This window comes from Mobula birostris, chromosome 13, assembly GCF_030028105.1.
Source record: "Mobula birostris isolate sMobBir1 chromosome 13, sMobBir1.hap1, whole genome shotgun sequence".
In the NCBI taxonomy this organism is placed as follows: domain Eukaryota; kingdom Metazoa; phylum Chordata; class Chondrichthyes; order Myliobatiformes; family Myliobatidae; genus Mobula; species Mobula birostris.
The window spans coordinates 62,908,921-63,053,099 of NC_092382.1; the positions used below are offsets into that span (position 1 = coordinate 62,908,921).

General features: G+C 44.8%; 3 protein-coding genes and 1 non-coding gene across 11 annotated transcripts; 2 read left to right on the plus strand and 2 right to left on the minus strand.

The window, feature by feature from the left end:
* The first annotated feature begins 7,976 nt into the window (after nucleotides 1–7,976).
* Nucleotides 7,977–31,893, plus strand: LOC140207648 (NACHT, LRR and PYD domains-containing protein 3-like). Its single transcript, XM_072276201.1, has 10 exons — nucleotides 7,977–8,071; nucleotides 12,211–12,303; nucleotides 13,489–13,655; nucleotides 14,580–14,751; nucleotides 14,851–14,901; nucleotides 24,379–26,116; nucleotides 30,266–30,352; nucleotides 30,508–30,678; nucleotides 31,160–31,327; nucleotides 31,480–31,893. The coding sequence occupies exons 2-10, from the start codon at nucleotides 12,243–12,245 to the stop codon at nucleotides 31,565–31,567; spliced, it is 2,703 nt and encodes a 900-aa protein (XP_072132302.1). The 5' UTR covers nucleotides 7,977–8,071; nucleotides 12,211–12,242; the 3' UTR covers nucleotides 31,568–31,893.
* Nucleotides 31,894–36,045: 4,152 nt separating this feature from the next.
* On the minus strand, nucleotides 36,046–36,139 carry trnaf-aaa (transfer RNA phenylalanine (anticodon AAA)). The gene is made up of 2 exons: nucleotides 36,102–36,139; nucleotides 36,046–36,081 (listed from the first exon to the last, which is right to left on the minus strand). It is a non-coding gene; the product is annotated as a tRNA-Phe (tRNA).
* Nucleotides 36,140–48,411: 12,272 nt separating this feature from the next.
* Nucleotides 48,412–99,321, minus strand: LOC140206901 (uncharacterized). 8 transcript variants are annotated; one of them, XR_011888419.1, is made up of 3 exons: nucleotides 99,171–99,319; nucleotides 89,537–89,607; nucleotides 48,412–52,922 (listed from the first exon to the last, which is right to left on the minus strand). XR_011888419.1 is itself a non-coding variant. In XM_072275170.1 (3 exons), exon 3 carries the CDS (start codon nucleotides 78,776–78,778, stop codon nucleotides 77,975–77,977), a length of 804 nt encoding a protein of 267 aa, XP_072131271.1. In that variant the 5' UTR covers nucleotides 78,779–79,186; nucleotides 89,537–89,607; nucleotides 99,171–99,291; the 3' UTR covers nucleotides 77,534–77,974. The 8 variants fall into 8 exon arrangements, 2 of the variants coding, with proteins under 2 accessions (XP_072131271.1, XP_072131272.1); XR_011888420.1 differs by lacking the exon at nucleotides 48,412–52,922 and adding an exon at nucleotides 55,343–55,617 and having other exon boundaries at nucleotides 99,171–99,320; XR_011888422.1 differs by lacking the exon at nucleotides 48,412–52,922 and adding an exon at nucleotides 56,422–56,496 and having other exon boundaries at nucleotides 99,171–99,321.
* LOC140206900 (uncharacterized) lies at nucleotides 99,055–106,390 on the plus strand. Its single transcript, XM_072275169.1, has 2 exons — nucleotides 99,055–99,767; nucleotides 103,769–106,390. The coding sequence occupies exon 2, from the start codon at nucleotides 104,047–104,049 to the stop codon at nucleotides 105,778–105,780; it is 1,734 nt and encodes a 577-aa protein (XP_072131270.1). The 5' UTR covers nucleotides 99,055–99,767; nucleotides 103,769–104,046; the 3' UTR covers nucleotides 105,781–106,390.
* Nucleotides 106,391–144,179: the final 37,789 nt, after the last annotated feature.

The window sequence follows — 144,179 nt, forward strand, 5'->3', positions numbered from 1 at the left end:
AGCAGGCTCAACGACAAAACTGCTCTAAAAGGTTTCTCTTAGGTATTTAAAAACTCACTCTTTGAGATCCATTACCAACCTGATTTTCCCAAATGACATTGATGTTAAAATGTCCCACGACTATCATAATATTGCTCCTTTGACTCGGCTTTTCTATGTGCTGCTGCATGCTGTGGTCCACCTCCCAGCCACTGCGAGGAGGCCTCTTTATAACGCCATCAGCGTTGTTTTACACTTGCAATCTCTTAACCCAACTCACAAAGATTCAACACCTTCCGATCCCATAGAAACCATAGAAAACCACAGCACAGAAACAGGCTTTTTGGCCCTTCTTGGCTGTGCCGAACCACTTTCTGCCTAGTCCCACTGACCCGCACACAGACCATATGCTATGTCACATCTTTCTACTGATCTGATGATATTCTTTACCAGTAGAGCCACACTACCCACTCGGCCTCCCTTCCTATCCCTCTGATATGGCACGTAACATTGGACATTCAGCTCCCAACTGCAGTCATCCTTCAGCCACGATACAGTGATGGCCACATCATCAAACCTGGCAAGGTATGATGTTGAGAGTGGACAATTGGGAGGTAGAGGGAAAAGGATAGAGGGTAAAAGAAAGGGGGTGTGAGCGTTTTTTTTAACGGAGATTGGGAAGAAAAGGGGGAATTGAGGAGGCGAGGCGTGTTGGGCGACAGAAACGGGTGAGGGAGGATGGGTGTGCAGGGTACCGAGGTGGTGTGGCTGAGCGATAGGGCCGGCGAGGAAGGACAGGTGAGTGAAAATGGCGTCAAGGGGTGGGGGGAGACGAGCTTGCAGCAAAATGAGTGAAGGTGTGCAGTGCGGAGGGTGTGGTAAACTCACTGGTTTCGTAGAAAGGAGGGTTCAGTGTTTTGGGTGGTGAGGAGAGTGGAACGATTCGGAAGGGAAGAGGGAGAGACTGGATGAAGAGCTCATTGTGAAGGGGAGGGGCAGTGAGGAGACATGGATCAGTGAGAGGCGCTGCGTCTGGTCAGAGTGATTAGACTAACAATTTATTTATCCACAGTGGTAAATATGCTAGATATGGTTGAGATTATGGCCCTCGTCTCGGAATCCCACAGCGAAAGTTTTACCACACCTGGCTCCGGCTCTGCAATCCGACGCTGCGGTGGGGGGAGGGGAGTTGTGGGGTGAGGTGGGAGTTGGGGTATTGTGATTTTCACGCACTGCTCCCGGTCTCCGTGTTGAACTGTAAATTTGTCAGATCATGCCCTCCCATCCATGTACTTAACCTAGTTTCTCAAACAGAAATTGTTAAGTCCTCGGACAAAGACAGGAATTAGAAAGGGTTAGGTATGTTGCGACTAACGTGAAGAGCGTATATTTCAATGCAAAAAAAAAGTATTGAAGGAAAGGGAGATGAGCTCAAGTCGTGGATCAACACATGGAATTATCATTTGGTAGACGTTAGTAAGACTTGGCTGCAAGATGGGCAGTATTGGCAGCTGGATATTCCGGGGTTCCCTCCTTCTAGACTATAGAGTTGTGACGTCACTGCATTTTCAGTATAGTCTGGAGAACTCGTCTAGTGCGGCTTTATCTGTGGGATTAAGAGGAACAATTTTTAGAGAGATCGCACCCTGTTGCAAGAAATATAATCTGTTACAGGAGGACGATTTAACTTTCCAGGTATGGACTGGGATACCCGCACTGTAAAATGATTACATGTGCTGGTGTTTGTCAAATGTGTTGAGGAATGCTTTCCAAATCAGTGCCAACGAGAGAGTGTGGGAGCGTGAGACTCTGCACATGACAAACGTTAGTGTAGGGAAAGTCTTAGCACCGAGTGATCACAACGTCGTTCGATTCAAGCGTAATATGCCAAAGGTTATGACTGCCTCCTGGGTTGAGATCCTAATTTGGGAAACTATATTTTTAAGATCTCCGAAGATTCTGATCAGTGTGATTGCGACAGTCTGTTCTCTGTTAAACATGTGTTTGATACCTGGCAGACCTTCAAAGGTGAAATTTTGAGATTTCAAAGCTTGTGTGTGGATGTCAGAATAGACTGTAAGTATAACAATCTTTTGGAGAACCTTGGTATTAAGGCCCTGGTAAATAACATAGTTGGAGACTCGCAGCCTGTGCAGGGAGCAAGGAATTTGTGGAGTACGAGGGGTGAAATATGTTCGTGGCCTAAGGTAGAAGTAGATGAGCTATTAACTTCAAACTTTCTGCATAATCACTCAAAGAGTTGACCTGCATGTGCCTGTAAGGAGGACTGTATAACTCATCTCCTTCTCCCTTAGGCCACGAACTTATCAATCAGCCCTGGGCTGTGGACACTTTCTGGAGGACCAAGATCCACATGTTCCACGACCGCTGGACTAAGTGCGTAAATGTAGGAGGGGACTATGTTGAAAAATAAATGTGCTAGGTATTCTAAAATTGACTCTTTTTACCTTTGGCCACTAACATATTAATCACGCCTCGTATAAGAAATGCGAGTGAATACTTAAGAAAGAGGGCCAAGAGGCCTAAGGAAAGGCATGAGTTTGTCCTGGTAGAAAACGTGAAGCAGAATCCCCAGGGATTATACATGAAGTATGAGAGAAAGAGGATTGAAATGCACAGAATTGATCTTCTGGATTAACGAAGAGAAATCTATTGTGGAACCAGTAAAATGGGGAAAATCTTAAATGGAGTCTATAGATGTAAGGCAAAGCAGAGTGAGATCAAAGACTCTGTCCTGCTTATAGAAGATGGCGTGTATGCAGACATGAAGCAAGTTAGGGTAGGTAAGCCCCCAAAGACTTACAAAGACATCTTAGTAAGAAGGCAAGTTAGTAGGCTTTGTCGGCATAGACTTTGGCAAGGCATTTGACAAGGTCCCGCATGGAAGGCTGCTCAGGAAGGTTCAGTCGCCGGGCTACCAAGATGATGTAGTAAATTAGATTAACCATCGGTTTTGTCAAGTCTAGTCAAGTGAAGTCGTCACTCTTTATTGTCATTTCAACCATAACCGCTGGTACAGAACATAGTAAAAATGAGACAACGTTTTCCAGGACCATGGTGCGACAGAAACAATACAAAAACTACACTGAAATACGTAAGAAAAAAACACAAAAACTACACTAGGCTACAGACCTATCCAGGACTGCATGAAGTGCACAAAACAGTGCAGGCACTACAATAAATAATAATAAATAATAAACAAGACAGTAGGCACAGTAGAGGACAGTAGGCTGGTGTCAAGCCAAGCTCTGGGTATTGAGGAGTCTGATGGCTTGGGGGAAGAAACTGTTACATAGACTGGTCGTGAGTGCCTAAATGCTTCGGTGCCTTTTTCCAGATGGAAGGAGGGAGAAGAGTTTATATCTGGGGTGCGTGGGGTCCTTCATAATGTTGTTTGCTTTGCGGATGCAGCGTGCCGTGTAAATGTCTGTGATGTCGCCAGGTGAACACCAAGAAATTTGGTGCTCTTAACGATCTCTACGGAGGAGACGTCGACGTTCAACGGAGAGTGGTCGTTGCGTGTCCCCCTGAAGCAACAACCGTCTCTTTTGCTTTGTTTACATTCAGAGCCAGTTTGTTGGCTCTGCACCAGTCCGTTAGCCGCTGCACCTCCTTTCTGTAGGCTGACTCATCATTCTTGCTGATCACCCGGTCGTGTCATCGGCGAACTTGATGATGTGATATAGCTGTGTGTTGCAGCACAGTCGTGGGTCAGCAGAGTGAACAGCAGTGGACTGAGCACACAGCCCTGGGGTGCCCCCGTGCTCAGTGTGATGGTGTTGGGGATGCTGCTACCAATTAGGACTGGCTGAAGTCTCGCAGTCAGGAAGTCTATGATACAGTTGCAGAGGGAGGTGTTCAGGCCCAGTAGGCTCAGCTTTCCGATCAGTTTCTGAGGAATGATTGTGTTGAATGCTGAACTGAAGTCTGTGAACAGCATTCGAACGTACGTGTCTTTTTTGTCCGGGTGGGTTACGGCCAGGTGGCGGGAGATCCCACAGAGTGTTAGCAGATGTTTGCCTCTCCGAATGGAGGTCTGTGGCTAGCGTAGTGCCGCCGGGATCGGTGCTGACTCTGTTGTTGCTAGTCATCTGTATCCATGGTATTGTGGAAACCTGGATCACCAAACGTGCGGATGACTCCAAGAGTGGGGATGCATTGGATAGCGAAGGACGCGATCATATCTGGCAGAGGGATTTGGGATTTGGATTAGTTGGAAAAACGGCAAATGTAATTTAATGCAGACAAGTGCAGGTTGTTGGAATTCGGTAGAAGCCAGGCGGCTATGGTTCACAGAGTGAATGTCGGACGCTGATGAGCGTGCTACGACAATGTGATCAGGCAATACAAGGTCATCATACGTTGGAAGTGGCGTCATGTGCTGATAGGGTGGTAAGGAAAGGTTCTGGCACATTGGACGTCATAAATACATGCACTGGGTACAGGAGATGGAATGTGATGTTGAAGTTGGTGAGGCCTAATGTAGAGTACTGTCTGCAGTTTTGGTTACTTAACTACGTGAAATATGTAAATAAGTTTATAAGAATACATAGAAAATTTACAAGGATGTTGCCTCGATTGCAGGAACAAAGTTATAAGAAAGGATTGAATCGGTTAGGACTTCATTCCTTGGAACGTAGAATTCCTGGATATTTGATAGAGAGCATACAAATTATGAGGCTTATAGGTCGGGTTAATGGAGTGGAGGTATGGGAAGAGAGAAGGATAGACTGGGCGGGGGGGGAGGGAATGGAGGAGAGAAGGGATGTGCTGTGGGGAGTATAGTGGTGATGAGAGAGATACTGAACTAAAGGTGCAAAGCTAAAAGCGAGAGTGTGGGCGGAGAGCAAGGGGGTTGAGAGAGTGCAGAGTGAGTGGAAAGAGATGGGTGGAGAGAGGGACAGAATATGCAGAGTATAGAGAGATGGAGGACACAGGGTTGATTATGGTTTTACTCATCTTTTCTCCTCTTCTCCACTTCCCTTTCCCCAATCGCTTCCCCAGACTCTTCCCATCCCCTCTCCCGCCCTCCAGGTCCCCCATAGAAGATGGTCATAATGATGGACGCTAACCAGCTCGCAGCCCCAAACCTTGCCTCCAGTTTGCACAGAAATTCATTGAAGACTCCTACACCGCTCTACATCCTGAAGAGGTCAGTGTATCATTTCATCACGGATGGCCATTTTCAATCCGCGCGTCACTCCTTCTCTGATTGTCAGTCAGGACGTCACACCCTCCCTGTCTGCCATTTTAACGTAGGTGAAAATTTTCAGTCAGCGCATCATTCCTTATCAGACGGCCATTCTGACAACAGTTTTTACTGAAGTTCTTGCCTCACCTCCTCTATTGTTCCCATTTTCAATCAGCCCATCACTCCTTCCCATGGTAGAACATTTCACAGTGTGGAATAGGCGACGTTCCAAAAGCATGCCAAAAGTTTCTTTCGAAACATCAGTCTAAACGAAATGCGATATTAGATGTCAGACCGTTAAAAAAGATGCTGGAGAGAAAGTGAAGGGGAAGGGAAATGACGTGTGAAGTGAATGAATATTTTGCATCTGTCTTCACTGTGGACGACAGGAGCAGTATGGTGGAAGTTCCCGGTGTCATGGGTCGTGAATTGTGTGAAGTTACTATCATTGGAGAGAATATTGTTGGGGAAATGAAAGGTCTGAAGATAAAATAAGAGCAGATCATGTTCATCCCTGGATTCTGAAGGAGGTGTCTGAAGAGAACGTGGAAGCATTAGTAATTATCATTCAAGTAGCACTAGGTTCTGGAAAGGTTCCGGAAGACTGGAATTTTGCAAACGTCACTCCACTGTTCAAGAAGGGAAGGAGGTAGCAGAGAGGAAGCTGTAGGCCAGTTAGACTGACCTCCAAGGTTGAACAGGTGTTGGAGTCTATTATTAAGTAACTCTCAGGGTACATGGAGGCACATGATAAGATAAGCCGTAGTCAGTATGGTTTCCTCAAAGCACAATCTCTCCTGATAAATCTGTTGGAATTATCTGAAGGAATAACAAGCAGGAGAGGCAAAGGAGAATCGCTCGAAGCTGTGTACTTGGATTTTCAGAAGGTCTTTAACAAGGTTCCACACATGTGGCTGATTAACAAGTTACGAACTCATGGTATTACAGGAAAGATTCTGGCGTAGATGAATCAGTGACCGATTGGCAGGCGGCAGAGTGGGAATAAAGGGAGCCTGTTCTGGTTGGCTGGCGATCGCTAGTGGTGTTCCACAGGGGCAAGTGTTGGGACTACTTTTTTTTACATTATAATGCGGAATTTGAATGTGTAATTCTTGGCCTTTTTGAAATATTTGCAGATGGTATGAAGAAAGGTGGAGGGACAGGCAGTTTTGAGGAATTTGAGGGGCTACAGAAGGATTTAAGTAGATTAGGAGAATGAATAAAAAGTAGCAGTTGGAATACAGTGTCTGGAAATGTATTGTCATACACTTTGGTAGAAGAAGTGAAAGGATTGACTATTTTCGAAATGGAAAGAAATTACAAAAAAAAAACGGAGGCGCCAAGGGACTTGGGAGTCCTTGTGTAGTATTCCGTAACGGTTCATTTCCAGGTTCAGTCTGTGATAAGAAAGGCAGGTGCAATATTAGAACCCATTTCAAGAGTAACAGAATATAAAAGCAAAGATGTCATGACGAGACTTGGTAAAACACTGGTGAGGCTACACTTGCTGTATCGTGAGCAGTTTATCTTAGAAAGGATTGCTGAAAGTAAAAGGAGTTCCAGCGACATTCACGAAAATGATTCTAGGATTGAATGGCGTGTTATATGAAGAGCGTTTGATGGCTCTGGGCCTGTATTAATTCAAATTCAAAAGCATACGAGGTGACCTGATCGAGCGGTGAAGAATCATCATGGAGTGGATGTGGAGAGGATGCTTCCCGTGCTGGGAGAGTTTATAACCAGAGGACACAACCTCGGAATAGAGGGGCGTCGTTTTAGAAGGAATTTATTCAGCCAGGAATTGGTGAATCTGTGGAATTGTTTGCTATAGGCTGCTATGGTGTTCAAGTCTTCATGTATATTTAAGGAAGACTATGATCGACTGTTTATTGGTCAGGAGAGGAATAGATACAGGGAGAAGGCAGGAGATTGGGGTCAGAGGAATATAAATCAGCCATGATGTAATGGCAGAGCAGACGTGATGGGCCAAATGGCCTAATTATGCGGCTACATCTTATGGTCTTATATTCTCATGGACTTTCAGGGAGAAAAATCCCACAAATGATTTTGACCAGGTCGGGTCAACAACCTCTGCCTGTGAAATGAAACCCACTGTTAACCGTGGTTGCGGGGATGTATCGCGACAGCAGTTGCCCGGATGGAAAAGCAGTAATCTTTGAAAGTTAGTATTAAATAATGAATGTGAATGAACTCCCCTGAATCTAGAAGCACTGAGAAAATCTTTGGTAATTGTTCTCCTGTTAGGTGGGAGTAAATTATCGAATGTGTTTTGTCTAATTTCAGCAGAAATGCGGCTCCCTGTACAGGGACAGGTGAGGGAGTTTGAGCGGAAACTCGTTCTGTGCCGGGCAGATGCGTCTCGCACTGGGCGGAGGTCAGATCCTCCCCGAACCCGGGCTGGATCAAATTCTCAGCTTTGGATTGGCTGAATGAAACAGAGAATCTCCGCCCACTTGTTGTGACGAAAGAACACGGAGGGGTGAACAGCGAAATCCAGACAGAAACTATCGGCGGCCGTGAGGAAAGGTTAACTCAGCCTGTTTTCTTTCCTGTTTACCGTTGCTTCATTTGTCCCAATCCCGCTTCTTCCTGCTGCCGGTCCTATCCCGGGCTGGTGAGAGTTAGTGTGACCCGGAGTGCGGCGGTCCTACTTTACTCCAGCTCACCCGGCCCTGTTCATCTGTAATCAGCCGACGGTCACTTTATAGCCGAGTGGCCGCCGTAAGCAGCAGCTCAGACTCAGCTCAGACGTACAGAGTGAGCACACCGGTGCAGGACCATTATCGTTCACTCGGAACGTCAGACTGTGATTTCCCGGGACCGCACTGAACGCCGTCCGGTTACAACATCAGAGGGACAGTAAGTGTTGTCTATGATTCTTTACAATTATTCAGCGCTTACAGCGAAGTTAGGCTTTGGTCGGGATCGGGACCACAAATACTCTCCAGGGTGGAAGAATGCATCTTTCATATCGGTAGTGATGCAGAAAGGGTTAAAAACAATATTAAAGTGTCTTCACACTTGAATGACAGTGTTTTGTCGAACCGGTTGGAGAACGTCAGAACGGCTGCTCCCTGTTCCGGGGAGTGTGTGCGGACAGGAAGCTGCTCACACATAGACCCTGAGCTCAGAGTCTGCAGCATCTACGGATGGGAATAAACAGTCAACGTTTCGCACCGAGACCCTTCATCGGGGCTGGAATGGAAAGGGAAGAGGCCAGGTCATTGATGGATTTGAAAGATGCGGGTTATTGTTTAGTGACAGCCCGAGCTCAGATTTAAGCGTACAGCAGCTTCCTGTCCGCGCACCTTCCTCAGAACAGGGACAAAACACTGCCATTCAAGTGTGAAAGAAGTTTAATATTGTATTCAATACAATTCCTCCTGCATTGAGTGTGTTGCCATGGTTACAAGAGATCAGTGTGCGGTAGTGGGCAGGGTTATTTGTAAGGAAAGGCAAACAATTGCCCCACTCAGAATATTCTATTGGAATTGAGGTGAGAGTAATTCAGCTTCTGGTATTTATGTCGGATCATTATTTCTGAACAACCAATTGTCTCTACTGCTTCCAATTTTTACGATTGACATTTTCCACAGGTAAAGTAAGGAATAAGAGCAATGGCTACCTGTTTCAAAGCAAGAGTGCGTGATTTGTACAATAATCACCTGTTACGTTTTCAGAATTTGTTATTTCAGACGAATACTTCTATTGTTCCTGTGTCGATTGTGGGTGTTTTGAGATCTTTTCCTCAATGGCTAGTGGAAGCAAAGTCTTTGATTGTTGATAAACTGTGGGATTGAAGTATTACGGGGATGGACATGGCGGAGTACGTAATGAAATTCTAGATCTGATCAGACAGGATCTCCTTATATACAGCAGCAGATTCGAGGGGCCGCCTGGTCCAGTTATGCGTGTTAGTGTATTGACTAGAAAAGCTCTGACAGTTTTATCAGTGTAAGCTGGTATAATGACTGCATGCGAAGGGAGATATGATTTTATTTTTACGGTTGAACTGAAAACAAACATTAAACCAATAAATTATTTACATGCAGATTTGTGCGTTAATTATGTGCCCCAGCTGCGTTAGGGGATCGAATTTATGACTAACTCTGTGAGACGAACAGCACGGTAGTGGACGGATAGGCAGGCTCCCCGTTCCCTCTTAATCCTGCCGTAGACTCCCTGGGGCTCTCCTGCACCAGGACACCGCCCAACACGCGCCCTCTTGCGGAGTTTGTTACTCTCGCGCTCCCGGGCTCACTCTGAGACGATTTGGGAAACCTTGCGCGCCCGTCCTCTGTAAGACAACTGTCGTCAAGTGACGTGCGAGTTATTTAGCTCCCACTGGTGCCAGAAAATGTCAATATAGACCTCATCTCAGACTGAACTGTCCACGCAGGTTGAATAGAAAAACATTCTATTCAAAAGGTTCAAAGGAACATCTGAACAACCCTTATACAGTTTGGAAACAAGTCCTGAGGACTAATGAAGTTAAAATGGAACTTTTCTGGACGCAATGAGGAAAGGTATGTTTGAAGAAAAAAGAATGCATAATTTCATGAAAAGAACACTTCTCCAAATGTTAAGCACAGGGGTGGATCGATCATGCTTTGGGCTTGTGTTGCAGCCAGTGGCACGGGGAAGATTTCACTGGTAGAGGGAAGAAATAATTCAATTAAATACTAGCAAATTCTGGAAGCAAACATCACACCATCTGTAAAATAGCCGAAGATGAAAGACGATGGCTTCTACAACAGGAAAATGAACGTAAACACACCTCGAAATCCACAATTGACTATCTCAGGAGGAGCAAGCTGAAGGTTTTGCCATGGCCCTCACAGTCCTCTGACCTAAAGATCATCGAAAATCTGTGGATAGACCTCAAAAGAGCAGTGCATGCAAGACGGCCCAAGAATCTCACAGAACTAGAAGCCTTTTGCAAGGAAGAGTGGGCGAAAATCCTCCAAACAAGAATAGAAAGACTCTTAGCTGGCTACAAAAAAACGTTTACAAGGTATGATACTTGCCAAAGGGGGTATCATTAACTACTGCCGTGCTGGGTGCCCAAACTTTTGCTTCAGGTCCTTTCCCTTTTTTGTTATTTTGAAACTGTAAAAGAAAGAAATTTAAAAAAAAAAAGTTTTCTTGCTTAAAATACTAAATAAATGTGTCATATTTAACTTTGTGCCTTTTATAAATCAGTTCTTCTTTTACTTGCTTAGCTATTCACAGTAACAGAAATTTTGACCTGGGGTGCACGAACTTTTGCAGGCCACTGTATGTGGTTGAACTGATAGCAAACAATACATTGTTTAAGGACTTTCACTCAACATTGTGCGTTAATTCTGTTCCCTATCTGGGTTTGTTGATGGAACGTGTAACTCACTTGGTGATCTGAACAGCTGATGCGTGAGAGCGATGGGGAGTCTGTACCCGGAATAACAGTGAGCGGGTAGCGCGTCTCTCGGTCCCTTGATAATTATTAAGATCTAGCCCCATTCTTTCCTCCTTTCCTACATCACCCCCCACCCCACACACACAGTATTCTGTACTTTCATCTCTGCGTTTCACTCCGGACACTGAGGCACCCAGGGCTCGAGAAAAGGATCTCCAGATTTGCGAAACGAATTGGGGCCCTGGTCGGAGATAATGTCCGAAGGAATTGCGGGAGTGCGGAAGAAGTGGTGGACGAGAGGGTCTGCAGTGTCCTGAGCAGAAGAGAGTTTAGGGAGGGCTACAAAGTGCACAGTCTTGGAAAAACGGCCCACCATGGTGAGTGCGGCGGTGTTCCCATGTGAAGGGAGTAATCCCGTGAGAAAATCCAATGCTATGTGAGACCAAGGACGACTAGGGACAAGTAGGGGACGACGTAATCCAACAGGTGGCCGATGGGAGTGTTTTCCACCGGCATTTCCTATGCCCCCAGCGTAGGGTTCCGGTTCGGGTACGTGCGGCTCTCTTGGTGATCGTGCTGCTGACCCTCCAGGCGTTGCCATCCCAGGCTGTGCGGGGTTGTCAGACTGGGTTCTTGGAAGGGACGGAGTAAGAGGATACTCGGTAGACCTGCTCACTGACCTTCTTTACATTCTCAGACAGGGCACGGAGACTCTCTGTGACGTCTCTGAGCCGTTGATAGTGTAGGCACAGTAGGGTAGGCTGGCTGGCGAGGGCCTGTTGATAGTGTAGGCACATTAGGGTAGCCTGGCTGGCGAGAGCCTGTTGCAGGGGTTTTGTGTCCGCTGGGTTCATTCTTGGACAGTTCGTTCTGTTACAAGGAGTGACTGGGGGCGAACCCAAGTGCAGGACGCAGACACAGAGATAGGGTTGAGAGGTGCCCGCACAGCCGCGACCATGGAACAGATAACCAGGGGAGTCTTGACCCGGAGACGAGGTTTTCGTAGAATATCCAGAAACTGGGGCTGAATTTAGAACTAAAGTTCCTAAGTGATCGGGAGACGAGGTTACCAGACGGGAATCGACGAGCGAACTGGCGACCCGTGGTTGTGATGCCAGAGTTGTTATCCTGCAGACTCTGATGGAAACCAGGTGTGCTGTAATTAAGTGAACTAGTAGTAATTGGGAATCTAACGACTGGAATTAAGGCAGAATCAAGGAGATAGGAGCGGGATGGGGTGTTGGGGGGCAGCCAGACGGGACCATGATAGGTCCAGGACACAAGACTGCTTTCTAAAACGGAATCGACTACAATATGGAGAATAGATACCTCGGGAGATCCCGGCCCGCTGTAGCGTTCATGGATAGAACGGATATTGGCATTGCGAGTAGATATCCCGGACAATCACGGCACTGTGTACAATCCATCGATACAGTGGAAATGGACATTGTGTGACAGTGTGTGGATGGCTGCAGGAAGATCACGTGTTCGGTGGATAGGCCGAAGATGTTTGGAAGTGTGCCGTTCTGTTTAAAAATAAAAGGGCATCTTTCTTTACACTTCATTCAAAGTCTGACCATATTGTAAACTTTGTTTGTTACAGAGCACCATAATCTGACTACACCTGTCCTCAGAATGAATAAGGGGGAGGGTACAGAAGGAATTCCAATGACGTCAGCATCAGGAAAGGACACGGGTATGTTGCGAAGTATTTTAATTGATAAATATTAAAACTACTCTGTGTCTGGTTTTAATTCAGTATCACAATGCACAAAATATTTGCGAATAGACTGAGCAGAGATTAGGAGATTAGGAGAGAGAGAGAGAATAGCTCATGGCGGCGGTGGGGAAGGTTGGCGAAGCACAGTCACGCGTGGACTGGGTACATGTACTGTCTGATTCATGCTCCTTCAAGTATATTGTGATGCACATTAAAACAATGGGGCGTTCCTGCACAAAAGACAGTCTCTAGATGCTGAAAGTTATGAGCTCCACAAAGACATACAAAATGTTGACGGAACTCAGCACGTCAGGCAGCATCTGCAGAGAGGAATAAACAATTGACAATAAGGACTAGAAAGGAATGGGTCAGTATCTAGAATTTCTGACCGCTTCATCTCAGTCCCGCTGGGGGACCTTAGCCGGAAACGTTGATTGTTTATTCTCCTCCATAGATGCTGCCTGACCTGCTGAGTTCTTGCAGCATTTTGTGAGATATTCCACAGATTTTTCGAGGAACGGGTTGACCAGCCAGGCAGAGCACCAGAATCTGACCAAAGCAAAACGGTGGTGATGGGCAGTACCAGGAGAGTGATGGTGATGGGTTAATATATTCTCAGGAATAAGCACAGTCCTTTCCAAGTACAGGTCCCAAATAGAGACCGTATAGTTCAGGGGACAGGAAAGATCACAGCCTTCAACAGATGGAGCTCGCCCTCCCCCCATCTCCTCTCTCACCCCTTCCCTCTCCCTTTCTCCTCTCTCCCCCTCTCCTTTTTCTCCCCACCTCGCACTGGCCTCCCACTCTCCTCCGTCTCCTCCCTTATCCCCAGCCCCTCCCTCTTTCTCCCCCCATTCTCCCCTCCGCCTCCCTCTCTGCTCCCTTCCCTCTCCATTCCCCAACCCCCTCTCTCCCATCCACTCCCTTTCCCCCTCACTCTATTCAACTCACTTCCCTCTATTATTCTCCCCACTAACCAGCCCCCTTCCATCTATCCCCCACCGTCTCTATTATCCCACATTCTCTAGCCTCTCCCCTTCTCCCCCGGCCCTATTTATATTTCGGACTGTGTTTGTCCCTCCATCTTTAGGTTCCAGAGAGAAAGTTGCTGCCTAATATGGGGTCAGTAATGCCTTTAATTTTCTGCATTTTCCTTCACAGGTCCGAGCTCAGTGATCACCGGGCTTCTGGCAGGCTGGGACGATTTCCAGCTGCTGCAGCTGACGGATTTCTACCGGGACAGGCTTGAGCAGGCGATGGAAGGAGGGGTGTACGGGCTGAGCCTGGCGTTAACGGCCGAGAATCAGTTCAGTGGAGAGGAACATCGGGTGAGTGAGAGGGAGAATGGGTTTGAAGTTTCGCACATCACAGGACTGATGCGTGTTGAGATTCTGACTCATCAGGTATTAACGCAGATAAAAGAACAACTTGAAAATAAATACTGTAATTGCAATCTCAAATTGTGAATCTGGATCAGTGATAGAAACGGGTGAAAATACTCCAGGCGGCTGTGCAGTGTTCAAAGCAAGGGGAGCGGGAAGAAAAAAATCTGCAAGCGGTTATAGTAAAGGATATGAAATGGAAATATGACAGGAAGTTTCGGTTTGGGAAGACCGTGGAGCGTATAGGATGGATATCAGTGAGAAGAGGGTCATCATCAATGATTGTCACAGGAGCTCGAGTGTGTTCTGTTCTGCGTGGAGATGTTTGTGTTACCATCTGCAACTGCAGACAGTGTCGATTTGGGAATACTGCCATGTTGTAATGTGTAATCACTGAATAAACCTGCGCTGGAAAAGCCATAGGAAAGGCTGTCAGCTGGCAATCCGCTGTCATGTTAGACGCTGGTGGATTGAGGAGATGAATCACGTCATCTTTGCTGCAACTTCTCTGAGACTGCACACGGTGTTCAAAACCACCTCAGTTTTTTTTCTTTTTTTCCTTCATCTGTGATCGATATTTTCTTATTTCTATTTTATACCGTGAAATCCGGTGACGAATTATTTATGTATTTGGAGCCACATCAATGGAGCGGTCACAGACCAGCCAGGATCTCATTGACTGGTGGACCAGGTTCACGGTGAATGTCTCCCCGTGTGCTCTGCACTCAGAATGTGCAGTCCATGAACAGACACGATCAGCACCCGTCCGGGTGACTGCTCAGTGTGATCCCATTACAGAGCACATCATTTAATTCTCATTCTCTGTGTGAATCTGTCAGTCCCCAATATGTTCACTATTACTCTTCACAGAAAATCTCGGATCTCGCTGACAAGGGAGAGCGGGCGGACAGTTCTAAACTCCTCCTGAGCCTGGTGATGGAGAAAGGCTCCCGCGCTCGGAGGGTGATGTGGGAAACCTTTGTGGAAATGCGGAATGGTGTCCCAAAGTTGGACAAAATACTGAAAGAAGTTCAAAAACATGGTGAGACAATATTAGAGATTGATTTAATTTTGGATTCAAACACAAGACACTAAATGATTTTACAGATTTCTACTCCTCATATTGTTTAAATCTGAACAGGTTGTGTTCCGGTCAATCGACCCGTACCAATGATGCCCAGAGACCTGAAAGGTAAGCGAAGAAAAGTTTGTTTCCATCAATGGTTGATATTGTGTCGGGTCATATCGTTGCTGAGTCACAGATATTTACCTAGTTAGGTGTTGGCACCGTGACACAATGCACAGTGAGACGCATGGAAAATGTTTGCTGGACGAAGGGTTTTCATGGGACTGTATGAGGAACAACTCAGAGATTTGGGAAGTTTTCAGAAATGGATCACACCTCTTTGGGGCTTGCAATGACATGTCCCTCCTCCGGGGTCAGAGTGGAGAAGAGGACACTCTGGAGGAGCGAAAACCAGATAAATTTCTTCACTGCAAATGGTGAAATCATTTTCCTACAGCTACCCACCATCCGGAACAGCCCTCATCCTAAATCACTTTTCTAAATTCCCTCAGATGGTACGGGTCATCATTTTAAGAGTTGGGGGTCCATTGAGGTTCTCGTCACAGAATAACAATGAGAGCATTCATTTAATGAGAAAAGCAGATTACACCTCAAGTAGTCTGTTCACCCCCAGAGCAGCATATGAACCCCACTCTGTTCACATCTGCACTACCTTAGTGCAAACACTGCTACAGCTATCCAGTGTAATTTCCAACTCCACAATCCTGGGAAGTCCCTTAGAAGACAAGGCTAGTGAGGATGAAATGGGAGACAAAATCCTCAGCTCAGTCAGCAAAAGCTGAAATTCATGTGTGCCGGTTTTGTCTGGTGGGCACTGTGGAAGGATAAGAGATGGGAATTAAGACAGAGAAACCGGGTATTTTGAGATTGTGGCAAGGAAGGTGGAAAGAACTGAATATATCTATAAATAATATAAAAATTCATTAAATTGTGACCGTGAGAATGAGAAGCTCACTACGTCCGTAAGCACATCGTGTTGTAAGGCTTCACCATCGCTGTCTGTGTTGTATCACACAGCTCCACATTTAACAGAGGAAAGAGAGAAGGAAAGGGATATCACAAAACTTATTGATATTGCATCAGCCCATATTTTATCTGATTATTCGAAGCTCTTGAACAGAAACATAAGGAATCTCGGTCAGAACCCTGGTTCAGCCTCTCTCATTTCCAAGAACAAATTCCAAAGACGTTAATTTTCATTTGGGACCAGAGAGAGATGATTCAGGAAGTTTACAAATTGCTCCCGTCTCTGTCACCTTTGTTAATGCTTTTCCAGTCCGCATTCAGGCAATAAAACCTCTCAGTTTACCGGCACCATGGATTTGGTAAATCTCTACAAATTGCCTGCAAACTTGTTCTTCACTCTTCCGACGAAACAGACCCAGCAGTGAAATTCCCACCGCCGAAACAGATTCTATCCCTGATTATTGAAGAACAACATTTTTCCCACTGTCACATTGTCTAAATTAACTATTCCAACATTCAATGCTTTCCTACGATCCGTATTTCACCGAATACGTTAAGTAGAGAGCCGACACATTCACAGCATGTTGAGACACGCTGTGAGACGCCCACACTCCTGGCAGGTTCCTGACAGACTCTCAGACCCCACACACACACACCTGATAGGGTCCTGACATCTGTGAGACCCCACACACCCCTTGCAGGGTCCTGACACACTGTGAGTCTCCACACACCCCTAAGAGGGTCCTGACACACTGTGAGACCTCACACACACTTGAAAAGGTCCTGACTCACTGTGAGACCCCATACACACACCTAACAGGGTGCTGACACACGGTAAGACTCCACACACTCCTGACAGCGTCCAGACACACAGTTGCCTGGACCCTTCGGTGGTAAAGAAGACACGCATTTGCCTTCTTTACCACAGACTCAGTCTGCACCGCTGATGTTTGAACCTTTTCTTCATTTTGATAATAGTTAGCACTACTGTCCTTTTTTACCAAAAATGCATTGTCATAAAATTTCCAACACTTTATTCCATATACCACTGTTTTGATCATTCTACCAGCTTTATCTTGTTCATTAGCCTCATGTTTGCACTTCATCAAACGCCTTCTCATCCACTGCCTCTCTTGTTCACCCTGCTTGTTCTTTCCTCTAAGAAATGGCTCTCTTTGTTAGCCACGGTTACCAGTTATCATTTGAGAACTTATTCCTCTGTGGCACATATCTATCCTGTGCCTTGTGAATTATTCCCATGTACTCCAGCCATCTCTGCTCTGCAATCATTCGCGGCAGTGTCCTCCTTCAACCCTCCGGTGCAAGGTGCTCTCTCATGAATCTGTAATTCCTTTTATTCCATTACAATACAGATACAAGTGAGGTATGCTTCTCCTTCTCAAACATTTCAGCATTCTCCTTCAGCATTCAACAAAATAGTTCCATCCAGGCTCGACAAGAAGCTTAAACACCTTGTTCTTGACCCTGGCTTTATGCAGCTGGATCCTGGACATCCTCTCAGATCGCCAGCAGGTTGTAAGTGTGCGCTCCCTCATCTCCGACCCTTTGAACTTCAACGCAGGAGCCTCACAGATCTGCGTACGAAGTCCCCTCCTTTACGCCCTGTGTGACCATGACTGTATCGCCACCCACAGTTCCAAGCTGATAATTAAATTTTCTACGATACTACATTGATTGGCCTAATCTCAAACAATAACGAGGTGGTCGACAGCGAAGAAGTCATCTATCTGACACAGTGGTGTCCAGAAAACAACCTCCTCCTCAATGTCGCAAAAAACAAAGGAGCTGGTTATGGATTACAGTGGGAATGGAGACGGGGTAACCGCTATTGACACAATGGATCTGGGTTTGAGAAGGTAAATAGCTTCAGGTTCCTCGGGATCCACATCACCGAGGACATCACGTGGACTGGACACACAACAGCGCCTCTTTCACCTCAGACGGTTGAGGAAGTTTGCTATGGGCCCTCAAATCCTAAGATCCTTCTACAGAGGCAAAATAGAGAGCATTCTGACAGGTTGCATCACTGCACTCAGGTATGAGAACTGTACCTGCCTAATCGCAGAACACTGCAGAGAGTGGTGTGGACAGCCCAGCGCATCTGTAGTTGTGAACTTCCAGTGATTCAGGATACTTACAAGGAAAGATGTGTAAAAACTGCCCGTAGGATCACTGGGGACCCAAGCCATCCCAACCACAGTCTATTCCAGCTGCTACTATCTGGGAACCTGTACCACAACATAAAAGCCAGGACCAATAGGCTCCAGTACAGCTTCTTCCACCAGGCCAACAGACTGATGAACACACGCTGACTTGAGTGTACTCTATATTATATTGACAGTTACATTCATTAAAACTTATTATAAATTACTATGATCGCACATTGCACATTTAGATGGAGACGTAACATCAAGATTTTAACTCCTCATGTATGTGAAGGATGTAAGAAATAAATTCAATTCAATACAATACAATTCAAATTGCAGTATGAATTCAATCATATTATGATCACTGTCCCCTAAGGGTTCTTTTACGTTAAGCTCCCAAATAATATCTGGCCTATTGGAAAAACCCGAAATAAGACAGACTTTCCCCGAGCGGGCTCAAGCACAAGCTGCTCTAAAAAAGATATCTCGTAGGCATTTAACAAATTCCCGCTCTTGCGATCCGACACCAACCTGATTTCACAATCTCCTTGCATATGCAAGTCCCCATTACAATTATGTCATTAACCTTATAACGTGCCTTTTCCAGCTCCCTTTGTAATTTCAGCCCCACATCGTGGTTACTATTTGGAGGCTTAGATATATGATTCCCACAATGGGTTTTTAACCATTGCGATTTCTTAACACCGCCCACAAAAATACAACATTCTCTGACCCTATGTCATCCTTTTCTAAAGATGTAATTCCATCTCTTACTAACAGAGCCACATCACCACATATGCCTTCCTGCCTGTTCGTTCCATACAAAGTATATATTTCGATAATAATCTCCCAACTATGGTCTTCTTTCAGGCATGACGCAGTGATGCCCACCAATTCGTCTAGTGGCGTCACGGGTTCACCCACCCTATTCCGAAAGCTACCCGTATTTAAATACGGCACCTTCAGTCCTGCATTCTTCACCCTTTTGAATTTTGCCTCTGTGGTACAATTTAACTCTCTGTGTTACCCAGACATGGGTAACTTTCTTGCATTCATGTTACACCCATCATCTACTTGTAAACCCGCTGGCTCATTCTCAATTATATCATACTGGTTCCCATCCTCCTGCCATATTAGTTTAAACCATTCCCAACAGCTTGAGTAAACTTGTCCGCAAGAGTATTGGCACCCCTAGGATTTAAGTGCAACCCATCTATTTTGAAATGTCCTCAACTGCCGCAGAAGAGGTCCTTAATATTCGCAAATCCGAATCCTTGCCCCAGCTCCAATTCTTCGGACACGAATGTATCTGCCACCTCATTGTGTCCCTGTCCGGACTATCGCGTGGCACAGGCAGCAAGCTCGAGCTTAGTAGCCTTGCCGTCCTTTCTCTCAGCTTCTCTCCTTCGTTCTTTCTAAACTCCCCTTATTGTTTTTTTCAGGCCCTGAGATGTTGGGAAGCACCACACACTGCTGGCAGGATCTTGCACACCTTTAGATCCCACACACCCATGGCAGGGCCCTGACACTGTGTCAGACTTTACACACCCCTGGCAGAGTCCTGACACTGTGTCAGACTTTACACACCCCTGGCAGAGTCCTGACACACTGTGAGACTCTACAAACTGCTGGCAGGGTCCTAACACACTGTGAGACTCTACAAACTGCTGACAGGGTCCTAACACGCTATGAGACCCCACACGCCCCTGCCAGCTTCTTGACACACTATGAGACTCCACACCCTCTGGCAGTGTCCTGATGTACTGTGAGGCAGCGCACATCCTGGCAGGGTCCGAACACATTGCGAGACTTCATAAACCAGTGGCAGTGTCTGCACACGTTGTGAGATCCCGCACACACCTCACATGCACTTCAAACTCGTGAAATCCTGTACATACCCGCCAGGGTCCTAATAGACCGTAATGTCCCAGATCCTTTTAAAAGTCTGCCATCAGGTGTCGTGTAGCTGCAAGTAACTGTTCCCACATTTCATCCGATCTCGTATTACATTGAAATCTGTCTTCCCCTAATTCAGGACCTCAATACTCGGGGCATCGCCACCTCTTTCCATAACTGAGAGAGCTGGTCTCTATTTCCAGAATACTCTACAAATGACACTCCAAACACTTGTCCAGCTACACTATCTCCTGACAAGAAGGGTTGAAGAAAGGTTAGGCTAATAATCCTCATTGTAAGGCCGGCCGGCAGGGCCGGACAAGTTAACATGATGTAATGGTTGAGTCTGAACTGGTTAGTTCAGTGGAGAGAGTGTTATGGGTCAGGTACTTGGACCTTGAGAGTGAATCAGCACATGGACATGTGATGTTGTTGCCTTTATAAGAACTTGATTGAGAGAGACAGAATTGGCTGCTCGATATTCCAGAGTTGTGATATATCAGATTTGAGAGATGAGGTAATACAGTTGGAGAGGTTTATTTACTGATCTGGGGAATTTCAAAGCTGCACTCAGAGAGGACATACTGGGGAGTTCAAGCACTGACGCAATATGTATTCACCAATGAGAGGGAACTTGATGATGGTGAGGACAATATGAGCGAGGTTGATGCTCCGGAGAATGCTGATATTAAGGGAGAGGAGGTGCTGGAGTTGTTAAAATATATTAGGACGGATAAGTCCCCGGGGCCTGACGGAGTATTCCCCAGGCTGCTCCACGAGGCGAGAGAAGAGATTGCTGAGCCTCTGGCTAGGATCTTTATATCCTCATTGTCCACGGGAATGATACCGGAGGATTGGAGGGAGGCGAATGTCGTCCCCTTGTTCAAAAAAGGTAGTAGGGATAGTCCGGGTAATTATAGACCAGTCAGCCTTACGTCTGTGGTGGGAAGGCTGTTGGAAAAGATTCTCAGAGATAGGATCTATAAGCATTTAGAGAATCATGGTCTGATCAGGGAAAGTCAGCATGGCTTTGTGAAGGGCAGATCGTGTCTAACAGGCCTGATAGAGTTCTTTGAGGCGGTGACCAGGCATATAGATTAGGGTAGTGCAGTGGATGTGATCTATATGGATTTTAGTAAGGCGTTTGACAAGGTTCCACACGGTAGGCTTATTCAGAAAGTTAGAAGGCATGGAATCCAGGGAAGTTTGGCCAGGTGGATTCAGAATTGGTTTGCCTGCAGAAGGCAGAGGGTGGTGGTGGAGGGAGTACATTCCGATTGGAGGATTGTGACTAGTGGTGTCCCACAAGGATCTGCTCTGGGACCTCTACTTTTCGTGATTTTTATTAGCGACGTGGATGTGGAGGTAGAAGGGTGGGTTGGCAAGTTTGATGATGATATATTATATATTTCTAAACCTGAGAAATCCATTCCGGCAGTATTATCTCTGCTTGGTCAGTTTAGTAGTTTTTCTGGTTACAAATTGAATCTTAGTAAGAGTGAACTTTTTCCATTAAAAATTCAGGCTCCCATTTATAGATGTTCACCATTTAGATTGATTACTGACTATTCCACTTATTTGGGGATAAAATTGCTAAGAGGCATAAGGACTTATTCAAGCTCATTTTTTTTTTACCTTTAATTAGTCAGGTTAAACAATTGCTTGCTGAATGGTCCCCATTGTCTCTATCACTGATTGGCCAAGTATATGCCATTAAAATGATTATTTTACCTTCATTTTTATATGTATTTCATGCGGTACCAATTTTTATTTCTAAATCTTTATATTTGATAATATTGATTCTATTTCCTCTTATATAAGGCAGAATAAAAATCCTAGGTATAGTAAAAAATATTTACAGAAGTCCAAGAAGTCCATGATGGTTGTTTAGCACTGCCGAAAATAAGATTCTATTGCTGGGCAAATAATATTCAATATTCAATATTTTGGACATAGGATTGGGATATAATTCCAAGTCCACAATGGGTAAACCTTGAAGGTCACTCTGTACGAGGGTTTTCATTCGTTTCTATTTCAGGAACTTCACTTCCTTTTGTGTTTTCTAAATTGAATGAACAAATGGTTAATCCAATAATTAAACACACATTACGAATATAATTCCAATTTTGTTTTTTTTTTTGGTTTGAACTACTTTATATTATCAAGCCCTATTATGTCTATTTTTTCCAACTCTCTGTTATGGATAAAGGCTTTTTGATATGGAAAATAAGGGGTATAACATGTTTCCGTGATTTATTTTTGAATAACTGTTTCATGTCTTTTGAACAGTTGTCTAATAAATATAACTTGCCCAGATCCTTTTCTTTTTAGATATTTACAAATAACAAACTTTTTATATACCACGCTGCCTACCTTTCCGATTTCATACTGAGCTGAAATCACGGGAAAAATAAGTTTTAAATCCTTATCAGAAGCGATTAATAGGAACTATTTCTGATATTATTATGAAAATACAGCCAGATGTATCTGATAGAATTAAAAATGAATGGGAAAGGGAACTTTAACTTCACTTACCTATAGAGAAAATGTTTCAATTAGTTAGCTCTTCCTCTATATGTGCTAAACATACGCTGATACATTTAAGGTAGTGCATAGGGCCCACAAGTCTAAAGATAAACTAGCTCGTTCTTACTCCCATATAAATCCTAATTGTGACAGATATCACTGGGAGGTGGCTTCTTTGACTCATATGTTCTGGTCTTGCCCTCTCTTGGAAAATTTTTGGAAATACATTTTTGATATCATTTCAAGAGTTTTGCGCTTTGATTTACAACCCCATCCTATTACGGCAATTTTTGGTTTGCCAATGATGGAACATAGCTCTTTATCCTCTTCAGATTGTCGGATAATCGCATTTGTTACATTAATGGTCAGAAGATCCATTTTATTCAATTGGAAAGAGACTCGTCTCCCTACTACATCTCAATGGCTTTCCCAAATTATATCATGTTTAAATTTAGAAAAAAGCAATCAGAAGTGTCATTTTTGATCCTTCGGTTAAATTTGAAGAAACCTGGAAGCCATTTATTCAACATTTTCATATGATGTAGTTTGACCTTTTCCTAATCCTTTTTATTAATTTAGAATATATGAATAGAGGAGCGGAGTTGACGATATGAATGAATGTATTTGATCTAATATATTGGTTCAACCTTGTTTTGCTCCGTTTGTTTTTTTTTTGGGGGGGGGTGTCTAATAATTTAGTGCCTTTTTCTTAGCCTTTTTGTTTGTTTGGGATTTCTCTTTGTGAAACCAGTTTCTTTTTATTTCTTTTTTCTTCATGATTAATTATATAAAGAGCTTGGAAGATTATTTTGGTGAGAAGGCGGGGGAGTAGGACTAAATGGGAGAATGGATCAGCTCATGATAAAATGGCGGAGCAGACTCGATGGGCCGAATGGCCGACTTCTGCTCCTTTGTCTTGTGGTCTTATGGTCTCATTACACTTGTGCTATTTGTAGTTTCTCTTGTATATGTTTATTATATGTTTATTCTCTTGTATATGTTTATTATGTAATTACAATCTCTCTATATCACTATTGTTATTATATTTATGAACTTGACAACTAATACAAAGATTAAAAAAGAACAAAATCAGTTACTTTCCTCAAGCAGTAAGGCTGATCAACGTCTCGAAAGACTAAGCCACCCCTCCACATCTAACAACCCCCACCCCACCACCAGCACGGTTCTAAAATTTTTCCTTCAGAACCACCTGAGTTCAGAGTGACCCCTGTATCGTATGTGTTTATATTTATTGTGTTTATCATTGCGTTCTTTATCTGAGTTCTTGTGCTACATCAGATCGGGAATAATAATTATTTCCTTCCCCTTTATATTTGATATCTTGAATCTGTTAATTATTTGCAACACAGACTCTTTAAGAGACATGAGACTGCATATCTGCCGACTTAAACCATTTTCTGGAGGAACTCAGTGAGCTGAGCGGCATCTGTGATGATGGAAGTGGGGAATTGTCTGCGTTCTGTGTCAAAATTTTGACTGTCTCATTTTCCTGAACAAGACAGTCACATTTTCTACTTCAGCTGCCCACCCACAGTACACGTACTGAACAACAAATATGCTTTGTACTTTGAATCAGTGGCGATGAGAGGGGATGGGTGAACTGTGATTCTTCGACCTGTTTCTTTGACATTAATGCCCACTATCCTTTTCTCTATCTCCACACGCTACATCAACACTGGGCTTTCAAAGTTCTTCCAAAACAGCAATGATAGGGGTGTGGCAGTAGTGGGAGTTTGTCCAGTACGGGACAGTCGGGGTCAGTAAATTACCAGGGAAATACTCAACTTCACAGCATAGTTAGTGTGGAAATATGATGATGTGGTGTTTATCTAGACCACGACTTTCTGTCCCGTCTGGGGTCTGTCAATCTAATTTACCTCAATGTACGAACTTCCATTGATGAATTTATTTAATGCAATAGCTTTGAGCTAACACTTGTGTACGCAGATACTGAGTTCTGAGTTAAGGCATCTAACAGATTGATCACTGTCTGTTCCCATGGAAGATTTTCAACAGAAACACAAGGAGACTCTGCGGGCACAAACTGAAACACTGCGAGTGAACACGATCCTGATGAGGGAGAAGGTGAAGTTTTTCCAGCTGGTTGATCGATATGCTGAGCTCACGGTCATTTCTACTGTTCGAGATCGGAGACCTTCGGAACATGAACTGCTAGCAAGAGGCAGAGACCACGAGGAGTGGAGAGAGAAACAGTTTCGCAGAGAAGAAGAAAAAATCCGGACTGAGCAATTGTTTCAGAGCAGCTTTTCCCGGAGTAAATGCAAATCTGGGAGTTCAACAGCAGTGGCTGGAGTCGCCGGGATTGGGAAAACAACAATGGTGCAAAAGATTGTTTATGACTGGGCCACAGGGAAACTATACCAACAATTCCAGTTTGTCTTCAGTTTCAAATTCCGATATTTAAACTCCATTAACTGCAGAATAAACCTGAGAGAACTGATTCTGGATCAGTATCCTTACTTTGGGAATTTACTGAGTGAAGTCTGGAAGAACCCAAAGGGATTGCTGTTTACTTTCGATGGTTTCGATGAGTTCAAGGACAAAATTGATTTTGCTGATAGTCGGAGAGACACAGAACCGCAGTACACATGCACTGATCCTGAATTTCGGTGCAAGGTGTCTGACATTGTGTACAGTTTAATCCAGCACAAGCTGCTCCCAGGGTGTTCAGTGCTGGTGACCACTCGCCCCACTGCGTTGCATTTATTGGAAAAGGCTAAGATCAGTTTCTGGGCTGAAATACTGGGATTTTCTGGTGAGGAACGGAAGGAATATTTCAATAGGCATTTTGAAGATCAGACAGTAGCAGAAGCTGTTTTTAAACACGTGAAGGAGAACGAGATTTTGTACACCATGAGCTACAACCCCGCCTACTGCTGCATCCTCGTTCTTGTACTGGGCCCCTTCTTCACAAAATGTGACAGGGACCTGCAGCGAGTTCCCAAGACCATCACCCAACTATATTCCTACTATATTTACAACATCCTGAAAAACCATGGCAGTGAGATTGAGAACCCGCGTGATGTGTTACTCAGGGTTGGTCAGATGGCCTTCAGAGGAGTGTCCGAGAAGAAAATTCTGTTTACAAATGGAGATTTGATCAACTGCAATCTGCAGCCTTCTCAGTTCCTGTCCGGGTTCCAGATGCAGCTTTTGGAACGAGGGGATTCTGCCCGGAGCGTGGTGTACACATTCCCACACCTCACCATCCAGGAGTTTGTAGCTGCAGTCGCACAATTCCTGAATCCACATCCCGGGGATATCCTCAAATTCCTCACAAAAGCCCACAGCATGGCAGATGGGCGATTTGAGGTATTTCTCCGCTTTGTTGCTGGTCTCTCCTCCTCAATGACAGCTCGAGGCCTAGAGGAGTTTCTGGGTCCATTTCCTCATCAATCAACCTGCCAGGTGATTGACTGGGTGAAGGAAGAGGTTAAACGCCAGAGTGGAAACACAGAGAGTGAAGCTGGTAAAAGGAGCCTCCTGAAAACATTGCACTACCTGTTTGAGTCACAGAATCGTGGGCTGGCTCAGGACACACTGGAATCTGTGGAAATACTTTCATTCCGTGGAATGACACTGACCCCGATTGACTGCGCGGTCCTGTCTCATGTCATCGGGAACTGTGGTACAATAAAACACCTCGACTTGGTTGGCTGCCATATTCAGTGTGAAGGAATCCAGCGGCTCGGACCGGGGTTGTACAAGTGCCAGGAGTTGAGGTAACTTGATTTATCTCTTACTATTAACCGTGAAACTGTTCAATTATGTTGTTTCAATGTAAAGAAATTTGGGAAAGCTGTAGTAAGTCAGATTGATAAGAATTGTGACAAATTTCCAGGGATATTGCAGTAATTCCCGAAGGACGGAAGGGTTCTGTTGTTTCTCGTGAAGGGATGTTGGAGACTCTATGAGGTCAGTGAAAAACGGCCATTGGTTTAATGGTATTATATCACAGGAACGGCCGTGTTTCTCGCTGCCTGCGACACGTCCATTGACAATGTTCCACCTCACTATTCCTGACGCCCAGACCAACCTGACTGCAGCAGGTGGGTCAGAGCTTCACTGGTGAGGGACAAGAGACAGTCAGCAGACTGTCCCAGTGATAAGGAAAGAAATGCCTCTGTGAGATCGAGGGACGATTATGCAAGCGCGTGGACGTCAGCGAGTTACACCGGCAGGAAGGTTGTAAATGAACACAATTTTTACCGTAGCAGTTAAATCAAGGCACGACTGCCCAAGCACTTGGACGTCAGCGAGTTAGACCGGCGGAAAGGATTTAAAAAGAAGATTTTATAAAGCGGGTATTGGAGTAAAGGGAGACAGAGTTGGAGGGCTTTGGCTCAACGGGGCTTAGGCAACAACGGGTGGTGCCGAGGTAAGCTACTTGTGCAGAATAGAAACAGGAAGTACGTGTGTGAGGCCGGTGTTCTGTACTGGGTGTCAGATGTGGGAAGTGCGGGAGACTCCCGGCTTCCCGGACGGCCACATCTGCGCCAGGTGCGTCGAGCTGCAGCTCCTTAGGGACCGGGTTCAGAAACTGGAGATGCAGCTCGATGACCTTTGTCTGGTCAGGGAGAGTGAGGAGGTGATAGAGAGGAGTTATAGGCAAGTACTCACACTGGGGCCGTGGAAGAGTCAGGAGAGGGAAAGGCACGAGTCAGACACTAAAAAGTACCCCTGTGGCTGTCACCATTAACAGTAAGTAGTCCTGTTTGAGTGCGGTTGGGGGGTGGGGACGTCATACCTGTGATAATCAACAGTGGCCGCGCCTCTGGCACAGAGTCTGGCTCTGTGGCTCAGAAGGGTAGGGAACGGAAGAGATTGGCAGCAGTGTTAGGGGACTCGATAGTTAGGGGGTCAGACAGGCGATTCTCTGGACGCAGCAAAGAAACACAGATGGTAGTTTGCCTCCCAGGTGCCAGGGTCCGGAGTGTTTCTGATCACGTACACGATATCCTGAAGTGGGAAGGTGAAAAGCCAGACGTTGTGGTACATATTGGTACCAATGACACAGGGAGGATAAGAGAAGAGACGGACTTCGGAGAGTAGGAAGGGAGTTGAGAAGCAGGACCTCAAAGGTAGTAATCTCGGGATCACTTTCTGTGCCACGTGTCAGTGAGTATACGAATAGAGTGAGGTGGAGGATAAATGCGTGGCTGAGGGATTGGAGCAGGGGGCAGGGATTCAAATTTCTGGATCATTGGGACCTCTTCTGGGGCAGGTGTGACCTGTACAAAAAAGGACGGGTTGCACTTGAATACCGAGGGGACCAATATCCTGGCAGGCAGTTTTGCTAAGACTATAGGGGAGAGTTTAAACTAGAACTACTGAGGGTGCGAACCAAACTGAAGAGACGGAGGAAGGAGCGGTTGGCTCACAAATAGAGAAAGTTTGTAGGTAGTGTGTGAGGCAGAATAGGCACGCGATAGAGAAGCGAAGCGCTCAGATTGATGGTTTGACATGTGCATACTTTAATGCAAGAATCATTATCAACAAAGCGGCTGCAGAAAAGGAGGAAGTCATTGAGGGGTTGTCCACAGAGTCTCTGTGGGGGGAAGTTAGGAATAAGAAGGGGTCAGTAACCCTACTAGGTGTTTTTATAGACCATCCAATAGTAACAGGCAGGGAGACAAATTCTGGAAAGGTGCAATAATAACAGTGTTGTCATGGTGGGAGATTTTAATTTCCCACATATTGATTGGAATCTCCCCAGAGCGAGGGGTTTAGATGAGGTGGAGTTTGTTAGTTGTGTTCAGCAATGTTTCTTGACACAATATGTAGATAAGCCTGCAAGAGAAGAGGCTGTACTTGATCTGGTATTGGGAGATGAACCTGTTCAGGTGTCAGGTCTCTCAGTGAGAGAGCACTGTGGAGATAGAGATCGTAATTCTATCTCCTTTACCATAGCATTGAAGAGGTATCGGAACAGACAAGTTAGGAAAGCGTTTAATTGAAGTATGGGGAAATCTGATGCTATCAGGTAGGAACTTGGAAGCATAAATTAGGAAAAGATGTTCTCAGGTAAATGTACGGCAGAAATCTGGCAAATGTTCAGGGGATATTTGCGTGGGGTTCTAAGTAGGTACTTTCTAATGACACAGGGCAAGAATCGTAGGGTAGACGAACCGTGGTGTACAAAGGCTGTTGACAATCTAGTCAAGCAGAAAAGTAAAGCTTACGAAAGGTTCAAAAAATTAGGTAATGATAGAGTTCAAGAAGGAACTCCATCTCTAACACTAACTCCCTTTGCTGAAGACGGGACTCCAAGGCTAGCAGAAAGAAACTTAAGAATGAAATTAGGAAAGCCAGAAGGGGCCAAGAGAAGGCCTTGGCGAGCAGAATTAAGGAAACCCCCAAGGCATTCCTCAAGTACGTGAAGAGCAAGAGGATAAGACGTGGGATAATAGGACCAATCAAGTCTGGCAGTGGAAAAGTGTGTATGGAACCGGAGGGGATAACGGAGGTACTAATGAATAATTTGCTTCAGTTTGTTAGGTCAATTATGACGGCAGATTTATAGTATTAATGGTAAGACTCTTGGCAGTGTTGAGTATCAGAGATATTTTGGGGTCCTACTCCATAGGGTACTCAAAGCTGCTGCACAGGTTGACTCTGTCGTCGAGAAAGCATACGGTGCATTGGCCTTCATAAATCATATGATTAAGTTTAAGAGCCGAAAGGTAATCTTACAGCTATATAGGACCCTGGTCAGACCCAACTTGGAGTACTGTGATCAGTTCTGCTCACTTCACTACAGTAAGGATGTGGGAACTATAGAAGCGGTGCAGAGGAGATTTATAAGGATGTTTCTTGGATTGGGGAGCATATCTTCTGAAAATAGGTTGAGTGACTTTGGTCTTCTCCCCTTGGAGCGACGGAGGATGAGCGGTGACCTGATGGAGATGTATAGGATTATGTGAAGCATTGATCGTTCGGATAATCAGAAGCTATTTCCCAGGGCTGAAATAGCTAACACGAGAGGGCGCAGTTTTAAGTTGCTTGGAAGTAGGTTCAGAGGAGATGCCAGGGGTAAGGTTTTTACTCAGAGAGTGGTGAGTGCGTGGAATGGGCTGCTGGCGACGGTGGAAAATGTGGATTCAATAGTGTCTTTCAAGAGGGCTATGGGTATCCAGGGGTAATTTCTAAAGCAAGTACATGTTCTGCACAACAACGTGCGCCTAGGGGCCTGTATTGTGCCCTTTCTTCTGTATTCCTATGCTTTACATTGTCCTCCCCTGTCCTTCACCTGGTATGACTCTCACCGGTGTGACTTTGCTCACTATCAGATACTCAGGCCCCATGTGGACATCTCTTCTCCCGATTGACTCAGTTCAGACCACCCCTCCTGCGCAATCTATTTGTGCCTCCTCGTCTTGCACGGTGATCTTTTCCCATCGGTGTCGTCAGGTGGGTGGGCTTCTCACTCCCACCCACATTCTCCCAGTGGGATTTCTCTTTCTCGGCACCCCCCCTGCTGTAGGTTTGTCCTCCTATCCCTTTTCCTCGGATGAGTCTCTTCCACCATCTCCCACTGACACTTTCCCATCCACAGCCCTTCCTCACTGAGGGACTTCCTTCCATCCTTCAACCCTGCCCCTGACGACCCTCTCACATCTCAGGAACACTTATCTCGCCGTCGGCGAATGGGGCAGAATATGTGGAGTTTGCAGGGTCACACCGACAGACGAAATTACTAACATTCGGTGAATACCCTGGAGCTGGGCAGCGAAGGACATTGACAGTGATGGGAACTGCGATCAGTGATTTATTGAAAGGTTTTATGTTTCCTGAAATATCCGAGTGAGATAAATTCCCTCAGACCCACGGTTTGATTCATCTTGTTCATCAATTCGCCTTTTTCTGTTTAGCCTTGGGGAGAATAAACTGGGAGATTCAGGAGTGAAACTGGTCTTTGCGGCTCTGAGGAACCCGGACTGTAAAATACAGAAACTGGGGTAAGTACCAGACTGTGTGAGATTGTGTTTACAGTCACTGGGTGTCTGACACTGAACATTAATGAGATCAGTAATTGTGCTACTGATAAACACTGGGGATTTGTACCGTCTCCTGTCTCTCTGTGTCCTTCACCCTCACTCTCTCTCATCTCCAGGCTGAATAAAGTCGGTCTCACAGATTCTGGTGCCGAGGATCTCGTCTCAGCTCTCAGTGCAAACCTATCACTGACAGAGCTGAATCTGAGTCATAATGAACTGGGAACTTCAGGAATGAAACTGGTGTCTGCAGCTCTGAGGAACCCAGGGTGTAAAATACAGAAACTGCGGTAAGTACCAGACTGTGGGAGATTGTGTTTACAGTCACTGAGTGTCTGACACTGAACATTAATGTGATCAGTAATTGTGCTACTGATAAACACTGGGGATTTGTACTGTCTCCTGTCTTTCTGTGTCCTTCACCCTCACTCTCTCTTATCTCCAGTCTGTGGGATGTCGGTCTCACAGATTCTGGTGTCCAGGATCTCGTCTCCGCTCTCAGTACAAACCAATCTGTGAGGGAACTGGACCTGAGTATCAATAACCTGGGAGATTCAGGAGTGAAATTGGTGTTTGCGGTTTTGAGGAACCCGGAGTGTAAAATACAGAAACTGTGGTAAGTACCAGATTATGGGAGGTTGTGTTTACAGTCACTGTATGTATGACACTGAATGCTAATGTGATCAATAATTTTGTTACTGATAAACACTGGAAATTTGTACCGTCTCCTGCCTCTCTGTGTCCTTCACCCTCAATCTCTCTTATCTCCAGGCTGAACGATGTCGGTCTCACAGATTCTGGTACCGAAGTTCTCGTCTCCGATCTCAGTATAATCCCATCACTGACGAAGCTGAACCTGGGATCCAACTCGCTGAAGGACCGATCTGTCCCCGCTCTCAGCCGCCTCATAATGACCCTCCCGAGTCTGAAGCAGATCGTGTGAGTGTTTATATTAAATGTAATAAAATACATCGGCGTGTTTTCTTGTGATATTTTTCGGTGAGTATTGTTGAAACATTAACTCCAGTCTCTTGTTATTGACACAGTTGTGCAATCAGTCTGTTTCATCTTTATTTTTCCATCTGTTTCAGGCTGGTGGGGAACCTGTTCAGCTGGACTGGGCAGAAGGAACTGAGGTCTCTGCTGGAACCCAGACCCGGACTGACAGTGAACATCTGAATATGTGAACATCCCCACTCGCGGGATGGGGATATGTAGCGTGATTCTCCACCCTCCCCTTTAACGGCCGCGGTCCAGGTTTAGTTCCCAAAAATAGCAACGGACCCTGACCCCCTCCAACCACCTTGGGACGTCAGAGGCGGTCCCGCAGTGACGTAATTCGTCCTCCTTCCGACCAGCGGCCCTGCTTCTGCCGGATGTTTGGCTTTGTGAGATCCCGGGGAATTACACAGACAGGAAGAGCCCGGAGGCAGGGCTCAGTCTGATACATCATCGTCGCAGGTTGCATTATCCGGGGAGAGAATTTTATTTTGCTCCCTTTGCTGAAGACGGTGAATTCGACAGGTTGGCCGATATAATAATGTTAAATAGACAAATTCCTCAGTCCTGGTCCTGGACCTGCAGCGAAATCGGACGCTGCCCTGAATGATTTAATAATCATCGGTTCCCCAATGCAGAGTGACGGTGAGAAACGGTACTGACTGTTCAACCTGTCACTCGTTGTCGCCGGTCAGTTAATTGTGTTTGACTGTGAGTGAATCGGGAGCAGCTTATTCATTCCCGCACGGCAGCAGCTGACAGATTGTTTAATTTACATTTGTCCTGATGAAATCAATAAACCGCTGTAACTTCCTGCCTTGGTGTCGGACTTGAGTCTCATTAGAGGAGAAACAGTGACCTGGAGCTACTGCTGCCCTCCGCACCCGGTTAACTGCAATAATGGGCCTGAGCTCCTCACACTGGTACAGCAGCGTCTCAGCTCTAGTCTGGGGGATGTCAGTCCGATAATATCTGCTTCCCAGGATCTCCTCACTCCTCATCCCCATCCAGGCTGACCATCCCCTACTCGCACCCCAGATACTCGCACTCTTCTGCCCCCGTCTTCCTGCGCGCTCTCCGTGCTCTGGCAGACAAAAAACGACAAAAGAGATTGGAAGTTCATGGACTGTATAACATCTGACCTGTATCCACAAAGGTCGCGAAGAAGAGAGGGATGGGGAATGGAACAGAAGCGATCAACATGAGGTGATCTCCCTTCACACCGTAACATCACACAATGACATCACGCCGTGCCATCACACAACGCCAGCGTCAATAACAGTGAAGCTCCCTCCGCCCCATATCATCAAACAATCCCGGCTGCAGAAACAGAGTGGAGCTCCCTCTACACTGTCCCAACACACATCCCCTAATCAGACACACAGTGAAGCTCCCGCCACACCGTCCAATCACACGCTTTGGGGATTAGACACAGCGAAACTCCCTCCACACCGTCCCATCACATACAGACCGGCTCAGACACAGAGTGAAGCTGCTTTCACACCGTCCCATCACATACTCCCCGCATCAGAGACGGAGTGAAACTCCCTGCGCACCGTCCCGCCAAACACTACAGGAGATAGAAACAGATTGAAGCTCCCTCCCCACCATCCCATCTTCTGTCTTCACTAAGGAGGACATAAATAATCTTCCAGAAATAGTAGGGGACAGAGGGTCCAGTAAGATGGAGGAACTGAGCGAAATACATGTTAGTAGGGAAGTGGTGTTAGGTAAATTGAAGGGATTGAAGGCAGATAAATCCCCAGGGCCAGATGGTCTGCATCCTAGAGTGCTTAAGGAAGTAGCCCAAGAAATAGTGGATGCATTAGTGATAATTTTTCAAAACTCGTTAGATTCTGGACTAGTTCCTGAGGATTGGAGGGTGGCTAATGTAACCTCACTTTTTAAAAAAGGAGGGAGAGAGAAACCAGGGAATTATAGACCAGTTAGCCTAACATTGGTGGTGTGGAAACTGCTAGAGACAGTTATCAAAGATGTGATAACAGCACATTTGGAAAGCGGTGAAATGATCGGACAAAGTCAGCATGGATTTGTGAAAGGAAAATCATGTCTGACGAATCTCAAAAAAATTCTTGAGGATGTAACCAGTAGAGTGGATAGGGGAGAACCAGTGGATGTGGTATATTTGGATTTTCAAAAGGCTTTTGACAAGGTCCCACACAGGAGATTAGTGTGCAAACTTAAAGCACACGGTATTGGGGGTATGGTATTGATGTGTATAGAGAATTGCTTGGCAGACAGGAAGCAACGAGTGGGAATAAACGGGACCTTTTCAGAATGGCAGGCAGTGACTAGTGGGGTACCGCAAGGCTCAGTGCTGGGACCCCAGTTGTATACAATATATATTAATGACTTCGACGAAGGAATTAAATGCAGCATCTCCAAGTTTGCGGATGACACGAAGCTGGGCGGCAGTGTTAGCTGTGAGGAGGATGCTAAGAGGATGCAGGGTGACTTGGATAGGTTGGGTGAGTGGGCAAATTCATGGCAGATGCAATTTAATGTGGATAAATGTGAGGTTATCCACTTTGGTGGCAAGAACAGGAAAACAGATTATTATCTGAAAGGTGGCCGATCAGGAAAAGGGGAGGTGCAACGAGACCTGGGTGTCATTATACACCAGTCATTGAAAGTGGGCATGCAGGTACAGCAGGCGGTGAAAAGGGTGAATGGTATGCTGGCATTTATAGCAAGAGGATTCGAGTACAGGAGCAGGAAGGTACTGCTGCGGTTGTTCAAGGCCTTGGTGAGACCACACTTGGAGTATTGTGTGCAGTCTTGGTCCCCTAATCTGAGGAAAAACATTCTTGCCATAAAGGGAATACAAAGCAGGATCACCAGATTGATTCCTGGGATGGCAGGACTTTCAAGTGTAAGGGGGTTTCGATTTTTATGTTACTGCGAAGGCTAATTAAAATGGCGTTATTGTTATGTTAATCTGGGGAATGCGGCTTTGTTGTGCTTTAACGCTGAGAAAGTTTGCGCTAGCAGTTTATTGCGGTTTAGAGGGTGATAAGAGGGTGCTATTAACCAATTGGGATAGTTGTTATGGTTTTGGTGTATTTGAAGATACTGTATGCGAGGGGTTTTGGGGCAGAAGGCGGGAGAGCGAGACAGAGGATGGACCAGGTGCTGTGAGTCCGCTAACGGGGTCGGACCCCGAGCGGGACGTTCGGCGAGGAGACGGAGACGGAGACGGACTCGTATGGAGCGTCTGGTTGACCACCGTTGTTGGTCCCAGGCGGCCGGTCGAGGTGGTCCGAGGGGTCGCAGGGTGAAGAAGAAGGTCCTTGAGCTCCAACGGTTTTTGTGCACGAAGAGATTGAACTTTGATAAGTGTGGCGCCTTTTATTTTCCTTTTATATTTTATTCTCTTTTAATTATATAGTTCCAGTAATATCTATAAACTGTAAATCATTTAATCGTATCTGGTGTAGTGTCTGTTATTTGGGCGGGGTGGGGTACCTCACACAGCATCCACACAAACGAATTACCCAGTTTGGCGGGGCCGAGGCTGTTTCCCTAGACGACAGCGAGCCGAGCGACCCTGAGGGTGGCCAGGGGGGCTACACATGTCATGAAAGACTGGATCGACTAGGCTTGTACTCTCTGGAATTTAGAAGATTGAGGGGGGATCTCATTGAAACGTATAGAACTCTAAAGGGATTGGACAGGCTAGATGCAGGAAGATTGTTCCCGATGTTGGGGTAGTCCAGAATGAGGGGTCACAGTTTGAGAATAAAGGGGAAGCCTTTTAGGACCGAGATGAGGAAAAACTTCTTCACACAGAGAGTGGTGAATCTGTAGAATTCTCTGCCACAGAAAACAGTTGAGGCCAGTTCATTGGCTATATTTAAGAGGGAATTAGATACGGTCCTTGTGGCTAAAGGGTTCGGGGGTATGGAGAGAAGGTAGGTGCAGGGTTCTGAGTTGGATGATCAGCCATGATCGTACTGAATGGCGGTGCAGGCTCGAAGGGCCAAATGGCCTACTCCTGCACCTATTTTCTATGTTTCTATGTTTCTACTCCCTGCATCAGACACAACATGAAGGTCCCTCGACGCAGTCCCATCAGACACTCCTCGTTTCAGAGTCAGAGTGAAGCTCCATCGCATCGTCCTATCAAAAATTTGCCGGATTAGACATACAGCTTCTCTCCCATGTTCACCACATTCCACAGAGGATGTATCGAGATCACCCTGAGCAGCTGCATCGCTGATTGGTTCGGGAATTGTACCGTCTCGGATCGCAAGACCCTGCAGGCGATAGTGAGGTCAGCTGAGAATATCATCGGGGTATCTCTTCCTGCTATTACAGATATTTACACCACACGCTGTACCCGCAGAGCTAACAGTATTGTGAAGGACCCCACGTAGCCCTCATACAAAGTCTTCTCCCTCCTGCCATCCGGCAAAAGGTACTGAAGCATTCGGGCTCTCACAACCAGAATGTGCAACAGTTACTTCCCCCAAGCCATCAGACTCCTCAATACTCAGAGTCCAGACTGACATTCGAAGTTAAATACAAATAATAAGCAGGGCCTCTCACAAGCACAAAATCAAATGTAACATTTCAGCTGAATGCTCAGCTTGAGAAACCCCCACTCACCTGGACGTTTTAAGCATTAAAATCACAAGTGCTCTAGGTGAGGCTGGAACTCACTGCCTCGGCATTTCTCCGCCGTGTACTGCCATTTTAGTACCGCGCGCTAACCGATTGCGCCACTAGAGCCCAGCGCTGCAAACACGTGGTTTTTCATATTGGAAAGAAAAAAATGGAAGAAATGTAAAGATATCATAGAGCATAAAGTTATACAGCACGAGAAAAGGCCGTTCGGCCCACAATGTTTGGCAATTTCAGCTAAAAAGCAAATGAAAGACACTCAAACACTAATCCCTCCGTCCTACCATGTCCATATCACTCGATCATCCCTAGATCTACGTGCACATCGAGTCATCAAATGTGCGCATCAAATATCACCCATAAATTTGCTGATGATGCAAACATCGTTGGTCTAATCTCAGATGGATACGAGAGGGCTTACAGGGGCGAGATATGCCAACTAGTTGAGTGGTGTCACAGCAACAACCCTGCACTGAACGTCGGTAAGACGAAAGAGCTTATTGTGGACTTCAGGAAGGAGAGAGATACCAATCCTCATAGAGGGATCAGAAGTGGAGAGAGGAAGCAGTTTCAAGTTCCTGGGTGTCAAGATCTCAGAGGACTTGACATCGTCCCAACATATCGAAGCAGTTAAAAAGAAGGCGAGACAGCGGCTATACTTCATTGCCGGGGGCGGGGGGGGGGGGGTGTTAGTTGTGTTACGTACCCCGTAACGGATTTAAAGAACCAGCAGAAATGGAGCACACCTCGAGTCAGGTATTGCTGTTAAAAACACTATTTTATTAGTATGTACTTTTACTATAGTAACTTAAGCAAGATAAACTAAAGTTAACAGTGTTATGTGTATGTATATATGTGTGTGTGAGTGTGTGTGTGTGTGTGTGTGTGTGTGTGTGTGTGTGTGTGTGTGTGTGTCTGTGTGTGTCTGTGTGTGCCTGTGTGTGTCTGTGTGTGTCTGTGTGTGTGTAGTATATAACTCCCAAACTATTGAGCTTGGGGGAAACAAGGCTTAGAGTCTTGAGATGATAAAGTACGAAAGTTCATTTCATCCACGGAATAGGTGATGAGACAGAGATGTTTGTAATCCAAAAGGCGAATGTTATGAGAAGACAATTACGTCGATATTCCACAGATTCCACGACAGCAATACAGATAACAATAGTAGTAGGTTTTATATCTGACGTTGTTCCACTCCGCACAGGAAGTACCACCGACAGTGATCTCAACAAATATCATTTCAACAAAAGTGGTACCACACCCGAATTCAGCTACGGGACATCTCAAAGTGGTGGCCACAGGACACTCTAACAGAATCAACGTATGGATTATCACCAGTAGTAGTTTATCACTAAGGGGACCCTCTTCAAGGGAACCAACCCCAAACACACAACGTGATAGCCACTCATCCATTTCAACTTCATACAAATAACTCCGACACTGATTGGCCACAGGGGTGCCTTTCTTCAGTGAACTACCACACACAAACAAGGGTAACACACAAGTGGTATTCACAAGGGTACTCCCCTCACCAGAGAACCCACTCTTGTGGATTAACTAAGTCATAACCACACCTTCGCATTCGAATGGAACTCAAACTCACCCTTACGGGCTACTTAGAGAGAGAGTCCAAACAGTGACCTCTTTGTCACTAGGTTTCTTCTGTTTCAAACCTTCCACTCCCCGCTTCTCTTCCTTTAAAGTCACCCAATGTGACCACAAAAAAAGAGACCGTCTTCTGTGCTAAAGCTATCAACCCAGGCAAGAGTTGTCACACTGATAACTTCCCACCGGTCACTCCTTTTCCACACTGAGAGAGTTGCTGATCGATCCTCCAAAACCCACCCTTCTGTGGGCACACAAGCTCACCCAGTGTCCAAAACCACGTGTGTTTGGCTAACAACCAGCGAACTTATCCAAACATTCTGAACACCAGCTGTCCATCAAACAATGCCGCCCTCGGTCACCATGACAACTCACCAGCTGCTCGTTGCTCTCGCTCTCTCTATAGGAGCTCACAAGCAGGCAGCGTCCTTGTATAAGCCTAAACACGCTTTAGGGTTCGTATAAACACCACAACATCGATTGTCCATCCAATACCTCCACCCCCTCTCTCTCTTTCTCTCCCTCTCCCTTTCCCTCTCTCTCCCTCCCTCCCTCTCTCTCTCTCTCTCTCTCTCCTCTCTCTCTCTCTCTCTGGAGCAGCTCGCTGTCCAGAAGTTAGATTATGAAGACAGGCAGTCCTCTTTTATTGTCATTTAGTAGTGCATGCATTAAGAAATGATACCATATTTCCTCCGGTGTGATATCACAAAACACAGGACAGACCAAGACTGAAAAATCTAACAAAACCACATAAATATAACATATAGTTACAAAAGTGCAACAATACCATAACTTGATGAAGAAGTCCATAAGCACAGTAAAAAGTTCAAAGTCTTTCAAATGTCCCACATCTCACGCAGACGGCAGAGGGAAGAAAAACTCTCCCTGCTGTGCCCGACCACAGTCCGACTCTGAGTCATCCGAAAACTTCAAGCCTCCGATCAGCTCTCCGACACCGAGTACTGAGCGTCATCTCTATCCGAACGATTCGACCTCAATCTCGGTCGCCAACAGTAGGCAATGCCGGGGATTTGATGCCTTCCCTCCGGAAAATTCCCTATCGCGCAGAAACAACAGCAGAGAACTGGCGTTGCAGAAATTTCTCCAGATGTTCCTATGTATTTTCACGTCTGTCTCCATCAAATCAGAATTGTCACGGCCCCTATTTAACGGATACAATATCATTTTTCACTGGAGGGCTGCGCACGCGCGGCGCGCTGCGCTAGCTCCTCCCTCCTCATTACTCATTACTCATTACTCAGTACTCATTACTCCCGACGTTTTAAAGTGAGAGCCCACAGAAAATGTGCACCCTAGGGGTACATAATAGTTGCTACTGTACCGGATGTGGGGATGGAAAGATGGGGAGATATGGGAATGAGGAGCCTTATGATGATGCGAATGTGAGCACAGAGCTATGGATGTTGGAGAAAAAGTCAGCACTGAGTAGTGAGTAGGCGAACTTTAAGTACAGACTTTCCATGAATGAAGGTGGTAGGCAATAATTGGAGTCTGAATCTTAAAGGAACAGCGGCATCTAGCCATTCTCCGGCGAAATATAGTGCCGAGACTTCGATAGCAGCCTTTGTTATGTTGGGAAGATGACGCTGGAGCTCTTCCTTTGTTGGGAACTGCAAGGTATTTGATGTTAATCTTCATCCTCTCTTGCATCTTTCTTTGTACGTTGTTACTTGCATGTCCAGACGCCACATTCGGGCAAAGAGCTCTTCATTTTCTCAGCCAGATCATTTGAACCTTCACCTAGCTTTTGCACTCTAGGTCCGTCCAATAATACAGCATCAATGCCCTTAAATTTGGGCCACCGAGCGAGAGATTGCTAGCTACCGACCCGCTGGCTAATGGATCATGACATTCAGCGTGCCTTTGTACATCGGTCCAGTAAGACTGACAAAATAATCATTTCCCAAATTCCACAAGTGCTTCTCATTGATAATCTCCATGAGAATTCCGCTCGATCAAATTCGCAATATCTGACACAGCAGCAGATGAACGACATATAGTTAGAGGGACAAACAGACAAAAACATACAGCAGCGGACAGGCAGCCAGACAGATGAATAGATAGATAGATACAGTAGCATGCAGAAGTTTGGACACCCCTGGTCAAGATTACTGTTACTGTGAATATTTAAATGAGTAGAAGATGAACTGATCTCCAAAAGTCATAAAGTACAGATGAAACTTTCTGTTCAACATTTTAAGCAAGATTAGTGTATTTTTGTTTTGTACAATTTTAGAGTGAAAGAAGGGAGGTGCACCATGTAAAAGTTTCAGCAGTTCAAGAGATTTGAGCTGTCAGATAACTTTTACCAAGGTCTGAGACCTTAATTAGCTTGTCAGGGCTAGGACTTATTCACAGTCCTCGTTAGAAAAAGCCCATGTGACGCAAATTTCAAAGCTTTATAAATACCCTGACTCCGCAAACCTTGTCCCAACAATCAGCAGCAATGGGCTCCTCTAAGCAGCTGCCTATCGCTCTGAAAATTAAAATAAATGATGCCCCCAAAGCAAGAAAACGCTGTAAGAGGATAGCAAAGCATATTCAGGTAGCCGTTTCCTCAGTTCGTAAAGTAATTAAGAACTGTCAGTTAACAGGAACGGTGGAAGTCATGTTGAAGTCTGGAAGACCAAGAAAAATTTCCGAGAGAACTGCTAGAAAGGCAAACCAAAACCCCCGTTTGACTGCAAAAGACCTTCAGGAAGATTTAGGAGACTCTGGAGTAGTGGTGCACTGTTCTGCTATGCAGCGACACCTGCTCAAATATGTCCGTCATGAAAGAGTCATCACAAAAAAACACCTTTCCTGCGTCCTCACCACAAAATTCAACGTCAGCAGTTTCCAAAGGAACATCTAAACAAGCCTGATGCATTTTGGAAACAAGTCCTGTGGACTGATGAATTTAAAATAGAACGTTTTGGCCATAATGAGGGGGAGAAAAAGTGCAGAATTTCATGAAAAGAACACCTCTCCAACTGTTAAGCTCGAGGGTGGATCGATCATGCTTTGGGCTTGCGTTGCAGCCAGCGGCACGGAGAAGATTTCACTGGTAAAGGGAAGAATAAATTCAATTAAATAACAGCAAATTCTGGAAGCAAACATCACACCGTCTGTAAAAAAAAAAAAATAGCTGAAGATGGAAAGAGGATGGCTTCTACAACAGGATAATCATCCTAAACACACCTCAGAATCCACAAAGGACTACCTCAAGAGGAGCAAGCTGAAGGTTTTACCATGGCCATCACAGTCTCCTGACCGAAACATCATCGAAAATCTGTGGATAGACCTCGAAAGAGCAGTGTATGCAAGACGACCTAGGCATATCACAGAACTAGAAGCCTTTTGCAAGGAAGAATGGGCGAAAATCCCCCAAACAAGAATTGAAAGACTCTTAGCTGGCTGTAGAAAGCGTTTACAAGCTGTGATACTACCGAAGGGGGTGTTAGTAGGTGCTGACCATGCAGGGTGCCAAACTTTTGTTTCGGGCAATTTTCCTTTTTTGTTACTTTGAAACTGTAAAAGATGAAATGAAAAAGTAATCTTGCTTGAAATATTAAAGAAATGTGTTATCTTTAACCCTTACATACTGTTCAGATTTTATTCCTTCCCAGTATGGTCAGGGTCAATTTTGACCCTGGCCCAAGAATCCCCCTATAACAAGTGTCTATACTAAATTTTGAGCCACCGATCTATTTACAATGTCAAAATAGCCTATCTGACATGAATAAAAGTGTGATTAAACCTTAATTAATGTATCAGAGATGAGGGACATTGTATTTTTTGTAGTTTTTACAGCAATCGTCGTTGGATAAAAAACATACACTATCACACAATATAATGTTCTATTTTACAACGGACATGAAAGCATATCAGCCATAAGGAACTAAATATATTTTTATTGAAACTGAAAATGGCATGAACATCCTGGAATTGTGGGGTTTATTATATAACCTTAATTATTTTACCGTTTGTAACCATTACAACCAGCAAGCATTGTGTTCACTGCCATATCATAAAAAGGTCCTACTAACTACTATCTAATTGTAACTATTAACTATTAATTCAACATTAAATAACATTTAACCAACAAACTAAACAACAATGTAGATGCTATTTGCAAACTAGTCTTTGCATTGAAAGCAGTAGTGGGAAACCTTGAGCGTGTGGCCCTTGCATATGAGTCTACCACATTTGCTGCAAGTAGTTGATGTTTTGAAGTCCTTTTTTTTTGCAGGGCAGAAGTTGAAACTCCTTCTCTTTTGTCCCTCTTTTTCTTGGCCTCTTGTAGGCCTTGTTGAGCAGGGCCAAGTTCAGGTTGCTGCACTGTCCTTACCACTTCTGCTGAGAATGCTGTGCGGGTAGGTGTACTCGCCTTTGCATAGAAGGAGTCACAAGGGCCTTTCCAAGCTCCTCCAAAAAGAACCTCCTCCAGTTCCTCTTGCTTGCCCTCCAGGTAGGGCTCAGGTCACTCCAGATGACAAAAGCATTGTATGTGGAAATATCAATGATGTTATGAAATATCGCGAGAAGCCAGCAGGCTGTTCTCCTCCTGCAGCTGTATGTGTTTGTGACTTTGTCAAGGTTATCAACCCCGCCTTTGTTGGCATTGTAGTCCAGGATGATGGCTGGTTTTCTCTCCCCCTGATCGCTTCCCTCTGCAGCCTTATGTAAAGTGCTCATGAGGATCACATTCTTGTTCTTCATTGCCATTTCCGACACAACTGTGGTGTCATGGGTGGACGCAAACTTAGAAGACAAGACGTCTCTCCCCCTAATTTCAGTCAGAGCAGGTGGTAGCTGCGGCTTGTTCCCCCTCACAGTACCCACCATTGTGATTTTCTTCTTCAGGAGCAGCTGACCAAGCTCATGAGACTTGAGGAAGTTGTCGCAGGTCACGTTGTGTCCTTCCAGCCCTTCTGTCATGTTCAACACGGCGTGCTTGCCTTGCTTTCTCTCCGGGCCTCCCACAGCTGGCTTCCCAGGAGAGCAGGAAAGTAGATTAAATGTCAAATGCATGTGCTGCAGCCAGCCTTGTGGGTCCTGGAGTCATTTGGATGACAGTTTCCACTGCCATCCTGGCTGCAGCCTCATATGGAAGTGAGGACCAACAGATCTTGTTGTCCTTGGACATAAATGACTCCCTTGCTTCCTCCTCCTCTCTCTCGGAGTCATCTTCGTCTGAGGGGCTGCAATCAGAGTCTTCCTCCGGGTAGTCCTCCTGCCCTGAAACTTCTCTGTCTGCGTGTTCATCTTTGAACAGCTGATCAATTACCTCCTGAACACAAAGTCCACGTCTTGCTTCCATATCTGCCGTCACTAATATGGATGCTCAGCTCACCACGTGCGTGCAGATGTAGATCTCGTGGCAGGGTCAAGGCACCTGTGACCTTTTCAGGGTTCCGCGTAATATTAGACCACCAATAGCCATTGCATTGGGCACGGGTAAAATGTGACCCGGAACAGCTTCAGTGTTGCAAAAATTGTAGCACCTGTACAAAAGTTTATTTTTTTTTTAATCTTTTCATTTTTGCGCATTTTGGGTCACTTTAGGAAAAGTCATAACATTTCGGCTGGAAAAAAAACGGCGTTTAGGGAGTTTTCACCGCGGTCAAAGGTCACAAAAAGTCAAAGTTGACGCGAATAGTATGTAAGGTTTAATATCCGTGTCCATTTTAGCCACTCACCAACAGCATCTTGCTATTTCTAACCACAACTGGGGAGGTGTTTGCAGATCACTGAATACACATATACGGTATTGGACAGATCGCGCGGCAGGTGGTGAGACTGCCCAATAATATGCAGTCCTCCTGTAACCTCAGTTCATATTGTTGATGTGTGAATGATGTAAATTCGGGGGACAGACCTGTAAATAGCAAACATGGAGGGCGCTCTTTTTCTGCGACAGGTGAGGATACCGGGTGGTCCACTGCCTAATGAGGCGATTTTAGATGTGCGATATCTCTAGCCGTTGTAACACGTGGACAACTTCGAATTCTGATGTGACAGATGCGGTGTCTTCCGCTACCAATAATCTGCTCAAGGTTTCTGCCACCACGTTTTATATTCTGAGGTAAACCATGGTGTCAGAATAGGCGGGTAAAGACAATCCGATCATTGTATTCGAGGTGATGACATCAATTGCGAATCTTGTTTTTAACCCATTAATCCGAGGGAACAAACAACTTTGTTATCAAAGTACATGTATCATCATATACAATCCTTAGATACATTTTCTTGTGCGCATGCTGAAGAAACCATAATAGAATCATAACCGCAATAGAATCAATGAAAGACGGCACCAAACAGTGTGCAAAAAAAACTACAAACGGTGCATATACAAAAAATAATAACAATAATGAATAATCAATAAATTTAGAGCATATGAGTTGCAGAGTCCTTGAAAAAGAGTCCATAGTTTGTGGGAATATTTCAAAGAAAAGGCAAGCAAAGATGAGTGAAGTTATCTCCGTTGGTTCAAGATCCTGATCGCTGATGAGTAATTGCTGTTCCTGAACCTGTGCTGTGCATCGTAAGGCTGCTGTACCTTCTTCCTGAGGGCAGCAGCGAGAGGAGATCATGACCTGAGAAGGGGGAGGTCCCAGATGATATGCTGCTTTCCTGTGACAACGCTACGTGTAGATGTCCTCAGTGTTGTGGAAGACTTTACACGTGATGGTTTGGGCCTTACCTATGTTACAACAATCACCCCTTAAAAGTACTGATCATTGAGGCACAGAGGATCTGTAGTTACCGGCAAGTAACTTTTATTGTTTCTACTAAAAGCTCGTAGGTTCACAAATGTCTCTGTTTGCACCATACTAGAATTCCCTGACACTCCATGAACAGTCAATGAAGAGAAAAGGTATTACCCAGGAAAGGAGTCTACGCTGGCCGGGCGTTCCTCGTATCCCGATCTCCACGTGTCAGTGGGGTCCTCCTTATCAGCCATGCTTTGCCTCTGGCTGCTGGAGAGTTATCGCCCCTGTCTATTTGGAGCTCCTGAGTCTTATACTGCAGGGGTCTCCAACCTTTTTCGCACTGCGGACCGGTTTCATATTGACAATATTCTTGCGGACCGGCCGACCGTGGTGGTGGGGGGGGGGGGGGGGGTGCGACGCGGCGGGTAGGATTGCCAACGGATAGGAGTAGCAGGCAAATACCCTAGAAAGACTACAATGGCCATGAAGCCTTGCGCGGGCACCAGTGCGCATGTTTTTTTTTCCTACAAATTGTTTTTGGCGATACTGTTCGGGGCGGGGTGCGTTAATCACGGGCGCAATATAGGCGATAAGTGGCTAATACACTCAATTTCGTTTCTAAAAGGGTTTATCTAACGAATTTAATATTAAACACACAGCGCATATTTTCCTCGCATGAATATAGCGATAAGTCAATTATCAGGGGAGCTTGAAGTAAGTGTTGAACGAATTTCCAGTAGAAGTGGTAGAACCAGGTTCGGTATTATCATTTAAAGAAAAATTGGATAGGTATATGGACAGGAAAGGAATGGAGGGTTATGGGCTGAGTGCAGGTCGGTGGGATTAGGTGAAAGTAGCGTTCGGCACGGACTAGCAGGGCAGAGGTCGCCTCTTTCCGTGCTGTAATTGTTATATGGTTATATAAGTCAACAGCATCATAACATTTTGAGTAACGTTTGGATATTAAACACACAGCACATATTTTCCCCGTATGAACAAATAAAATCATTGCAACACACCAATATCGCTGAATCAGTGGGAGCCCTGGGCTTGTTTTCCTGCAACAAGACGGTCCTATCGAGGGGTGACGGGAGACATCGATCCTCGAAGGAGGATCCTTATGTCCAGTCTATTCCGCAATTTAGTTTTCGTGCATTCATTGCAGAGATATGTTGGAAATGGAAGCAACGTTTTCAGTGCTTTCGTGGCTATCTCAGGATATTTAGCCTTGACTTTGATCCAGAATGCCGGCAGAGATGTTATGTCAAACATACTTTTCAGCCCTCCATCATTTGCAAGCTCGAGGAGTTGATCTCCTTCCCGCGCTGACATGGATGACCTCGCATGCGTTCAAGTTCAACACTGGGCGTGACAGGGAATGAGGAAAGGTGCAGCTGACTGCTATCGCCAAACCATATCGATTCCTTGCGGCCTGGTAGCGCATGCTTTGCGGCCCGGTACCGGTCCGCGGCCCGGTGGTTGGGTCCGCTGTTATACTGTTCCTTATCAATTGAACCACTGGATCTCCATCCCATTGGCTCAAGGTCACCTGACCTACCTAGGTCATTGTAAAGGGCTACAGCCAATATTGTTTCATGGTTCTGCCCACTCCAGCCTTGTGTATTTGTGTCTTTACCTTCTGACTGGTCCAAACCAGTTAAGTGAGGCAACCCAGACAGAGTCTAACGAGATTACCTATTGCAGGTTTGGCATTCTACAAAACAAGTAGCTACTCCTCAGAGAATGGCCTCAGATGTATTGCTCTGATTAGATTGTCCAAGGATCAGTTCCGAGTCCATTCCTTTTACATAACAAGTGGGTATTTGTTTGAGAATGGTCTCTGCTTTAGCAGATCATTACCTGGAGCCCCTGTATCCACATCCAGTTGCTCTGATTAGATTATCCAAGAGCAAGAAACTATTTAGAGTCCACAAAATGGGGGAAACAAAGTAACCTGTCTGCTTCTCCTGTCCTGGGTCAGACTACAGTTTCTTTTGGCCAACATCTCCCTCCTCTTGATGCAAAGATATTTATCTTAGGATCATTGTCCTCCTCTCATTGGAGGACTGCCATGGAACGCAGCAGGTGTGCAAAACTTATATTCTATAAAAATATTAACATTTACTAACTAAATTCACAATCGTCTCTGTTGTTTCATGAAAGCATTGTCCTCGACTTTTCCCATTAGTTCGGCCTTCCATCTTCTCAGTTGATATACATTGAGCAATACAATTATCAGGGTACATAAAATTAGTATTACAGCAGCATTTGATACTACTTATTCTTACCCATGGATGTATTTGAATATTTGTCCCCCAATTTCAAAATTTACTCCAAAATCCTGGGTCACTCAGTAGTCCATTTGCCTTACTAGCGTGTGTTTTAAATAGTTTAGTGTGTTTAGTCCATTGATGGATTATCTCCCTTGCCTCCTCCACAACACGTGTCCAGTCTGCAGTCAAGTGTATAACTGGTGGCAATTCACTAAAAACAGAGTCCCACAGATAGTTATCTGCATCAGTACGTTGGATGTTGAAGTATTCCTTCATTACTGTGTCTCAGCTGGCTGAGGCAAGGTTCGTCCTCCAATGGTCAGGTCTAAAGTCACATCCCTATGGCGACATTGTGGCTTTCCAAAGGGCATTGTTTCCATCCCTTGGTATAACTTGTAGTTCCTGTTGCTATATAATATGTCTGTCCCATCAATGCATATTGTAAGGAAGACTGATTATTCACAGGGAAAATAGACAAAGAACAGTTTCTGATTTGTCATTTCTTCTGGACAAGACCTGTGGTCTCCCCCTTGACGGCATCGTGATAAATCTACCCCTTCCCCAGTACTATTCATAACAATATCACGTGTTGGTGGGTTACTTAAGGATATCCATGTATCCTCATGATATTTGCCAACATTGTGAACCCTTTTCAAAGGGTAGGTTGAATTATTTCCATGTTGGCGAATGTGGAATACTGCTCCAGCATAAAACCTTCCTTTTCCATCATCACAGGTACCCAGTAGTCTGTCGGTTATTGTGAGGCTTCTAATATGTCACAATGGCGCCCTTTCCCTGACCCGTTCATTTAGCTGCTCATCTGAGACCCAATTTGGCATCTGATGTGCATCAAGTTTAATAAATTAGTGCCAATCATGGTAAGCAACCAACTAGCATATGTAGCACAGATCGCAGCTTCGTGTATTTCCTTAGACATAAGGTTCATGCGGTCAATGATCAGATTTGTTGTATTTTGAAGGGGCTTCAGAAATTTAACTGCATTCAGAGTTACCTGGAATGCATCTCCACCAATCTGATAAATTTGTGCCTGATTCTGGTAATTTTCTCCAGTAATATCCCGTATTTTTTGCTGGAGACACTGTATCTGGGTTTCTAATTCTGTTATGTCTAGGGTGTTAATCGCTGCAACCACTGATGCATAACCTGCTCCCACTAATTCCAATAGTCCTCTTTTCCTTCTATTGTTTTTACTGGCTTAAACTCTCTCCTGCTTAATTGTCTTCCTAGAAGGTGAGTAATTTTTTTTTGTTGTTGCAGGTGAGCACCATTCGGCCGCCGTTATTTCAGTTAGATTAAAGATTACCTGCACATGCTGGTACCCTGGTACCAAAGTGACAAATTCCCCTGTATCCTCTAACACTAATCCTACCCCGTCTGCATTACGCTACATTTAGGCTCTGGTGAAGTTTCCTTCACTTGTGGGTGAGGAGTAGTGATAGTTCTGAAATTAACAATTTTGGTGGATTTATGCCAGAAGAGACAGGTAAGTTCCTGAGAAATGTTTCCATTTTACACAACATTCGCGGTGATGACATTCGAGACTGAAATAGCGAGTCCGTGGCGTGAATCGATCAGATTCTAAATTTAAGCCGTTCCCTCATTTTACAAGTTCACGTGTTGCTCTGCTATAATCATTATGGTCACATGGGGCGATTTCCAAGTAAGATTGATGAACAGAAGAACTTTATTCAAGCAACAGAAACCTCATGTCTAGGACAAACCTTGCAACCTGGACATTGAACAAGTTTCACAAAGAAGTGTCCATACTCATTGAGCAATAAGATACATTTCACAATGTCATAACGAGCAAAAACAAAGTTAATTGTGTTTGTTCAGTGGGTTGTGACTGATTAGAGTGACGAGTCGCTCCCCGGATTGTCCCAGTGGATCTCCCTTCTACCATATAAAAGCTGCATAAGCATTTTGCCAGTATGCGGGGCATTTGAAACAACTTTGAACAACTGCTCGCAGCGCGTTACTGAAGATGGCATATGTAACTATTTACCACGTAGCCCGCATCTGTTATCCGATCCTTGCAGCGGCCGGAATTCCGGGTAGGACACACATCGGTTGTTATTTGAGTGGCTTCGTCTTCCTATTGCTTGTGGCAATTACAGCAAGCTGAGCTGGCTGCTGTCCAGTCACCAATTTCACCATTTTAGTTGGTGGTAATGCTGTTACTTTTTTTCCCGACTGCTAACACTGCTTGAAAATCAGAGATTTTTTGGAATGCATTCCTTCTGCCCGAGTCCGTATATTTACTTCGAAACAATTGTTTTAACGGGACAAATCCTTCATTTGGAGACGCAGCAGCTCTTCCAAACTGATTTACCATGAACTGCGAAGGTCTGGATATATCATCCACAACACAACGAATTTCATCGCCATCACAAAACTACGTAAGAGCGAACTAAATTTCTGTTAGGTTGGCACTTTTCTTCCAAACTACCCCATTGTGGTTTCAGAAGAATCATGGTCCATGTTTCCATCCATCTGACACATTCCGAGCTCTCCGCCTTTTCCTGACGAAACAACTGAGATGTGGACTGCTCTGGACACAAAACAGGATGTTCCTCTTCCCTGAAAAGCCGCAGTAAAAGATTGATTGCACCTGCACGAAGTGTCAGTCTTCCACAAGCCTGAAGGTGGCCAAAGCGACCAATCTGACTTGGTTCTCATTTTGGGTGATCAGAGTGATGAGAGTCACTCCGTTGCTTTATAAATGACAGTCAGAACAGTGCGAATGCAAACACAATGAAGAGCGAGAGCAATTGAGGAAACAAATGATTTAGGAAAGAGAAAGCAGAGTTCACAACTTCTGTGATAAGAAAAGCAGACATGGTGTTTGAGATCGTAAACTCGTCATGGGCACTGGTCAAACGAGAAACTTGTTTCCCGGAGATGAAGATATATCAAACTGTATATCCGCATTATAAAGACACCGGGGCGACTGTACGAGATACTGTGTTCACCGAGTCTTCGAGAGAGCGGGTAACTTTGAATTAATTACATAACATCAAGCACATTGTACAGTTCGGGAGCGAGAGCACTGTTAGATGAATGTAAAGATTGTGAGATGCAGAGCTGCATCATATGCCCCTGTCAGACCGGAGGGGATGACTGGGTCAGGGTCACAGGTAGATGACTGGTCAGTGCGATCAGATGGAGAATGAGACAACTCGCTGCAGAGTAGTAACCAAAGAAAATTGGATGAGCGTTTCGAGAAGAAACTGGATAGTAATAAACTTTTCGGTATTATGTTCAGTCTCATTCCATTTTTGAAAATCTCCGTCTGTGGTGCCTTGGTCCTTCTGAGCGAAGCTCAGCGCAAACCTGAACCACACCAACTCCTCCACACGAGACACAATGCAGACTTCAGTCATGAATATCCAGTCTCCAATTTCCGGTATTTCGCACTTCCGACTATACCTCACCACATCGTCCTACGACAGTGAAACCGTTTTTCTTTTCTTTATCTATCCGCACAAAATCGGCAACAGGTGATTTGTCAGCTCTACGCCGTGAAGCTCTGCCAGTCTGCATTTTCAAAATTGTGTATTCACACCATTTTAACACATCAGGATCAAAGCAACATGTTTTAGGATTAACTTGACAGTCCATTGAATGCACCAGGCAAAGCTGCTTATCGCTACTGCACCGTAGGAGTCACGGTGTCGAACACGGTCTATTTCCTCTCTTTCTCTCACCCCATTCCCGCTGAAACACAACAACACGTTTTCCTTCACTTCTAGTTTTACTGAAGGATTTATCGACTTGCATCATCAACCGTTTATTTCCACAGCTTTCGCGTGACCAGTTAAGCATTTTGCTTCTTTTTTCAATATTTCTTTTGGAACATCTGCAACATTTTCGTGTCCGATGCACCCCGGCATATTCCTCCGCGTGCATCACATCTCCACCTTACGAAGCATTAGTCAAGTCTGATATTTGCATCCTGACTTCTTGAGCACAAGTTCGCCGATAAAGCAGATGACGATACGGGTACTGGCGTGTACTCAGTGCAATCAGCATCTTTCTTATTTGTTAATCAGCGGGAAATGGTTCGTCTGAACTTCTCTAAGGTTAACCTTTGCTTTCTCTTTCTATTGCAGTGAATTTAATTGCGGTTGTGATCCTGTCCCGCGGAAAATGTGGACTCTCTAAATGTATCACTCGCTACCTGGTGGGAATGGCTGCGGCAGATCTCACTGTCGTTGTCATTGTAGTTATTGGGCAGGATATCACTAATCTCTACATGTACGCCAGATCCTTGCTCGTCACTCCGGTTTGCGCTCTGACGCTTGTGCTTACAGTTGCAAGCTTGGATTTCTCCGTTTGACTCACAATGGCTTTCACATTCGATCGCTTCGTTGCGATCTGCTGTCAAAACCTTCGGAAACGATACTGTACAGAGAGAGTAGCGACCATCGTCACAGTAATAGTGGGGGTTGTGGACCTTGCGCGGTGCATCCCGTTTTACTTTGTAGTGGAGCCTCATGTAATAATTAACAATGTACGGTGGCGTTGTGTCCTCATACCTGAATACTCCACTTCTCCAGTGTGGAAGGCCTACGAATTGCTTGACAGCATCACCACACCGATACTACCAATTTGTTGAATCCTTCTATGTAACGTTTTAACAGCGAGACACATTATAGCGGCAAATAGAGTCCGCAAGGGACTCCGGGGTAACAGTGAAAATCAAAAAGATCTAGAAGTGGAGAACCGGAGAAAGTCTATTATCCTGTTGTTTGCTCTGTCAGGTAATTTCATTTTACTGTGGATGCCCTACATAATACAGTCTATGAATTGGCAAGCGGTGAATTATTCCTTCACAGACAAACATCTGAATACTCCGATGTTCATCTTTCAAACATGTGCTATTATGCTGACGTCTCTCAGTACCTGCACCAACACTTGCATCTATGGGCTGACGCAGAGGAAGTTCAGAGAGGAGCTGAAAAATGGGATGAAGTATGTGGTGACTTTAAATGGGTTGCTATGTAAATAACAGAAATAATATCCGACTAGAACATGATGGAAATTGCAAATAAATATCCCAAAGACTTCATTAATTTCGTCAGCATTCCATAAATCTAGTAACGTATATTGAGAGGATTCGCAGTATTGAAGGAAAAACACACTCTAAGCAAATGGAATAAATTGTTTCATTGTTGTAACTTTGCCACTCCAACAACATTAGTCACGGGGTTGGTTATGAATAAGAGTTTTTCATGCTGGTAACATTAACGCCAGTGTCGCAGTTGCAACACGATATATCTTATTCTCTAATTCTACGATTCATTGACCGTCGTCATTAAAATGTGCTTTTTTAAGAATTAATTTTGTAATAATGAGGATAGAGATTGCTATCAAATTCCTAATAATCATTATTCTCTGTGAATTCGCCCCCACTGGAGTGGCCGGTTGCTTTGCTGCATTGTTTTATGTTCAATGTGCTACGTTCAGGACTGAGCACAGTACTCTAAGTGTGCTCTCTCACAATTGTTGTGTAGACCTGCAGCGTTACGTCACGGGAAATGGATTAGCTCTGGAGATAGTGCCGAGGAATTGATTGTGGAGATGACGGGGTTAACCCTATGAATCTCCTGGGAGTAAACTGACTGCAATCCAGAAGAAAGAGAGGGGATCGGTCGGAAATGTAACAAATGAACCTGTTGACTCCTCTGAAGTTGAGGCTACTTCAGTAAATACGCAGTCAGTGGCCGGGTGGTCAGGTACAGGAGTGGAAGCCCGTGTGGCCTTTTGCCGCTGCAGCCCAGCCACTACAAGGTTGGACGTGCTGTGCGTTCAGAGATGCTCTTCCGCACGCCGCTGTGGCAACGTGCGTTTATTTGATTCACTGATGTGAGTGAAAATCCCAGAAGATTAGTCGCTTGAGAAATTCTCAAGTCATTCCGTCTGGCAGCAATAACTATCCCATGCTCAACGTCAGTTCAATCACATTTCTTCCCTTGTCTGACGTTTGGTCCCAACAGGAACATCTTGATCATGTCTGCATAACTGTAATGTGTTAAGGTGCTGCCGGATGATTGACTGATTCGATATTTGCATTAACGAACAGGTATACAGGTGTACCAAAGGCTGTGTGTATTTTAGACACGGGCAGATTTCTGCATAGCGGGGAATTGAAGACTTCAGGGTGAAAGGCAGGTAGAGTTACTGTGGTCGCTGGCAGGACATTGGAGAAATGACAGACTTTGTCACGGCGAGCGGGGACAACGACTCAACACAGGAGCGGGGTAATGGCAGATTCCTCTGTAGAGACAGAAACCAGAGGTCAGACAAGGGAATACAAGCAGACAGCGGAGGCAGGACTAAGAGGCAGCGCGAGGAAAAAAATTCTCCCAAATACAAGGATCCCGCTGCAGCGCAATTAATCAATGCAGAGACCCCTTTAAATAATCGAGGTACGTCGGAAACCGGTTCACATGTTCAAAAAAGGTTCAAAGGTTCGTTGGGAACTGGGTGGGTGGAAGCAGAGCCAGACGGAAGTGTTGGGGAGTGTGTGGTGAGTCCTCACTCTCTCCAGACGAGGGGAACCAGACAATCGTTCCCCATGTAGTTTCCTTTCAATGCGATCAACAGCGGGTCTCCACAAAGCGGAACAAACATTTCAAGTTGGAAGTACTTGTGTCAGTGTGTGATATCGACCTCTGGAGCAGAGAGGGAAGGAGAGTCGGTGAGAGATGGACATTCCTTCGTCGGTCCTCACCATTTCTACCACCCCTACTCGACTTCCCATATCCTCTACCCGCCTCCACAAACCTCCCCATCTCGGTCACCCTCATCCTCCCCTACGCCACACCGTCTCCGAGAACTCCCTCCTTCCCCTAAACAGTTCCCACTCTCCGTCATCTCCTCCCCTCCTGGCACGCCTTCGTGCGTTCATCACTCTCTCGCTCCCCTGAACCCCTCTCCAGTTTCCTCGTTTCTGCGCTGAACTAAGACAACAGTGATGACTGCCTTGTGGCTGTGGACGCTCGTACACTGTAACTGTTTGCACGATATTTTTCTCTCTGCAAATTTGGTGTATGATTGTCTTTTTTTTCTTTGCTTTGCAGAGAGTTTGATATTGTGCCCGAATGCCTGAACTATGGCCAGTTAGAAGATGGGGTGTTGTTCCTCTAAGTTATTTGAAGCTGTGACAAAGTTTGTATCAGACATCACCATGGAGTCCAAAATTATCTCAGCTGAAGTGTTGTCCTTGACCAACTGGCCATGCTTTGCAAACTTTTAACAGGCTGGAAAGGTGAAGGATTTGTGTATGGGAATCACAAACACAACAGCCCGTTCGTTCCGCTGTATCTGTCAGTTCACCAGCGCTTGAATGCCGCCGATCCTTGAATGTGGAGGCGGAGATGCTGGAGAAGACAGCGCCCCACTCGCTACAAGGAGAGCCCGATCACGTGTCCATGTCCGTGATCTGATTGGATACGTTGTCATGACGTTGATAGCAGTGTGACGTCATTCACTGGCTCTCATTTTGGAAGGGATTCAGTCGGCCATTGCAGAGCCATCCTCCCGCCACCCAACTAGGAATAGGGTTCCCCTTGTCCTTACCTACCACCCCACCAGCCTCCGGGTCCAAAATATAATTCTCCTTAAGTTCCGCCACCTCCAACGGGATCCCACCACTAAGCACATCTTTCCCTCCCCCCTCTCTCTGCTTTCCGCAGGGATCGCTCCCTACGCGACTTCCTTGTCCATTCGTCCCCCCGCCCCCCACATCCCTCCCCACCGATCTCCCTCCTGGCACTTATCCTTGTAAGCGGAACAAGTGCTATACATGCCCTTACACTTCCTCCCTCACTACCATTCAGGGCCCCAGACAGTCCTTCCAGGTGAGGCAACACTTCACCTGTGAGTCGGCTGGGGTGATATACTGCGTCCGGTCCTCCCGATATAGCCTTCTATATATTGGCGAGACCCGAAGCAGACTGGAAGACGGTTTCAATGAACAACTACCCACTGTCCCCCAGAGAAAGCAGATCTCCCAGTGGCCACACATTTTAATTCCATGCCCCATTCCCATTCTGATATGTCTATCCACGGTCTCCTCTACTGTCAAGAAGAAGCCACACTCAGGTTGGAGGAACAACACCTTACATTCCGTCTGGGTAGCCTCCAACCTGATGGCATGAACATCGACTTCTCTAACTTCCGCTAGGCCCCACCTCCCCCTCGTACCCCATCTGTTACTTATTTTTATGCACACGTTCTTTCTCTCACTCTCCTTTTTCTCCCACTGTCCCTCTGAATCCAGATCCATGATCCTCTCATATCCCTTTTGCTAATCACCTCTCCAGCTCTTGGCTCCATCCCTCCCCCTCCTGTCTTTTCCTATCATTTCTGATCTCCCCTCCACCTCCCCCCCCCCCACTTCCAAATCTCTTATTAGCGCTTCTTTCAGTTAGTCATGATGAAGGGTCTCGGCCCGAAACGTCGACTGTACCTCTTCCCAGAGATGTTACCTGGCCTGCTGCGTTCACCAGCAACTTTTACGTGTGTTGCTTGAAATTCCAGCATCTGCAGATTTCTTCGTGTTTGCAGATACACCAATAGCTTCACACTGGGAAGCGGCTGTTCACCTGCTCGGTGTGAGCGAAGAGACTCATTCAGTTAACCCACCTTGTGATGCTTCACTGAGTTCACTATAAATAGAGGCCACATTTCTGTCCGGAGTGAGCAAATAGTTTTACTCAATCATCCCAGCTGCTGTAACACCAGCAACTTCACATCAGGGAGGAAGTTCAAATCAGCTCTGCGTTAAATGTTTAACCATCACGGTGACTGAAGGCAGCTGCAGGTTCATGAGGGACTGTTACTGTCAGATTCTGCAGTTCTTGCGGCTGCTCATCGCACCCAGGACTGAACCCTGGTCACTGAGCACTGGAGGAGTCCATTCTGCTGATGTTAGCCTTAAACTGGACTGATGTTTAATATTGTGGATCTATGAAAGATAAATCAGTTCTGTATCAAATCCCGCGTCTCAGGTACTTACTGTCTCTGCCACACTCACAATGTAAACTAGGGAGGCCACTCAAACTATTTGATCCCTGCCCATATTTCCGTTCCATATCAGTATATCAAAATCTATCCCTGCCTTTCCCCTCTCACTCTCCCTGTGATGACAGGTTGCAACCAGTCACCACTCCGTGGGAGAAGAGATCTCCCTTGAATTTCAGAGAATCATAGAAATCTATAGCACATTACAGACCCTTTGGCCCACAGTGTTGTGTCGACCATGTAACTTACTCTGGAAACTGCCTAGAATTACCCTACCGCATAGCCCTCCATTTTCCCGAGCCCCATGTATCTAGTCTCTTAAAAAAAAACTATTGTATCCGCCTCTACCACCGTCACTGGCAGTGCATTCCACACACACACCACTCCTTGTTTAGAAAAAACTTAGCTCTGACCTCTCCTCTGTGCCTACTTTCAAGCAGCTTAAACCTGTGCCCCCTCGTGTTAGCCGTTTCAGCCCTGGGAAAAAGCCTGTGGCTATCCACACAACCAATGCCTCTCATCATCCTATACACCTGCATGAATCTCCTGCATGATTGTCTCCAGGCTGAATAAGACGACGTGCTCACTGTGGTTTTGACGTTCTTCAAGGCTCTGGACGAAGTTGGTTAAACTCCTTCCCCGCTCTTTCCGACGTTTTGTGTCATTTCCACTAATTTCAATGGACTGTGCTTCAGGCAGCTGGATTGTTGCAATGCGCCTCTCAAGCCTGACAGCAGACTAGCGAATGAATTTTCGACAGAGCGGAGTCAGAAAGAGTTGGCATTATGATTCAGGGCTTTGGGGCTCCAGAGAATGATGGGGTCTAGAGTTTACGAGGAGGAGGAGAAATCAGACCAGCAGGATATGGCGACAAATTAAAGATCAGAAACATTCGGAAACTGGTTGAATGAAAAAAAAGGTGGTTAATTTCTGCAAATTACTGGTGGAAATCAACAGATCAGGCAGCAAATGTGGAGAGGAATAAATACACAACGTTTAGGCCGAGCTCCTTCAATATGCTTAGCCTGTGAACTCCGCTGCTTATTTGCTGCCTGAACTGCAGAGTTCCTCCAGCATTGTGTGTGTGTGGGTCTCTGTATTTCCAGCAACTGCAGAATCTCTTACATTTGTAAGAGGATTGTACTTTGGCATTAGATACACGGAATACCTGTTGATATTGAGCAAATCGTTTATGGGATCCGCTTTCTGTGTTAAAACAGCTACTGAGTACTCTACACAAAAAAAACTGAGGTCTGGACATGGAACCGAAGCTTGCCGGAACATTTAATGGCACCGTGATTACCCAGAAAGCTCGGCATAACAATTTTCGCCGTCGCGGAAGCACCGATCAAATGCGCAGGCGTCAGGGTTGATGTTTGTTCCCGAATATCGCGCATGCGCGCAGTACACTAAAGGCCTCGGAAAATCGGCTCCAGGTAAGAGACAGTTTGCTGGTGGGGTTTTCAACACCGAATTCGGGATAATTACTGTGAGCTCCGGATACCGTGACCCGTAATCCCGGGACAGTCCTGTTCTCTTCCCTCTCTCTCAGCCCCACGACCCGTACACGGGCCCCGGGGAGCTTCCGGCTGATGAGGGAATGGGAACCGATGGATCTCTCAGACTGAGCTGAGCTCCAGCTGTCTAAATGCAAGGATTAGGAACTCGGAGAAAGGGAACAAATCTTTTAAATCACCTTTGTTCTACCTCCTATCACAAACGAGAGAAAATCTGCAGATGTTGAAAATCCAAGCAACACACACGAATTGCCGGAGGAATTCAGCATTAGTACTCTTCCTTAGATGCTGCCTGGCCTGCTGAGTTCCTCCAGCATTTTGTGTGCGTGTTGTTTCTTCTACCTGCTCTTGTTCTGGACTTTTCTACTCGTGAGAACACGTTTTGACCCACTCTCTCTGGGTACATAATTATATCAAACACTTTTGTCCTGGGCCACAAGTAGCTTTCACATCACACATGTGCCGGACAGACTACTGCCCTTCCCTTCATATTCATTGGCATTGCCATCAATAAGCTCAGCACCGTCAGTCACCTGGGGGGAGGGTTCAGGGGAAATATTTATGTACGATACAGAAACTGTGTGTATTGTGGTGATGCAAAAGTTGCTGGAAAATTTGCAAGTGGGAGGAAGTGGAGTGATATTTGGAAATCTGACTTTTAAAAGTGTCATTTAGCAAGCAAATCAGATATGGATGGTGTGCAAAAGCTGGAGTGAGAAAATTCTTCCTAACCCTCTACAGGCCTGCTACGTAGGTTGTGTGAGAATGCAGATGAACTTGATCAAACCCAGAGGATAACAAAGTTCTTATTGACAGTGATTTACTAGCTGTTAAAATGAGTACCTCTATTTAAAGTTCAGTGTGCACATATTGTTGTCACTGGGTAAAAATTGCACAGCACAAGATTTTTTGGCACACGGCACATTACAAATTAGATGGGACATTGGTGGGAAGGTGGGGAGACTTCAAGTGTCCTTGACACCCTCACCTGCTAGGTGTGCATCCAGCTGCAGCTTGTAACCCTGCACGTTAGGGAGTTGGAGCTGGAAATGGATGAATTCCAGATCATTTGGGAGTTGGAGGGGGTGATGGATATGACATGAAGAGAACTGAGTTACACCAAAGGTGCAGGACACAGGAAACTGGGTGAGAGTCAGGAAGGGGAATGAGGTTAAATAGCCATCACTGAGTACTCTTGTTGCTATCCCACACAACAACAGGTGGACCACTTTAGAAACTGTTAGAGGGGATTACCTAGAAGAGGAATTTCAAAGGGCTGATAGAGGATTTGTTAGTTAGGGAATTAAAACTAGCAGAGATCTAATATACTAGTGGTGAGGCTTGCTAGCTAGTGCTAGTGTGTGGCAGGGGTTGGTGGTTAAATTAAAGTTGCAGGCGGGATTGGAGCCAGAATGGCAGAACAGATGGGTGGAGAGGGTGAATTGAAATGACTTATGTCCTTAATATACATGAGGAGTAGAAATCTTTACATTAATTCTCCATCTAAATGTGTAATTTCTAGTAACCTATAATAAATAGTACAGTCATTATAACATAGAAATACAATTTCATCAGTATGAATTAATCAGTCTGATGGCCTGGTGGAAGTAGCTGTCCAGGAGCCTGTTGGGCCTGGCTTTTATGCTGCAGTACCATTTCCTGGATGGTAACAGCTGGAACAGTTTGTGGTTGGGGTGACTCGGATCCCTAATGATCCTTCGGGCCTTTATACGCACCTGTCTTTGTAAATGTCCTAAATAGTGGGAAGTTCGCATCTACAGATGCGCTGGGCTGCCTGCACCACACTCTGCAGAGTCCTGCGATTGAGGGAAGTACAGTTCCCATACCAGGCAGTGATGCAGCCGGTCAGGATGCTCTCAATTGTGTCCCTGTAGAAAGTTCTTAGGATTTGGGACCCCATCCCAAACTTCTTCAAGCTTCTGAGGTGGAAGAGGTACACAGCCACATACCACACAGCCGGTGTGCAAAGACCAGATGAGATCCTCGGTGATGTTCATGCCGAGGAACTTAAAGCTGTTTCCTCTCTCAACTCCAGATCCATTGATGTCTCCATTCCTTCTGTAGTCCAAAACCAGTTCCTTTTTTTTTGTGACATTGAGGGAGAGGTTGCTTTCTTGACACCCAGACAGATGTTGTTCAGACAAAGTCAGCAATCAAAAGGTTGAGCATGGTGTGCTGAATGTGCAGAGCTGTGTTTTTCACAATGCAAGAAGCATCGTAGGAAAGCCAGATGAGCTCAGGTCATGGAATCATAATATTGTAGCCCTTACTGGGACTTGGTTGCATCCAACAGTCTGAGGGATTTAGAGGAACAAATTTGTAGAGAGATTGCAGACTATGCCAAGAAACATATGTTGATATAGTAAGTGATTTTAACTTTCCAAATATTGACTGGGTCGACCATACTGGAAAAGGACTATCTGGGGTAGAGTTTGTCAAATGTGTCCTTAATCAACATGTAGAGTTCCCAATGTAGAAGTGTGCAAAAAGCTATTAGGAAATGATCCAGGGCTAGTGACAAAAATTAGTGTATGGGAACACTTTGTATCTGGTGATCATAATGCCATGAGATTCCAAGTCATTATGGAAAAAGAGAGGTCTGGACCATGGGTTGAGATTCTTGGGAGTCCTCGTACAGGATTCCCTTAAAGTTAACCTGCAGGTTGAGTCAGTAGTGAAGAAGGCGAATGCAATGTTGGCATTCATTTCTAGAGGAATAGAGTATAGGAGCAGGGATGTGATGTTGAGGCTCTATAAGGCGCTGGTGAGACCTCACTTGGAGTACTGTGGGCAGTTTTGGTCTCCTTATTTAAGAAAGGATGTGCTGACATTGGAGAGGGTACAGAGAAGATTCACTAGAATGATTCCGGGAATGAGAGGGTTAACATATGAGGAACGTTTGTCCGCTCTTGGACTGTATTCCTTGGAGTTTAGAAGAATGAGGGGAGGCCTCATAGAAATATTTCGAATGTTAAAAGGCATGGACAGAGTGGACGTGGCAAAGTTGTTTCCCATGATGGGCGAGTCTAGTATGAGAGGGCATGACTTAAGGATTGAAGGGTGCCCTTTCAGAACAGAAATGCGAAGAAATTTTTTTAGTCAGAGGGTGGTGAATCTATGGAATTTGTTGCCACGGGCAGCAGGGGAGGCCAAGTCACTGGGTGTATTTAAGGCAGAGATTGATAGGTATCTGAGTAGCCAGGGCATCAAAGGTTATGGTGAGAAGGCAGGGGAGTGGGACTAAATAGGAGAATGGATCAACTCATGATAAAATGGCGGAGCAGACTCGATGGGCCGAATGGCCGACTTCTGCTCCTTTGTCTTATGGTCTAAATTGCACAAAGGTCAATTTTGATGGTATCAGAAAGGATCTGACAAGTGTGTTTTGGGACAGGCTGTTTTCTGTCAAAGGTGTACTTGGTAAGTGGGAGGCCATCAGAAGTCGAATATTGAATGTGTAGAGTTTATATGAGCATGCCAAATTAAAAGTTGAAAGGTAACTGGTGCAGGGATCCTTGGTTTTCAAGAGATATTGAGGCCCCGGAGATCTTGTTCCTCTAAATGCCTCGGACTGTTGGGTGCTACCAAGACTCATTAATGACTGCAAATCATAAATCAATGTCCTGAGCATATCTGATTATTTTTTTTAGTTGTCTTCCGTTGGTTTTAAAAACTTTCCAATAGTTTTTGTTGTATTATTTGCCCTCTCTTTGGCTTTTATATTGGCGTTGGCTTTGGCTTCTCATTTCAGCCACGGTTGTGTCCTCCTGCCTTTCCAATGCTTCCACTTCTTTGGGATGTATCTATCACTCAGCTCCCGAGTTGCTCCCAGAAACTCCAGCCATTGCTGCTCCATCGTTATTCCTACCAGTTTCCCCTTCCAGTCAAGTTTGGCCAGCTTCTCTGTCATAGAAACATGGAGAAATTCTGTGCAGAAACAGGCCGTTTGTCCCCTCTAGACAATGATGAAAACATTTAAGCTGTCTGATGCAACCACCTGCACCGGAACCATCACCCTCCATACCCCTACCATCAAGGTACCTCTCCCAGCTTTTCTTAAATGATGAAATTGATCTGGCATGAACCACTTGTGCTGGCATCTCATTCCACACTGTCACAACCATTTCAGTGAAGAGTTTTCCCATATATTCCCCTTAAATTTTCACCTTCACCACTTACCCATGACCTCTGGTTATAGTCCCACCCAACCTCAGTGGAAAAAGCCTGCTTGCATTTTCCCTCGTAATTCTGTATACTTTGAACAAACCCTCAAAGCAATGTATAATTTCCTTGTTTATGTTCAGAGCCTTTTTTACGTGTATAAGATGATGAGGAGCATTGATCGCGTGGATAGCCAGAGACTTTTTCCCAGGGCTGAAATGGCTAACACGAGGGGGCACAGTTTTAAGGTGCTTGAAAATGTGTATCAAGGGGATGTCAGAGGTAAGTTTTTCACACAGAGAATGGTGGGTAAGTGGAATGCACTGCCAGCAACGGTGGTAGAGACGGATACAATAGGGTCTTTTAAGAGACTCTTCGATAGGTACATGGAGCTCAGAAAAACAGAGGGCTTTGCGTTATGGAAATTCTACGCAGTTTCTAGAATCGGTTACATGGTCGGCACAACTTTGTGGCCTGAAGGCTCTGTAATATGTTGTAGATTTCTATGTTCTATGTTAAACAGCGAAACAACATTGGCTGTCCTCCAATCCTCTGGTTCCTCCCCCTGTCACCAAGGATGATTTAATTATCTCTGCTAGGGCCCCGACAATTTCTGCACTTACCTCCCGTAGAGTCCGAGGGAGCACCTTGTCATTCCCTGGAGATTTATCCACCCTAATCTGCCTCAGGATAGTGAACATCCCCTCTTCTTTAATCTGTACAGGGTCCATGATGTTAATGCTGCTTTCCCACACTTCCATAGACTCTGTGTCCATGTAGAGATGATCTTCCCCATCTGCTTTGGTTCCAAACATGGATTACCATTCTGGTCTATCAGAGGACTAACATTGTCCCTTGCAATACTTTTGCTCTTAATCTATCTCTGGAATCTGTTAGGATTCTCCTGTATGTTTTTTGTGAGGGCAACCTCATGCCTTCTTTTAGACATCCTGATTTATTTCTTATGTGTTCTCTTGCTTTTCTTATATTCCATAAGAACCTACCTGCCTCTCCCTGTTATGCAACTCCATTTTGTGCTTCACCAGGGTCTCAATATCTCTTGAAATCCAAGGTTCCCTACAGTTTCTATCTTTACCTTTTATTCTGACAAGCACATACCCGCTTTGTACTTTAAAAACTTCACTTTGAAGGCCTCCCATTTACCAAGCACACCTTTGTCATAAAGCAGCCTGTCCCAGAAAACAGTTGCCAGATCCTAGTGTCATAATTCCAGGGTTTGTTCCATGCCCTGAACACATCCGCCTTTCCTACGCTGCTCCCTGTATTGAAATATACAGGGCTCAGCATATTCACTGCACCATGCTCAACGTTTTCACTCCTGACTTTGTCTGAGGACTGAACAACATCTGTCTCCACAACCTCTCCACTATCTGTTCTGTTATTCAGGCTCCCATTCACCCTGCAACTTTAGTTTAAACATCCCCCCCTACCCCCACCTCTCAACATGCAGCTCTATCACCCCGATTTCATCTCCCCGATCAATAAAAAGGAGGTGCATACCAGGTACAGGAAGATAGGAACAAATGGGATACTTATGAAGTTTGAGCCTCAGCTGTGGCAGCGTGTTTGTGTCCTTGAGCAAGGCACTTAACCACACATTGCTCTAGTGTCTGTGCGAGGAGTGGCGCCCCACACAGACTTCCAACCTGCGTCTTGTAAGGCATGAAAATGCCTGACGCAGGCCTGTCATGGTCTGAGGCGACGTTCCTTCCTTCCTTCCTATGAAGTACAGGAAATTCAAGTGAACACTTATGAAAGAAATAAAAAAGGCATGAGGTTGCCCCAGCAGACAAGGTTTAGGAGACTCTTCAGGGATTCTGCAGACCTGTTAAGAGCAAAAACGTTGCAAGGGAAAAAAATAATCCTCTGGAAGATCAGAATGGTAATCCATATGAGGAGACAACATAGATGGGGGAGATTTTTTTTGCATCCGTATTTACACCGGAGATGGACACAGTATACAGAAGTGAGGCAAAGCAGCATCAACTTCATGGACCCTGTACAGATTACAGAGGTGGAGTTGTTTCCTGTCTTAAGGCAAATTACCATGGATAAATCCCCAGGGCCTGACAAGTTGTTCCCTGGGACCCTGTGGAAGACAAGTGAAGAAATTGTCGGGGCCCAAGCACAGATATATAAATCATCCTCAGTGACAGGTGAGGGACTGGAGGATTGGAGGACAGCCAATGTTGTTCCACTGTTCAAGGCAGGCTCTGAAAGTAAACTAAGAAATTGTATGTTGGTGCGCTTGACATCAGTACTGGGAAAGTTATTGGAATGTATGTGCAGGAACCAGATATATAAGTATTTGGATAGATGTGGACTGATTAAGGATAGACAGCATGGCGTTGCACACGGTAGGTCATGTCTAACCAATCTTATAGAGTCTCTCAAGGAAGTTATCAGGAAAGTGGATGAAGGCAAGGCAGTGGATGTTGTCCACATGGACTTTAGCAAGGCACTTGACAGAGTCTCATATGGAAGGTTGGTCAAGAAGGTTCAGTCACTCAGCATTCAAGATGGGATAGTAAATTGGATGAGACACTGTCTTTGGGAGAAGCCAGACTGTGGTAGCAGATGGTTGCCTCTCTGACTGGAAGCCTGTGACTAGTGGCGTGCCACAGGGATCAGTGTTGGGTCTGTTGTTGTTTGTCATCTATATCAGTAATCTGGATGACAGTGTGGTTCACTGGATCAGCAAATTTGTGGATGGCACCAAGATTGGTGGTGTAGTGGACAGCGAGGAAGACTATCATGGCTTGTAGTGCAATCTAGACCTGCTGCAAAAATGGGTTGTGAAACCAAAAAATGGAATTTAATGCAGGCAAGTGTGGGGTGTTGCTTTTTGATAGGACATAGGCTGTACTCAGTGACTGGTGGGGCACTGAGGAGTGTTGTAGAAGAAAGGGGATCTGGGAATACAGGTCTATATTTCACTGAACGTAGTATCACAGTTAGATAGGGACAGAAGTTAGAAGATGATTTCTCCAACTTGCGTTGACCCTCACTGTAACAGTGTGATGTCAGATCACACCTTGGTGACTAAAGTGATCTGGTGTGAAATGTTGTCCTTCACCCACTGATGGATTTTGTAAATGTTTTTACAGGTTAAAAACGACAAGGAATCTATCTACAGGAATCTCGAACACAACACGCCAGTTTTTCTGTCTCTGTCCAGATATTTAAGAACTGGAGTAAGAGATTCACTCGATCATCCTTCCTACTCAGACCGTGGGGAGGGATTCACTCGCTCATCTGACCGACTGGCACGCCTGTCACCTCACACAGGAGAGATCCCATTCATCTGCTCAGACACTGGGAATGGATTCAGTCCCTCATCTCAACTGAAGGAATATCAGCAAGTTCACACTGGGACAAGGCCATTCACCTGTTCTGTGTGTGAGAAGGGATTCAGTCGGTCTTCCCACCTGTGGACACACCAGTCAGTTCACACTGGGCAGAGGCTGGTCATCTGCTGAATTTGTGGGGAAGGATTCACTCGGTCATCTGACCTGATGGCTCACCAGTCAGTTCACACCGAGGAGCGGCCGTTCACCTGCTCAGACTGCGGGAAGGGATTCACGTACTCATCTAAACTGAAGGGACATCAGAGAGTTCACACTGGAGAGAGGCCGTTCACCTGCTCAAACTGTGGGAAGGGATTCACTCGATCATCCCAGCTACAGAGTCATCAGCGAGTTCACACTGGGGAGAAGCCGTTCACCTGCTCAGACTGTGGGAAAAGATTCACTCGGTCATCCCACCTACAGAGTCATCAGCGAGTTCACACTGGGGAGAAGCCGTTCACCTGCTCAGACTGTGGGAAGGGATTCACTTGCTCATATGAACTGAAGGTACATCAGAGAGTTCACACTGGAGAGAGGCTGTTCACCTGCTCAGACTGTGGGAAGGGATTCACTCAGTCATCTCAACTGAAGGTACATCAGCGAGTTCACACTGGGGAGAGGCCGTTCACATGCTCAGACTGTGGGGAGGGATTCACTCAGTCATCCCACCTACAGAGACACCAGCGAGTTCACACTGGGGAGAAGCCGTTCACCTGCTCAGAATGTGGGAAGGGATTCACTGAGTCATCCAGCCTACAGAGACACCAGTCAGTTCACACTGGAGAGAGGCCGTTCACCTGCTCGGACTGTGGGAAGGGATTCACTCGGTCATATGAACTGAAGGTACATCAGAGAGTTCACACTGGAGAGAGGCCGTTCACCTGCTCAGACTGTGGGAAGGGATTCACTCGGTCATCCCACGTACAGAGTCATCAGCGAGTTCACACTGGGGAGAAGCCGTTCACCTGCTCAGACTGTGGGAAGGGATTCACTGAGTCATCCAGCCTACAGAGACACCAGTCAGTTCACACTGGGGAGAGGCCATTCACCTGCTCAGACTGTGGGAAGGGATTCACTTCATCATTTCACCTACTGAGACACCAGCGAGTTCACACTGGGGAGAGGCCGTTCACCTGCTCAGTCTGTGGGAAGAGATTCTCTCGGTCATCCAGCCTACAGAGACACCAGCGAGTTCACACCGGGTCGAGGACGTTCACCTGCTCAGATATTGGGAAGAGATTCTCTCAGCCATCTCCACCAAATGTGCATCATTGAGTTCTCACTGGGGAAAGGCCATACACTGCTGTGAATGTTGGAAGGGATTTGCTCAGTAAACTAAACTTGTGACACACTACAGGGTTCACACTGGGGAGGAAGTTTCAATAAGCTGCATACCGGATATTTGTCCATCACTGTTGCTGAATGCAATTTCGAGAGTGACTGTTGGTGCTGAACTCTGCAATTATTGCTGCTGCTCACCACACCCAGTTCTGCACCATCAGCACCCAGGGCATGCCCTTTTCTCACTGTTGCCATCAGGTGGGAGATACAGAAGCCTGAAGGCACACACTCAGTGATTCAGGAACAGCTTCTTCCCTTCTGCCATCCGATTCCTGAATGGACTTTGAAAGCTTTGGACACTTTTTTAATATGCAGCATTTGTGTTTTTACACATTTTAATAATGTATTCATTATGCATAATTGATTTACTTGTTTATTTACTATGTTTTAATTTATGTATTATATTATTATCTATGCCAAAATATGTATTGCATTGAACTGCTGCTGCTAAATCAACAAATTTCACTTAAAATGCCGGTGATAATAAACCTGAAACCTGAAACCCTGGTCAATGGGCATGGGAGGAGTTTCTTCTGCTACACATTCACCTTTAATGGGACTGGAGTTTAATATTCTGGATCTGAGACAAATTTACAATACAACACAGTTCTATTGTAAACTCTGTCTCTGGTACTTAGTGAATTTATAACACACCCTGTGTACAGAAAAGAGTCAACTCAGGCCGGCTGGACCCTGCCAGTGATTCTGTTCCATGACAGTCCTTTTCAATCCTCCCCTGTTGTTCCCCTCTCGCTCTCCCTGTGGTGATGGGTTCCAAAAGTCTCCACTCTGTGGGTGAAGAGGTTCCCCTTGAATTTTCTGCAGACTGAAGAAGTCAAGTTGAGGCAGTTCTATCTGACCTGTTCTTCATTCCTCAAATCTCTGGGCTGAGGAAGAATGACATTGGTAGTTAACCTCCTTATTCATGGCTCATTTCCACATTATGGTTCATTTTCCCTGCTTCTGAAGTGTTTACATAGAATAACGTACAGCACAATACAGGCCCTTCAGCCTACAAAGTTGTGCCGAACATGCCCCTACCTTAGAAATTACTAGGGTTACCCATAACTGTTTCTAAGCTCCATGTACCAATCCAAAAGTCTCTTAAAATACCCTATAGTGTCCGCCTCCCCCACTGTTGCCGGCAGCCCATTTCATGCACTCACCACTCTCTGCGTACAAATCTTACCCCCAACGTCTCCTCTGTACCGACTCCCAAGCTTTGTACCTACTCCCTGTGCCCTCTTGTGGCAGCCATTTCAGGCCTGGGGAAAAGCCCATGACTATCCACACAATCAATGGCTCTCATCATCTTTTACACCTCTATCTGGTCACCTCTCATCTTCCTTCGCTCTGAGGAGAAAAGGCTGAGTTCAGTCAACCTGTTTTCATAAGGCATGCTCCCCAATCCAGGCGACATCCCTGTAAATCTCCTCTGCACCCTTTCTTTTGTTTCCACATCCTTCCTGTAGTGAGGTGACCAGAACTGAGCACAGTACTCCAAGTGGGTTTTGACCAAGGTCCAAGATAGCTGCAACATTACCTCTCGGCTCTGAAATTCAATTCCACGATTGATGAAGGCCAATACACCGTATGCCTTCTTAACCACAGAGCCCACCTGTGCAGCTGCTTTGAGCGTCCTATTGACTTGGACCCCAAGATCCCTCTGATCCTCCACAATGCCAAGAGTCTTACCATTGATACTACATTCTGTCATCATATTTGACCTACCAAAATGAACCATTTCACACTTGTCTGGGTTGAACTCCATCTGCCACCTCTCAGCCCAGTTTTGCATCCTATCAATGTCCCACTGTAACCTCTGACAGGCCTCCACACTCTCCACAACACCCCCAACCTCTGTGTCATCAGCAAACTTACTAACCCATCCCTTCAATTCCTCATCCAGGTTACTTCTAAAAATCACGAAGAGTAAGGGTCCGAACAGATAACTGAGGCACACAGCTGGGCAATGACCTCCTGGTTGTGCCCAGCTGGGAATCAGCATTTTTGGATTTGGTGTTGTGCAATGAACAGAATGAGATCACCTAAGGTAAAAGAACCCTGAGGGGAAAGTGATCATAATATAATTGAATTCATCCTGAAATTTGAGAGGGAGAAGCTAAGGTGAGATGTATCAGTACAACTGTGGAATAAGGACAATTACAAAGGCATGAGAGAGGAATCGGCCAAATTTGATAGGGTAAAAAAAACACTGGCAGGGATGACGACAAAGCATCAATGGCTGTAATTACGGGAAGCAATTCTGAAGACACAGGATATATACGTTCCAAAAAGGAAGAACTATTCTAAAGACAACATCATACAACCACGGCTGATGAGAAGGCAAAGCCAACGTAAAAGCTAAAGAGAGGGCAGATAACAGAGCAAAAATTGGTGGGAAGTTAGATGATTGGGAAGCTTTTCTATACCAACAAGAGGCAACTAAAAAAGTAATTAAGAAAGAAAAGATGGAATATGAAGCTAGCTTATTACATTAAACATGATACCAAATGTTTCTTCAGATACATAAAGTGTAAAAGAGAGGCAAGAGTGGATATCGAACCAGGGGAACCGATGCCTGGGGAGGGTGGGGTGAGTAGTAATAGGGGACAAGGAGATGGCTGGTGCACTGAATAAGTATTTCATATCAGTCTTCATTGTGGAAGCAACCAACGGAAAGGTGGAAGTCCAGATGTCCGTGGTCAGAAGTGTGTGAAGTTGCCATTACTCGAGAGAAGGTTCCTGGGAAACAGAAAAGGTCTGAAGGTAAATAGATACCTGGACCAGATGGTGTACATCCCAGATTTTTGCAAGAGGCAGCCGAAGAGATTGTGGAGCTTTTAGTAATGATGTTTCAAGAATCAATGAAGTCTGATATGGTTGCGGAAGACTCCAAATTTGGAAATATCACTCTGCTATTCAAGAAGGGAGAGAAATAGAAGAACAGAAGTTTTAGGACAGTTAGTCTGACCTCATTGGTTGGGTAGATATTAGTGTCAGTTGTTCGGGATGTGTTCTCAGGGCACTTTGAGGCACATAATAAAATCGGCCTTCAGCATGTTTGCCTCAAGGGAAAATCTTGCCTGAACAGTGTGTTGAAATTCTTTGAATTTATTGAAGTGGTAATAGCAAGATAGACAAAGGAGAATCGGTTGATGATGTCCACCTGCACTTTCAGAGGGTGTTTCACAAGGTGCTACACATGAGGCTGGTTAACAAGTTATGAGCCCATGATATTACAGGTGTTGCATACCTCATGGGTATCTTGTGACTGTCTTATGACCATGATGATACAATGATACAAAGATTGGAGGTGTAGTAGACAGTGAGGAAGGTTTTCAGAGCCTGCAGAGGGACTTGGACCAGATGGAAAAATGGGCTGAAAAATGGCAGATGGAGTTTAATACTGACAACTGTGAGGTATTGCACTTTGGAAGGACAAACCAAGGTAGAACATACAGGGTTAATGGTAAGGCACTGAGGAGTGCAGTAGAACAGAGGGATCTGGGAATACAGATACAAAATTCCCTAAAAGTGGTGTCACAAGTAGATAGGGTCGTAAAGAGAGCTTTTGGTACATTGGCCTTTATTAATCAAAGTATTGAGTATAAGAGCTGGAATGTTATGATGAGGTTGTATAAGGCATTGGTGAGGCTGAATCTGAAGTATTGTGTTCAGTTTTGGTCACCAAATTACAGGAAGGATATAAGTAAGGTTGAAAGAGTGCAGAGAAGGTCTACAAGCATGTTGTCAGGACTTGAGAAACTCAGTTACAGAGAAAGGTTGAATAGGTTAGGACTTTATTCCCTAGAGCGTAGAAGAATGAGGGGAGATTTGATAAAGGTATATAAAATTATGATGGGTATAGATAGAGTGAATGCAAGCAGGCTTTTTCCACTGAGGCAAGGGGAGAGAAAAAAACAGAGGACATGGGTTAAGGGTGAGGGGGGGGAAGTTTAAAGGGAACATTAGGAGGGGATTCTTCACACAGAGAGTGGTGGGAGTATGGAATGAGCTGCCAGATGAGGTGGTAAATGCGGGTTCTTTTTTAACATTTAAGAATAAATTGGACAGATACATGGATGGGAGGTGTATGGAGGGATATGGTCCGTGTGCAGGTCAGTGGGACTAGGCAGAAAATGGTTTGGCACAGCCAAGAAGGGCCAAAAGGCCTGTTTCTGTGCTGCAGTTTCTATGGTTTCTATGATGTAATTAAGTATGTGATGAGCATGATGTAATCGTCTTGTGGAGATCACATGATGTAATTTTCCCACCGATGTGAGGTCACGTGATGACATGTTCTCACCAGGTATATAAAGAGAGACCTCTGGTGCGATGTAGTTAGTTTTTCCAGTTGAGTTTTAAGTTTAGTTTGTTATTTAATTCGTCAGATACTCTGTTATGCTGCATATTCGTTTAGTTTCCCTCTAAAGTGGAGGTTTACTTTCTATTGTAAGTAGTATTGCAGAGTGAAGACCTTACTAAAGTACAGGAACTCACAGAGTCAAGTAAAGCTGATGTCGTTCGGCTATCTTGGAGAGGATCGACCTTTATTGAATCTTTGTTCAAGAAATAGTGACCTGCATCTGAGATATCCTCTGCTAAAGCAGGAAGAATTGTGCAGTAACTATTCTCCAGAGGAAAAGGTCAGTTCCTTTAAACCATTTTATTTCCGTCGCCGTGAATCCTGCGGACAAGGCAGGTTCCGGCTGGGGTCAGCAGTAATGTCACGTCCTCGAGGAATTCATTACTTTAGGAAAGTCTCTCCTAACTGACTGTATAAATCTCTCGGACTTTCGAATTTACCATTCTAAGAACTGGGTTCAAATTTACCACTTTAAGAACTGTTTTCGCATTTACCCTTTTAAGAACTGTTTCAGAGTTGCCGTAGATCAGTTAACTTCTGATTAAGTTAGTCGTTTAAATACATTTTGCTACTTTTGAGCAGAGATTAATAAATGTTTGTTTGTTTTTATAAAACCTGACTCAATTCTATATTCATTGTTACCGGTCACTTGACATGGGAAAGATTATTGCATGGATAAAACAGTGGCTGATTGGCAGATGCAAAGGATAGTAATAACGGGGATGTTTTCTGGTTGGCTGCCGGTGACTAGCAATGTTCCACAGGACTTGGATGACAGAATTAATAGCTGTATTGCAAAGTTTGCCGATCATATCAAGAGAGCTGAAGGGCCAGGTAGTTTTGAGGAATCAGAGAGGCTATAAAAGGACTTTGGCGTTTAGAGGAAAGGGCGTAAATGAAGCAGATGGAATACCATGTCCCGAAGTGTATAGCCATGCACATTGGGGAACGAAATACCGAATACACTATTTTCCAAATAGTCTAAACTTGGCGGCACTTGTGCAGGATTCCTTAAAGGATAATTTGTAGGTTGAGTCGGCGGTGAGGAAGACACCGAGTCCTAGCCCAGACCCTGAGTCCCAGCCTAGTCCAGGGCCTGAGTCCTTGTGTTGTCATGGTCCGGTCCGTGAAGTCCGCATTCCGGTTCACGGTCCGGTCCGTGGACTCAGGACTCTGGGTCTTCCAGCTGTCCCTTGTTTGGTTGAGTTAATCATGGGCACCTGATTCCCATCTTTCAGCTTGGAATATAAGTAGTCTTGGGGTTGAGTATGAGCTGCTGGTTTGTCTCGTTAGTCCCCTTTGGAGCAACCTGCTGATGGAAGGCTAGTGAAACCATCTGTGATCTCTAGGCCTGGTTGGAGGACCAACGCTTCATTGAGCCTTGTTGCCACTCGTCAGAGCAGTCATCGTGGTATGGATTGGCTGTTTCTGTAGCCAGCCAAGGTTGCTGACTGCCACAAGACTCAGAGCCACCCCAGATTGAGCTCTTTTCCTGTCTTTGCCTCTGTTGGGTAAGCCAGGCCGTAATTGCCGTAACCCTGTGGTTGGTTCTGTCCCTTCCTGTACCTTGTCTCCATTGGGTAAGCAGGCCATTTGCCATTACCCTGCGGTTGGGTCGGCCCCTTCCTGTCCTTACCTCCGTGGGGTGAAGTTCCCTGTCCTGCCCAGGAGAAGGTCCAAGAATCCAGGCCTTGAAGATCACAACCCAAGCTCCAAGAACACAAGCCTCGAAGATCTAAGACCCCAGCCTGCAGCCAAGCTCAAGACCCCAACCTGCAGCCAAGCTCAAGGTCCAGGACCCCAGCCTGCAGCCAAGCTCAAGGCCCAGGACCCCAGCCTGTCTCCCGGCTCAGGCCTGTAGACCCCAGCCTCGTCTTGCTCTGAAGCCATGTCATGTCCTTGCCTGGTTCTGGAGTCCGAGCCCGAGGCAAGACCCAGGTTCTGGGTCTTTGTCCAGTCTTGGGCTCGGAATCGAAGCCTTGTCTCCTAGTCCATGGTTTCTAGTCCTGGTCCCACTTTCTTAAACCCAAGTCTGCATTCTTGTCCCTGCTTCTTGCCTGTATCCTGTCACGTCCCTAATCTAATTGAGTCCTGTTCCTTGCACTTCAGTGTCTGTGTCTTCCATTTACGTCCGTTCCGAACGCCCCCGTTGTGACATGTCCAGTACGCTTATTCCCGCTTCCGTTTTGCTCTTCCTGTAACGAGTAATGAAGTCAATTTTGTTAACCCTACTACAAAACGTGTTTGTGACCTGTATTTGGGTCCGCCCCGGTTCCCCCATTATGACAGAAGGCAGGCAAGTCTCCCGGACAGATGGTGTACATTCAAGGGTTTAGAAACAATTAGCTGAAGAGTTTGTGCAGACATTCGGGTCATAGAGCAGTACAGCACAGAGTAATGCCATACGGCCAGTCTAGTCTGTGCCAACCCATCAATCTGCCAAATTCCAGCAACTTCCACCGTGACCATATCCCCCATACCCCTCTCATCCATGAACCCATCCAAACTTCTCTTAAATCACTCCACGGAGGCAAGGACAGGAAGGGACCGACCCAACCGCAGGGTAATGGCAAACGGCCTGCTTACCCGATGGAGACAAGGTACAGGAAGGGACAGAACCAACCGCAGGGTAACGGCAAATGGCCTGCTTACCTGTCAGAGACAAGGTACAGGAAGGGACAGAACCAACCGCAGGGTAACGGCAATTACAGCCTGGCTTACCCAACAGAGGCAAGGACAGGAAAGCAGCTCAATTCGGGGTGTCTCTGAGTCTCATGGCAGTCAGCAACCTTGGCTGGCTACAGAAACGGCCAACTCCATACCACGATGACTGCTCTGACGAGTGGCAACAATGCTCAATGAAGCGTTGGTCCTCCAACCAGGCCTAGAGATCACGGATGGTTTCACTAGCCTTCCATCAGCAGGTTGCTCCAAAGGGGACTAACGAGACAAACCAGCAGACCACACTCAACCCCAAGGCTACTTATTTTCCAAGCCTAAAGATGGGAATCAGGTGCCTATGATTAACTCAACCAAATGAGGGACAGCTCGAAGACCCAGAGTCCTGGGTCCACGGACCGGACCGTGAACCGGAATGCAGACTTCACGGACCGGACCATGACAACACAAGGACTCAGGCCCTGGACTAGGCTGGGACTCAGGGTCTGGGCTAGGACTCGGTGTCTTCCTCACCACCGACTCAAACTACAAATTATCGTTGAAGGAATCCTGCACAAGTGCTCCCAAATTTAGACTATTTGGAAAATAGTGTATTCGGTATTTCGTTCCCCAATGTGCATGGCTATACACTTCGGGACATGGTATTCCATCTGCTTCATTTACGCCCATTCCTCTAAGCGCCAAAGTCCTTTTCTCGCCTTTCTGCTTCCTCAAAACTACCTGGCCCTTCAGCTCTCTTGATATGATCGGCAAACTTTGCAATAAAGCTATTAATTTTGTCATCCAAGTCCTGTGGAACATCACTAGTCACCGGCAGCCAACCAGAAAACATCCCCGTTATTACTATCCTTTGCATCTGCCAATCAGCCACTGTTTTATCCATGCAATAATCTTTCCGATGTCAAGTGACCGATAACAATGACTACAGAATTGAGTCAGGTTTTATAAAAACAAACAAACATTTTATTAAACTCTGCTCAAAAGTAGCGAAATGTATTTAAATGACTAACTTAACCGGAAGTTAACTGCTCTATGGCAACTCTGAAACAGTTCTTAAAATGGTAAATGTGAAAACTGTTCTTAAAGTGGTAAATCCGAACACAGTTCTTCGAATGGTAAATTCGAAAGTCCAAGACATTTATACAGCCAATTAGGAGAGACTTTCCTAAAGTAATGAATTCCTCGAAGACGTGACATTGCTGTTGATCCCAGCCAGACCCTCCCTTGTCCGCAGGATTCACAACGACGGAAATAAAACGGTTTAAAGGAACTGATCTTTTCCTTTGGAAAATAGATACTCCACAATCCTTCCTGCTTTAGCAGAGGATATCTCAGATGCAGGTCACTATTTCTTGAACGAAGATTCAATAAATGTCGATCCTCTCCAATACAGCCGAACGACATCAGCTTTACTTGACTCTGTGAGTTCCTGTGCTTTAGTAAGGTCTTCACTCTCCAATACTACTCACAATAGAAAGTAGACCTCCACTTTAGAGGGAAACTAAAGAAATATGCAGCATAACAGAGTATCTGACGAATTAAATAACAAACTAAACTTAAAACTCAACTGGAAAAACTAACTACATCGCACCAGAGGTCTCCCTTTATATACCTGGTGAGAACATGTCATCACGTGACCTCACATCGGTGGGAAAATTACATCATGTGACCTCCACAAGACGATTACATCATGCTCATAACATTATTAATTACATCATGGTCATAAGACAGTCACAAGATACCCATGAGGGATGTAACCCCTGTAATATCATGGGCTCATAACTTGTTAACCAGCCTCATGTGTAGCACCTTGTGAAACACCCTCTGAAAGTGCAGGTGGACATCATCAACCGATTCTCCTTTGTCTATCTTGCTATTACCACTTCAATAAATTCAAAGAATTTCAACACACTGTTCAGGCAAGATTTTCCCTTGAGGCAAACATGCTGAAGGCCGATTTTATTATGTGCCTCAAAGTGCCCTGAGAACACATCCCGAACAACCGACACTAATATCTACCCAACCAATGAGGTCAGACTAACTGTCCTAAAACTTCCATTCTTCTATCTCTCTCCCTTCTTGAATAGCAGAGTGACATTTCCAAATTTGGAGTCTTCCGCAACCATATCAGACTTCATTGATTCTTGAAACATCATTACTAATACCTCCACAATCTCTTCGGCCACCTCTTCCAGAACTCTGGGATGTACATCATCTGGTCCAGGTATCTATTTACCTTCAGACCTTTCTGTTTCACGGGAAATTTCTCTTGAGTATCGGCAACTTCACACACTTCTGACACTGACATCTAGACTTCCAACATCCCGTTGGTTGCTTCCATAATGAAGACTGAAACAAAATACTAAATCAGTTCACCCGCCATCTCCTTGTTCGCCATTACTACCCCCCCCCCACTCTCACCAGGCATAGTTTCCCTCTGGTCCAATATCACTGTTGCCTCTCTTTTACACTTTATGTATCTGAAGAAACATTTGGTATCATCTTTGATGTAATTAGCTAGCTTCATATTCCATCTTTTCTTTCTTAATTACTTTTTTAGTTGCCTCTTGTTTGTTCAGAAAAGTTTCCCAATCATCTAACTTCCCATCAATTTTTGCTCTGTGATCTACCCTCTCTTTGGCTTTTATGTTGGCTTTGCCTTCTCATTCGCTGAGGTTGTGTGATGTTGTCTTTAGAATAGTTCTTCCTTTTTGGAAAGTATATATCCCGTGTCTTCCGAATTGCTTCCCGTAATTACAGCCACTGATGCTTAGCCATCATCCCTGCCAGTGTTTTTTTTTCCCCTATCAAATTTGGCCAGTTCCTCTCTCATGCCTCTGCAATTTTCCTTATTCCATGGTTATACTGATACATCTCACTTTAGCTTCTCCATCTCAAATTTCAGGGTGAATTCAATTACATTAAGATCGCTTGCCCCTCAGAATTGTTTTACCTTAAGTGCTCTAAATCGGTTCATTGCACAACACCAAATCCAGAATAGCTGATTCCCAGCTGGGCACAACCAGGAGGTTGGTGACCAGTGGTGGGCCACAGGGATCTGTTCTGGGACCCTTACTCTTTGTGACTTTTTTTATAAATTTCCTAGATGAGGAAGTACAGAGATGGGTTAGTAAGTTTGCTGATGACACAAAGGTTGGGGGTGTTGTGGATAGTGTGGACGGCTGTCAGAGGTTACAGCAGGACATTGATAGGATGCAAAACTGGGCTGAGAAGTGGCAGATGGAGTTCAACCCATATAAATGTTAAGTGGTTCCTTTTGGTAGGTCAAATATGATGGCAGAATGTAGTATTAATGTAAGACTCCTGGCAGTGTGGAGGATCAGAGGGATCTTGGGGTCTGAGTCCATAGAACACTCAAAGCAGCTGCGCAGGTTGATTCTGTGGTTAAGAAGGTGTATGGTGTATTGACCATTATCAATTGTGGAATTGAAGTTAGGAGCCGGGAGGGAATGTTGCAGATATATAGGACCCTATTCAGAACCCACTTGGAGTACTGTGCTCAGTTCTGGTCGCCTCACTACAGGAAGGGTGTGGAAACCATAGAAAGAGTGCAGAGGAGATTTACAAGGATGTTGCCTGGATTGGGGAGCATGCCTATGAAAACAGGTTGAGTGAACTTGGCCTTTTCTCCTTGGAGAGACGGAGGATGAGAGGTGACTTGATAGAGGTGTATAAGATGATGAGAGGCATTGATCATGCAGATAGTCAGAGGCTTTTTCCTAGGGCTGAAATGGCTGCCACAACAGGGCACAGGTTTAAGGTGCTGGGGAGAAGGTGCAGCAGAGATGTCAGGGGTAAGTGTTTTCCACAGAGAGTGGTGAGCAGGTGGAATTGGCTGCCGTCAACAGTGGGGGAGGATAATTTAAGAGACTTTTGGATCGGTACATGGAGCTCAGAAAAAATAGAGGGCTATGGATAACCCGAGTAATTTCTGAGGTAGGGACATGTTCAGCACAACTTTGTGGGCTGAGGGGACTCTATTCTGCTGTAGGTTTTCTATGCTTCTATGTTAACTCTTCAGAAGCAGGGAACATGACCCATAATGTGGAAATCAGCCAAGAATGAGGAGGTTAACTACCAATGTCATTCTTCTTCAGCCCAGAGATTTGAGGGGAGAAGAGCATGTCAGACAGAATTGCAGTCAACTTGACTTCTTCAGTCTGCAGAGAATTCAAGGGAAACCTCTTCACCCACAGAGTGGAGACTATTTGGAACTCATCACCACAGGGAGAGCGAGAGGTGAACAACAGGGGAGGATTCAAAAGGACTGTCATGGAACAGAATCACTGGCAGGGTCCAGCCGGCCTGAGTTGACTGTCTACTGTACACTAGGTGTGTTATAAATTCAATAAGTACCGGAGACAGAGTTCAAAATGGAACTGATTTATTTGTCTCAGATCCAGAATATTAAACTCCAGTCCCATTAAAGGTGAATATGTAGCAGAAGAAACTCCTCCCATGCCCAGTGACCAGGGTGCAGAACTGGGTGTGGTGAGCAGCAGCAATAATTGCAGAGTTCAGCACCGACACTCTCGAAATTGCATTCAGCAACGGTGATGGATAAATATCCAGCATGCAGCTTATTGAAACTTTCTCCCCAGTGTGAACCCGGTAGTGTGTCACAAGGTTAGATTACTGAGGGAATCCCCTCCCACATTCACAGCAGGTGAACCGTCTCTCCCAGTGTGAACTCAATGATGCACGTTTGATTGAGAAGGCCGAGAGAAACTCTTCCCAGTGTCTAAGCAGGTGAACGGCCTCGACCCGGTGTAAACTCACTGGTGTCTCTGCAGATGAGATGACCACATGAATCCTTTCCCACATTCACAGCAGGTGAACAGCTGCTCCCGTATGAACTGACTGGTGTGCCAGTAGTTGGGATGACCGAGTGAACCCCTTCCCACATTCTGAGCAGGTGAACGGTTTCTCCCCAGTGTGAACTCGCTGATGACTCAGTAGATGGGATGACTGAGTGAATCTCTTCCCACAGACTGAGCAGTTGAATGGCTTCTCCCCAGTGTGAACTCGCTGGTGTCTCTGAAGAGTGGATGACCGACTGAATCTCTTCCCACAGACTGAGCAGTTGAATGGCTTCTCCCCAGTGTGAACTGACTGGTGTACCAGTAGTTCGGATGACCGAGTGAATCCCTTCCCGCAGTCTGAGCAGGTGAACGGCCTCTCCTCAGTGTGAACTGACTGGTGTACCAGTACGTCGGATGACTGAGTGAATCCCTTCCCGCAGTCTGAGCAGGTGAATGGCCTCTCTCCAGTGTGAAGTCTCTGATGTACCTTCAGTTTAGATGACCTAGTGAATCCCTTCCCACAGTCTGAACAAGTGAACGGCCTCTCTCCAGTGTGAACTCGCTGATGTTCCTTCAGTGTAGATGACTGAGTGAATCCCTTCCCACAGTCTGAGCAGGTGAACGGCCGCTCTCCGGTGTGAACTCGCTGGTGTGCCATTAGGTCAGAAGACCGAGTGAATCCTTTCCCACAGTCTGAACAGATGAACGGCCGCTCCCCGGTGTGAACTCGCTGGTGTGCCATTAGGGTGGATGACCGAGTGAATCCTTTACCACAGTCTGAACAGGTGAAAGGCCGCTCCCCGGTGTGAACTCGCTGGTGAGCCATTAGGTCAGGTGACCGAGTGAATCATTCCCCACAAATTCAGCAGATGACCAGCCTTTGTCCAGTGTGAACTGACTGGTGTGTCCATGGGTGGGATGACCAACTGAATCCCTTCTCACACACAAAACAGAGGAATGGCCTTATCCAGTGTGAACTTGCTGATGTACCTTCAGTTGAGATGACTGAGTGAATCCATTCCTGCTGTCTGAGTAGATGAACAGCCTCTCCCCATGTGTAAAATGACGGGCGTGCCAGTCGGTCAGATGATCGAGTGAATCCCTCCCCACAGTCTGAGCAGGAAGGATGATTGAGTGAATCCCTTGCTCCACTTCTTAAATATCTGGGCTGAGACAGCAAAACTGGCGTGTTGTTCTCAAGGTTCCCGTAGACAAATTCCTTGCCATTTTTAACCTATAAAAAGATTTACAAAATCCATCAATGGGTGAAGGACAGTATTTCAGATGAGATCACTTGAGTTGTCAAGGTGTGATCTGACAACACACTGTTACAGTGAAGTTCAACCCAAGTTGGAGAGAGAAATCATCTTCTAACTGGGCACAGTGCTGGTATCTGGAATGACCATCAAATTCTCTTAGTCTCCCTGTCTCATTAGGAATGGGGCATTTCTGCCATCTCCAATCTGTGACCTGGCTCAGTTTGACTCTCTCCATTGGTATTATTCCCTGTTCCCACTGAGCTGCATGGGTGCCTGGCCCCACAGTAACTGAAACACACACACACAAATAGCCAGCAGTGTATTGCATGTACCCACCACTCTCTGGGTAAAAAACTTACCCCTGACATCCCCTCGGTATCTATTTCCAAACACCTTAAAACTATGCCCCCTCATGTTAGCCATTTCAGCCCTGGGAAAAAAACCTCTTGCTATCCACGCCATCAATGCCCCTCATCATCTTATACACCTAAAAAAGGAAATTACACATTATTTTGAGGATTTGTTAGAAGTCTACAAAATTATGAGGGTATAGACAGGGTGAATGCAAGCAGCTTTTTCCACTGAGTTTGGGTGGGATGACAACCAGAAGTCATGCGTAAGTGGGGAAGGGGAAAATTTAACGGGAACATTTGGGAAAGCTCTTTACTGAAATTGTCGTTAGAGTGTGGAATGAGATGACAGCACAAGTGGTGAATATGAGCTCGGTTTCACCATTTAGAAGAAGTTTGGATGGGATCCTGGATGGTAGGTGAATGGAGGGCAATGGTCCAGGTGCAGGTGGTTGCATTAGACAGCTTAAATGTTTTTCGGCATTGACTAGATGGGCCAAATAGGCTGTTTCCGTACTGAACTACTCCATGTTTCTATGATAGAGAAGCTGGTCAAACTTGTTTGGAAGGGATACGGTCGGAGTGACAAAGGAGCAGCAATGGCTGGAGTTTCTGGGAGCAATTCAGGAGCTGAGTGATTGATACATCCCAAAGAAATGGAAGCATTGGAAAGGCAGGAGGACACAACCGTGGCTGAAATGAGAAGCCAACATCAACATAAGAGCCAAAGAGAGAGGAAACAAAAGAGCAAAAACTATTGGGAATTTTTTAGAAGCTAACAGAAGATGACTAAAAAAAAGTCATATGAGCTCAGGGCGTGGAATTATGATATTGTAGTCATTAATGAGTCTGGGTACCCAAAAGTCTGAGGCATTGGGGAAGAAATGTCCCAGGCCTCATTATCTCTTGAAAACCAAGGTCCCCTGCACCAGTCACCTTTCAACTTTTATTTTGGCAGGCACATACAAACTCTACACCCTCAAAATTTCCCTGGTGAAGGCCTCCCACTTACCAAGTGCTTCGTTGCAGAAAACAGCCTGTCCAAAACAATCTGATACCATCAAAATTGACCTTTCTCCGATTTAGAATCTCACCCCATGGACCAGACTTCTCTTTTTCCTTATTTACTTTGAATTTCATGACATTATTATCACTAATTTCTGTCACCAGCCCTGGATCATTCCCTAATAGCTTATTGCACACTTCTACATTAGGAATTCTACGTATTGATTAAGGGCACACTTGACAAACTCTACCCCATCTAGTCCTTTTACAGAATGGGAGGCTCAGTCAATATATGGAAAGTTAAAATCACTTTCTGAATTAATCTTTGTTTCTTGGCATGGTCTGCGATCTCTCTACAAATTTGTTCCTCTACATCCCTCAGATTGTTGGGTGCAATCAAGTTCCAATAATGGCTACAATATCATAATTCCCTGTCCTGAGCTCATCTGGCTTTCCTATGATGTTTCCTGCATTGTGATATACACAGCTCAGCACATTCATCGCACCATGCTCAACCATTTGATTGCTGACTCTATCTGAGGTCTGTACAACATCTGACTGGTGTCAAGAAAACAATGTCTCCCTCATTGTCACAAAAACAAAGGAGCTGATTGTGGACGGAGGAATGGAGACAGTCTAACCCCTATTGACATCAATGGATCTGGGGTTGAGAGTATGAACAGCTTTAAGTTCCTCGGCATAAACATCAACAAGCATATCACATGGTCTGTACATACCAGCTGAGTTGTGAAAGAAACACAACAGCACCTCTTTCACCTCAGACAGTTGAAGTTTGGGATGGTGCCCCAAATCCTAAGGACTTTCTACAGGAACACAATTGAGAGCATCCTGACTGGCTGCATCACTGCCTTTTATGGGAACTGTACTTCTCTTAATCGCAGGACCTGGCAGAGAGTGGTGCAGACAGCCCAGCGCATTTGTACATTTGAACTTCCCACTATTGAGGGCATTTTTAGAGACAGGTGTGTTAAAAGGGCCCGAAGGTTATTGGGGACCCAATTCATCACAACCACGAACTGTTCCTGCTACTACCATCCAGGAAACGGTACTACAGCAAAAAGACCAACAGGCTCTGGGACATCATCTTCTACCAGGCCATCAGACTGATTAATCCATGCTGATACAATTGCATTTCTATGTTATATTGACTGTCCTATGTACAAACAATTTATTATAAATTACAAACCCCATTTCCAGAAAAGTTGGGATATTTTCCAAAATGCAATAAAAACAAAAATCTGTGATATGTTAATTCATGTGAACCTTTATTTAACTGACAAAAGTACAAAGAAAAGATTTTCAATAGTTTTACTGATCAACTTAATTGTATTTTGTAAATATACACAAATTTAGAATTTGATGGCTGCAACACACTCAACAAAAGTTGGGACAGAGTTAAAATAAGATTGAAAAGTGCACAGAAAAGTCATGCTACTGTGACAATTATAGCCACCTGGGCTCGGGAGTACTTCGGAAAACCATTGTCACTCAACACAGTCCGTCGCTGCATCCAGAAATGCAACTTGAAACTGTATTACGCAAGGAGGAAGCCATACATCAACTCTATGCAGAAACGCCGGCGAATTCTCTGGGCCCGAGCTCATCTCAGATGGAACGAAAGACTGTGGAACAGTCTGCTGTGGTCAGATGAGTCCACATTTCAGCTAGTTTTCAGAAAAAAACGGGCTTCGAGTTCTCCGTGCCAAAGGTGTAAATGACCATTGGGATTGTTATCAACGAAAGGTGCAAAAGCCAGCATCTGTGATGGTATGGGGGTGCATCAGTGCCCACGGCATGGGTGAGTTGCATGTATGTGAAGGTACCATTGATTCTGAGGCGTATATTAGGATTTTAGAGAGACATATGTTGCCATCAAGGCAACGTCTCTTCCTGGGACGTCCATGCTTATTTCAGCAGGACAATGCTAGACCACATTCTGCACGGGCTACAACAGCGTGGCTTTGTAGACACAGAGTGCGTGTGCTTGACTGGCCTGCTGCCAGTCCAGATCTATCTCCTATTGAAAATGTATGGCACATCATGAAGAGGAGAATCAGACAACGGAGACCACGGACTGCTGAGCAGCTGAAGTCTTATATCAAGCAAGAATGGACAAAATTTCCAATTGCAAATCTACTACAATTAGTATCCTCAGTTCCAAAACGATTAAAAAGTGTTATTAAAAGGAAAGGTGATGTAACTCAATGGTACACATGCCTCTGTCCCAACTTTTGTTGAGTGTGTTGCAGCCATCAAATTCTAAATTTGTGTATGTTTACAAAATACAATTAAGTTGGTTAGTAAAACTATTGAAAATCTTTTCTTTATACTTTTGTCAGTTAAATAAAGGCTCACATGAATTAACATATCACAGATTTTTGATTCTATTGTATTTTGGAAAATATTCCAACTTTTCTGAAAATGGGGTTTGTAGTATAAATTACATAATGCACATTTAGACGGAGACGTAACATAAAGATTTCTACTCCTTGTGCATGTGAAGGATGTATGTAATAAAGTCAATTCAATTCACCCTCTCCACTAACTGTTCTGCCATTCCCACTTCAACTTATTTTAACCACATCACCCTTCCCCCCACACTAGCACTAGCAATCCTTACCACTAGGATATTATTCCCCTTTTGTTCTGTTCGCCTAACGAACAAATCCCCTCTCATCCCTTTGACTTTCCTCTGCCAGGTAATCCCCCCAACAGTTTCCTAAGTGGTCCACCTGCTGTTGTGCGGGATAGCAACAAGAGTGCTCTGTGATGGCTATTTAAACTCTTTCCCCTTCCTGACTCTCACCCAGTTTCCTGTGTCCTGCACCTTAGGTGTAACTCACCTCTCTTCATGTCATATCTCTCACCTCCTCCAACTCCTGGATGATCTGGAATTCATCCATTTCATGTTGTAACTCCTTAAAGTGCAGGGTTACAAGCAGCAGCTGGATGCACATCTTGTAGGTGAGGGCATCAGGGGCACTGGAGGTCTCCCCACCTTCCCACCAATGTCCCTTCTAATTTGTAATGACCAGTGTGCATATAAATCTTGTACTGTGCATTTTTACACCCAGCGATAACATGTGCACAGTGAATTTTATATAGAGAGGTATTAATTTTAACAGCTGTCGATAAGAACTTTGATCTTCTCTGGGATCGATCGAGTTCATCTGCACTCTCACACAACCTATGTATCCGGCCTGTAACGGGTAATGAAGGATTTTCTCCCCAGAGCTTTTGCACATTTTCCATATGTACTTTGCTTGCTAAATTGCGCTTCGAAAGTCAGATTTCCAAATATCACTCCACTTCTTCCCACTTGCAAATTCTCCAGCAACTTCTGCATCGCCACAATACACACAGGTAACACCAGTTTCTATATTGGACATAAATATTTCTCCTGAACCCTCCTGAGAAATTGAGGATATATATAAAAAATCATTTTGAACCTATGTAACCTCTGGTTAAAAGAATAATTGGGACTGAATAGGAACGTTTGAACTGAAGTAAACTCTGTCATCAGCAGTTAGCTAAGACAGGCTCATTACCAGTTCTCTGCGGCTTGCAGAGAGACAGACTGAGAGATGATAACATTATACATTGTACCCTCGTTTGAGTACAGAGAGGACTACTCGCTGATAAGGACAGGAATGAACATCTGCCTGTAATTAAGTCAGGGCCTTGCAAAGGGAATAACTGATTTTCATTTTTAAAATCTTTTTTATTAATTATTATTAAAGATCAACAAAATTATTATTAAAGATCGAGGATCAAAAGTTTGACTTCTGATTTTCTCCAAACTAAGACATAGCATCACCTGAGAGAACCATTTTATCAAAGTAGGAGCAGAAGCATCTTTCCATTTCAACAAAATAGCCCTTCTGGCCAATCATGTCACATGTTGGTCCGATAGAGAAATACCCTGAATACATTGAGGGATTTTACCAAACAAAACTGTCAATTTATGAGGTTATAAATTAATTTTTAAAACTTTAGAAATTGTCGAGAAAATAGATTTCCAAAAATGTTTCAATATAGAACACGACCAAAACATGTGTGTCAATATAGCTGTCTCAGTTTTACATCTATCACACTGACTATCAACATTCGGAAACATTTTTGACAGTCTCTCCTTTGTCAAATAGTAATGATGTACAATTTTAAATTGAATTAAAGAGTGACTGGCACAGATCGAAGAAGAGTTAACCAACTTCAAAATCCGCAATCAATCCTCTGTTATCAAGGTCATGTTAAGCTCTGTCTTCCAATCTTGCTTAATCTAAAGTGAAGGGTAATTATGCTGTTGTAACAATAAATTATAAATTTTCCCAATAAAACCTTTCACAAAAGGGCTCATTTTTGAAATAAAATATAACAGGACAGAATCCTGTATATATGGAAAATTACTTAAATATTCTTGTAAAAGAGACAGACCTAAAGATATTGCAGGAAATGTGAATACAAGAGAGAGTATTTAGTTGCTAAACTCTCAAAAGACATCAATCGGCCATCTTGGAACAGATGAATGAAGCAATAAACTCCTTTATTCCTCCAAAGAAGAAAGGTAGGATCTCTTAATGAAGGTTTAAATAAATAATTTCAATAAACTAAAAAGTTTAAATTTTTTGAGATCAAAAAAAATTACGAAACTGGAACCAAATTCATAATGACTGCTTAATCACAGGATATAAATTTAATTCAGCAATTTTGGCCAGTTGTACAGGTATAGAAGGTCCTAATAATGAGGTTAAATGAAACTGTTTCACAGCTTTCAATTCCAAATTAACAGCCCAATAATACATTCTTAAATTAGGCAGAGCAAGACCTCCATCCTCTTTTAATTTTTGTAAATGATATATATCAATTCTTAGTCTTTTATTTTTCCTGTCATGGTCCGGACCGTGAAGTCTGCATTCCGGTTAATGGTCCGGTCCATCAACCCTTGCTCCAGGTTTTCCTGTCTACCCTGTTTCTGTTCCTGTTGAGCACTAATTGAGGCAGCTATTTCTCGTTGGGGCTGGCTACATTAATACCTCCAGAGACCAGGGCATGGCTGCCAGATATTCTTGTCCTTACTCCTTGTACCCTTTCCCCTGCCTTCTGTTTCCACGCCTGAAGCCCTGCCTTGTCTTGCCGGTAACTCTCGCCTCGCCTCGCCTCGCCTGTAGTCTTGGAGCCACCCTGTACCTAGCTCCCTTCCTGTCCCTTGCCTCTGCTGGGTAAGTAAGGCTGTCTTGCCATTACCCTGCGGTTGGCTCTGTCCCTTCCTGTCCCTAGCCTCCGTTGGGTAAGCCAGGCTGTATTGTCATTACCCTATGGTTGGATCTATCCTTTCCTATCCCTTGCCTCCGTCGGGTAAGCCAGGCCATATTGCCATTACCCTACGGTTGGTTCTGTCCCTTCCTATCCCTTGCCTCTGTTGGGTGGTGATCCACGCCCTGCCCAGGAGGAGCTTCAAGACCCCAAGCCTTGAGCCTCACCTCAAGTCTCCAGCCTCCAGCCTCGCCTCAAGTCTCCAGCCTCCAGCCTCACCTCAAGTCTCCAGCCTCCAGCCTCGCCTCAAGTCTCCAGCCTCGCCTCACCTCAAGCCTGAAGACTCCAGCCTCGTCCTGCCTGCCAGCCAAGTCACGTCCTTGCCTACTTGTGGGGTCTGAGCCAGAGGCAAGACCCAGGTTCTGGATCCTTCTCCAGTATCTGGCTCGGAGTCCAAGCCCGGGCTGCTAGCTCTCTTGTCCAGTCCTGTTCTGGGTTCCTGGTTTTTGTGTCAATGTCCTAGCCCTTGCCCTGTATCCTAGTCCTGTCCCTAGTACTTCAGTGTCTGTGTCTTGCACTTGGGTCCGTTCCCAGCCACCACCTTATGACAATTCCAAACAAAAGATGAAATAATAGAGTTAACCTGATCAAAAAGCTTCTTAGTTAAAAAAAGGGATATTTTGAAATACATATAAAAATTTTCGTAAAATCATCATTTTAACTGCATGAATTCGGCTGGCTAACAAAAGTGTAAGTGGATTCCATCTACAAACTTTAAAAGGAATGTCATCATATATAGAAGCAGAATCATTTAGAGGAAATAATTCATTTTATAAAGGTTTAATTTATATCTCGAAAACTTTCCAAATTCGTTTAATAGTTTCAATAAACTAGGAATGTATTCTTCAGGATTTGACATATAAACTAAGAGATTGTCAGCATAAAGGGAGATCTTATGAATAGTCCTATTTATGAAAATCCCATGGATATCTTTAGCTTCACAAAGTGCAATAGCCAAGGGTTCCAGCACCAAATTAAATAACAGGGGACTTAGTGGACATCCTTGCCTCGTACCCTGCGAAAGCCGAGAAAAAGGAGATCTGCAATTATTGGTAATAAGTGTAGCAATAAAGCTTTCAGATATCATTCTAATCCACTTATTAAAATTAATACCAAAGCTGTATTTCTCCAAAACGTTAAATAAGTTTTCCATTCAACTCTGTCAAATGCCTTTTCAGCATCGAGAGAGACAATGCATTTGGGGAGTCTTAGAAAAGAATGAATATATAACATTTAACAGTCTCCGAGTGTCCGAGAAGGAATAACGGCCCTTTACAAAACCTGTTTGGTCCTAAGAGATCATTTTAGCTGGTATATTCTCCAGCCTATTAGCCATTATTTTTGAAAGAACTGTAGCATCCTTATTTAATAATGAAATAGGTCTATATGAAGCACAGTGTGTAGGGTCTTTATCTTTCTTAAGAATTAAAGAAATAGAAGCTTCATAAAATGTGGGAGGTAACTCTCCTATCAAAAAAGAAGCTTTAAGCATTTCCAACAAATATAGAGAAAGCAACTTTTCATTCTTTTATATAATATCCTACAGAATAACCATCCAGTCCAGGAGCTTTACCAGATTGCATTGGAAAAAAAGCTTTCTGAATTTCATTTTCAGTGATAGGAGCATCAAGAGTTTGTTGATCATCAACAGAAATTTGAGAAAAATTGATCTTTTGTAAACAGGCATTCATTTTAGAAGGATCAACTGAAAACTGAGATTTATAAACGTCAATGTAAAAGTCTTGAAAATTTGTATTAATGTCTTCATAATTACATGATAAACTACCATCTCTCTTCTGAATTTTTAAAGTGTGTCTTTTGGCTGTAGCTGCTTTTATCTGAGATGCTAACAGCTGATTATTAGCATCTCATTATGACTATTATTAGCAATGATGCCTACCTTTCCGATTTCACACTCTACTGATATCACCGACAACATTTTTGGTTTAAATCCTTATCAGAAGGGATTAATAGCAACTATTTATGACATAATTATGAAAATACAGCCAGGTAGATCTGATAAATTTAAAAATGAATGGGAAAGGGAACTTCAACTTCACTTACCTATATATCTTCCTCTATATGGGCTAACTATATTATGATACAATTTAAGGCAGTGCATAGGGCCCACATATCTAAAGTTAATCTAGCTCGTTTTTACTCCCATATAAATCCTATTTGTGACAGATGTCACTTTGAGGTGGCTTCTTTGAATCATATGTTATGGTCCTGCCCTCTCTTGGAAAAATTCTGGAAAGCTATTTTTGATATTATTTCAAAAGTTTTGCATTTTTATTTACAACCCCATCCTATTACAGCAATTTTTTGTTGGCCAATGATGGAACATAGACCTTTATCCTCTTCAGCCTGTCAGATGGTTGCCTTTGTTACATTAATGGCCAGAAGGTCCGTTTTATTGAATTGGAAAGAGACCAACCCCCCGACTACATTTCAATGGTTTTCCCAAACTATATCATGTTTCAATTTAGAAAAAATCAGAAGTGTAATTTTTGATCCTTCGGTTAAATTTGAAGAGACTTGTAAGCTATTTATTCAACATTTTCATATGATGTAGTTTGACCTTTTCCGAATCCTTTTTACTAACTTAGAATATGTGAATAGAGGAGCTGAGCTGACGACATTAATGAATGTATTCGATCTAATCTAATATATTGGTTTTGTTCTGTTTGCTTTTCTGGGGGGTTTAGCAATTAGTTCTATTTTTTAGCTCTCTTTTGATTTTTGGGGTTCTTCTTTGCAACATCCCTTTCTTTTTATTTATTTTTTTCTTCATGATTAACTATATCGAGAGTTTGGAAGTCTATTACACATGTACTATTTGTAGTACTTTGTATATGTTTATTAACAATAAGGTAATTCCAACCTCTTCATATCACTGTTGTTATTATGTTTATGAACTTGGTAGTCATAGTCATACTTTATTGATCCCGGAGGAAATTGCTTTTCGTTACAGTTGCACCATAAATAATAAATAGTAATAAAACCATAAATAGTTAAATAGTAATATGTAAATTATGCCAGGAAATAAGTCCAGGACCAGCCTACTGGCTCAGGGTGTCTGACCCTCCAAGGAAGGAGTTGTAAGGTTTGATGGCCACAGGCAGGAATGACTTCCTATGACGCTCTGTGCTGCATCTCGGTGGAATGAGTCTCTGGCTGAATGTACTCCTGTGCCCACCCAGTACATTATGTAGTGGATGGGAGACATTGTCCAAGATGGCATGCAACTTGGACAGAACTTGAAAATTTCTGTCCAAGTTGCATTCTGTCCAATAGAAAGATTTAAAAAGAAAGCCTATTATTTTTATCTCCAAACACATAAAATTGACTTTTCAATTTAAGCAAATTTCTGTCATTAGAATAAGTTGATCATAAATTATATTGTGATGGTAGTTCAACCCTTTGTTTGAATAAATCACTGTTAGGAGAGATTGCATAATTATTCCACAAGTCTTTAATTTGTTTTGAAATCTTATCTAACTCTGTTTTTGTCCGTTTCTTAAGCTTAGCTAAATAGGAGATATCTGACCACGCAAAACACTGTATGCTTTAAATATATCCCATATAATCAATTTTGACACATCTCCCATATTATTAAAAAGAAAAAAAAATTACCTGAGTCTCAATAAATTTGACGAAGTCCAAACTTTGTAATCAATTTTCTGGAAAACGCCAAGGCAAATATGCTATAACGACATAATTCAATTCAAAAGCTAAGTTTAAAGGCGCATTATCCGAGAAAATGATAGCATCATATTCACATTTCTGGACTTTGGACAGAAATCGGAGATCAGTTATAAAATAATCGAATCTCAATTTTTTTTTTATATGAACATGTGAAAAAAAAGAATAATCTCTATCATTTGGATGCAATGTCTCCAAACCTCAACCAGGCAATAATCAATTAAAAAGGAGTTAATAAGTGATGCAGAACAACTCGGAAGCCACTGATTGGTTGAACTCTTGTCAATCAAAGGACTTAAACAACAGTTGAAATCACCAAACATTAACAACCGATATTCATTTAAATCCGGCAATAAAGTAAATACATTTTTAAAAACAAGGAGGATCATCTACATTATGTCCACACAGATTAACCAGGACAATTTTTCTATTACAAATTGTTCCTTTAACAATTAAAAATCTACCATTAATATCTGACACAATGTCTTCTTGGATAAATAAAATATTAGATTTAATAAAATTAGATACTCCCTTTGTTTTATTTTGCCAAGTAGCGTGAAATTGAAGGCCCTTCCACATTTTAAAAAAACCTATTTTGATCGCCCGTTTTGATATGTGTTTGTTGAATAAAAATTATATTGGGTTGAATTGATTAATGATTTTAAAAGTCTTCTTTCACTTAATAGGATGATTCCAAACACATACGTTCCAACTTATAATGATTATCTGTTTAGCTACCACGAAATAAAGAAATTATTTAACACATAATTACACGCATACCAGCACAGGCTAATCAAAACTGGCGGTGATAAGTATAACCATATACAAAACACGCACGCTCCGGAACTCCGTAATGGGAAAAAAAATACAATAAAGAAAACTAAAATTAATCCTACAATTAATCTTATAACTCAATACTAACCCCAGTCCTCCCATCACACTGAAAAGCCCGAAATTCAGACAAAAAGAGCCAAAATGCGTCCCCATAGAAGTAAAAAAAGAGACACACTCTGCGAGCTGCCCATTTTAATGGTGATTTTAAAAGCTTTCCTTAATTCCTCCCCCCAGTTACAGAAAAAAACACACAGCCCTAAAATAGGAAAGCCCTGCAGAGGGAAAAAAATGTTTATACTTAATCCTTAAAAATAAGCTGGGGAATGCAGAAACAACCTCCAAAAATGCCAAAACCATAAAATTAAACAAAAAGAAGAATGTCTTTGTAATCTCTAAGGAAGAAAAATCAGCACCATTTTCCATTTAACTTACACACCCAATGAAAATCTGTTTTTAGAAGAGAAAACTAACTATCTATCTTCTAAGCACTCCCAACTATGTATATATAAGAAAAAGTCCTTATGAACTATGAACACTGTAACTTAGTTAATGGAAAAAAGAGGATAGGCACAAATAATCAAACTGGTTAATAATCTGTTCGCTATTCGCTCAGTAAACCAAACAGATTTCGGAAATGTCATTCATCAGTCACATCAAAAAGTTCACATCTTCTTTAAATGGTCCATCGATCAAAGGACATCTGAAGTAAATCAGAAATCTTGAAAGCTTCTTTTCTTTCTGAAATAACAATAATTCACCAGACCTAAAACCATTCAAACCTCGGCTGCAACCAAACTACAGTTAACATAGTCCAATGCCGCTTTGGAGTCCAGAAAAATAGGAGGAGTTGAATCTTTGGGAACTAATTTTAATCGGGCTGGATAGCGAAGTGATGGGAATAATCACAGGAATGATCATCTGTCTGTAATTTAGTCAGGGCCTTGCAAAGGGAATAACTGATAAGGCTGGGACAGTGCATCCATCTGTAATTAAAACCTTGATTTAGCGAACTCTCTTATCTAAGTAATTAAGTTTTGCACCAACAGACTTGGTGGGCGTACCAGTTCAAATAACATCTTCCAATAGTAATGTCTGGGGTTAGTGTGCGTGTATATATATATATATATATATATATACATATAGCTGTAACCTGACTAAGGCAGTCCACTTGTCAGATGGTGGCAGTTCTTACCCGCCTTCCCTTTGACAACTGGATCTCAAACCCCTGCAGGAGAATGCACATAAGTATTTCCGTCCTTATCACATCTTTGATAACTGACTCCAGCGGTTTCCCCACGACCGACGTTAGGCTAACCGGTCTATAATTTCCCGGTTTCTCTCTCCCTCCTTTTTTTAAAAAGTGGGGTTACATTAGCCACCCTCCAATCCTCAGGAACTAGTCCAGAATCTAACGAGTTTTGAAAAATTATCACTAATGCATCCACTATTTCTTGGGCTACTTCCTTAAGCACTCTAGGATGCAGACCATCTGGCCCTGGGGATTTATCTGCCTTCAATCCCTTCAATTTACCTAACACCACTTCCCTACTAACATGTATTTCGCTCAGTTCCTCCATCTCACTGGACCCTCTGTCCCCTACTATTTCTGGAAGATTATTTATGTCCTCCTTAGTGAAGAGAGAACCAAAGTAATTATTCAATTGGTCTGCCATGTCCTTGCTCCCCATAATCAATTCACCTGTTTCTGTCTGTAGGGGACCTACATTTGTCTTTACCAGTCTTTTCCTTTTTACATATCTATAAAAGCTTTTACAGTCAGTTTTTATGTTTCCCTGCCAGTTTTCTCTCATAATCTTTTTTCCCCTTCCTAATTAAGCCCTTTGTCCTCCTCTGCTGAACTCTGAATTTCTCCCAGTCCTCAGGTGAGCCACTTTTTCTGGCTAATTTGTATGCTTCTTCTTTGGAATTGATACTATCCCTAATTTCTCTTCTCAGCCATGGGTGCACTACCTTCCTTGATTTATTCTTTTGCCAAACTGGGATGAACAATTCTTGTGGTTCATCCATGCAACCTTTAAATGCTTCCCATTGCATATCCACCGTCAATCCTTTAAGTGTCATTTGCCAGTCTATCTTAGCTAATTCACGTCTCATACCTTCAAAGTTACCCCGCTTTAAGTTCAGAACCTTTGTTTCTGAATTAACTATGTCACTCTCCATCTTAATGAAGGATTCCACCATATTATGGTCACTCTTACCCAAGGGGCCTCTCACGACAAGATTGCTAATTAACCCGTCCTCATTGCTCAATACCCAGTCCAGAATAGCCTGCTCTCTAGTTGGTTCCTCGACATGTTGGTTCAAAATACCATCCCGCATACATTCCAAGAAATCCTCTTCCTCAGCACCTTTACCAATTTGGTTCACCCAATCTACATGTAGATTGAAGTCACCCATTATAACTGCTGTTCCTTTATTGCACACATTTCTAATTTCCTGTTTAATACCATCTCTGACCTCACTACTACTGTTAGGTGGCCTGTACGCAACTCCCACCAGCGTTTTCTGCCCCTTAGTGTTACGCAGCTCTACCCATATTGATTCCACATCTTCCTGGCTTATGTCCTTCCTTTCTATTGCGTTAATCTCCTCTTTAACCAGCAACGCCACCCCACCTCCTTTTCTTTCATGTCTATCCCTCCTGAATATTGAATATCCCTGAATGTTGAGCTCCCATCCTTGGTCACCCTGGAGCCATGTCTCTGTGATCCCAACTATATCATAATCATTAATAACAATCTGCACTTTCAATTCATCCACCTTGTTACGAATGCTCCTTGCATTGACACACAAAGCCTTGAGGCGCTCTTTTACAACTCTCTTAGCCCTTATACAATTATGTTGAAAAGTGGCCCTTTTTAATGCTTGCCCTGGATTTGTCGGCCTGCCATTTTTACTTTTCTCCTTAGTACGTTTTGCTTCTACCCTCACTTTACACCCCTCTGTCTCTCTGCACTGGTTCCCAGCCCCCTGTTGTGAACTAACCTCCTCTCGCCTAGCCTCTTTAATTTGATTCCCACCCCCCAACCATTCTAGTTTAAAGTCACCTCAGTAACCCTCGCTAATCTCCCTGCCAGGATATCGGTCCCCCTAGGATTCAATTGTAACCCGTCCTTTTTGTACAGGTCACGCCTGCTCCAATCCCTCAGCCACACATTAGTTACGGTTTTGAGAAAAAGCCATCTGTAGGAGTTGCTATGGAAACAAGTCAAAAAAGAGGTCATAGAAATCAGATAAGTGGATTGTTTGGATAAGTGGATCTTCCACAATATACACATGGTTTTTATAAGTCTGGTGATCATGCTAAGTTTAGTAAACAATGAGGGGGAGGTTGACACCTCTCCAAGATGATGATGTGTGATAGACTTTTCTACCTCCCATATTCCAGCAGGACTTGGAGGGTAGTGAAGGTGATGAGAGTAAGGTGTATGGGAAAGGTTTGTCCTTATTGAGGGAGGAATTTATAGAGGAACAGAAGCGAGATTCTGAAATGATGGCTTCAAAGGAGACAGCTCTCACAGAAGAGGAGGTTCAGAGAGAGTCAGCAGGATATTATCTTAAAGATGGGGTGTTGATAAGGAAGTGGAGATCAGCCACTGTGCCTGCAAGTGAGGATTGGGCTGTTGTGCATCAGGTAGTGCTTCCGAAAGTTTACAGGGCTGAAATTTTAAACATGGCTCACAGTATGCCTTTAGGTGGACATCATGGAGTGAGAAAGACAGTGAATAGTCATACTTTAAAAATGCCGGGGGAAACAGGATTATGAAGGAACTTTACTGGCCTAATTTAAGAAAGGATGTTGTGAATTTTTGCAGGACTTGCCATACCTGTCAGGTTGAGGGAAATCTAATCAGGTTATTCAAGTAGCAGCACTTAGACCAATACCTGCCTTTGGTGAGCCTTTTTCCAGGCTCATAGTGGATTGTGTAGGCCCATTTCCAAAGACTGCAGCTGGTCATCAATATGTGTTAACAATTATATGTGCTGTGTCTAGGTTCCCTGAAGCCGTTCCTCTTGGAAACATCAAGGCCAAGACTGTGGTAAAAGCACTCAGTAAGTTTTTCACACTGGTAGGTCTCCCCAAAGAAATTCAATTTGACCAGGGTAGTAACTTTACTTCGAGAACATTCCAGGGGATAGTCGTAGAATTGGGAGCTAGGTACATTGGGTCATCTGCATATCACACAGAGTCCGAGGGAGCCTTGGAATGGTTCAACTCCACTCTTAAGGCCATGATTAAAACATATTGTGTGGAAAATGGAAAAAAAAAACAGCATGAGGGGGTTCCCCTACTCTTATTTGTTGGAGATTCGATTCAAAAATCATTGGAGTGTAGTCTATTTGAACCTGTGTGCGGTCACAGGCCAAAATGACCTTTGACCCTACTCGGAGAACTATGGTCTGATTTGGAAATATGGGTCAATATGCGGGAGAGACTTAACAAGGTCTGTGACCTTGCAAAGGAAAGTTTGCAGAATGTTCAAATTAAAATAAAACACTTGTTTGATAAGGTAGCACCTGTGGGTACTGTTATGAAAACAAATGGAGTTGTGATGGCTGGGGAAGAGGTGCAGAATCATTTTAACCTACTGAGCACACACCCCTCAGCATCAGCGGCTCCACAGTGGAGAGAGTGGAAAACATCAAGTTCCTTGGGGTGCAGATCTCGGACAATCTCACCTGGTCCAGGAACACCACTGGGATTGTGAAACGGGGCCCAGCAGAGATTGCACTTTCTGAGGAAGCTTAAACAAGCATCACTCCCCACTAAGATCTTAACTACATTCTACAGAGGCGTGGTTGAGAGTGTGCTGACCTTTTGCATCACAACCTGGTACTCCAGCTGCAAAAAAAGCCTTGCAGAGGGTGGTTAGGGGAGCAGAGATGGTTATTGGGGTCTCCCTACCTTCTGTCCAAGGCCTCTTTCAGAGTCGATGCCTCCAGAAGACACGGTACATCAGTAAAGACCCCTCACACCCTCTCCATGAACTGTTTGTTCTTCTGCCATCGGGCAAACGTTACAGGAGCATCAAAACTAAAACCACAACAGCACTCTCCCACAGGCAGTCAGACTGCTAAATAGCTGCTCCACCTGACTCTGCTTTGGACACTTTTAACTTGCACTGGACACTTATAACTGATTTTAACTGACATGTGGCTGTTGTGTTTTACTATTTATTGTTATGTTTATTATTTAGTGTTGCATTTGTTATGTTATGATTGCACTGCCCCTGAGAAACGCTGTCTCATTCTGCCCTGCAGAGCTGATGCATGGTTAGAATGACAATAAAGTTTTTTGAATCTTGAATCTAGTATCAACAAGATTTAAGAATTCCATTGTTTTGAAAAATATTACTGATAAGGTCCATCAGTTGGAAGCTACACTGCAAAAACAATTGCAAGAATTAATTAGCAAGCATTAAGATTTATTTCCTGACATTCTAAGACAGTGTACCTCTGCAGGGCATGACGTCATTGTAAATTCAGCCCAGCCGATCAAAGAGCATCCTTACGGAATGAATTTAGAGAAAAGTAAAATGGTTGAACAAGAAACTGGAAACAAGAAGGAACAAGGAAAGAGAGTGGATGACTGTATTGATAGAGTGGGAAAGGCTAAATACCTTACAAAAATTGACCTGTTAAAAGGATACTGGGGTGTTTCTTTAACAGAGAGGGCTAAAGAAATATCAGCATTTTTGGCATCATCTGGAATGTATGAGTATAATGTTTTATTCTTCGGGATGAAAAATGCTCCAGGGACATTTCAAAGAATGATCCATTCTATGATTAGAGGTTTAGAAAACACGGGGGCTTATATTGATGATTTAGTAGTCTGGAATGACATGTAAGAAGAGCATATTGCAGGTCTAGAAAAACTGTTTGAAAGACTTTCCAAGGCCAATCTTACTGTGATCCTGGATAAGAGTGAATTTGGCTATGCCACAGTTACATATCTGGGCTCTGTAGAAGGCCAGGGCAAACTGGCTCCTGTACAGGCCAAGGTTCAAGCTATTGCTGAGGTTCCTGTTCCAACCGGCAAGAAAGCTTTGAGGAGATTTTTAGGAATGGTTGGGTATTATCATAAGTTTTGTAAGAACTTTGCTGACATTGCTCTCCCCCTAACAAAACTCCTAGCGAAGAGTGAAAGATTTGTATGGAGTGACCGTTGCCAGGAGGCATTTGAACAACTAAAAACCATCCTATGTTATCATCATGTGCTCAAAGCATCTGATTTTTCCAAACCATTTTCTATAGCAACAGACGCTAGTGACGAAGCTGCTGGGGCAGTACTGTTACAGAAGGGTGTGGATGACATTGAACACCCAGTAGCTTATTTCTCCAAGAAATTTAATGGGCACCAGAAAATTTATTCCACTGTTGAAAAGGAATTACTAGCACTTATTCTGGCTTTACAACATTTTGAAGTCTATATTTGTCCTGCCCAGAGACAACTTGTGGTTTACATGGATCACAATCCATTGGTGTTTCTAACTAAGATGAAGGATAAAAATAGATGGTTCTTAAATTGGAGTCTGATATTGCAAGAATATGACCTGAAAATCAAACACGTGAAAGGTACTGACAATATTATAGCTGATTATTTATCCAGATGTTAAGTTAGAAATTGTACACGTTTTTGCTCTGTTATCTGAAAATTATACATGTATTGTTTTAAACTCTGTAATTTCCATTTAAACTAAAAGTTTTGCCTGTGTCAATTTTTTTTTGAAGAAGGGGGTGTGACAGGGGTCATGAATTACCCCTATGAACTGCACTTTTGAAAAGAGAGATAGAGGTGTATTCAACACCAGACACCTTGTTAAAAGAGAGAGAAAGAAGGAGAGAGAGACGAAGACTGCTTTGAGATGATGTTATGGTTTTTCAGCAGCATGCTTACACTTTTGCAGGGACACTCTCAGCTTCTGTATTCTTACAGAGAGAAGGGAGGAGCTACTTGATAGGCAGTTGGTATTCAGTGCGGTGAGATAAATAGAAGGTCAGATGATAGACCTACAGACACAATGGTTTTGGACACTGAATGAGCTTTGTTGTGCCCATAGAAAAGGTGGGTTTTGGAGAATCGATCAGTGGCTCTTGCAGTGTGAAAAGGGTGTGACCGGTGGGGAGCTATTTGTGTGTCCAACCCTCGCGTGGGTTGATAATTCCACCACAGAAGAACGGCCCCCTTTGTTGTGGTCACAGTCAGTGACTTCAAAAGGATTTCAGAGGACAACGGGAAGATCGACAGCATCAGCTCACCTGAAGACTCAAATCTCTCCCTCTCTCTCTCTCTCCATCACTGCTCAACTCAATACCACAAACTGAACTGAACTTTACTCATCATTGTAAGATGATCTATTTACCCCTAGACTTGAAGAAGCTTGATTTCCATATTCATTGCTAACCTGTTTGATATATCTGCATTTATATTACTGTATTGCATAGTTACTAATAAATAGTATTAGTTAATAGCAATACAGGACTCCAAACTGTTTTCAATTTCTGCTGGTTCTTTAACCCGTCACGGGGTACGTGACAATACATAAAGCCGATCATTCCTGAGATTATTCTTGTAAACCTTGATAGCAACAAATGTACAGGACACATTTCCAGGAATAACAGACAAGTTGGTACCAGGGAAAAGTTGTGCTTTCTTTCATGTTCTACTATCACAGAACGAGCCATTTGCATTTCCAGGTTAAAACAGGTTCATTTCAGGAAATATAAACCACACCAGGGTGAGTGACATTAAAAAAAACTGGAATTACCAGAAACACTCAGCAGGTAAGGAACAGCTGTAGGGAGAGGAACGAACGTAACGATTCAGGTTAATAACGTTTTATCAGAATGGCCTCACACATTTTCAGTTTTTAGTGCAGATCTCCTGCATCTTGTGTTTATGTTTAATTTCCACTGCCTGATAGACAGTGAGGGGGAATTTCCAAACACAGTTTGAACACTGGTCTATTTTATTTCTACTGATGCAAACACAGAGCAGCCACTACCTGTGAGGATGGAATGGGAACGCATCCTCTCCTCAGATTACAAGCAACACACATAAAAGTTGCTGGTGAACGCAACAGGTCAGGCAGCATCTCTAGGAAGAGGTACAGTCGACGTTTCGGGCCGAGACCCTTGTCCTAACTGTACCTCTTTCTAGAGATGCTGCCTGACCTGCTGTGTTCACCAGCAACTTTTATGTGTGTTGCTTGAAATTCCAGCATCTGCAGATTTCCTCGAGTCTCTCCTCAGATCAGCAGTCATTGTTTCCAAAGGAACTCCAGAAACAAAGATCTGATCCCAGAACTCAGCGCCTCATAAACCCGGGCAGCTCGAACCCCGGGTCCATTTGACTTGGATCAAAAACTGTGATGCACCAGGACCCAGCCTCACAGAGTCAACAGCTGAATCTGCCACTCACACACCACCCCCACGGCTGGCACACCACGTGATCCTACGTCACAAAGCGGAGGGCGGGGCAGATCTGCGGTAAAACAGCCTCACGTGACCGGCTGACGGGTCTCCCATTTCAATTCTGTGGAAATAGACAGCCTGGGCTCCTGGTTTGGATCGTTCAATGCAGATTCAGTGAAGTCTACACATTTCTAACGAGCCCAGATAACTGGGTACTGAATGAGTAACTGGCCCTCAGTTCGGGGATCACGGCCCACATCAGATCTCCCCGCTCGGGATCGGTCTCAATACTCACCGATGGGAAAGTGAAAACTTCAGCCCGCGGACAGTGATCCCGACCTTTCCCGATCCCGCTGCCGCAGATGAATCGGCTTCAGCAGTGAGCGGAAAGGAAAACACCACCCATCTGGATGCAGTGAGCATGCGCGGCGTCGGTGTTACATCATCCAGAGGGCGGGGCCTCGGAAACATACGCGCAGATGCTGCCCATCCGCGGTCAAATGGGAGGGGCAAATGAGATCACGTGACTGGTGAGGTTTCCCACCACAGGCAGAGACTCCAGTTGCCCGCCACTCTGCCTTTGTAAGAGGGTTGTACTTTGGTATTAGATACACGGAATACCAGTTGCTATAGAGTATGTTGTTTATGGGAGCCGCTCTCTGTGTTAAAATAGCTGCTGAGTTTTCTATACACACAAAAAAAACTGAGGTATGGACATGGAAGCGGTGCTTGCGGAAACTTTTAATGGTGCCCTGGTTACCCATAAAGCCGGGAGTTGGAAATTTAGCCGTCGCTGAAGCACCGATCACATTCGCAGCCGTCAGGATTGCGCATTTTCCCGAATATCACTCATGCGCGCAATACACAAAGGCCTCGGGAGGATCGGCAAGAGGTAAGAGAGAATCTCCGGGCGGGATTTTAAGACTGACTTCGGGACAATTGTTGTGAGATGCGGATACCGTGACCCGCAATCCCGGGACAGTCCTGCTCTCGTCCCTCTCTCTCAGCCCCATGATCTGCACACGGGCCCCAGGGAGCTTCCGGCTGATGAGGGAATGGGAACCGATGGATCTCTCAGACAGAGCTGAGCTCCAGCTATCTAAATGCAAGGATTGGGAACTCGGGGAAAGGGAACATAATCTTTTACATCACCAGGTGAGAAAATCACCTTTGTTCTACTTCCAATCACAAACAAGAGAAAATCTGCAGATGCTGGAAATGCAAGCAACACACACAAATTGTTGGAGGAACTCAGCATTAGTACTCTTTTCCAGAGATGCTGCCTGCCCTGCTGAGTTCCTCCAGCATTTTGTGTGTTTTGCTTGTTCTACCTCCTCTTGTTCTGGACTTTTCCACCCGTGAGAACATGTTTTGACCCACTCTGTCTGGGTACATAATGATATCAAACACCTTTGCACTGGGCAACAAGTAGCTTTCACATCACAAATGTGCCAGACTCCAATGGGGCAGACTACTGCCCTTCCCTTCATATTGATTGGCATTGCCATCAATGAGTTTACTACTGTCAGTCACCTGGGGGAGGGTTCAGGGGAAATATTTATGTACAAAACAGAAACTGGTGTTACCTGTGTGTATTGTGGTGATGCAAAAGTTGCTGGAGAATTTGCAAGTGGGAAAAAGTGGAGTGATATTTGAAAAAATGACTTTTTATAGCATCAGTTAGCAAGCAAATCACGTATGGACGGTGTTCAAATGCTCTGTTGAGAAAATTCTTCATTACCCACTACAGACCTGCTACGTAGGTTGTGTGAGAGTGCAGATGAAGTCAATCAAACCCAGAGCAGATAAAAATGATTATTGACCATGATTTGCTAGCTGTTAAAATGAGAACCTCCATATATAACATTCAGTGTGCACATGTTGTGTCACCAGTTTAAGGAGTTGGAGCTGGGAATGAATGAATTCTGGATTAATCAGCAGTCGGAGGGGTGATTGATATGACATTGAACAGAGGTGAGTTACACCCAAGGTGTAGGACACATGAAACTGGGTGAGAGTCAGGAAGGGGAATGAGGTTAAGTAGCCATCGCAGAGTACAGTACTCTTGTGGCCATCCCCCACAACAACAGGTAGACCATAGAAAGGGTGCAGAGGAAATTTACAAGGACTTTGTGTCGATTAGGGAGCATGGTTTATGAGAATAAGTTGAGTGATCTCGGCCTTTTATCCTTGGAGTGACGGAGGATGAGAGGTGACCTAATAGAGGTGTACGAGATAATGAGAGGCATTGATCATGTGGATAATCAGATGCTTTTTCCCAGTGCTGAAATGGCAAGCACGAGAGGGCATAGTTCTAAGGTGCTTGGAAGTGGGTATAGAGGAGACATCAGGGGTAAGTTTTTTTTTTATGCAGAGAGTGGTGAGTGCATGGGATGGGCTGCTAGCGGTGGTGGTGGAGGCAGAAACAATAGGGTCTTTTAAGAGACTCCTGGATGGCTACATGGAGCTTAGAAAAATAGAGGGCTATGGGTAAGCCCAGGTAGTCCTAAGCCAGGGTCATGATCGGCACAGCTTTGTGGGCAGAGGGGCCTGTATTGTGCTGTAGGTTTTCTGTGTTCTCTGTTCTACCACTTCAGAAACTGTTGGAGGAGGTGGGGGGGTGGGGGTTACCTGGCAGAGGAAAGTCAAAGGGGTGATGTGGATTCAGTAGTTAGGGTACCAGAACTAGAAGGGGACTAATGTCGTAGTGGTAAGGCTTGCTGGTGCTAGTGTGGTGAAGACAGGCTGGGTTAAACTGAAGTTGTAGTGGGAATGGGAGCCAGAATGACAGAACAGATAGTGGAGAGGGTGAATTGAATTGAATTGACTTTATTACTTCCATCCTTCACATACATGAGGAGTAAAAATCTTTATGTCACATCTCCGTCTGAATGTGCAACATACAATTTTTAGTAAGTTATAATAGAACACGACAGTCACTATAACTTAGAAATGCAATTGTATCAGCATGAATTAAGCAGTCTGATGGCCTGGTGGAAGAAGCTGTCCCGGATCCTGTTGGTTCTGGCTTTAATGCTGCGGTACTGTTTCCCAGATGGTAGCAGCTGGAACAGTTTGTGGTTGGGGTGACTCGGGTCCCCAATGATCCTTCGGGCCCTTTTTATACTCCTGTCTTTGTAAATTTCCTGAATCATGGGAAGTTCACAACTGCAGATGTGCTGGGCTGTACACACCACTCTACAAAGTCTGTGATTGAGGGAAGTACAGTTCCCATGCCAGGCAGTGATGCAGCCAGTCAGGATGCTCTCAATTGTGTCCCTGCAGAAAGTTCTTCAGATTGGGGGCTGCATTTCAAACTTCTTACAACCGTCTGAGGTGAAAGAGGCACTGTTGTACAGACCACATGAGATCCTCTGTGATGTGTCTGACGAGGAACTTAAAGCTGTTCACCCTCTCAACCCCAGATCCATTGGTGCAAATATGGGTTAGCCTGTCTCCATTCTTCCTGTAGTCCACAATCAGCTCCTTTGTTTTTGTGACAATGAGAGAGAGGTTGTTTTCTTGACACCAGACACCTCAGGGCATGGAATGTGATATTGTAGCTATTGCTGGGACTTGTTTGCACCCAACAATCTGAGGAATTCAGAGAAATAAATTTGTGGAGAGATCACAGACTATGCCAAGAAAGAATGCTTCATATAGTGAGCGATTTTAAATTCCCAAAGATTACTGGGGCTCCCATATATAAAAGGACTGGATAGGTAGAGTTTGTCAAATGTGCCTGAAGTCAGCACGTAGAACTCCCGACATAGAAGTGTGCAATAAGCTATTAGAAAATAATCCAGGGCTAGTAACAGAAATTAGTGTATCGGAACACTTTGTATGTAGTGATCATAATGTCAGGAGATTCCAAGTTAATATAGAAAAAATGAGGACTGAACCATGGGTTCAATTCTCAATTGGAGAAAGGTCAATTTTGATGGTATCAGAAAGGATCTGACAAGTGTGGATTGGCACAGGCTGTTTTCTGACAAAGGAGTACTTGGTAAGTGGGAGGCCTTCAGAAGTGAAGTTTTGAGGGTTAGGGTTTGTATGTGCCTGTCAAAGTAAAAGTTGAAAGGTAGCTGGTGCAGGGAACCTTGGTTTTCAAGAGATATCGAGGCCCCAGATATTTTGTTCCTCTAAATGCCTCAGACTGTTGGGTGCTACAAAGACTCATTAATGACTACAATAATCATAATTCCACGCCCTGAGATCATCTGACATTTTTTTTTAGTCAGCTTCTGTTGCTTTCTAAAAGCTTCCTAGCAGTTTTTGCTCTTTTGTTTGGCCTCTCTTTGGTTCTTATGTTGGCTTAGGCTTCTCACTTTAGCCTCCGTTGTGTCCTCCTGCCTTTACAATGCTTCCACTTCTTTGGGATGTATCAATCACTCAGCTCCTGAATTGCTCGCAGAAACTCCAGCCATTGCTGCTCCATTGTCATTCCTACCGTATCCCTTCCAAACAAGTTTGGCCAGCTTCTCTGCCACAGAAACATGGAGAATGTCAATACAGAACCATGCCCACTCTGGACGATCAGAACGGTAATCTATATGAGGAGACAAAATAGATGGGGGAGATTTAAAATTTTTTTTTTGCATCTCTATTTTTCAGGAGTTGGACACAGAGTCTATAGAAGTGAGGCAAAGCAGCATCAACTTCATGGACCCTGTACAGATTACACAGGTGGAGGTGTTTCCTGTCTTAAGGCAAATTACCGTGAATAAATCCCCAGGCCCTGACAAGTTGTTCCCTGGGACCCTGCGGAAGACAAGTGCAGAAATCGTCGGGGCCCAAGCACAGTGTGATGTCAGATCACATCTTGGTGACTAAAGTGATCTCATCTGAAATGTTGCCTTCACCCACTGATGTATTTTGTAAATCTTTTCACAGGTTAAGCACGGCAAGGAATTTGTCTCCCAGAATCTCAGAGACAACACGCCAGTGTTGCCCTTCTTGTCCATTAAGAAGTGGATCGAGGGATTCACTCAGTCATCTGAACTGAAAGTCCATCAGCAATTCCACACTGGGACACGGCCACTCACTGTTCTGTATGTGGGAAGGGAATTAGTCAGTCATCCCACCTGCGGACACATCAGTCAGTTCACACTGGGCAGAGGCTGGCCACCTGCTGAATTTGTGGGGAAGGATTCACTCGATCATCTGACCTAATGGCTCATCAGCGAATTCACACCAGGGAACGGCCATTCACCTGCTCAGACTGCGGGGAGGGATTCACTCGCTCATCAAACCTACTAGCTCACCAAACAGTTCACACTGGGGAGAGGCCGTTCACCTGCTCAGAATGTGGGAAGGGATTCGCTCGCTCATCCAACCTGCAGGCACACCAGGCAGTTCACACAGCGGAGAGGCCGTTTACCTGCTCAGACTGTGGGAAAGGATTTATTCTGTCATCTCAACTGAAGGTACATCAGCGAGTTCACACTGGGGAGAGGCCGTTCACCTGCTCAGACTGTGGGAAGGGATTCATTCTGTCATCTCAACTGAAGGTGCATCGGCAAATTCACACTGCGGACAGACTGTTCACCTGCTCAGACTGTGGGAAGGGATTCACTCGGTCATGTCAACTGAAGGTACATCAGCGCATTCACACTGGGGAGAAGCCTTTCACCTGCTCAGAGTGTGGGAAAGGATTCACTAGGTCATCTGGCCTAAAGACACACCAATCAGTTCACACTGGAGTGTGGCCATTCACCTGCTCAGAATGTGGGAAGGGATTCTCTCAATCATCCAACCTTCTGGCTCACCAGTCAGTTCACACCAGGGAGAGGCCGTTTACCTGCTCAGACTGTGGGATGGGATTCACTTCATCATCTAACCTACTGAGACACCAGTCAGTTCACACTGGGGAGAGGCCGTTCACCTGCTCGGATTGTGGGAAGACATTCACTCAGTTATCCAGCCTACAGACACACCAGACAGCCCACACTGGAAAGAAGCCATTCACCTGCTCAGACTGTGGAAGAGGATTCACTCACTCATCCACCCTACGGAGACACCAGTCAGTTCACACAGGGGAGTGGCCATTCACCTGCTCAGACTGTGGGAAGGGATTCATTGGGAGATTTCAACTGAAGGTTCATCGAAGAGTTCACACTGGGGAGAGGCCATTCACCTGCTCAGACTGTGGGAAGGGATTCACACAGTTAGCTAGCCTACAAGCACATCAGTCAGTTCACTCTGGGGAGAAGCCATTTACCTGCTCGGATTGTGGGAAGAGATTCACTCAGTCATCTCAACTGAAGGCACATCAGCAAGTTCACACTGGGGAGAGGCTGTTCACCTGCTCAGACTGTGGGAAGGGATTCACTTTGTCATCTCACCTGCTGACACATCAGTCAGTTCACACTGGGGAGAGGCTGTTCACCTGCTCAGATTGTGGGAAGAGATTCACTCAGTTATCCAGCCTGCAGACACACCTGGCATCGCACACAGGGAAATGGCTGTTCAACTGCCCAGACTGCGGGAAAGGATTCAATCACTCATCCACCCTCCAGAGACACCAGTCAGTCCACACTGGAGTATGGCCGTTCACATGCTCAGACTGTGGGAAGGGATTCACCCGGTCATTTCAACTGAAGGTACATCAGAGAGTTCACACTGGGGAGAGGCCATTCACCTGTTCGTTGTGTGGGAAGGGATTCACACAGTTAGCTAGCCTACAAGCACACCAGTCAGTTCACACTGGGGAGAAGCCATTTACCTGCTTAGACTGTGGGAAAGGATTCACTCAATCATGCCACCTGAAGCTGCATCAGCGAGTTCACACTGGGGAGAGGCCATTCATCTGCTCAGTGTGTGGGAAGGGATTCACTCGGTCATCCGACCTATTGGCACACCAGGCAGTACACATTGGAAAGAGGCCATTCACCTGCTCAGACTGAAGGAAGGGTTTCACCCATCTATTTGGTCTAAGGGACACCAGTAAGTTCACACAGCGGAGATGCTGTTCACCTGCTGTGACTGTGGAAGGTGTTCAGTCATGTATGTAACTTTATGACACACTACTGTAGTCAGAAAAGTTTTAAGTTTATGAATTCTGCAATTATTGCTGCTGCTCACCACACCCAGTTCTGCACCCTGGTCACTGGGCATGGGAGAAGTTTCTTCTACTGCATATTCACCTTTAATGGGACTGGAGTTTAATATTCTGGATCTGTGACAAATAAATCAGTTCTGTTTTAAACTCTGTCTCCGGTACTTAGTGAAACAACACCATAAGATACCACGTAACGTGTGTTCTACTGCTGCTGATACTTTTACTGGGTTGTGTGTACGTGACACTGGGAAGAGTTCTCCAACTCTCAGTCAGGTGCTCCACATTTCCTTGTCACTATCTTGTCTGCTCAGATCGTTGGGATGTCTCCCATGGAGGGTCATACTCATTCGACTGGTTAATGTTTTTTTCCATTGTGATGATTCCTTTTTCTGAGTTGGCCTCTCATTTAAGTTTTCTGGTCTGTATTTCTTATCACGATGGCATACACACACCTGGAGTGCTGAATCCTGTTCATTTTTGATGAAAGTAGATACTTAGAAGTTTTATCTGACTGTTGTGTGATTTTTTTTTTTTCGTGTGTGTTACTTCTCTTCCTCCTGTCCAAGGTAATGTTAATCTAAGTGGGTTTGAGTGTAAATAGTCTATTCTAAACTTTTCTAAAGTTCTTATTTATCTTTGTAAATTTGACTGATTGAAATGGGACCAAGATATTTTTTTTATTTCAAAAAAAAGTCAATTGATGAAGATGTTTATTGCCTTTGTTGAATTTGTTAACTATTGAGCTCTGTTTGGCAGTTTTAAAAAAAATTTTGAACTAAATTTTGTTAAAGGTGTTCCCTATTTTGCACTACTTTCTATTTTCTTTGCTTGTTGATATTCCAGATATGTGGGTGTCAAGAGTCCCAATGAAGGGTCTTGGCCCGAAATGTTGATTCTCATCCATAGATGCTGCCTGACATGCTGAGCTCCTCCAGCACTTTGTGTGTAGTTCACTGGATTTCTAGCATCTGCAGGTCCTCTTGTTTCCCAGATACTTACATGTTTCTTAAAAGAACAAGCTGGTAGTGGGGTTGTGTGGATCTGTTGGTAAAATATTAAACAAAATCATTAGAAAGAAGTGGCATAGGGTTGGAAGGTGTAGAATCTGTGGGTAGATTTAAGGAGTAGCAAATGTAAAAAAAAAAAAAATCCCTGATGGGAATTGTATAGAGACCTACAAACAGCAGTGAGTATGTGGTCCACAAAATAAAATGGGAGATAGAAAATGCGTGCCAAAAGGGCAATGTTACAATAGTCATGGCGGATTGTCATGCAGGTGATTAGGAAAATTAGGATGATGTTGGTCTCAAGAGGAGGAATTCCTAGAATGCCTGCAAGATGCTTTTTTAGAGCAGCTCATGGTTGAGCCCGCTTGGGGATCAGCTATTCTGGATTGGGTGTTGTAATGAACCCGAATTAATTAGGTCTCTTAAGTTTAAAGAACCCTTAGGGGCAAGTGATCTTAATATGATCAAATTCACCCTGACATTAGAGAAGGAGAAGGTAAAGTCAGATGTGAAATAAAGTGAACTAGAGAGGCATGACAGCAGAATTGGTCAAACTGGTTTGAGAAGAATACGGGCAGGGATGAAACAGAGCAGCAATGGTTGGAATTTCTGGAAGCAATTCGGAAAGCACAGGATATATAAATCACAAAGAGGAAGTAGTATTCTAAAGGTAAGGTGACAAAACCGTGGCTGATAAGAGAAAACCAAAAAACAACATAAAAACCAAAGAGAGAGCATGGAGCAAAAATTACTGGGAAGTTAGAGGATTGGGAAGCTTTTAAAAACCAACAGAATGCAACTAAAATAATTAGGAAGGAAAAGATGGAACACATAGGTGAGCTAACCAGTAATATTAAAGAGGATACCAAATTTTTCTTCAGGTACATATGGTGTAAAAGAGAGGTGGAAACCACTGGGAAATGATGCTGGAGAGGTATTAATGGGGTGGGGGTGCAAGGTGAACTGATGAACTGAATAAGTATTGTACATCACTCTTATCTGTCGGAGACACTGGCAGGAATATGAAAGTCCCAGATGTCAGTGGTCAGAATGTGTAAAGTTACGTTACTCGGGAGAAGTTTCTTGGGAAACAGAGATGGTCTGAAGGTAAATAGATCACCTGGACCAGATGGTGAACACGGCAGAGATCTGAAAGAGGTGGCTGAAGGGATGTGGAGGCATTAGCAATCATCTTTCGAGATCTTACCCCCACTACCCGAAATCTCCTCTCCTCACCCACCCTCCCAACTCCACTCCTGTCCCCGTTTGCAGGGCAACAGTCTGCCGGTGTTTGCCCCCCAATGTGGTGAATCGCCACCACCGTGGGCTCAGACATTTCCACAGATGAGCCCCTCCTGTCCCCACCGGGACAAACATCCTGTCCGCCCCCTCTCTCACCGTCTTCATCCTCTCCCTCCCCGGGGAACCGGCATCAAACCGACGGGCCGAGCGGTCTCCTCCTACCTCTCAGCGATACATCAGACTCCGGCCGCAGGAGACGCTTCACAAACGCCCCAACTTCCCTCGGAGGGAAATGGAAATAAATCAGAAAGCGGACATTTACTTTGGGGTTTGTTCCTCTTTGAGAAGAGATGTCAGCGGGGTAACGCCCTCTCGGCTGGTCCGCCTCCGCTATTGGGCGTAATCAGTGATTGACATCGCTTCGGGCCAATGACTACAGCGCAGCGGAGGTGAGGGGTGGAGGGGTCTCGTGGTCGGTAGCTCAGCCGTTAAACTGCCTCAGCAAGAGCGCAGCAGCGCGTGTGTGACGTCGATACGCGCGAGGGGAACCATGTGTGACGTCAGGCGGGTGGTGGAGCGCTGGTATTTAAAAACACCTGAATGGACATTTCTTATGATTTCAGTGGGACAACAACATTAATCACGGGTTTCATCACTGAATCCAGTGTTGTGAGATGTAAAGTCCCCTGTTATGTGTCCGGCTGTGCCGTGTTGTTGGTGGAGTGGGCAGCGTGGTGTTTGTCTCAATTCGGGTCACAACACCAGAATTGCCAGCGGGGTCCACACACAGTGTATTAGTGACCAGAAAACCTCCCGGCCCTGCAGTCTTTGTCTCCTGGTAAACTCAACACCCTGACAATGTGGATCATAGACACCCCTTCCTCTCGGAGTCAGGGAATCATTCAGGCAGCTGATCAAAGAGAGGAATTATATTTATTGGTCATTAAAGTTCACCCAGATTCGTTTGGACGGATTTGATGTGGAGTTCGGGGGTCACAGTGAAAGGGCCGGACGGCCGAACTCTCTCCGTTGTCTAAACATCCTTCCAGGTGAGGCGACCCTTCACCTGTGAATCTTCCGGGGTCGCCCGTTGTGTCCGCTGCTCCCGATGCGGCTCCTCTACACCGGTGACACCGGCTCCTCCGCAGTTGTGCGGGGTCGGGTTGTTTTTACTGGGGGATCGATGTTATTGTTCCCATTTGTGGGAGGGGTGGGTTTTGGGGGTTGATGATCGGGATGCCGTTCTTTTTTTATACGGGGGTGGGGTGGGAGTTTGATTTTTTTCTCTCTGAAAGCCTTTCTTTTTCTTTCTTTGTTTCGTGGCTCCCTGGAGGAGCAAAAAAAAAACTCTGTTTATCGATGCAAACAACAGGAAATCTGCAGATGCTGGAAATTCAAGCAACACACATAAAAGTTGCTGGTGAACGCAGCAGGCCAGGCAGCATCTGTAGGAAGAGGTGCAGTCGACGTTTCAGGCTGAGACTTTTCATCAGGACTAACTGAAGGAAGAGTGAGTAAGGGATTTGAAAGTTGGAGGGGGAGGGGGAGATCCAAAATGATGGGAGAAGACAGGAGGGGGAGGAATGGAACCAAGAGCTGGACAGGTGATTGGCAAAAGGGGATACGAGAGGATCATGGGACAGGAGGTCCGGGAAGAAAGACAAGGGGCGGAGGGGGGGACCCAGAGGATGGGCAAGAGATATATTCAGAGGGACAGAGGGAGAAAAAGGAGAGTGAGAGAAAGAATGTGTGCATAAAAATAAGTAACAGATGGGGTACGAGGTGGAGGTGGGGCCTAGCGGAAGTTAGAGAAGTCGATGTTCATGCCATCAGGTTGGAGGAACAACACCTTATATTCCGTCTGGGTAGCTTCCAACCTGATGGCATGAACATCGACTTCTCTAACTTCCGCTAGGTCCCACCTCCCCCTCGTACCCCATCTGTTACTTATTTTTATACACACATTTTTTCTCTCACTCTCCTTTTTATCCCTCTGTCCCCCTCACTGTACTCCTTGCCCATCCTCTGTTTCCCCCATCCCCCTTTTCTTTCTGCCTAGGCCTCCTGTCCCATTATCCTCTCATATCTCTTTTGCCAATCACCTGTCCAGCTCCTGGCTCCATCCCTTCCCCTCCTGTCTTCTCCTATCATTTTGGATCTCCCTCTCCCCCTCCCACTTTCAAATCTCTTACTAGCTCTTCCTTCAGTTAGTCCTGACGAAGGGTCTCGGCCTGAAACGTCGACTGCACCTCTTCCTAGAGATGCTGCCTGGCCTGCTGCGTTCACCAGCAACTCTTATGTGTGTTGCTCTGTTTATCGATACCTGCTTTGATAATAAATTAACCTTTGAATTATCCGCTCCGAGCGGGACTTCCCGGTGTCCAAACATTTTCACTCCGATTCCCATTCCTGTTGCGACGTGTCAACCCATCGCCTCCTCTTGTGCCAAGATGAGGCCTCCCTCAGGGTCCAGGATCAGCGCCTCATATTCCGTCTGGGTACCCTCCAACCTGACGGCATGAATATCGATTTCTCCTTCCGGTGAACAAATCTCCCCGTCACCTCTCCATCCCACTCCCTCAATTCCTCTCTGACTTTTCAAGTCCTCTCTCCTGCTGATCACTTCTCTCTGGGTCCACTGCTCCATCCCTTTCTCCTATTCTCCACTCTCCTCTCCTATCAGATATGGGTTCTCGTTCTCTCTCTTTCTCTCTCTCTCTCTTTAGACTGGCCGACTGCCTGTCTGCAGACCGCTCTCTCTCTCTCTTATGGTTAAATCCACAGTTAGCGCCGTCAGCGCCGTCAGCCTGTGACTGACGTCATAGTCCCGCCTCCTCACTGCGGCGCTCTTAAAGACACAGTCACAGTCCGACCGCAGGCTCGCAACAGCCGCAACACAACTTCCTGACTTTTCAACTCAGTGCTTCAACTAATAAAGACAACCACGCCATTTGCCTTCTTAACCACCCGATCAATCTGTGCAGTCTCTTTCAGGAAGCGATGGACTTGGAGTCTAAGATCCCTCTGATCATCAACACTGACATCTCCGCAGCCGCATTAAACTCCCTGTCCAAGAAGAACAAAACCCGAAGTAAATGTCCCGCTTTCTGATTTATTTCTATTTCCCTCCGAGGGAAGTTTGGGGCGTTTGTGAAGCGTCTCTTGCGGCCGGAGTCTGATGTATCGCTGAGAGGTAGGAGGAGACCGCTCGGCCCGTCGGTTTGATGCCGGTTCCCCGGGGAGGAACAGAAACATGGAGAAGTTCAGTGCAGAAACAGGCCCACTCTTGACGATCCGAATGATAATTTATATGAGGAGACAAAATAGAAGTGGGAGATTTTAAGTAGTATTTTTGCATCTGTATTTACTCAGGAGATGGGCACAGAGTCTATAGAAGTGAGGCAAAGCAGCATCAACTTCATGGAATCTGTGTTTGCTGTCTTAAGGCAAATAAGCGTGGATAAATCACCAGGACCTGACAAGTTGTTCCCCTGGGACCCTGCGGAAGACAAGTGCAGAAATTGTTGGAGCCCAAGCAGAGATATTTAAATCGTCCTTAGTGACAGGTGAGGGACTGGAGGATTGGAGGACAGGCAATGTTGTTCTGCTGTTCAAGAAAGGCTTTAAAAATAAATAGGAAATTCTACATTGGTGAGCTTGACATCAGTTGTGGGGAAGTTATTGGAACGTATGTGCAGGAAGTCAATATCTAAGTATATGGATAGATGTGGACTGATGAAGGATAGGCAGCATGGCTTTGTGCACGGTAGGTCATGTCTAACCAATCTTATAGAGTCTCTCGAGGAAGTTATCAGGAAAGTGGATGAAGGCAAGGCAGTGGATGTTGTCCACATGGACTTTAGCAAAGCACTTGACAAAGTCTCATATGGGAGGTTGGTCAAGAAGGTTCAGTCATTCAGCATTCAAGATGAAATAGTAAACTGGATGAGACACTGTCTTTGGGAGAAGCCAGACTGTGGTAGCAGATGGTTGCCTCTCCGACTGGAAGCCTGTGACTAGTGGTGTGCCACAGGGATCAGTGCTGGATCTGTTGTTGTTTGTCATCTATATCAGTAATCTGGATGATAGTGTGGTTAACTGGATCAGCAAATTTGTGGATGACACCAAGATTGGGGTGTAGTGGACAGTGAGGAAGACTATCATGGCTTGTGGTGTGATCTGGACCAGCTGGGAAAATAGTTTGAGAAACGGAAAAAGGAATTTAATGCAGACAAGTGTGAAGTGTTGCACGTTGGTAGGAACAAGGTCTTACACAGTGACTGGTAGGGCTCTGAGGAGTGCTGTAGAAGGAAGGGATCTGGGAACACAGGTCTGTAATTCACTGAAAGTGGTACCCCAGTTAGATAGGGATGGAGAGAAAGATTTTGGCACATTGGCCTTCATAAGCCAAAGTACTGAGTACAGGAGATGGATGTTATGTTGACATAGTACAAGGCATTGGTGAAGCCTAATTTGGAGTATTGTGTACAGTTTTGGTCGCCTACCCACAGGAAAGATGAAAAAGAGGTTGAAAGAGTTCAGGGAAAATTCATAAGGATGTTGCTAGGTCTGGAGGACTTAGGTTATAAGGAAAGCTTGAACAGGTTAGGTGTTTATTCCTTGTAATATAAAAGATTGAGGGGAGATTTGATGGAGGTGTACCACAATTATGAGGAGTAAAGATAGGGTAAATGCAAGCTGGCCTTCTCCACTGAGATGGGGTGGGACAACAACACGAGGTCATGAGTTTAGTGTGAAAGATGGAATGTTAAGGGGAACATGACGAGAAACTTCTTCACACAGACGGTCATCCGGGAGTGGAATGAGCAGACAGCACAAGTGGTGAATGTGACCTCAATTTCAACATTTAAGAGGTTTGTGTCAGTACCTGGATAGTAGGGATATAGGAGTAGAAAGTTCAAATAGTTAGAACAACCTAGATGGGCTGAAGGGTCTTGTTCTGTGTTGTACTTTTCTATGACTGTGACAAGAACCTTAAATAGTATTAATATTCACTCTAATTCCTTTTATCAGACCGACCGTTCATCTCAGCAGCAAATTTTTATATGGCGTTAAAACTGTGGCACTTTAATCTAACAGTGCATAAAAGAAAGTCCCAGCTGCAGGTCAACAAAGGCTATTTGTGTGAGAGTGTTTCAGTTACTGTGGAACGAGACACCCATGTAGCTCAGTGGGAAGAGGGAATAATACCAATGGAGGCACAGATTGGAGATGGCAGAAATGCCCCATTCTTATAGAGACAGGAAAAGCATCAGAGGGATGGATTCCAGTTGACATTTAATCCTAGATACCAGCACTGTGCCAGTTCGAAGATGAGTTCTCTCTCCAGCTTGGGTTGAAGCTCACTGTAACAGTGTGATGTCAGATCACAGCTTGCTGACTAAAGTGATCTCATCTGAAATGTTGTCCTTCAGCCATTGATGGATTTTGTAAATGTTTTCACAGGTTAAAAACGACAAAGAATTTATCTACAGGAATCTCGAGCACAACACGCCAAATTTTCTGACACTGTCCAGATATTTAAGAATTGGAGCAAGGGCTTCACTTGATCGTCCTTCCTACTCAGACTGGGCAGGGATTCACTCGATCATCTGACCGACTGGCATGCCTGTCATTTTACACTGGGGAGAGGCTGTTCACCTGCTCAGACAGCAGGAATAGATTCACTCGGTCATCTCAACTGAAGGTACTTCAGCAAGTTCACACTGGGACAAGGCCATTCACCTGTTCTGTGTGTGAGAAGGGATTCAGTCGGTCTTCCCACCTGTGGACACACCAGTCAGTTCAGACTGGGCAGAGGCTGGTCATCTGCTGAATTTGGGGGGAAGGATTCACTCAATCAGCTGACCTAATGGCTGATCAGCGAGTTCACACCAGGGAGAGACCGTTCACCTGCTCAGACTGTGGGAAGGGATTCCATCAGTCATCCACCCTACTGGTACACAAGTCAGTTCACACTGGGGAGAGGCCGTTCACCTGCTTGAACTGTGGGAAGGGATTCACTCAGTCATCCAATTTAATAGCGCACCAGCGGCTTCACATCAGGGAGAAGCCATTCACCTGCTCAGACTGCGGGAAGAGTTTCACTCCGTCATCTGACCCACTGGTGCACCAGCGAGTTCACACTGGGGAGAGGCCATTCACCTGCTCAGACTGTGGGATGGGATTCACTCAGTCATCTAAACTGAAGGAACATCAGAGAGTTCACACCGGGGAATGGCCATTCACCTGCTCAGACTGCGGGAAGGGGTTCACTTGTTTATCTAAACTGAAGGTACATCAGCGAGTTCACACTGGAGAGAGGCCGTTCACCTGCTCAGACTGTGGGAAGGGATTCTCTCGGTCATCCAAGCTACTGGCACACCAGTCAGTTCACACTGGAGAGAGACCATTCACCTGCTCAGACTGCGGGAAGGGATTCACTTGCTCATCTAATCTGAAGGCACATCAGCGAGTTCACACTGGAGAGAGGCCGTTCACCTGCTCAGAATGTGGGAAGAGATTCACTTGGTCATCCCAACTACTGGTACACCAGTCAGTTCATACAGGAGAGGCTGCTCCCCTGCTATGAATGTGGGAAAGCATTTCTGCAATCATCCTGCCTACAGAGACACCAGCGAGTTCACACTGGGTAGAGGCCATACACCTGCTCAGAGATTGGGAAGAGATTCTCTCAGCCATCTCCATCAAATGTGCATCATTGAGTTCACACTGAGGAGAGGCCGCTCACCTGCTGTGAATGTGAGAAGGGATTCACTCAGTAATCTAACCTTGTAACACATCACTGGGTTCACACTGGGGAGAAAGTTTCAATAAGCTTCATGCTGGATATTTGTCCATCATTGTTTCTCAATGCAATTTTGAGAGTGACTGTCGGTGCTGAACTCTGCAATTATTGCTGCTGCTCACCACACCCAGTTCTGCACCCTGGTCACTGGGCATGGGAGGAGTTTCTTCTGCTGCATATTCACCTTTAATGGGACTGGAATTTAATATTCTGGATCTGAGACAAATAAATCAGTTCTATTTTGAAGTCTGTCTCCGGTACTTAGTGAATTTATAACACACCTAATATAGAGTAAAGAGGCAACTCAGGCCGGCTGGACCCTGCCAGTGATTCTGTTCCATGACAGTCCTTTTAAATCCTCCCCTGTTGTTCATCTCACGCTCCCCCTGTGGTGATGGGTTCCAAACAGTCACCACTCTGTGGGTGAAGAGGTTCCCCTTGAATTTTCTGCAGACTGATGAAATCGAGCTGACTGCAGTTCTGTCTGAGATGTTCTTTGCCCCTCTAATCTCTCGGCTGAGGAAGAATAACATTGGTAGTTAACCTTATTGACGGCTCATTTCCACATTTTGGGTCATTTTCCCTGCTTCTAAAAGGTTGTTAGAAAACACCCCTGTCCTCTAAAGACTGAAAGCAGAATGGGAAACCATCAGTTGGATGTTCAACAAAGCAGGGTCAGAAACCAGAGGCAGGTATGGACAGGGCTGAGTTTGGGGCTCTAGACAATGTTCAGGGTAAGAACGTATGATGAGGAGAAGGGAATCAGCAACGGGGCGTGGCAGCAAAGAACAGAGTAGCAACATTTGGAAGCTGACTGACTGAGAAAATATCTTGGTTGTCTGACTGATGACCCAAACAATACCCGTGGTGAAGTGCTCCATTGATCAAGGAAAATGTGTGTGTTGGGATGGTTATATCTATTGAGGAAGTTGTTCCTGCTTGTTTATCCTGTAATATTATATCCGGATAGCTATTATGGATTGTCCTATCTGAAATAATGTACTGATTATCATATAATTTGTTAGATTTTGACTAAAACTGGATCAGGCTTGAATTTATGGTGCCTTTATGGATTGATGGAGGGCATTCATGAGTTTGTATTTTAAAGCAAGATTTTGGTGAATGATATTTGCCACTTGATTGTACCTTTGTAAGTAATCAGATTGAGTTAAACTGATGCAGGATCCTGGAATGTGTTGGATTGTGTCTGGTTTCTCTTGGCATTTTCTGCACTTGCTGCCTTGTTTGTTTGTATTTCATGTATTTTCATTTTTTTTCCCTTTTGTTAACCGCCTTGTCCTGTATTTCTGAAAGGAACACCACTGTTTCTGGGAAGAGGAATCCAACTCTCAGTCAGGTGCTCGATGCTTCTTTGTCACCATCTCATCTGCTCAGATCGTTGAGATGCCTCCCATGGAGGGTCATACTCATTCCACTGGTTAATGTTTTCTTTGACAGTGGTGATTCATTTTTCTGAGTTGGCCTCTCATTTAAGTTTTCTGGTCTGTATTTCTTATCACGATTGCATAGACACACATGGAGTGCTGAATTCTGTTCATTTTTGATGAAAATATATACTTTCTGTTGTGTGATTTTTTTTTCAAGTGTGTTATTTCTCTACCTTATTCTGTCCAAGGTAGTGTTAATCTAAGTGAGTTTGAGTGTAAATAGTCTTAGAAAAGTTTTCTAGAGTTATTTATCTTTGTAAATTTTACTGATTGAAATGGGACAAAGATATTTTTATATAAAAAAAGTCAATGTCGGTATTGATACAAGTGTTTATTGCCTTTGTTGTATTTGTTAACTTTGAGTTCTACTTGGCAGGTTTTTTAAAGCCTTGAACGAAATGTTGTCAAAGGTTTTCCCTATTTTACACTACTTTCTATTTTCCTTGCTTGTGGATATTCCAGGTATGTGAGGATCAAGGGTCCAGATGAAGGGTCTTGGCCCGAACTGATGATTCCCATCCATAGATGCTGCCTGATATGCTGAGCTCCTCCAGCACTTTGTGTGTAGTTCTCTAGAGTTCTAGCATCTGCAGGTCCTCTTGTTTCCCAGATACTTGCATGCTTCTTGAAAGAACAAGCTGGCAGTGGCATTCTGTGGGTGTGTTTGTAAAATATTAAATAAAATCATTAGAAAGAGGTGGCGTATTGTTGGAAGGTGTAGAACCTGTGGGTAGAATTAAGGAACAGCAAGTGTAATAAAAATCCCTGACGGGAATTGTATAGAGACCTCCAAACAGTAGTGAGTATGTGATCCACAAATTACAATGGGAGATAGAAAGTGCGTGACAAAAGGACAATGTTACAATAGTCATGGGGGATTGTCATGCAGGTGATTAGGAAAATTAGGATGGTGTTGGTCTCAAGAGGAGGAATTCCTGGACTGCCTACAAGATGCTTTTTTAGAGCAATTCGTGGTTGAGACCACTTGGAGATCAATTATTCTGGATTGGGTGTTGTAATGAACTGGAATTAATTCGGTCACTTAAATTCAAAGAACCCTTAGGCGCAAGTGATATTAATATGATCAATTTCACCCTGACATTAGAGAAGGAGAAGCTAAAGTAAGATGTGGGATAAAGAGAATTCGAGAGGTATGAGAGAAAAATTGGTCAAAAGTGATTTGCAAAGAGCACAACAGGGATGAAAACAGAGCAGCAATGGCAGGAATTACTGGAAGCAATTCGGAAGGCACAGGATATATACAGTGGCATGTAAATGTTTGGGCACCCCTGGTTAAATTTCTGTTACTGTGAATAGCTAAGCGAGTAAAAGATGACCTGATTTCCAAAAGGCATAAAGTTAAACATGGCACATTTCTTTAATATTTTAAGCAAGGTTACATTTTTATTTCCATCTTTTATAGTTTCAAAATAATGAAAAAGGAAAAGGGCCCGAAGCAAAAGTTTGGGCACCCTGCATGGTCAGTACTTAGTAACACCCCCTTTAGCAAGTATCACAGCTTGAAAAACGCTTTTTGTAGCCAGCTAAGATTCTTTCAATTCTTGCTTGGGTAAATTTCTGTGTTCAGTCAATAGCAGCAAAGCACTGACTGTGGAAATTACAAATCAGAATATTATCAGAGTCACAGAGCCCAGCAGCACTGAAACAGGCCCTTTGGCTCTTCTAGTCAATGTTGACCTGTTTTTGTTTTTACTGCCTAGTTCCAACTACCTGCACCATAGCCTCCATACACCTCCCATCCATGTCATCACCCAAGTTTCTCTTTAGTGTCTAAATCAAACCCATAACCACCAGTTCCACTGGCAGCTCATTCCACACTCCCACCAAACTCTGAGTGAGGAATTCCCCTTCAGACTCCCCTGAAAGAATTCACTTTCACCCTAAACTTATGTCCAATGTGGGGGTGAGAGGGAAGACGGGGTGAAGAGGGAAGTCAGTAAGGGTAGGGGGTGGTCGAGTGCGGAGAGGGAAACAGAGCGGAGAGTTTATACTTAATATCTTTCAGAAAAAGTACTTGTTTAAACTTACTTGCTGCAAACCTACTCTCCATACCCTGTACATTCTCAACCAAATTATTGATCGAAATGACAAGTAGCAATGTTCAAACTTCAAAGTAACTTTTATTATCAGAGTACCTATGTCACCACTTACAACCCTGAGATAATTTTTCCTATAGGATCACTTAGCAAATCTATAGAATAGTAACAGGATCAGTGAAAGATCAAGTAGAGCATAGAATTCAACAAACTGTGTAAATGCAAATATAATTAAATATCAATAAATAATGACAGCAATGGGGTGTAACCCTGGGGAACCCCACTGGGCCGCCGGGCCTTGAGTCCAATAAACAGCCTCCCACCATCACTCTCTGCTTCCTACCATCAAGACAACTGTCTTTACTTCAGTATTCACCAGTGAGAGAGATCTTAATGTTTGTGAGGGCGTTAACTGGGCTGATGTGCTGGAACATAACCAGCTGAAGAGAGAGAATGTGCTGGAAATTACACGAGCCTGCTTGAAGTCTCTGATGTGACAAAGCATATGATAAAAATAGAGAGTTTGATCTGGTGATATTTAATAAGATATTTGATAAGGTTTACCATGGTTGTGTCCTTCAGAAAGTAAGTAGGCGTGGTCTTCTGGGAATGATAGCTGCAGGATTCAGAATAAGTTTTGACAAGGGATGATTACACACAGAGGTGGTGTTCTGAAGAGATCTGGTCTCGGACCACACCCACTCCCTCCACTTTTGTGATATTTATAAATGATTTGAATCAGGAAGTGGAAGGGAGGAATTAGTAAATTGGCGGATGATATGCCAGGTTGGTAGAGTTGTGGACAGTGTTACAGATTGTCGTAGGTTACAACAGGACATGGACAGAATGCAGAGCAGAGCTGAGAAGTGATTCACCATGGAAGGACAAATTTGAAAGCAGAGCACAGTGTTAATGACAGGAATGTTAGCCGTGTGGTGGAACAGAACAATGATAGGGTCCAGATCCAATGATCACTCTAAGCTTCTTAGCAAGTTGATAGGGTGATTAAGCAGGGATATTGGGAGTTGCCTTCATTTGTCAGGGGCTTGAGTTTAAGAGCCGCAATCTACTGTTGTAACTCTGAAATCCTGGTTAGATCACACTTGGATTACTGTCTTCAGGTCTGAACGCCTCGTTACAGAAAGGATACGGAATCTTTATACAGGTTGCATGGGATGTTTACCATGACGCTGCTTGGATAAGACATTCTGTACATTCTCTTTGGAGCAAAGGAGGTTGAGAGTCGACTCGATAGATTTGTACAAGATGCGTCTCTACCGAATCAGGGCCATGTGAAGCTGTGGAAGAATGTGGTGGATGGTAGCATGAGCAATCAACGCAGGTCTCAAGTTGTGCTTATGTGATCACTGACACTGGGCGGACAACATCTGAATAGCATTGATCATGGCTGGAGTCATTTGCCTTGTAAAGATAATCTCTGGGAGAAGGCAATAGAAAAGCGCTCCTGTCGAAAAAAAATTGCCAAACAATGAGCGTCATGGAAAGACCATGATCACCGATATCATAGCAAAGAAAGGAAGGTAAGCTGGGACATTGTTAGTACAAGTGGTTTAGAGGCGGCATCCAGGTGGGTTTATCAAATTAGTATGTATATTGTCCAACAGGAGCAGAAGCTGTACTGGATCTGACGTTAGGTAATGAACCTGGCCATTTCAGACCAAACAGCTACCACATCTCCTTAAATTGTACGATAGCAACAGATAAGGATAAACATGGAGTTTGTGAAAGGATGTTAAAATGGAGCAAGTTACATTATGAGAGCTCCGTGCAGTACCTAGGGAGAGTTAATTGGGAACAGCTGCATTTGAGCAAGTCCACAACCAAATGTGGAAGGTAATTAATGTCTAACTGCACAGACTACAGGACAGGTATGTTCCAGTCAGAAGGAAGGACATGGATGGCAGGGTAAGAGAACCGTGGATGTCGAGGGAGGTCATGCGTGTAGTCCAGAATAAAAATGAAAAATAGGTAAAGCTGAGGAAGCTAGAATCAAAGGGTGTCTTGGAGGATTATAAAGAAGCCAGAAAATAACTTAGGAGGGGAGTTGGGAAAGCTAGGATGGACAATGAAATGCCCTTGGTATGCTCTATATACATCAGGGACAAGAGATAACAAGGGAGAGGGTGGGAAACACACAACGATAAAGTGAGAGGGTGGGGGGAGCATTTGCTTGAGTTCAAAGGATGTGGGTGAGGTCCAGAATGAGTATTTTACATCAATATTTACCAAAAAGAAGGACGTGGAGGATGCGGAGATCATTGCCAAGAGTACTATTATGCTGGGGCTTTTTGAAGTATGGGAGGAGACAGTGCTCGGTATCTTAAATAGCAATAAGTTGGATAGGTTCCGAGTGCCTGATGGGATATACCTCAGATAATTGAGAGGAAAATGAAGAGATTGCTGGGGCCTTGACAAAATATACTTCTGTCCTCCGTAGCCACAGGCCAGGTCCTGGAGGACTGATGAGAATTTCATGTTGCTCCATTATTCAAGAAGGACATCAGGGATAATCATGGAAACTATAGACCGGCAAGTCTCACCTCAGTGGCAGGGAAGGTACGGGAGTATTGTGACAGATAGGATTCATGAGTATTTGGAAAACCTGATTAGGGAGAGTTAGCATGACCTTTCGTTTGGCAAATTGTGTCTTACTACCTTGATTGATTTTGTTGATAAGGTGACGAGGATGATTGATAAAGGTAGAACTATGGTTGCTATTTCACCTCATTTCAGAAAGGCGTTTCACAAGGTCCCACATGGGAGGCTCATCCAGAAGATTAAGATGCATGGCATCAGTGGTGATTTGGCCATTATTGAATTCAGAATTAGTTTGCCCTTTGAAGACAGAAGGTGATGAATGAATGGACCTATTCTAGCTGGAGCTCTATGATTACTGGTGTTCCGCAGGGATCGGTACTGTGACCTCTGCAGTTTATGATGTATATAACTGACCTGGCTGAAAATGTACAGGGGTATGGATAGCACATATGACTGGCAAAGAATAGAGTGGGATGTACTGCACATCAGTTGCAGACATGGACAGAGAAATGGCAGATGGGGTATAACCCAGGCAAATATGAGTTCTTGCACCTCGATATGTCAAATGTAAACATACAATACACTGTTAAGTACAAGACGCTGACTAGGTGTTAATGAACAGAACGATCTGGGATTGAAATTCAAACCTCCCTGAAATTGGCTATGCAGGTTGATTATTTGGTTAAGAAGGCATTTGTCATACTTGACTTTCTTACTCGAGACACTGAGTCCAAAAGTCAGGAAGTTATGTGCACCTGATAAAACTCTAGTCAGGCCATATCTGGAGTATTGCGAACCATTGCGGTTGCCTCACTCTTGGAAAGATTCTGAGGCCTTGGAGAGAGTGCAGAAGAGGTTTACCAGGCTATTAGCCCGATTAGAGGGTATGTGGTTGGACAAACGTATTGTTTTCTCTGGAGCGGTGGAGTGTGAGGAGCAGTATGATGGAGGTTTATAAGATTATGAGAGGTATATATATAGTAGGTCGACTCGCTTCACCTGTGAGTCGGCTGGGGTGATATTCTGCGTCCGGTGCTCCTGATGTGGCCTTCTATATATTGGCGAGACCCGGCGCAGACCTGGAGCCCGTTTCGCTGAACACCTACGCTCTGTCCGCCAGAGAAAGCAGGATCTCCCAGTGGCCAGACATTTTAATTCCACATCCCATTTCCATTCTGATATGTCTATCCACGGCCTCCTCTACTGTCCGGATTAAATATATATATATACTTTCTCACTCTCTCCTTTTTCTCCCTCTGTCCCTCTGACTATACCCCTTGCCCATCCTCTGGGCTCCCCTCCTCCCCCATTTTCTTCTCCCTGGGCCACCTGTCCCATGATCCTCTCATATCCTTTTTGCCAATCACCATCCAGCTCTTGGGTCCATCCTTCCCGCTCCTGTCCTCTCCTATCATTTTGGATCTCCCCTCCCCCTACCACTTTCAAATCTGTTACTAGCTCTTCCTTCAGTTAGTCCTGGCGAAGGGTCTCGGCCTGAAACGTCGACTATACCTCTTCCTAGAGTGCTGCCTGGCCTGCTGTGTTCACCAGCAACATTTATGTGAGTTGCTTGAAATTCCAGCATCTGCAGATTTCCTCGTGTCAGACGGTATCTTTGTTGAGTTGTTGAAATGTCTAATACCAAAGGATCTGCATTTAATGTGAGAGGTCGTACGTTCAAAGAAGAAAGGAAACCCTTGCGTGAAAGGCAAGCTCGTTTACACAGTTTCGGAGTGCCGAGGATGAGAGCCGAGTGTTTTGGTGGAACCATATACAGTAGAGACTTTAAAGAGACTCTTAGATCGGAACATGACTGTGAGGAAAATGGAAGGAGATGGATTTTCTGAAAGAATAATGGATTAGTATCTATAGCCGTTGGATTGCAAATTTACTTGGCCACTTCCAGGGAACTATAAACATTGTGGGCCGAAGGGCCTGTTTCTGTGCTATACTGTTCTATGTTCTATGTCTATGTTCTATAACATTGTTCAGTCTACAATGTTTCAATGTAATTTTCATTTCAGTGTGTTACACACCGAGCTCGAGAACTTCTTTAATCATTTTGTCCATCTTTACCAAGGCATTCCTCATTTCCACAAAAAATTCCCACATCACTCCCTGGGACTGGGAAACTTTCTCCATTACCAGACTGAGAAAGTGTGGGGAAACCCTCCGTGTGGGTTCCTTTCTCTGTCAGTTCTGTGACTTGCTGTAGGCAATGAACTTGTTCCGTTACAGACTGAGAGAAAACGACTGGAGAAGACAATATCTTTACCGTGAAGAGACGTCCCAATAACATTGAACACAGGACTAGTCACTGCGCAACCTCTTCACCCATTCTGAAATTTCTGGGTTCAGTCATCAGCAGTAAAGCACTGACTGTGGAAATTACAAATCAGAATACTATTAGGTTAACAGAGCCCAGCAGCACTGAAACAGGCCCTTCAGCCCTTCTAGTCCCTGCTGACCTGTTTTTATCTTGCTGTTTCGATCCGCTGCATCATCTCCTCCACAAATCTCCCATCCTGTACCGATCAAATTTCTGCTAAATATTGAAATCCAGCCCCAATCAATCACTTCTGCTGGCAGCTCGTTCCCAAATGTCACCATCCTCTGCGTGAATCGCCCCTCAGGTTCCCTTAAACATTTCACCGTTCACCTCAAATCTGGGAACTCTGAAGGACAGAGAGGGACAGATAGAGTGGAGAGGGAAGACAGGTGGTATGTGGGGTGGAGACAGAAGGCGGGAGGGGAAGGGGGAGGCTAAGTGGGGAGAAGGAAACGGAAGGGAGTGTTTATACTTATTAGCTTTCAAAAAAAGTAATTGTTGGAACTTACTTGCTGCAAACTCACTACTCATACCCTGTACATTCACAACCAAGTTATTGATATAGTTGACAAGTTGCAATTGGCGTAACAGTGGGGACCACCACTAGGCACTGGCCTCGAGTCCAATAAAGATCCTGCCGCCATCACTCTCTGCTTGCTACCATCAAGTCAAATGAGCATCCTGTTAGTCAGCTTTCCCTGGATCCATTGTGATCTAACTCTCCGCGGGAAATTACCATGCTGAACCTTATCAAAGGCCTCACTGATGCCCATGTCGGCCAGGTTTAGAGGGATCTGAGGAAGTGATGTTTCACTCAGAGGGTGGCTGAAATCTGGAACACACTGTCCGAGGTGGTGGTGGAGGCAAGTCCCTTCACAACATTACGAAGTGGATGAGCATTGAAACTGCCGAGATACAGTCGTCTATGAACCGAGTGCTGATAAATGGGACCAGTGTAGACAGTGAGTGGATGGTCAGAACAGGTATGGCCGGCCAAAGGCCTGTTTCCGTGCTGTGTGATCCACCACTCCGGACATGCTTGATTGACGATGGTGGCATAGCAAAGCATTGATTTCACAACGCCTCACCCCTCTCCAACCTGAAATAAACCAGATGGCATCCCTTTGTCGCCATTGCGAATATCTGTTTTGTCAAGATAACGTACAGGTTGATCATTTCTGCTAAACAACTGTTAATTGATGACGCTTCCGTGTCTTCTTCCATTAACATCGCTTCCTTACAGCAAATCAACCCTCTCACTGTGTCAGAATCAGTGATTAAACCGGGCCCAAAACACTGTGCTTTCATTCCTGTACATTGTAACTTGAACCATCTCACTGGGGGTCTGATGGAGACGTACTGCCTACACACGCAATTACATCTGCCCTGCTTCTGACATATCAACCACCCTCAGATTTTTTTTTTTTTCTGATTCAGTCTGAAGGTGACGGATTATTCAGCTCGTTATAACAGGAACTCACATCATTGTCGCACTCAATGTTCAGAGTTCAAATTAATGTGTCATCGCCACACACCAACCTGAGATTCTTTTTTTTTTCTTGCGTGCTTACTCAATAAATCTATTGTAGAATAATTTATCAATGAAAAAACACGCCATCGAGGGCGTACAACCAATGTAGAAAAGTCAACAAACTGTGTAATAATAATAATAATAATAATGATAAATATTCAGAACATAAGCTGAGGGACTCCTGAAAGTGAGTCCATTGGTTGTAGGAAATTTTCAATGATGAGGCAAGAGAAGTGAAGTGAAGTTTCTGCATTTGGTTCAAAAGCCTGATGTTTGAGGAGTAATAACTGTTCCTGAATCTGCTAGTTTGAGACCTGAGGCTTGTGTACTTTCCTCCTGATGCTGTAGCAAGTGGAGAGCGTGGACTGTATGGCGGAGTTCTCTGATGATGGATGATGCTTTTCATGTAGATCTGCCCAGTGGTGAGAACGACTTTATTCCTGATGGATGGGGCCGTATCCAGTTCTTTTCATGTGACTTTCCGTTCAATGGCAATGGTGTTTCCATAACAGGTTGTGTTGTAGCCAGCCAATGTGCTGTCCACTACACATCTATAAAAGTTTGTCTGTTTTAGATGTCATGCCAAATCTCCGCAAACTACTCAGGAAGTAGAGGCACTGGCATGCGTCCTAGGTAACTGCATTTACATTCTGGGTCCAGTCCAGGCCTTCCAAATAATAACGTTAAGGAGCTCATGGACCTCTGGTTTCCTCCTCTTGAATTTATAAGCAGCTCCTTGGTCTTGCTACTTGGTCAATCTCCTTCCCGTATGCTGATTCGTTACCGCTTTGGATATAATAAGCCTATTTAGTGCAATGTTAATTTTCTGTTCAACCTACGAACAATTGGCATGTGTCATTGATTTCCTTCTGTACATACTAATGCGCATAGGCCACTCACGCTACTCCTGGCGGTAAACTGATTTAAACTTTGCTTGTCAGATTCCCACATCCAGCACGCCCGCTCCATAGAGCTCTTCACCCCCACGTTTATCGATCATCTGGCCCTTGAATGTAATCGAAAACGTTGCTTCTATTGGCCATTGTGAGATATTACAAACGCTCACAATCTACCTGGAATATATATTCATGTACTCATCTGAAATGAGATGTTTTCAAAATCTAGCGGGCGTTGGCTATTGCCCAAGAATATTCTGACATTGTCGATGTTTTCAAGTCGTGGATTTCAACTCGCCCGACTCACTGCCCCACAGCAGTCCTGTCGGGGTTATTTTGCAACCATGGCAATACACAGTATACTGTAAGAATTCAGTAGGTCAGGCAGCATCCATGCATGCAAGTGAACAGTCGATGTTTCAATCTGATAGCTTTCATGAGGACTGGAAATGAAGAGGGAAGGAGGAGAATTGACTGATTTTTCACGTGCAGGTTGTTGTTCTGTAAGACTCGGAGTTCAGGTTCTCTCGTAAGCAGCTGCGTGTTGTAGCACATTTCTGAGAACAGGGTGCGGCTTTCCGACTGAAATCATGTCTCATCCGTTCCTCAAGACACTCACCTTCAGATGTGAGCAAAGTCACTTTAATATTGTAATTAACCATTTCTGCTGCAGGGACAAACACTTCATACTCTAACATACATTTTGTTTAAACCGAGTCTTTAATTGATGTTAGACTCCAATTTTCTCAACAAAATATTCTTCACGATTCTTTTTGGTTAATCAGCCCATTGCGTCTCAACAACAACATCCTTTAATATATAAAAAAAACAACAACATTATCTGGAGAATGGAACAGTTAAAATTTCCACTTACATTTTCAATGCTCTTTATGTAAGTGTGAGGGTGGGTGTGAGGAAAAGGGAGAGAGTGAGGGTGAGCATTGGGCTACAGTTTATGATGAGGCGAGAGCGAAGTTCGGGGTGAGTGTGGGGGGCGGTGGTAGTGAGAGTAAGAGTGAGTGTGGGGGGAGGGTGAGCGAGTTTGAGGATGAGGTTTAAGGTGAGGTTTAGAGTTAGCGGTGACAGAGGGAGAGGGCGATGGGGAGTGTAAGCGGAGGGTGAGGGGGAAGGAGTGGAAAAGTGAATCTAAGAACCGTCTCTAGGGGCAACGGAGGGACGAGGAGAAAGTTGACGGGATGGGTATGTGGAAAGTTGATGCGGTTGATGACATTATGGTGAGAGGGAGAGTGGGGAAAAGAGGGAGAGTGAGGGTGGGAGTGGGTGGTGAATGTGAGTGTTTGAGGAAGCGAGGAGAAAGGAATGGTGAAGATCGGTAGAGAGGAGGGATGGATGAAAGGGATGTGAGGAGTGGAGGAACGGTGACAGATTTGGTAGGGCAATGAGGCAGTCGGTGTGAGGGAGACGAGCGTAAGGCAGAAGGAGTGAAGGAGTGGGGTAAGGACGAAGGGCTGAGCATGCGCGATCGGTGAGTGAGAAGAGCAGGTAGAGGAAGGAAGGAAACTTGGGCGAGATAGGAGGGGTGAGTTGAAAGGAATGGAGAAGAGGGATGGGTGGGAAGGGGCAGTGAGGAGAGACGGCTGGGAGAGAGAGGCAGCAAACAAGGAGGGATGAATATGGCGAGGAAGGGGAGGTGATGGCAAAGGGCAGGTGGAGGGAGGTCTGGCCAGTATTGTTAGACTAACTATTTATTCATTCCACAGCGAGAATGAAGTTATTCCCGGTTGTTCAGAAGTCACCGAACAAGTTCACAGTGAGATTATATTTCCTTGTCTCTGTATCGCAAACCCGGGGGTTTGCCACGCACTGTTCCCTTTCTCCATGTCCCACATCGATAGTTTTACCTCACACGATTACCAGTCTCTATATCCCACCGCACACCATTTCCAGTCTCCGCATGCTACATGGGAGTTTTACTGCGCATAATTCCCAATCTGCCACCCTGAGAGGTTTAATGTGCACGGTTGCAGATCTCCGTTCCGAACCGTTAAACTACCGAGACCCATTACTTGGTCTCCCTACTCCTCCCATCCCACTACATATCCAAATATCTCAACCAGATGTTAATATCTCTGACATGTCGGGAATGAAAAGATTAAGTTTGGTACGACTAATATTCTGAGCTGCGTGCATTCCATTCCAAGAAGTATTGCATAAAAGGGTATGGGGAGAAAGGGACGTAGAAAGATTGGGTGAAGGAGAGGGGGGAGGGGGAATGAGAAGGTTGGAGGAGTGGTATGAGACAGATGGAGAGGTGGGGAGGTGGAGGGAGGAGAAAGGGCGAGCGGTTTAACAGAGAGAATATGAAAGGAAAGAAAAAGGAAGGAGAGAGGCGAGAAAAAAGGAAGGGGAGAGACGATCTACAGATGAGAGAGCAAGGATTATCGCGAAGGCATAGACCGAGGGTGCTGAGAGAGAGATAGAGAGAGTGGCATTGAGCGGTACGGCGAGGGAGAGAGGGAAGACACAGAGCTTGAAGGACGGTTTATTATCTTCTTTACCTCTCTCCTCCCTTTTGTTGGCAAAATCCCTCACTTATCTCTGAACACTACCACTCTCTCCCCACACCTGTGTCCCTACAAAAGATAATGGGGCTCCATGCTGTCCATCTCGCAATCGACACCTCGTCTCTATTAGTCCAGCAATTCTGAATCCCACTGCTGCCTTTGCTGGCCAATTTGACAACACCCTTCCCGCTCCACAGCCTGGAGCTGTCCGGGCCTATCCTCTGAGAGGGCGGGAAATTTCGGGACGGGGTTTGGAGACGAGATAGGGAGGGGGCAGCTCCTCCTCATAGCAAACTTCTTCCACGCGCGTTCCACAATTTGAGTACACCATGGCGTGAGTCGCACACAACCTCACCATCCCGTCAGTTATAGCTTCCTCCCTCGGTAAAACTTCGGTCCAATTGGAATAGGCGACTTTTAGCAGCGACAGACACCACAAATGTTTCTGGCGGGCTGTGGATCAGCAACCATTGCTCGTGAAATGAAACTCGTTTTTCAGCGTGGGCGAGGGAATTCAGGTGGCAACAGCTGCCCGGATGGAAAAGCAAAAATCTCTGAATGTCAGTGTTAACAAAATAATATTAATAAATTGTCCTAAATCGAGAAGCTCACTGAAAATCTATGACAAAAGTTGTTCAGATTTCCCCTGGGGGCAAATTGTCGAACGTGTTTGGTTTTGATTTCAGCAGAAAGGCGACTCCCTGTACCGGGGTAGGTGAGGGATGTTCCAGCTGAAACTCGTCCTGCTCTGGGAAGCTCTGTTCTCACACAGGGTGGAGTTCAGAACCTTCCAGAACCCAGGATGGATCAAATCCACAGCCTGTGATTCGCTGAATTAAATAAAGAATCTCCGTCCCTTTGGTTGTGATTGAAGAGCAAGGAGGGAAATCGTGAGATTTACAGGGAAATCCAGACAGGACCATAAGGCAGCCTTTGATATTCCTGTCTGTGTTTGCTCCACTTGCCGCAGTCCTCTCTCCTCCCGCGGTCGGACATGTCCCGGGCCGCCGAGGGTGTGCAAACCAGAACAGCGGCCGTGTGCGCGTATACCAGCTCAATCAGATCAGTGTATCTGTAATGAACGACGGAGACTATATAACCGAATAAGCTCGGGGGTAGCAGCTTGGACTGAAATCTCTGTGCACACCGCTCACCCGGGACGGCACTGAACTCCGTCCGGTTTCAACATCACAGTAAGTGTTGTCTCCGACTCTTCAGAGTTAGAGGGCGATTACAGAGGGGCTCGGCTGTTTTCCGGACCGAGAAGGAATTCAGTGAGAGAAAGAAGCTCTGAAATGCTTAAGTTAACGAATGAATTATTTACCAAATGGGTTAGGGGAAACGATGTTGTTACCTTCAATCACAAACATAGTCCAGTCGGTTTCTACTGAGTCAGTGCAGAAGAAACTTTCACACCAATAGTGATATCCGAAATGTACCATAGGGCAGGGTGCCGTCTCCGATCTCCGATCTCTCTCTCTCTCTCTCTCTCTCTCTCTCTCTCTCTCACACACACACACACAGTAAAACTAACTACTCAAAATAACAGAGATCCGTGAAATTTTACTGTGCGAATTGTCTCATTTCAGAATGCCGCAGATCTCTTTATGAAATTACATTAAAAATAATAATACTAAAGCCACAGATGATCGGATGTTGAGGTAAATTAAAATACTGGAAACTCACAAAGTCTGATAGCAATTGTAACAAGGAAACCTGCAGACTGCCGACACTAGGGAACTTTTTTTACATATTATCCTGCACCAATAGTTTTTTCTTCTGTAACAAAAATATTTAAATACAGCTTTAAATTAGCTTTGTTCACAGTTGTATGTGAGGGCGAAATGTCGAACTGGCTTGCTTGTCTTCAGCCGTGAGGCCGCTCCCTGCTCTGAGGAATGTCTGCGTGTCGGAGTCCGCCCGGTTGACAGGCAGCCGCTTGCACACAGAAAATCGCGCTGTGAGTCTCACAGAACAGCAACACCGGCCCCTCCCCACAGCTACTAACTGAACTTCACCTGATTGTCTGCTATGCATTTGGAAGAAAAGGACTTGTAAATATATCCACACGGAAACTGAACATTCCATATAACCATATAACAATTCCAGCTCGGAAACAGGCCATCTCGGCCCTTCTAGTCCGTGCCGAACTCTTACTCTCACCTAGTCCCACCGACCTGCACTCAGCCAATAACCCTTCATTCCTTTTCTGTCCATATAGCTGTCCAATTTAACTTTAAACAAAGACATCGAACCTGCCTCAACCACTTCTACTGGAAGCTCTTTCCACACAGCTACCACTCCCGGAGTAAAGAAGTTCCCCCTCATGTTACCCCTAAACTTTTCCGCTTTAACTCTCAACTCATGTCCTCTTGTTTGAAGCTCCCCCAATCGCAATGGGGGGAAAAAAAACTATCCACGTCAACTCTATCTATCCCCCTCATAATTTTAAATACCGCCCTCAAATCCACCCTCAACCTTCTACGTTCCAAAGAATAAAGACCTAACTGGTTCAACCTTTCTCTGTAACTTAGGTGATGAAACCCAGGTAACATTCTAGTAAATATTCTCTGTACTCTCTCTATTTTGTTGACATCTTTCCTACAATTTGGTGACCAAAACTGTACACAATCCTCCAAATTTGGCTTCACCAATGCCTTGTACAATTTCAACATTACACCCCAACTCCTATACTCAATGCTCTGATTTATAAAGGCCAACGTGCCAATAGCTTTCTTCACCACCCTATCCACATGAGATTCCACCTTCGGGTAACTATGCACCATTATTCCTAGATCCCTCTGTTCTTCTGCATTCTTCAATGCCCTACCATTTGCCAAATATGTCCTATTTTGATTACTGCTACGAGAATATAGCACCTCACATTTATCAGCATTAAACTCCATCTGCCATCTTTCAGCCCACTCTTCTAGATGGCCTAAATCTCTCTGCAAGCTTTGAAAACCTACTTCATTATCCACAACTCCACCTATCTTAGTATCATCTGCATACTTACTCATCCAATTTACCACCCTATCATCCAGATCATTAATGTATGTGACAAATAATATTGGACCCAGTACAGATCCCTGAGGCACACGACTAGTCACCAACCTCCAATCTGACACACAGTTATCCACCACTACTTTCTGGCGTCCCCATCCAGCCACTGCTGAATCCATTTTACTACTTCGATATTAATACCTAACGATTGAACTTTCCTAAGCAACCTTCCGTGTGGGACCTTGTCAAAGGCCTTACTGAAGTCCATGTAGACAGCATCCATCGCTTTACCCTCGTCAACGTTCCTAGTAACCGCTTCAAGAAATTCAATAAGATTTGTCAAACATGACCATCCCTGCACGTCCATGTTGACAGTTCCTGATCAGAACCTGACTATCCGGATAATTATATATACCATCTCTAAGAATACTTTCCACCAATTTACCCACCACTGACGTCAACCTCACGGGCCGATAATTGCTATGTTTACTCTTAGTGAATTAAGAGTAAACCTGGCAATTATCTTGGTGAATTAAGTTGAGAATAATTCAGTTTCTGATATTTATTTCCGATCTTTGTTTCAATTTATTACGGCTGTAAGATGACCGGGTGGGTGCTCATTGTTACAGATCACAAGAATGCTGTGTGTGAACAGCAGCTCAAAAGCAAAGAGGCGACGTCGACGTTAAGTGAGGATTCCGAATGTTTTTTTCAATTTTGATATAAGTTACAAGTAATGCAAAGAAGGTGCGATTGTAAATCAATGTTAGCAGGGAAATCGTGCTACGAAAATAATGAACACCAGAGAGTCTGCAAGAGATGGATGAGATTAGGAACAGTTCTCTAACCAGGTGTTACAATTGCAAAGCAAGCGTGCGAAGAGCTGTTCAGGCAACATGAGTTCCCTTTTAGCAAAACTTGCCGTTTCAGATGAATGATGTTGGTTTCTGTTTGAGACTGTGTTTATTGTGGGTGTTTCTGAGCTGATGTCCTGAAAGTCCTGTCGAAGCAAAGACTTTGTCTGTTCAAGGCCTCGATACATAGCAAACAGTGGGGGGTGACCAGTTACAGAAAGCAGCGGGCGGCATTCGAAGGGTCTCGGCCTGAAACGTCGACTGTACCTCTTCCTACCGATGCTGCCTGGCCTGCTGCGTTCACCAGCAACTTTGATGTGTATTGCGGAACGAAAGCTTGGGGCAGAAGGCTCAGTGGGCTGGTGGCAAATTTAGTCCTGTTATTTTACAAGAAAAGCTCTGACTACAGAGTGATTGCAAACCAATTTAATGAGGTCGGACCAAGACTCGCGGGTATCCTTCTAGAAGCCTCAATAGTTTTCTTTACTATTCTGAAAGCGTCATGTCTGTGTCCGGCCAAATAGCGCTTACAGATGACTGGGTCTGGGTGCTCATTATTACAAATTGCAGGATGCTGTGAAAGAACAGAAGCTCAAAGGGCAGCGCAGATGTTAAGGAAGGAATCCGAATATTCTTCAGTCTTGATATAGATGTAGCGGTAATTCAGAATGGGCGTGATTTTAAAATCAGACTATCGAAATAGTAAACACAAGAGAGTCTGCAGGTTCTGGAAATTTAGAGTAACACATGCTATTTGCCGGAAAAATCCAGAAGTTCAGACACCATCTATGGGAAGGAATTTCTCGACGCGAAACATCGACTGTTTATACTTCTCCGTAGATGCTGCCTGCCCTGCTAATTTCCTCCGGCATTTTGTGGTTGTTATGGGAACAGTGTCAGAGAACCCAAACTCAGATCTCTCGATTGGACGAAGGTAAATTGAATTTGAGGGTATGCATTTTATATTGACAAACGAGCAATTGCCAAAGCTTTCACTGCTTATAGAGTCTGGCTTATCGCTTCTCAGTGTGTATGTTGCCAACCTACCAGGAAAAAGTTTGTTTGCGTTTGCTTCGCCCTGTGAAACAAATAAGAAATACTGTGAATGTCTCTATGCTGCTGGGTGAGGGATCAGGCTCCTCCCAGTGTGGCTGAGTCAACGGGCCTCCAGCGATCTGCAGCCCCGTCACAGCATTAGCTGGATCTGGAGCGACAGTATGTTTGTGAAACAGGACTGGCGGGGATGCTGTGCGCAGATTTCGGAGTGTCCTGATGTGGGCGTTAATACCAGAGTAATGCGGGATTAGACACTGTTACTGGGAAGGACGGGCACCTGTAGAACGGGTAATGTGCGACTTGGCTCAATGAGCTTTTTCGCCGTCTGTAAGTTTGTCTGTATCTATCTCTTCCTCAGTAACGGCCTATCCCCACTCCTCCTGTCACGTTACCTTTCCAAACAGCTGCCCCTGTCAGGAAGCAGGACTGAGACCGTTCAGTCCCTCTCTCTATGCTTTGCACTCTCGGGTAGGAGCGGAATGACTCAGTCCATGCCTGGGTACAAATCCCCCTGTACGCCAGGCGCATTCTCCGTATCCAGGGGGAGGCCACCGAGCGGGGTTTATCTCACCTTCCCATTGGCGCCGGGCTTCCTGGGGCATCAGGAAGGACGGGAGGATCCTCAGCTTAGTTAGATACTTCCAGCCTGTGAACACAAAAGGGGAAGAGACCGTTATCAAGCTCCACACCTGAGATCCACCGCCATTCTTCTCAGGGAGGGGATTGTGTCACTGGGGCAGTGGCCAGCGGCCGGTGGTCGAGGAATTCCCGGGACGGGGGAAGGCGTGATGTGCGGATGTGGTTCGACGAGTTCATCCTGGCTCGCTTCCCAGTTGCTCTCAGAAGTTGCACTGATGGTCAAGTCCTGAGCTTTGCCTTCTGTCACAACATTAATCTGCGAATAGTTTGTTAACAGCTTAAGTTAAATGCAAATACATTAAAAATAAATCAACAGACCACCAACAGCGATTTTACTTTCACTGCTCTGGGGAGAAACTAAGCACGGAAGTTATGAAATGGGGGAAGAAATTGTGTAGTCGTGCTGTCGCCCAGTTTCCAGTGTCTGAGTCCATGAGCTGATATTCCCGGGGCTGCGACAGCACCGTCCGCACTACAAGTGCCATCTCAGGTTGGTGGGAGCGCGTCTGCTTCAAAAAGCCTCGGATGTCCCTGTGAGCACAGCTCCAAATCTGCAGCGACCAGAGTCCGCCTTTCCGGAAAGTGAAACGAAAAAGGTGGGTTTCCACCATTAACGAGCGGAACAACGGCATGACTGGCCCACGACGGCCCCCGTCTGTTATTGGGTTCGTCTGTCCCTCTCTGTCCGTCAGTTTGTCATTGGGGAACAAGGAAGATCACAGGAAGTGGCCCTCAACCCGATGGATAAATCGGATTCAATCCCGGAAAAGCTATCAGAACTAGATGTCATATTGCAGGCATATATCGTAAACATTTTTGTCTTGGCGGCAGCAGTGTAATGCGACGATAAGATATAGGATATAGGGTATGATCCTGCATGATTCCCAGTTACTGTTCCCACTAAACCTTTCAATACTGTTGATGTAAGGGCGAATGTTGGGTGGGGGGGAGGTGACTGTGAGAGTAAGGAGGAGCGTGATGGGGAGAGCAGGTTAGGGGGAACGGCAGGGTGAGTGTGTAGAAGGTGGAGACGGTGAAGCTGAAATTGTGTGGGGGCAGGTAGAGAGTGTGGGGGGAGACTGCGGGAGTGAAGGATGGGGAGAGTGAGGGCAGAGGGCGATAGAGAGAGGAGGAAGAGCGATGGACGGAGAGAAGGGAAGAAAGAGTGAGACGTGGGAAGGGAAAGGAGGAGGGACAGAGAGGAGAAGGTTTGTGGAGAGAGGGATAGCAGAGTGAGAGAGATCTAGAAAGAGGAGTGAGAGAAGGACGGAGAGAGTGGGACAGATACGGAGACGGAAAGAAGGGGAAGAGAGAGGGAGGGACAAAGACGGGGGAAAAAGCTGGTAGAGTGATGGAGTGACTGAGAGACAAGAAGTGAGAAGGTAATGGGAGGCATAGAGTGAGGGGCGTGGGATAGGACAGAAGACGAAGGAAAGGGGAGAGAGAGGAGCGAGAGCGTTGAAGGAGTAAATGTTAGGGAGAGTGAATGACTTGAGTAGTGAGGGAGTGACAGAGGGAATTAGGGAGAGTGGAGGGGAATGTGTTATAAATGGTGTGGAGGACAGGATGAGTGAATGGGATGTGAAAGAAGGGGAGTGCATGAGGCGTCGAGGAGGACTAGGTGAGCGAGGGGTGCAGCGAGGAAGGAGTGCATCTAGAATGGTAAGGAGAGAGGGATGAACGAGGAGGAAGGTGAGGAGGGAGGGGTGGTGGCCTGTACAGTGAGGAGGATGTGTGACCGAGTTGGGCGACGAGAAAAGACGGGAGACTGAGAATAACATCAATGACGGAACAGTGTGGGAGCCGGGATTGGGGCAGAAGAAGTGAAGGTGTGGTTTGCGGACTGGTAGGAGGGTGAGCGCTAATCCGATGATGAGAAAGGAGGGTGAGGTTGACGGGTGGCGAGTAGAGTGGAGTGATTTCGGAGGGGTGAGGGAGAAGGTTGGTGAAGAGAGCAGGCTGAAGAGCGGCGGTCAGGCGGTATGGACAAGTCAAAGAGGCCAGAATTATTGGACTAAATATTTATTCTTTCACAGTGGCAAGATGTTCGTCATGGCTTATCACTAGTCACTGAACTAATCCTGCGTGAGACTGCGGTTCCCGGTCTTGGTATCCCACAGTCGGGGATTTTACCACGCACGTTTCCCGGTCGCCAATCTCACATGGGTATTTTTCCGCAAACGATGCACGGTCTCTGGATCCTATCACGCCGGCTTTTTTACGGTGCATGATTGTCATTCCCCCTTTCCCACGCCCGGAGTTTTACTGTGCACGGTTTCCGGTCTCCATATCGAACTGTTAATCCGTCGAGTCCCATTGACCTGACCTCCATCCCCTCCCATCCATGTACCTATCCAACTTTCTCAAACAGATGTTGTTAAGATCTCAGACAAAGTCAGGAATCGAAAGGTAACCAATTTGTGACTAATGTTCTGAGCTGCGTATATTTCAGTGCAAGAAGTATTGAAGGAAAGGCAGATGAGCTCAGGTCGTGGATCAACAGATGGAATTATAATATCGATGCCATTATTGACTTGCAGAGCAGTAGCAGATCAATATTCTGAAGTTTCGTTGTTTCGACGTGACATAGCATGAGGGATAAACCACCCAAGAGTCCGCGGGATTTAGAGGAACAAGTTAGTAGAAGTCGCAGAATATTGCAAGAAACATTATATGTTATCATTAGATTTTATCCTTCCACATATGGATTGGAACTCTCATACTGCATATCGAGCAGATATACTGATGACTTTGATTCATATGTTCAGGAAAGCTTCCTTAATCAGTACATTGAATTCCCAAAGAGAGAGTGTGTGATACTTGTTGTCCTAGTAGGGAATGAGACAGGACACAAGTTACAGAAGTCTGTGTGGGAGAACCCTTTGCATTTGGTAATCACAGTGCCATCAGATTCAAAGGAAGTACGGACAACGATACCTCTGCTCCATGGGTTGAAATTCCAAATTGGAGAAATATCAATTTTGATGGTATCAGAAAGGATCTGACTCGTGTGGATTGGGTCAGGCTATATTCTGGCAAATGCGAACTTGGTAAGTGGAAGACCTTGAAAGATAGAATTTTTAGAGTTCAAAGTATTTATGAGTCTATCAGATTCATAAATACCAGTTCTTGGGAACCTTGGTTTTCAACAGATATTGAGGACCTGGAAAAGAAAAGAAAATAGGAGGTGCATAGCTGGTGTAAGCAGGTAGGAAAAAAGTGAGGTGCTAATGGAGTCGAGGAAATGCAAAATGACACAGGAAAATGAAACCAGGAAGGCTATCGGGTGGCATAAGGTTCTCCTGGCAGACAGGGTGAGGGATTATAGAGGTATTTTAAAAGCAAAAGGATTGCAGTGGACAAAAGTGATCGTCTGGATTATCAGAATGGTAATGCATGCATAGAGCAAAAATGCTAGAGGAGTTCTTAAGTGGATGTTTGCAGCTGTGTTCACGCGGGAGAAAGACACAGAATCTCTAGAAGTGAGGCCATAGATGTTATATTACGGATGAGTAAGTGTTCAGTAATTTGGACAAATTCGATTTGATAAATCCCAGCGACTGACAAGTTCATCCTTCGGACCCTGAGGGAGGCGAGTGTGGAAATTGTAGGAGTGTAACCGATACGTTGAAAATGTTCAGCGATAGGAGAGGTACCAGAGGATTGAAGGATAGCTAATTTTGTTCCGCTGTTTAAAAAAAAAGTCTCCAATATTAAACCAGAAAATTGTAGGCCGGTGCGTCCGACATCAGAAGTGGAAATGCATTGGAAGGACGGGAATAATGAGTATTTGAATCAACAGGACTGAATAGGGATATTCAACATGACTTTGTGTATTTTGGACAACTGTGTAGAGTTTTTCGAAGAAGTTACAAGAAATGTTACGAAGAAAGTTGATGAAAGCAAAACACTGTATATCGTCTACATTGACTTTAGCAAGGTATTTGACAAGGTCCCGCATAATATGTTGGTCATTCTCTTAGCATTCAAGACGAGGTAGTAAATGGGAGTAGACATTGACGTTGTGGGGGAAGGCAGATAGTGGTAGCAGATGGTTGCCTCTCTGATTGGAGACCTGTGACTGGAGGAATATACCGTTTTGGATACTGTTGGTGGGGATGACCTACCAGGAACAAGTTGCAGTGGTACTGTCTCTGGCACTGAGGTTGGACCCTCGACTCAGAAGGGGAGGAGGGAAGAGAGGACAGCGGTAGTGATAGGGGATTCTATAGTCAGGAGTGCAGATAGGAGATTCTGTGGAGGAGATCGGGAGTCTCGGATGGTATGTTACCTCCCTGGTGCCGGGGTCCTGGACATCTCACATCGGGTGCAGGTTATTCTCGAGAGGGAGGGCAAGAATCCAGATGTTGTGATCCATGTAGGGACCAACGACGTGGGTAGGAAGAGTGAGGAGGTCCTGCGTAGTGAGTTCAGGGAGGTAGGTGCGAGGCTGAAGGGCAGGACCTCCAGGGTAACAGTCTCAGGATTGCTACCTGTGCCACGTGCGAGTGAGGCGAGGAACAGAAGGATTATACAGATCAATACGTGGCTGAGAGGATGGTGCAGGAGGGAGGGCTTCAGGTTTTTAGATATTTGGGCTTTGTTCCAGGGAAGGTGGGATCTGTTCCGACGGGACCGTTTACACCTGAACTGGAGGCGTACTAACATTCTTGCAGAAAAGTTTGCTAGTGCTGCTTGGGGGGGGTTTAAACTAAATTTGCAGGGGGCAGGGATCCAGAATGTGAGAGAGGATAGCGAGATGAAGTATAAAGGACAGGTGAGGACCACACGGTTCCGGACTATTAAGTGTGAAGTAGAGAAAGGTGAGGCGGAACGAGTGATAAGGAGGATACATGTGCAGAGGGATGGTCTGACGGAGCATGGAGTTAAATGTGCAGAGAGAGTAAGTAAATTTAAGAAGGACAGCAAAATTCAAGGGGCGTATAGCCCGTTGAAAGTTTGGGGAGCTGGGTTATGCACAATAGGTAGCGATTTAAACAGAGAGAGGAACAAAGGGTTAAGCATTCTATATCTGAATGCGCGAAGTGTCAGAAATAAGGCGGGTGAGCTTGAAGCTCAGGTGCAAATGGGTAACTATGATGTTGTTGGGATAACGGAGACATGGCTGCAGGGGGATCAGACCTGGGAATTGAATGTACAAGGGTATACGTGCTATCGAAGGGACAGAAAGGTGGGCAGAGGGGGTGGGGTGGCCCTGTTGAGATTCAGTCCCTTGCAAGGGGGGACATAGAATCAGGAGAAGTAGAGTCAGTGCGGATAGAACTGAGGAACAGTAAGGGGGAAAAAAAGACCCTAATAGGTGTTATCTACAGGCCTCAAACAGTAGCATGGATATTGGGTGCAAATTGATCAGGGAGTTAACAATGTCATGTGGCAAAGGAAATGTTGCAGTAGTTATGGGGGATTTCAACATGCAGGTGAACTGGTAAAATCAGGTTGGTACTGGACCCCAGGATAGGGAGTTTGTAGAGTGCCTACGGGATGCATTTTTGGAGCAGCTTGTACGAGAGCTGACCAGGGATAAGGCTATTCTGGATTTAGTGTTGTGCAATGAACAGGATTTGATAAGTGATCTTGAAGTAAAGGAGCCATTAAGAGGTAGTGACCATAATATGATAAGTTTTTATCTGCAAGTTGAGAGAGATAAGGGCAGATCAGAAGTGTCAGTATTGCAGTCGAACAAAGGAGACTATGGAGCCATGAGGGAGGAGCTGGCCAAAGTTGCCTGGTCGGATATCCTAGCAGAAAAGACAGTGGAACAGCAATGGCAGGTATTCTTAGGAATAATGCACAAGGTGCAAAATCAGTTCATCCCCCGGAAAAGGAAGGATTCAAAGGGGGGGGGGGGGGGGGAAGAGACCACAGTGGTTGACAAAGGAAGTAAGAGGTAGCATAGTATTAAAAAATAAGAAGTATAACAGAGCTAAGCTGAGTGGGAAGACGGATGATTGGGAAATTTTTAAGGAGCAACAGAACTTAACTAAAAAGGCAATACGGGGAGAAAAAAAATGAGGTATGACTGCAAGCTAGCTAGGAATATAAAGGAGGATAGCAAAAGTTTTTTTTTTAGGTATGTGAAGAGAAGGAAAATAGTTAGAAACAATGTTAAGCCCTTGAAGAATGAATTGGGAGAAATTGTTATGGGAAACAGAGAAATGGCAGACGAATTTAATAAGTACTTTGGATCTGTCTTCACTAGGGAAGACACAAGCAATCTCCCAGATGTATGGATGGGCCAAAGACATAAGGTAACAGAGAAACTGAAACAGATTGACATTAGGAAGGAAACTGTGATGCGTAGACTGATGGGACTGAAGGCTAACAAATCCCCAGCCCCAGATGGTCTGCATCCTAGGGTACTAAAGGACGTGGCTCTGGAAATTGCGGATGCATTGGTGACCATTTTCCAATGTTCCTTAGATTCAGGATCAGTTCCTGAGGATTGGCGAATGGCTAATGTTATCCTACTTTTTAAGAAAGGAGGGAGGGAAAAAACAGAGAACTATCGCCCTGTTAGCCTGACATCAGTAGTGGGGAAGATGCTAGAGTCCATTATTAAAGATGAAATAGCGGCATATCTTGATGCAGTGATAGGATTGGGCCGAGCCAGCATGGATTTACCAAGGGCAAATCATGCTTGACTAATCTATTGGAGTTTTTCGAGGATGTACCTAGGAAGATAGACGCGGGAGATACAGTGGATGTGGTGTACCTTCACTTTTTGAAGGCATTTGATAAGGTACCACATAGGAGATTGGTGGGTAAAATCAGAGCTCATGGCATTGCGGGGAGGATATTGATATAGATAGAAATCTGGTTGGCAGATAGAAAGCAAAGGGTAGCAGTGAATGGGTGTTTCTCGGAATGGCAGGTGGTGACTAGTGGGGTGCCACAGGGCTCGGTATTGGGACCACAGCTGTTTACGATTTACGTCAGTAATTTGGAGGAAGGCATTGTGAATAACATCAGCAAGTTTGCTGATGATACTAAGCTGGGTGGCAGTGTGACATGTGATGAGTATGTTAGGAGATTTCAAGGTGACTTGGATCGGCTGGGTGAGTGGGCAGTAACTTGGCAGATGGCGTTTAATGTGAATAAATGTGAGGTTATTCACTTTGAGAGCAAGAACAGGAAGGCAGATTATTATCTGAACGGTGTGGAGTTAGGTAAGGGAGAAATACAAAGAGATCCAGGAGTACTTGTTCATCAGTCTCTGAAGGTGAATGAGCAAGTGCAGCAGGCAGTGAAGAAGGCTAATGGAATGTTAGCCTTTATTACAAAGGGAATTGAGTACAAGAGCAAGGGAATCCTTTTGCGTTTGTACAGGGCCCTGGTGAGACCATACCTGGAGTATTGTGTGCAGTTTTGGTCTCCGGGGTTAAGGAAGGACATCCTGGCTGTGGAGGAGGTGCAGCGTAGGTTCACTAGGTTAATTCCTGGGATGTCCGGACTGTCTTACGCAGAGAGGTTAGAGAGACTGGGCTTGTACACGCTGGAATTAAGGAGATTGAGGGGGGATCTGATTGAGACATATAAGATTATAAAGGGATTGGACAAGATAGAGACAGAAAGTATGTTCCAGATGCTGGGGGAGTCCAGTACCAGAGGGCATGGATTAAGAATAAGGGGTGGGTCATTTAGGACAGAGTTGAGGAGGAACTTCTTCTCCCAGAGAGTTGTGGAGGTGTGGAATGCGCTGCCTCAGAAGGCAGTGGAGGTCAATTCTCTGGATGCTTTCAAGAGGGAGCTAGATAGGTATCTTATGGATAGGGGAATCAAGGGTTATGGGGACAAGGCAGGAACCGGGTATTGATAGTAGATGATCAGCCATGATCTCAGAATGGCGGTTCAAGCTCGAAAGGCCGAATGGTCTACTTCTGCACCTATCGTCTATTGTCTATTGTCTATAAATCTGTTCCATCATTCAATCACTGTTGATCCTTTTTCTTGATCTTCTTCTCAACCACAGTTCCTGGTCATATCCATTGATATCATGTCCAATCAAGAAGCTATTAATCCATGCCTTAAATACGCCCAGCGACCTGGTCTCCACAGCTGCATGTGGCAACAAACTCCACAAATTCATCACCCTTTAGCTAAAGAATTGTCTCCGCATCTCTGTTAAAAAGGGCGACCCTCTGTCCTGTCGCTATACTCTCTTGTCCTAGACTCTCCCGCCATGGGAAACAACGTTTCCACATCTACTCTGTCTAGGCCTTTCAGCCTTCGAAAGGTTTCAACGAGATTCCCCACTTCATCCTTCAGAACTTTAGCAAATCCAGACCGAGAGCTGTCAAACGTTCCACGTATGATAAGCATTTAATTCCTGCAATCATCCTTGCGAAACTGTTCTGGACTCTCTTTAATGCCAGAAAATATTTTCTAAGATGGCCACCCAAACTATTAACAACGCTGAGAGTGAGGCTTCACCAGTGCCTTATAATCCCTCACAATCGCATCCTTGCACGTATATTAAAGTTTTCTTGAAATGAATGCTAACATCGCATTTGCCTTCCTCACCACTGACTCAACCTGCAAGTTAACCTTCAGGATGTACTGAACAAGGGCTCCTAGGTCCCTCTGCATCTCAGATTCCGGGATTTTCTCCACGTTAAGAAAGTAGTCGAAAGAATGAATCTGATAAGAGTGCACAGTGGAGTAAGGGGATGAGACAGGAACCAGAGGGGGTGATGGGTAATTACGAGGACGGGGAGGAGAAGAGAAGGATGGTAGTAGCTATCTTCTGCTTCTGTACCCTTCCACTCCAGTTCTGATGAAGGGTCTGAGGTCAAAATATCCGGCGTTTATTCTTCTCCACAGATGCTGCATTTATTATCTGCATTTACACCGTTTATTTACAGTTTACAGTCCTGATGTTGACAGTTTACAGATCCTGTAGACCATAGCCCATAAGACATAGCAGCAGAATTTGGCCATCTTGCCCATCGAGTCTGCTCCGCCATTCAATCATGGCTGATCCTTTTTTTTCTCCTCTTCAGTCCCATTTCCTGGCCTTCTCCCCGTAACATTTGATGCAAATCCAATCAAGAACCTATCAATCTCATGCTTAAATGCACCCAACGACCTGGTTTCCACAGCTGCATGTGCGAACAAATTGAGCAAATTCAGCACCCTTTGACTAAAGAAATGTCTCCGCATCTCCGTTTTGAAAGAGCTCCCCTCTATCTTGAGGCTGTACCCTGTTGTCCTCGACTCTCTCACAATGGGAAACATCCTTTCCACATCGACTTTCCATCTCCAATACCAACACAGATAAATAAATAGATAGATAGATAGATATTCATATCTTCACTACTATGATCTCGGTATTTCATTTATCAGCTCTGTCAGAGCAGTTTGTTCTACTCTCAGCCCGCCTGGGTTATTTTTGAAGAAGAGTGATGGTGTAGAATGTGTGCCATGTGAGAAACGACGCTGGGGAGCGTCTCATGGTGGGGGTATCGTCCGGGATCGGTTTCGTTGGATGCCGTGTGATTAGCCTGTATATTGATCAAGTGGGTTTTGTGCTTAAGTCTCTCTTAAACTATTAATCGTAAGAGTGATTGCGATATGTGGTTATGGATGATGCAGGGGTGGAACGGAAGTTTGATAAAATGGTGGGCAGAGACTTTGTTCTAGTTTCGAGTCAGGGTCTCGGCCCGAACGTCGACCATACTTCTTCTTATTGATGCTGACTGGCTTACGGCGTTCCACCGGCATTTTGAGTGTGTTACATGGTGATGAAATTAAGTGTCTGCACAAATACGTTTATTTATGGGGTAACTTAGCCCAAGTTCAGAGCGCCGTTCATGAGCGAAGTGAAATACCTGCTCATGTCAATTATTCAAATAATTACTAAAAAATATTTATGCTCTTCACGGTGTTTACTACCTTGACACTACAGAACTGGCGGTCATTGGAGAACGTGGCAGCGGCGAGAATAAATCTAGTGTAGAACACGAACGAGTCACGGTACTGAACAGACCGCGACCTACAACTGCTACCAATTATTCAACTCAACGCAACTTTTATATTTAATTTTTCAGCATATCCGCGCTCTCGTCACCGCTAAACAACGTGACCATGAATCCGATAACACAGTGTAAATGCACATCCGGCAAAAGCCTTTGCTTCTCGGTGACAGAGAGGAAACGGATCATCCAGCCGAAGTGTTGCCATCACAAGGTGAACGGGCGCAATTCACACTGAGCCTCTTGCGATCATATCGGGCCTGGTGCAGATTGGGAGAGATTAGGCGGTGCTATACAT

What these genes read in the sequence shown, in the direction of transcription:
- LOC140207648 (XM_072276201.1), top strand. Translation starts at nt 12,243, where the DNA reads ATGAATAAGGGGGAGGGTACAGAAGGAATTCCAATGACGTCAGCATCA. An exon ending in GAAAGAAGTTCAAAAACATG is followed by an intron (nt 14,752 to 14,850) that starts GTGAGACAATAT and finishes AAATCTGAACAG; the next exon opens with GTTGTGTTCCGGTCAATCGA. An exon ending in TGTAAAATACAGAAACTGCG is followed by an intron (nt 30,679 to 31,159) that starts GTAAGTACCAGA and finishes TCTTATCTCCAG; the next exon opens with GCTGAACGATGTCGGTCTCA.
- LOC140206901 (XM_072275171.1), bottom strand. Translation starts at nt 78,778, where the DNA reads ATGGCTCACCAGCGAGTTCACACCGGGGAGCGGCCTTTCACCTGTTCA.
- LOC140206900 (XM_072275169.1), top strand. Translation starts at nt 104,047, where the DNA reads ATGGCTCATCAGCGAATTCACACCAGGGAACGGCCATTCACCTGCTCA.